This window comes from Pantherophis guttatus, chromosome 8 (genome assembly GCF_059756535.1).
Source record: "Pantherophis guttatus breed Tessera chromosome 8, ASM5975653v1, whole genome shotgun sequence".
Classification (NCBI taxonomy): Eukaryota; Metazoa; Chordata; class Lepidosauria; order Squamata; family Colubridae; genus Pantherophis; species Pantherophis guttatus.
Genome location: NC_142070.1, coordinates 15165180 through 15302500, shown reverse-complemented (window position 1 = coordinate 15302500; position 137321 = coordinate 15165180). Strand labels below are relative to the sequence as shown.

At 40.9% G+C, this 137321-nt stretch overlaps 1 protein-coding gene across 2 annotated transcripts; it reads right to left on the bottom strand.

Moving 5' to 3' along the window:
* Positions 1-25533: 25533 nt before the first annotated feature.
* On the bottom strand, positions 25534-108424 carry MMRN1 (multimerin 1). Of its 2 annotated transcripts, none has more exons than XM_034440482.3 (8): positions 107501-108424; positions 90154-90273; positions 81958-82064; positions 58996-59103; positions 55062-55226; positions 41529-43490; positions 30112-30258; positions 25534-26031 (listed from the first exon to the last, which is right to left on the bottom strand). In XM_034440482.3, exons 1-8 carry the CDS (start codon positions 108094-108096, stop codon positions 25610-25612), a joined length of 3627 nt encoding a protein of 1208 aa, XP_034296373.2. In that variant the 5' UTR covers positions 108097-108424; the 3' UTR covers positions 25534-25609. The 2 variants fall into 2 exon arrangements, with proteins under 2 accessions (XP_034296373.2, XP_034296374.2); XM_034440483.3 differs by having other exon boundaries at positions 55062-55223; positions 107501-108371.
* Between the last annotated feature and the right edge of the window lie 28897 nt (positions 108425-137321).

The window sequence follows — 137321 nt, the reverse complement described above, 5'->3', positions numbered from 1 at the left end:
ACTTGAAGCTACATTTAAAATTTCTTTAAATAGTAATTTCATTGGAAATCATAATTTAAAACAATAAAAATAAATGTGAACGAAAGAATCATATAAAGTGCAGTAAAAAGGGAAAAATAGATAGAAAATATTAAAAAAATAAAAATATAGTAAAGAAAAGAAATATATAAAAAGTGTCACAACAAATATAAACAATTTTAGTAATTCATCACCTTCTCTTAAAATGTAAGTGGTGTCTTCTTCCCATATTCCATCTCTTATCTATAAAAACACATAATATTTCCAGTAATCAAAAGTTCATTAAGCTTACCAGGGATAATAATTTGTCTATTTTAATCCTGATCAAATAAGCTATCTTTATATTCCTTCCTTTTACTTCTAACAATCTTAACCTTTAATCTCTTCAAATAATTTCTTAGAACTTGATTTCTTTTCATATTTAACAAGTTCTGGGTCCATTGTTCAAAAATATCCTTCCATATGTCCAATGTTAGTTTAATTTCATTCTGTATAGTAAGTTAAATTTAAGTGTTCTTCTCCTTTCATTGTAATCTTTACCATTCTAATGTTCCTTCTAATGTTCAACTTTCAAATTTTATGTATGTATATATGTTTGTTTGTTTGTATAAGAATAAAAAAGAAAAGCATTTTCCCATGGGAAGGATTCCTATAATTAATCCCAATTAATTAATTATCTATTTGTAACTTTCCTAAATCAATATTTTCATTTCCTTTTTTGCTGTTTATTCCAAAAGGAAGGAAAAAGTCCTTCAATTTTTTTACTCACAACTTCATCACTAAAGATTGAAGGGATCTTACCCAGTGCTCTAAAACCTGATAATCCAAAAGTTCCTAATATCTGAAAAACTATTAATAAGCCAAAATGATTAAAAAGGATGTATGCGAATTCAGTATCCATAAAGGCATCAAACATAGTTTCAGCAAGATTTTATGTTTATTCATCAAATTTAGACATCACCCATCTCACTCACAGAGTAATACTATGCAGTGTACAATTAAGACATAAAAACCATATAAAAAGATTTATATAGAAAGATTCCCTCATCTCCCAGAGCTCTAAACTGAGCAGAAACTGCTGTCTTGCGGTCTCCTCGCAAGGGGCAACTGTGTGGAGCACTTGTGGGTGATCTCATGTTTGGAGAATCAATCAATCAATCAATCAGAATAGAGCTGGAAGGGACCTTGGAGGTCTTCTAGTCCAGCCCCCTGCTCAAGCAAGAGACCCTATACCAATGATGGCTAACCTTTTTGCCATCATGTGCCAGGAGAGGGGGGGTGGGGGAGGTTCGTGCATGTGCATGCCCGCATCCATAATTCTATGCGCCCTGCCCTGCGCAAGCATGAGCAACCCCCCCTTGCTCCTGGCATGTGATGGCCCGGTAGGCCCGTTTTTCTATCTCACCTGGCTCCGGATCCTCTCTATGCATCTGGGAAGGGCGAAAACAGCCTTTCCCACTCCCTTGGAGGCCCTCCGAAGGCCTGAAACAACCCATTTCCCAACTCCCGGTGGGACAGGAAGTGACATTTTTTGCTGTCCCCAGCCTCCAGAACCTCTCTAGACAGCAAAAAGGTCACTTCCTGTCCCACCGGGACAGTATAGAACAGACAATGGAATGACGACAGTCTACCTTCCTTCCAAAAACTTGAAAAAGTTATTTTACCCAACAGGATTATAGAATAGAATAGAATAACAGAGTTGGAAGGGACCTTGGAGGTCTTCTAGTCCAACCCCCTGCTTTGTCAGGAAACCCTACACCACTTCAGACAAATGGTTATCCAACATCTTCTTAAAAACTTCCAGTGTTGGAGCATTCACAACTTTTGGAGGCAAATTGTTCCATGGATTAATTGTTCTGTCAGGAAATTTCTCCTTAGTTCTAGGTTGCTTCTCCCCTTGATTTGTTTCCAGCCATTGCTTCTTGTCCTGCCCTCAGGTGCTTTGGAGAATAGCTTGAGTCCCTCTTCTTTGTGGCAGCCCCTGAGATAGTGGAACACTGCTATCATGTCTCCCCTAGTCCTTCTCTTCATTAAACTAGACATACCCAGTTCCTGCTACTGTTCTTCATATGTTTTAGCCTCCAGTCCCCTAATCATCTTTGTTGCTCTTCTCTGCAGTCTTTCTAGAGTCTCAACATCTTTTTTACATCTACCATTTTCTTTATTCAATGTTTTTTATGCTCCTTAATCCATTCTTTTCTTTCTCTTAAAGTCCCTGTTGAATGCCATTCTATTATGGATTAGCAGTATTAAGTAGAGAATAAAATGGCTTTTAATCTTAAAAAGGTAATATGGTATTACAAAATATTTCTATAGGAGTAAACTTACTCCCCCAAAATATGGGATTTGTGCAATCCTAATTGAAATGAATAACATGAAGATGAATGTAATTGTTGACATTTGCTTATTTCATTACTGGTTGGATATGCCAGAATATGTAAGAATTTCATTGCAAATGGGCAATTTTAAACATCCATATTTGCAATTAAAAATTAATATTGAATACAGATGGAAAGGAAAACGTTTTCTTTTTTTCAAAAAAGGAAGCGAAGGCCACTCTAATAGCAATGATTGAACAATGCTCAAAAATTAGTGATGTTTTAAAGAAAGTTGCCACAATTTCAAACATTATGGCAATTCACCTGAAATGTCCAAGGCCCATATTCAGTGGTTATTTTATAAATAATCTTTAATTTCAGTTTTAGCAACTGAATGCACCAATTAGAGATAAAACATGAAGCAAGGTTCCTTTCATTTTCATTGAGATATCTACCCATAATTGCGTGCTGCATTAACATTTTTTCTGTGCCTTGATTAATTCCTGTTTATGCATGTGATGGAATAGAGTGCAGACAGCAGGCATGAAATGTTTTAAAGTGGTTTAACTCTACATTAAAAAAAAAAATCTACTGCCAGAAAATTAGAATAGAGTGTAAAAGGGATGTAGTAATTTTCTACTTTGATTTTTTTCTTTTAGCACAGGAAAAATTGTATACGTGGAATATTCCATTTACATGGGATATTACACTCTATTGTTTCATAATATACTGCAAATAAGACAAAACTGATGACAACAGGTAGAACAACCAGCCTTAATACTGACAATGAAGATATTGAAGATACATAGTTTCTGGCTTTTAGGCTCTATCATTGACAGTAAAGGAGCAAGCAGTCAAGAAATACTCCACAGACTAGCAGTCAGCCATGAAGACCTTTGAAACAGATATCCAAAGGCTATGATGTGTCTACTACACCAATGAAGATTTGCATTCTGCACGCCATGGTATTCCTTATGTTGGAATTCATTGTTGGAATGTATTTCTATGCAACAACCACAGTAGTATTCAGCCAGTAGATGGCAGTGTTTACAAGTTTGGATCTATGGTATATACTCTATGCTCTTTTGTTCTAAGTAGAGTTCCCTGTTTCCTGTTACAGTAAAACAGTTGAGCAGTAAATCACATGGTGATTGTACACTTTGTTTGCTCTGTGGTGCTCTGTGGTTTAGAAACAGAATTTCTAAAACCTTATGATATTAAATGGAAGTGAAAGATGGATTTTAAAGAAGGAGGAGAGTAAGAGTATTGATACCTTTAAACTTTGGTGTTGGAGAAGACTCCTGAGTGTATCATGGACAGCCAAGTAAAGAAACTAATGAATCATCAAACAAATCAACTTGGAGTTCTCATTCAAGGCACAAATGTCATCATCATCATCGGAAATCAGTGGTTGTACCAATAGTAATAGGAGCCCTTGGAGCAATACCCAAAGGGCTGCCTAGATACATGGAAATTTTGAACTTATTAGATCTGAATATCCTGATTTTGCAAAAAACCACTCTACTCGGAACTGCTTATATACTCAGATGCTACTTTAATAGGTCTTAGGTTCTTGGTTAGGACTTCAACTATTAAGTTTTTACCAGTCCCAGTCTACAAATAGAAGTGAAGAGTAAACTAATTGTTGTTGTTGTTGTTGTTATAAAAAATTATTAGAAAAAGAACTGGAAAAAATCATGAAATATCGCGACCTGGCCATCAAAACTACGTGATTATGGATGAAACATGTAACAGTGATACCCATTGTCATTGGGGCACTTGGTACCATGTCCAAGAATTTTACAAAATACATCAAGAAATTTCAGCTTCCTGCTATAACAGCAGCGGAACTGCAAAAGACTGCGCTACTCAGAACAACATACATTTTAAGAAGATATTTGGTTGATACCTAGGATGCTGGCAGCAACCCATATCAACCATCAGTGCCAGTCAGTGATATTTGTGACACATTTTAAATGTTCAGTTGACTTGAGTTTCATGTTTAATGAATAAAAGAGATAATAATAACAATGATGATGATGATGATGATGATGATGATGATGATAATAATAATAATAATAATAATAATAATAATAATAATAATAATTGTTGTTGTTGTTGTTTCACTGGAAATTATGTCAGAAGTTTGGATTTGAGTACAGCAAAAACCACTGGGAACATCAGGTTGAGAAAATTTTAGAGAATGAGAAACTCAAGATCTTGTGGGACTTCAGGATTCAGACTGACAGTGTCAGAGTGGCAATTAATCCCATTCTGCTTTTGGGTAATTGCACCTTGATTAGAGAATGGATTGTGACCTTTCCTTGAAGTATACTTTAAGAAAATAAAACCGAGATATATTCTAATAAACACATTTTATTATAAAGAAGTAAAAACATCTTACTAGCTAATTAATTACATCTTGACAGCGTTCCTGACGTACCTCTTGGCAGGCGAACAAAGAAAGAAAAAAGAAAGTGAAAGAATGTGGACATGCGCAGTTAGCTTACTGATAAGAACTTGGCAAGCTACGGTAAGTCTGAAAGTTCAAAAATAAGAGCTCATCTGGTAAATACAAAAACACAGTGACAGACAGGCACTTGGTCCACAACACACCTGACATAACAATAGTTGAAAAGAACAAAGTATGGTTCATTGACATTGCAATACCTGGTGATGCACGGATTGAAGATAAGCAGCAAGAAAAAATCACAAAGTACCGGGACTTGCAAATTGAAGTTGAGGAAAAAGAAATTGTGTGTTGTCCCAATTGTAATTGGAGCCCTTGGAGCAATACCCAAAGGGCTACCCCGCTATTTAGAAATTCTAAATTTACCGGACTTGAACATTTTGACTCTACAAAAAACCACCTTACTCGGAACAGCTTACATTCTCCGACGATACCCTAACAGTTCCTAGGTCCTTGGTTAGGACTCGAGCTGCTCAGCTATTAACCAGCCTCAAAGGCTGTGAATCTCACCAAAGATTAAATAATAATAATAATAATAATAATAATAATAATAATAATAATAATAATAATAATAATAATAATAATAATAATATACATCCTTGACGATATCTCTAACACTCAAACATCCACATCTGCCTATTCAATTCCTTAGAAAGGACTCAATACGTAGACAAAAATGCCAAATCCAGTCTCAATATCTGGCAGACAAACCATCATAACATAATTTATTGATATTTATTTTATTATTAATAATTCCTACTGTTTCAATCATAATAAACTCTCTCTCCACAATAAAAAAGAGACAGCTAAGAATCTGGGTAATGGCTCACAAAACTTCTCCCCCACCTGACCACCAACCTTTCCTTGAAGGCAATTTGCAGAGGTCAGATTGTTTAGCTAAAGCAGAAAGCGATTCTCTCGCCTCCTGTTTCTCTTGCCATCTGTCAATTTTGTCCTGGGAGGTTTTAATTGTTCTCTCTCCTGGCCTGGCCTCCAGATAAACAAGCTGGGAGGCAGCAAGGCTGGAGCCAAGGAAGATTTCTTTTGAGTTTTGGTTGAGATTTCTTCTAGGGACAAATTGAGCCTTTGTTGCCGCTAACCTTTTTGAAAGCAAATATCCTGGTGATGCCAAGGCTGCCCTTCTGCTTTCACATGTGAGAGGCCTCACATTCCTGCAGTTCTTTAATGTTTTAAGTTCTTTCTTAGGGAAGATGGATGTTCTGAACTGCACACAGCAACCATTTTATTTCGAAGGATTTAAAGGAGGAGGAGGAGGAGGAGGAGGAGGAGGAGGAGGAGGAGGAGAGGGAGAAAAAAACCAATGACATTGGAGCCCTCAATCTTTTGAAGATTAGGTTCTATTATTTTTTAAAATTTCATCTTCTACCCATGATGGCAAACCTATATCTGTGATGGCAAACGCATGCCACAGGTGGCACGCAGAGTCCTCTCTGTGGGCACATGAACCATCGCCGCAGCTCAGCTCCACCACGCATGCACACGCCTCCCATTGGCCAGCTGATTTTCAGATCTCTGCCGCGCATGCATGGAGAGCGGGGCGCATGCGGGAGACATGCATGCATGCGTACAGGGGGTTGGGGGTCGTGCACATGCACAGGGGACAGGGGAAGCGGGGGGGACGGTGGGGCCCCCGCAGCCCGTTTTTGGTCCCAGGAGGCTGCAGGGAGGCCTGCTAGGCCCAAAACGGGGCATGGGAGGGTCGTGGATGGGGGGGAGCACAGGGGGGGTCGCACATGCATTGCATTATGGGTGCTGGCATGCACACGCATGCTTTCAGCATGCAATGACAAAAAGGTTAACCATCACTGATCTATACAGTTTTTATCAGGTTGACTAGGGATAGACTGAAGGACAACTTAAAATCGCAGAACAAATGTGATTCTACAGCACCCCAACATTTTACAAATGAAAAATGGCTGAAATTTCAGGAAGCTTTCAATAGTATCGCATGAAATCTTTTTAGATTTTGAACAAACTTTCACAAGTTCTTTCTTGCCAAAACTGTTCAAAATCACGGTGTTAGGAGGGTCGAAATCAACCGAGATTGTCCAGTTTTAATATTGTTGAATGTTTTAACATTTAAGTCCCCAAAGCTATTACGTGTCTGAAAGAATTGCTGATCCTGAGGCACAGTACCTCATATTAATCACAACCCTGACCAATTTTGTCAGGAAAAATAAATCTCTGTTTCAGTTACCCAGCTGTAAAATTAGAAGAATGCTGATCAGTCATTGTCCTAAGCACAAACAAGATGCAGCCATCCATCTTACACCCTTTGCTATGGGCCACTATTGGCTCATAAGAGCCATGGTGGCACAGTGGTGAGAATGCAGTACTACAGGCTACTTCTGCTGACTGCCGGCTGCCTGCAATTTGGCAATTCGAATCTCACCAGGCTCAAGTTTGACTCAGCCTTCCATCCTTCGGAGGTGGGTAAAATGAGGACCCAGATTGTTGGGGACAATAGGCTGACTCTGTAAACCGCTTAGAGAGGGTTGTAAAGCACTGTGAAGTGGTATGTAAGTCTTAAGTGCTATTGCTATTGCTATTGGGCCCAAGTCAAAAACTTTCTGCTGTGCCTTCAACAATATTCCTGCGTATTGCTGGACTTCTTACTAGGGATGAATGAGTCTACTAAGTTTAGGGTTTTTTTTCCCCCAGTTTCTCATGTCTCCATTAGTAGATTCAGTTCACCCTTTTTCCATTACGGTTTGTTTGTAAAGCTTATATATTTGCGCATGCTTGTCTCAAAATAGGCATCATTTGGCCTAATGAAGCTAGCAGATTCGATTATGCACATCAGGTTTATGAATGCATGCATTTTCCAACAAACTTTTCTCTAATATGGTTTTAATTCATGAGCCACATCACAAAATTCAAAGAAAGCAACACTTGAATAGGAACAGTGTTTGATTTTCATATATGGTTATAGAAGCGAAAAATGATTAAGATTTGGAAATTCTGGGGGATGAGTGTGTGTTGACAATATTTCAACAATTTCTAACCTATTTGTGAGCAGAAAACTGGAGAGATATTTTCATCATATTTCTGGAAAAATATATATATAGGAAAAATTCTCCCAACAATTTCTCAAAGTCAAACCTACTATTAGCAATTACCATTTTTCTTTCTTTCAATTTTTCAATCTTTCTTTCTTTCCTTCTTTCTTTCTTTCTTCTTCTTTCTTCCTTCCTTCCTTCCCTCTTCCTTCCTTCCTTCCTTCGTCCCTCCATTCCTCCCTTTCTTTCTTTCTTTCTTTCTTTCACTCCCTCCCACCCTACTTCCCTTCCTTCCTTTTTCTTTCTTTCCCTCACTCCATCCTTTCTTTCTTTTTCCTTCCTTTCCCTCCCTCCTTCCCTCCCTCTCTCCCTCCCTTCCTTCCTTTCCCTCCCTCCCTCCCTTCTTTCTTCTTTCTTTCTTTCTCCCTCCCTCCCTTTCTTTCTTTCATTCTTGCCCTCCTTCCCTTCCCCCTCCCTTCTTTTTCCTTTCTTTCCCTCAGTTCTTTCTTTCTTTCTTTCTTTCTTTCTTTCTTTCTTTCTTTCTTTCTTTCTTTCTTCTTTCCCTCCCTCCCTTCTCCCCTTCCTTCTTTCCTTCCTTCCTTTTTTCTTTCTTTTTTCCCTCCCTCCCTCCTTCCTTTCTTCCTTTCTTCCTTTCTTTCCCTCCCTCCCTCCCTTTCTTCCCCTCCCTCCCTCCCTCCCCTCCTTCCTTTCTTTTCTTTCCTTTTTCTGAGATATTTTCCTTTTTCTGATTCTGCAAGTATGTGTAAGAGCAACCTTTTTAACAGCTCGGAGAGATCAAAATCGTTTTGTTTTGTTTTTAAGGAAAACTATTTTATCTGAAAAATATATCCTGGAAAGTTTAGCTAGTTCTTTTTACCTCAGGCAACACTGAAACCATATGTCCCAAGTTAACTTTCAACTCAGTTTTTATGCATTGTTTCTAAAGATTATAAGTCCAAAAGCAACTCCCTATCCATTAATAAAACCCACAAAAATTTGCAAAGGCTTTTTTATTAGTCCAGTTTTATCAATAGGAGAACAATTAATTTCATACATCCATTAACCATTAGGAATATTTTTGTTAACAGTTGGGCAACGATATGGAAAGCATGAAGCTGACATGTATAAAATTTATGGAAAATCATTTGGGAATTCAGCCTCCCAAGTGTTGTACACCCTTTTAAAAAGGGTTAATCAGATCTCAGAAGTTGCTAGGTAACTGGGTGATACATTCATAGTATGATCAGTCGATGGGAGTTTGATTTTTACATTACAAGCTCATCAGACTAGGAACTGCATTTTTATCTTTGTCTTGTAAAATGCAAAGCAACCTATCGCCACGTAATTATCAATGCTAATATAATAGTTGCCACTTATTATTTCCCTGTCGAAGCATGGTTTCTGAATAAAGAAATGCAAAGCATTAAAGAAATTGTAGTTTCCCAAGATTTAGCCTTCTAATTCAGATTGTATTTCCTTTTTGAACATTTTTAAAGTCAGGTGTCTAATAGGCATATAGATATCAAAGAAATATATGTACAGGGCACTCTTTCCTCTATACTGTCCTGGACATTATGTCGGTGAGCCGTACATATAAATTATGTATAAATTAAAAAGTGATCCTCAGTTGGAAATTGCTGGAATTTATATACAAGTTAAATTTATGGGTTATTAATTACAAGAAGTCCTTGACTTACAGGGATGCGGTGGCTCAGTGGCTAAGATGCTGAGCTTGTCGATCGAAAGGTCGGCATTTCAGTGGTTTGAATCCCTAGTGCCACATAACGGGGTGAGCTCCCGTTACTTATCCCAGCTTCTGCCAACCTAGCAGTTCGAAAGCACGTAAAAAATGCAAGTAGAAAAATAGCTACCACCTTTGGTGGGAAGGTAACAGCGTTCCGTGGGCCTTTGGCGTTTAGTCCTGCCGGCCACATGACCATGGAGAAATCTTCGGACAGCGCTGGCTCTTCGGCTTTGAAACGGAGATGAGCAGCACTCCCTAGAGTCAGGAACGACTAGCAAATATGTGCAAGGGGAACCTTTACCTTTCCCTTGACTTACAATGACACTTAAGCCCAAAATTTCTGTTGCTAAGCAAAACACTTGTTAAGTGAGTTTTGCCCCATTTTATGACTTTTGTTGCCACTTTCTTGTTAAGTGAATCACTGCAGTTGTTAAGTTAGTAACTCAGTTGTTAAGTGAATCTGACAGTTAGTAATTTCTTGCTGGAAACAACTTGTAATTATCATCAGAGCATTTTTGGAAAAGTCTTATCGTATCTTGTTTTCTGGGCTGGTTGCCAACCTTTGCCGGACTTTGATTTATTCTTGCTACTTAATAAATTTGATAGGGACCATTGGTGTGTGTCAATATCCTCGGGAATCCGGAGCTGGGGCAGAACATTGACTTTGCTTTTCAAAAGGTCGCAAAAGGGGAATGCATGACCCTGGGACACTGCAACCGTCATAAATATGAGTCACTTGCCAAGCATCCAAACTTTGATCACATGCCCATGGGGATGCTGCAATGGTCATAAGTGTGAAAAACGGTCATAACTCACTTTTTTCAAGGCCGTTATAACTTCAAACGGTCACTAAATGAAGTGTTGTAAGTTGAGGACTACCAGTATTGATTTTATTTTTGCACCTCGACATCATTGCACATCTGGCCAAATATAGGTGGAAATGGCTTACATAGATGGAAATGGTCCAAATATAGATGGAAATGGTCTGCGAGAGAAAAAGGCCCCCGAGCTCCGTTTTTGGCTGCAACGGCCTCCTGCAATCCTCTGCCAGCGAAAACCCAGGGCCTCCCTGAACTCCATTTTCACTGGCAGAGGCATCACGGGCAGGTACTTTGCTGTTTCCAGGGTGACCCCGTCAGTGGTGGGTTTCAAATTTTTTTACTACCGGTTCTGTGGATGTGGCTTGGTGGGTGTGGCATGGCTTGGTGGGCGTGGCTTGGTGGGCATGGCAGGGGAAGGATACTGTAAAATCTCCATTCCCTCCCCAATCCCGGGGAAGGTTATTGCAAAATCCCCATTTCCTCCTGATCAGCTGGGACTTGGGAGACAGAGAATAGATCGGGATGGGGCCAATCAGAATTTTTACTATCAGTTCTCCGAACTACTCAAAATGTCTGCTACTGGTTCTCCAGAACTGGTCAGAACCTGCTGAAACCCACCTCTGGGCCCCGTGGGCCATATCTAAGCACCCCGCGGGCCAAATCTGGCCCCTGGGCCTTGAGTTTGACACCCCTGGACTAGAAGATTTCCAAGGTCCCTTCTGACTCTGTTATTCTGAATTCTAGTCTGTGATTGTCCACTAATGAAAAGTTACTATTTGTACTTTTATATTGCAACTTGTCCCGAATTGTTTAAAATTAAAGAGCAATGTCAAAATTCGTTGGAAATAAATAAATTGTCCACCTGCTGTGAATCAATCACTTGCCTGGTGGCTCAGCAGACGGATAGCATTGTGATTAACACCAGCTGTCTGCAATTACTGTAAGTTCGAATCTTACCAGGCTCAAGGTTGACTCAGCCTTTCATCCTTTCTAAGGTAGGTGAAATGAGGACCCGGATTGTGGGGGCAATAAGCTGACTTTGTATAAAATATACAAAAGTATGAAGGCTATTGCTTAACGCATTGTAAGCCGCCCTGAGTCTCCTGGAGAAGGGCGGCATATAAATCAAATTTTAAAAAAAAACAAAAAACTTGGTGTTTTGGAATGTAAGCATTTGATAACTGTTCCTTATGGATAAACAAGTGAACTATTGACAATTTGCATATAGTGAGATGCTGAGAGATGGTGAAAACATCCAAGCAAGGACAAATCTCATTCAAATCAATAATGGAATTGACCGGTTGCTGCAACTCTGCTGCTGGAAGCTAGAAAAATCCACAGTTGCTTGCCAAAGTAAAGGTTGCCCTGAGCAGCATAAACATGTCTCACAAAATTTAGAAACATCCTGATATGACTCCCAAACACCTTACCTACAGTAGTGGCCAAAATTGTGGAAACCTTTTGGGGAAAGTATATTTTCTAAAACTAGCTAATAACACGACTTTTTTTTTTTTTTGGAGTGGTACCATAAAATTATATATCAATGGAAAGGTAATTTAATCATGCAATAACTTTTATGAAGGATTTGCTATTAGAATGGCAGTTAAAGTATAAAGAAGAGAAGTGAAACACCTAGAAAAAATGAGACATACAAAAATTATCACCATGTCAGTTAATACTTAGCATGGTAACCTTTAGCGTGAATTACAGCCTTACAACGTCTTCCCATGGAGTGAACCAAGTCTTTTAGTTCTGTAGCTGTTATAATGTGAAACCAAGGTGGAATGATTGCTTCTATTAACTGGGTTTTATTCCTGGGTCGCTTCTGACTAACAGGTTTCTTTAGTCGGCTCTATAGATTTTCAATTGGATTAAGGTCTGGGCTATTCCCAGGCCATTCCAGCAGTGGAATATGATTATCTTGAAACTCCCCCCCAAAAAAGTGGCGTTATTCGCCATCAAACCTCAAAAATACACTTTTCCCAAAAGATTTCCACAATTTTGGCCACTACTGCCCTAAAATGGCTGAGGTCAAGTTTTGCTCCTGCAAATTCTCACATCTTCCCCATTTCCTGCCTTATTTCATGACTGCATTTTTAGCTCTGCAGAGCAGCTTAAACATGCCAGTGAAATACCTTTTTTCTAAATATATAAGATTATCCCACGTAATGACAGAGGGTTGATCTGCATATAATCTCTGAACTCCAAACATTTCCAGTCCACGGTCTAGCCTGTTCACATTGCATGAATCTCAGTAATTGCCTTTTTCAGGGGGGGGGGGCAGAAACTGTCCATATTGCATTTAATAGACAGAAGAGGCACGAACAAAAAATGTGATTTGCTGAGCCAAGGAGTTCTAGCCATGTCACAATATCCGCTTTGTCGAATATATGATGAGCCAAATGATTTATTTTATGTACACTGAGAGCATATGCACCAAGACAAATTCCTTGTGTGTCCAATCACACTTGGCCAATAAAAATTCTATTCTATTCTATTCTATTCTATTCTATTCTATTCTATTCTATTCTATTCTATTCTATTTTTGGAGTCCTTACTGTGAGTGGAAAGAAGGTTTATCAAGCCACTGGTTATTATAATCAACAGAATTGAAAAGAAGTTCCCAAGTAATGTTGCTAATGTTAAGGGGGAAAAAATGAGATATTTAGTATTGACTCTTCAGGAATCTGCAGTGTGCTTTCTTTAAAACAAAAATCCTGTATAAATAAATAGGGCGTCTATAGAAATGCTTTTTCCCACAAGTTTCAGTACTGATTCCAGTCTTAAAAATGCAGCTTTCTGCTTCCCATAATCACAGTACAAAGTAACAGATGTCATGATTTGTACACAAATAAAAATGGCTCTTAGGCCAAATTTCAGTGGAAAGGTTAAAACAAAGAAATCAAGTACCTGATTTGCCAGGTGAGAAAGGGGGAAAAAAATGAGTGATTCTTGTGCTTGTAAATTGGTTTGATTCCTACCGTTCATTTTAGAAGGATAAATAATAGCACTGCTAAGCAAACAAGAACATATTAAAAAGCAGAGACATCACCCTGTCAACAAAAGTGCATATATTAAAGGTTTTCCCAGTTGCAATGTGCTATGAAAGTTGGACCATAAGAAAGGCTGAGCGCCAAAGAATTGAGACCTTTGAACTACGGTGCTGGAAAAGACTCCTGTGAGTCCCTTGGACTGCAAAGGCAATCAAACTGGTCAGTCCTAGAGGAGATCAACCCTGACTGCTCTTTAGAAGGCCAAATCCTGAAGATGAAACTAAAATACTTTGGCCACCTAATGAGAAGGAAGGAAGGACTCGCTGGAGAAGAGCCTAATGCTGGGAAAGATTGAGGGTAAAATAAGAAGGGGATGACAGAGAACGAGGTGGCTGAATGGAGTCACTGATGCAGTCGGCGTGACCTTAAATGGACTCCAGAGGATGGTAGAGGACAGGAAGGCCTGGGGGAACGTTGTCCATGGGGTCACAATGGGTTGGACACGACTTCACAACTAACAACAAGCAAACAATCAATATAATGTATCAGTAAAACATCAATAAAAGCCTAGAATTTTAGGAACAGAGCAAAAACCTCTTATTGCATGAACAGCAATAAGGTCTATTCATTTTTAAAGGCTCAGCAAAATAGCTCTAACTTGGACCAGGGCTAAAATGTCAGCAAGACTGACTGACATAAGGTGTATTCTTAAAAGGTGGCATTTCATATTTGGACATCTTTGAAGTACAAAGTCTTCCCTGGAGTCCTATTAACTTAATTGCAGTTGGCTAATTATGAATCCCTGGAGTTAATTATCTTTACTAACTTTCCACCTTAAACTGTACAACATACAGTTATACAATATACCTTCATGCAGCGGTAGGACAAAATGTTTAATTCAGTTTGATGAAGAAGAATTTGCTTTAGGAGTTTGCTTAAAGGGGAATAAAATTCTTATAAGTTGAAAACGGTGATCTTGAAGTTAGCTGCGAGGCCACAAAATATGTGAGTGTCTGCACACACACACACACACACACACACACACACAGATGTAAGCATAGTCTTTTATATCTCCTCTCCAATGGTCTTCAGCCTCTCTAGTTTTCGATGTTCCATTTATACAGAGATAACTTCTCCAAGCAGGCTTTTTCAATTGCACTGTAACTGTTATTGCTAAAGGAAAATCCTTCCCTTGAGAAATTCTTGACTGGATAGGATAGGATAGGATAGGATAGGATAGGATAGGATAGGATAGGATAGGATAGGATAGGATAGGATAGGATAGGATAGGATAGGATAGGATAGGAGTAGAGTAGAATAGAATAGAATAGAATAGAATAGAATAGAATAGAATAGAAGTAGAGTAGAGTAGAGTAGAGTAGAGTAGAGTAGAGTAGAGTAGAGTAGAATAGAAGTAGAATAGAATAGAATAGGAGTAGAGTAGAGTAGAGTAGAATAGAATAGAATAGAATAGAATAGAATAGAATAGAATAGAATAGAATAGAATAGAATAGAATAGAATAGAATAGAATACTTTATTGTCACTTTGAATGTACACTAATCGGCATACATTAAAATGAAATTTCGTTGCATACAACTCTCAAAGGGTCTCCACCTCTAATATACACTACATAAACATGACTAAATTATACATATACCCACATATATTATATGACATAGAGAAACAACACAGTCTAGTTCGGGGGTATACATGTACATGGCGAGAAAAACAGTGAGTTTGCCAGGCGGATGGCATTGGGAACAAAGCTGTTACAGAATCCAGCTAGAAATACTTTGTTGCTCCCAGAGGGGAGGAACAGAAACAGACCGTGAAGTAGGTATGCGGGGTCTCTAACAGAGACGTCATCTTAGAAGAAGTCATCTACTCAATTTGATGGGGAAATTTATGGCCAGCTCTTCATTTGCATACTTTCTGATCACAATTTCAAATCTGCATTTTAAAAAAACAAAAAAAAAAAAACGAAGGCATTTATAGAGAAACTATTCTGACCCAGCTTTAGCAGAACCAAGAAACAGAATCCTTGTTCCAAAAAAACCTCCTTCTTTATTTAGCTTCTGTGAATTACTGGCATTCACACACTGAAAAGTCCAGGCAATAATCCTTCAAAGCAGCGGTGAACTCCCACTGGTTCTATCCGGCTCACTGAACCGGTAGTGCTGGTGGTGGGAGGCTCCGCCTACCCGACGGATGTCATTACATCCCTTTTTTTACCATCTGCACATGCGCAGAAGGTTCTGCATGTGTGCAGAAGAGGCATGTTTGTGCTGCCGCACGCTCCCATTCCCGAACCAGTAGCGAAGGTAAGTGGATTTCACTATTGCTTCAAAGGGTTAATTACAGCAACAGCCCTTATCAGTTCCTTGGGATATTTGCCAGGCTGGGAGCTTCCAGTTGCAAAGTTGTAAATTAAGTTCTGGCAAGCCGTCTCTGAGGCACAAACCATGATAAGCAAATCTTCCAAAAGAAATCCAAACAGTTGTCTCCTACAGCCACCCCCCCCCTTTCCTCCTATTCCCCAGCCAGGGAGGGGCCATTCAGTGTCTACGTGTGCTGACTTTCTTTCCAAGTCAGCTCCTTGTCCTCAGTTGTTCTCCTTTCCTAACAGCTCTGCGCATGCGCGCATCTGGAAGACGCCCCAGCTGTTCATCCTTCACACTTATCTCCAACTCCAAAGGCAGCTACTTATTGTGTCTTTCTGTTACAGACGCCATCTCCATGGTAGAGGGGGGGCCGCATGTCAGCTCCAGCGTGACGGCCGGCTGGCCCAGAGCTGCAATTCAGAGGAGAGGCAATCCAATTTTTTTTTACTACCAGTTCTGTGGGCGTAGCTTGGTGGGCATGGCTTGGTGGGTGTGGCAGGGTAAGGATACTGCAAAATCTCCATTCCCTCCCCACTCCAGGGGAAAGATACTGCAAAATCCCCATTCCCTCCTCACTCCTGGGGGAAGGATACAGCAAAATCTCCATTCCCACCCCACTCCAGGGGAAGGATACTGCAAAATCTCCATTCCCACCCCACTCCAGGAGAAGGATACTGCAAAATCCCCATTCCCTCCCCACTCCTGGGGGAAGAATATTGCAGCCAGAGGTGGTATTTGCCAGTTCTCTGAACTACTCAAAATTTCTGCTACCAGTTCTCCAGAACCTGTCAGAACCTGCTGGATTTCACCCTTGCCTGGCTCTATCTCTGCTTCCGACGCAGAGCATCCATCAGAGCCTTCCCTAGACTCCAGGACTGCCCCAGGTTCCTACTCAACCTCCTCATCCTCTAAGTCTGCCACCAGCTCCATTGGCAGCTGGCAGGCCACAACAGAAACAATCTCTCAGTCTGCGATAATAAAGCCCTTGAAAAATTTGGGATGATGATGGTGAAGGATGGTGGTGACAACCGCCTCGGATATATAAATGTGTCCTGGAGTTCTTGCTGTTCAGCTAGCAAAAGAAGCTTGCTGTAAAAGGGACAGCTTGCAACATAGCATGCTAAAAGTTGAAGTGCTGGCAAATGCATTCAAGGATGGCTTGCTGGGCACAAGTGAGGAAATAATAGCTCCGAGTGCCACAATAAATTGGATGGGCTTGTCAAAACCAAAAGCAGATAAAAAGGTTGCCATGGTAATTGGACTATCCAAATATACCCAGGCAGTGGCTGCTTGCCTTGCCATATGCAAGGCACAGGGCTTGGATACTTTTGTGAGCTTGGCTTGAGATAAACGCTCATCCCTGGATTAGCAAGGAAAACATAACATGAAAGTGCAGCCAGAGATGCTCTTTGAACCTGTTCTTAAAGACAGTGGGAAGGGAGGAGACAGATCCAATGGAAGAGAGGATGATTGATTCCACTCTCTTCTGCATAATGGTCAGCCGTGCTGATGTGATCGATTTGCAGTTACATTCAAAGACAAATGCTTCCTTAGATTAAGGGGCCGATAGCCTACTTCCTCGACTGAGTGAAATTCAAATGAAGTGCCTCTGGGGAACGGAGTGGAGTGACACAACTTGTGACATTTAGAAGACAACCCTGGCTGGGGTAGCAAGCGTGGCAGTGGTGAAATCCAATTTTTTTACTAATGGTTCTGTGGGCGTGGCTTGGTGGGTGGGTGTGGCTTGGTGGGCATGGTTTGGTGGGCATGGCAGGGGGAGGATACTGCAAAATCAACATTCCCACCCTACTCTTGGGGGAAGGATATTGCAAAATCTCCATTCCCACCCCACTCTGGGGCCAGCCAGATACGGTATTTGCTGGTTCTTCGAACTACTCAAAATTTCTGCTACCGATTCTCCGAACTGCTCAAAATTTCCGCTACCGGTTCTCCAGAACCTGTCAGAACCTGTTGGATTTCACCCCTGAAACATGGTGATAAGAAGTTCAAAAATATTCAGAGGGTGCTCTTAACACAAACAGAATGAAGATTGTAGATAAACACACTATGAAGTATTGTTGGTGTGCTCACAATTGTCAGCCTCAAATATTTTGCTATTTGAAACAAAGAATCTTATTCAATAGCACTGGACCACAAAGATTTTGCTTCCTGAACTCTTTCTGGTGTATCTTATAGATTTTATATAGATTTTAGGCAATTTAAAATGCCTTGGTAAGGCCACACTTGGAATATTGCATCCAGTTTTGGTTGCCACAATATAAAAAATATGTCGAGACTCTAGAAAGAATGCAGAGAAGAGCAACAAAGATGATTAGTGGACTGAAGGTTAAAACATATGAAGAATGGTTGCAGGAACTGTGTATGTCTAGTTTAATGAAAAGGAGGACTGGGGAGATAAAATAGCAGTATTCTAATATCTAAGGGGGCTGCCACAAATAAGAGCAGGGTCATCCTATTCTCCAAAGCATCTGAAGACAGGAAAAGAAGCAATGGATGGAAACTAATTAAGCAGAGAATTGACCTAGAAATAAGGAGAAATGTCCTGACAGTGAGAACAATAAACCAGTGCAACAACTTGCTGCCAGAAGTTATAGGTGCTTCAACAGTGGAGGTTTTTAAAAAGAGATTGGAAGTCATTTGTCTGAAATGCTATAGGGTTTCTTGCTTGAGCAGGGGGTTAGACTAGAAGACCTTCCAACTCTGTTATTCCGTTATTCTGTTTTGGCTGCTAATGACAAAAATAACCTGTAATTTAACAAATAGAATAGAATAGAATAGAATAGAATAGAATAGAATAGAATAGAATAGAATAGAATAGAATAGAATAGAGTGGGGTGGGGTGGGGTGGGGTGGGGTGGGGTGGGGTGGGGTGGGGTGGGGTAGGGTAGGGTAGAGTAGAGTAGAGTAGAGTAGAGTAGAGTAGGATAGGATAGGGTAGGGTAGGGTAGGGTAGAATAGAATAGAATAGAGTAGGGTAGGGTAGGGTAGGGTAGGGTAGGGTAGGGTAGAGTAGAATAGAATAGAATAGAATAGAATAGAATAGAATAGAATAGAATAGAATAGAATAGAATAGAATAGAATAGAATAGAAAAGAATAGAATAGAATAGAATAGAATAGAATAGAATAGAATAGAATAGAATAGAATAGAATAGAATAGAATAGAATAGAATAGAATAGAATTTTTTATTGGCCAAGTGTGTGGACACACAAGGAATTTGTCTTGGTGCATACGCTCTCCGTGTACATAAAAGAAAAGATACATTTGTCAAGAATCATAAGGTACAACACTTAATGGTAGTCATGGGGTACAAATAAGCAATCAGGAAACAATATCAATATAAATCGTAAGGATAGAAGCAACAAAATCACATACTGTTTGGTATAATTATTATTATTTTTTTTGCACAATGCCAAAGTAAACCCTTCATTACCTGTTGGTTATGCTGCACACATATGAAAACATGGAACCGTTGCTGGAGCACATTCAGTACACTAAGTACATTTGGAACATCTGTGGAAATCTAAAAGTAATGGCTCTTATGCTTGGAGTTCATCTTGGGGATACCAAGCATTATTGTTACACTGCAGATAGGACAACTATGGAAGAGAATTGCACTACATTTTTTTTTTAAAAAGGGTCAGTCTGAACGTTGCACATCCATCACTTGTTGACCCAATTTTGCGTCCGCTTCACATAAAACCAGGACTGATGAAAAATGGTGTAAAAGTGATGAACAAGATAGCTGAAGGTTTTGTTATCTGAGACAGATGTTTCCAAGAATAACGGATGCCAAGATTAAAGAAGGCATTTTTGTTGGTCCACAGATCAAATATGTCATGAGTGACAAGCGGTTCGAAGTATCTGTTAATGGGGCCAGAGAAAATTGCCTGGAAAGCATTCAAGGATGACATTGAAAATTTTCTTGGCAACTACAGAGCACCAAACCACATTTAGTTGGTTGACAAACTTCTTACAACATACATGAAGTGCAACATGTCACTGAAGATTTATTTTCCGCAGTCACACTTGGACTTCTTTCTCAAAAATCTTGGTGCGATCAGTGACGGACATGGTGAAAGTTTTCACCAGGACATTACAACAATGGAAAAATGGTATAAGGGCAACTGAAATCCATCGATGCTGGCTGGCTATTGTTGGACATTGCAGCAAGACAATGAAAAGTACAAATGAAAATCAGCAGCCACTTTTGGCCGTCTTGAACTCATGCAGCTTGTTAGAAATATTATATGATTAAATACATTATAAGCATTAAAAGTTAATTTTATATTTATCAAGATTTCCTACATTCAAGATTCCTACATTCTGAAAGTATGTTTGTGTTCAGTTTGAAGGGCTCTTCCATACTTACCGAAAGGTTTTCAGGAAGCAAAACCTTTGACAAAAAATATTATCTAATGTAAGGAGTTGAATCTTTCTTCAATAGGGATAATGGAGTTGTATGTTCTATCATGAGAGAGCCAATTGGGTGCAGTGGGTAAGGCACCAGGCCAGAAACTGGGAGATCATGAGTTGGACCCAATGCCAGCTGGTTGACCTTGAGCCAGTCATTGTCTCTCAATCCTAGGAAGGAAATAATGGAAAACCAGTTCCAAAAATTTCACCAAGAAAACTTGCAGACTAGGACTATCATTTTGTACCCTTGCAGTATTAGTGAGTTGGCATAAGCCAGGGGTAGGCAACCTTAAATACTCACAGAGCCACAAAGGTCTTAACCGGAAGCCCCCTGTTCAATTCTGGAGCTGACTAGAAGTCTGGTTCCTCCACCATAGAATCTCCTCCTAGCGCTGCATCCTTTTTCCTCTGTGGACTGGAAGTCTGGTTCCCCCACCATAGAATCTCCTCCTAGCGCGGCATCCTTTTTCTTCTACCTGTCCTAACCGAAAGCCCTATCAATTGTGAAGCTGACCAGCGACAGGGAGCCACAGCAGAGGGATGAATGAGCCACATGCGGCTCCAGAGCCACGGGTTGCTGACTCCTGGCATAAGCCTATCCCAGAACATTCCAGTGGTCTCCTTCCACAATGCTCATGTCGTATTCATACGACATGAGCATACTCATGTATACTTTGCATACTCTTCTCCATTATTGCCCCCATCACTTTACAGTTGGGATCCTAAGTAATGGAAGGAGTTTGTCTTCAAGTAGAGTTTTGCCATTGACCTGGATGATGGAAGTACTTAGGCTAGTCTCTAAATACTTAGTCTTCTTTATATTGAGGTACAAACTGAATTGGGTAAGACAGTCATTCCATGTCTGGAAACAGCTCTACAGTTGTTCCATGATGGTAGCTGTGAGAAGGACCAGTAGATTCATGTGTCTACATCCTACTGGCTTTGTGTCTGAAATGGGGCTTTGTCTACTCCCCCTATCCTACCTCTCAAAGCACAAATATAGCAGCAGAGGTTTTCTTGGGCAGGAAACCAGATCAGTGGTTGATGCCATGATTAACAGTCAGAAGTCATCTCTTTGGTTCTGTCAACTCGCAAAGCATCCCTGGCCTGCTCTTGAGTTGCCATAGGCAAGGGGGATGGGAAACCAACGAAGCAACATGGCAGCCACAGACAGGAGCACATCCTAGACATATCTTTCTCAAGGCTGTCTCCCAGGGTTACCGACAGCGGCTGGAGGGGAGTAGTCTCTACAATCCATGAAATTGCTCCGTTGGCCAATGTGATTGATGACACATCCTGGGGAAAACAGGGTCATGATTAGGGCAGTAAGCGTGGGGTCAGAGTTGGCTTCATTTGGATACGTGCCAACATGGAGCTCCTAATAAACAACTCCGTTTCCTTTGAAGCTTGGCTCGAGGCTCATGATTTAATTAGAGCAACCTTCGGAATCCTGACAGGTTCAAACTAACCCTAACAATATATGGAAGTGAATGCATGAACCCATCACCAATTATCTCTTCAGTTGTCTATGGAGATTCTCAGTCAACCAGGTCATGGTTGTCCCAAAGGTGCTATTTTTCAAGAGGCCACTGGACTTTCTGGTTTTTCTTTGATTTCTCTGATTTCACTGAAGAAGCGTCTTGGATGAGAAGCGAAACGTCTTCAAAGAAAAACCAGAAAGTCCAGTTGCCTCTTGCAAAAAAGCACCTTTGGGATTATCTCTTCTTTATTGCTTCACTACCTTAACCCATGAGAATAACAGATCTATAAATATCCATTCATTTCACAATTAAAGTTATTCAATCAACCTTTAGGAGAGATGTCTGTAAAGATCCAAGATTGAATTGAACCTCAGGAGGTGAGGGTTCTGCCTTCCTGTGGCACCCATAAACTAGATTTCATCTCCATATATTCAACACCTAAAGGTCAGAGACAGGGATGGCCTTCAAAAATTTTAGCAAGGGGTTCTCTGCCCGGTTGCTGGGTGGGCGTGGCCATGGTAGGTGTGGCCTAGTCAGCCTCCTGCACCATGGCAGGGGGGCGTTTTTGCCCTCCAGAGGCTTTCCTCGAGCCTCTGGGAGGGCGAAAATAATAATCATAATCATAAGTTTATTTATCAAGCATATATAAGATAACAAGTAAAAGTATAAACATAATTTGAATACATGAAAAGAGTAAGTAAAAAGGAATATTAGGACAGGGACGGTAGGCATGCTGGTGCACTTATGCACGCCCCTTACAGACCTCTTAGGAATGGGGTGAGGTCAACAGTTTAAATGGCCTCCCCAGGCTCTGGAGGCCCTCTGGAGGCCAAAAATGGGCCCATTTCTGGCCTTCCCAAACTTCCGGTAGGCCCGTTTTTTGCCCTCCCTGAGTGTCTGCGCACGCCCTGCACTTACCTGCATCAAAACGGGCCATGTGAGGATTCCTAGGAAGGGCAGGGCGGGATGGGTGGGGTCAGCCAGTAGTGGGATTTGGGGATTCTCTGAACTGCACAGAATCTTAGCTAGAGGTTCTCCCAAACCCCTGCGAACCCCCAGCATCCCACCCCTGGCCACAGGGTGTGCTCTGAAGAAATGAGATTTGTTTACATCAGGGAGATAAGGATAACAAGAAAGCCTATCAGGAGTCTCAGTTTGAAAGAAAACCATTAATGTCTCCGTGGATAGAAACCTGGCTTGAAGGGTTTAGTGACCTTAGTGACAAGGGCAGCAAGGGCAAAGAAAGTCATATTTAAGAGTAAGATGCCGTCTCCAGTGGGTGGGTCATTTGAATTTCATCTGCAGGGTAATTTCCACGCCATTTAGCCTTATCCATAGCAGAAGTAAAGGGGACTAAATAGATTATTAAACTGACAAAGTCATACAAGGGGTAGGGAGGGATTCAGCCATGTGGGCAAGAGGCATGATAAGATTCAATGATACGCTAGGATAGTTTAGTGACAAATTAGGAATTTTAAGTATTTACAAAACGATATGGTATCGGTGGAGAAAAGGCCAGTAATATATACATCCAGGATTTATGGTGTGTTGAAGATTTATCTTATAAACAGAACACAGAATTAAAAACAAAACCACATGGAGTGGATTGAAACTGTTCTCAGTAATGGTTGACAGTACAACTCTGCTCCTACAGCTCATTTTGTTTGACATTTAAGGCATCAGAGATTCCTTAATGGTCAACAGTAGAGGCAGGAATGAGGAAAATCCCTTAATTGATGCGGTTAATTGACTAATTGAGTAAATACAGTTTAAATATATGGATTTTTAATTGGATTTTCAGCAAAGCACTGCTTTATGGATGGTGAGCCATGTTGGTGACAAGAAAACCATACACTTCTTTTGAAATAAGTGATGCATTGCAGCAGTGTTTCTCAACCTTAGCAATTGTAAGATGCATGGACTTCAACTCGCAGAATTCCCCAGCCAGCACAGCTGTGAGATGCATGGACTTCAACTCCCAGAATTCCCCAGCCAGCACAGTTGGCTGGGGAATTCTGGGAGTTGAAGTCCATGCATCTTACAATTGCTAAGGTTGAGAAATACTGCATTAGAGGTAATTTTTGCAGCAATTTATGTTCTTATTGTTTAAAGCAAGTGAAATTACCTTCATTCAAGTTCCTTAAAGTTCACCTATGCTTCAATTCTTTTATTAATCTCTTACATGCATGACACATAATTTATTAAAAACTCAAAAAACCATTACACATCTTGGAAATTCAGTATTTAAATTGATAGTTTTTATAGTACATTTATACTTTAATTTTGTATAATTACAAAATGTAGCATGGGTAAATAGAAACATTAAATTTTAATTTTGTTATAACATTTAAGATTCCGGATTATATATGCTGGAAGAATAAAGTAAAATTCTGCATATAAGTTTCAAACACATACTGAATTTGGCAGACGAAATAAACTGCATTTCCTCACTTTGAATCTTCCTCCTAATTCAAGAGTAGGCAAATGTCACTCCCATTCTACAGCTTCCAGAATTCCCCAAGATCATGCAGTTAAAATGTGGAAATAAATCTCTGATTTTTTTTCAGTAGCACGATGTTTCCCCATTTCAAAAATAAGGGTAAAAATCCATAAACCACAAAAATGCTCTCAAAAAAAAAAGGGCAAAAAGTAAAAGCAAAAGGAGGTACATTCATGTTTTATACGCTTAATGCCTATTTGGCCATTTTCACTCTCCTAGACCCCAAAATATAGAAAAGGCAAGTCACATTTCCTGCAACTACTTCTTTCAGTGATATGAATATATTACTACTGCTCTCTCTGAAGCAGGGGTGAGTTCCCACTTACCTTTACTACTGGTTCGCAATGGGAGCGCATGTGCGCGCGCTTCTGCACATGTGCAGATCACCCATGATGATGTCATGGCAGGTGGGCGGAGCCTCCTGACGGTTTTCTACCGGTTCTATAGAACCGGACCGAACCAGGAGCAAGCCATCACTGCTCTGAAGCCAAGTTAAATTAATTTAAAACAACCCCTCCATCCCCCAAAAAGGACCCCAAATTCTTGGCTGTAAAATATCTTTGCCACCCTGGTCCTAATATCTTGATGGTTTTTCATAGTACTACTTCAGAAGGCTACAGAGAGAATATATAAAAGGCCTAAATATAAAAAGAGCATGGGTCTTTTCACCCCAATGACATGGGAACAGAACCATTCAGATACAAGTTGTAGACGAGCAAAACAGTGGCTTCAGAAATGATCAGAAGGCAGACCAGAATCTCTTAGCATATTACTAGGACGGCAAGTCATTCCTCCAAAGCTTCAGGTACAACCTTCAGAGCTTTCCCCAAAATGCTACGATATTTAATTCAACAGAAGGCAGAACATGTTATAGCTGAATAACTGCAGTTTTCCTAATAAAAAGAAAGCAAAGTCAATAGGGCAAGCCTGACGTCAATTTGCCCTTAGCTGATATCATGTCACTATCAAGAGCTATCAAAATATAATTCACTTTACCAGTTCTCCAAAAATTCTTTTACACAATTAGAATGATCATAACATCGCGCACAACATTCTTTTCCCTAATCTTGCCATTTTTCATATTTGTGGACTTCAGAATTCCACAGCCAGCATTGGCCACAGATGAGAACTCAGTTGAGCTGATATCTACAAGTCTGAAAGTTGCCAAGATTGGGAAATACTGAGGGGCATCCTTCTGTCATTAGCCAAGATATCTGGGTTTTGTGTTTGGTTTTTTTTTTTTTTTTTGGCCAGCGCTGAAATCCAAGCATGGGAAAAGTATTCCCTATCTAATTTCTGTCTGTTGTGCAAAAATTAGAGGCACAGAACATCTACCAAAGAAGAGCTGGGAACTCTAAATGAGATTTCCTTTATTTGGGTAGCAAGAAGTAAGAAGTAACAGGGGAGACATATTGGATGGCAGCTTTTATGTACGGTACAATAAGTAGCCACTAAATGTAGTTACGGGTGGGTATTTTGCTGGGATGGAGCCCTTTGCCAGTCTGAGCCAGACTTCTTGTCCGTAGTTGAGTTCCAATATAGCATCTCCGGTCACTACTCTAGTCACGTATTTGTCTCCGCTTCCATTTTCAGATCGGAAAGTTAGCTTGTCTGTTCCGTCAACCACAAGGTAGCCTGAGATGGATGGGCTGCTGGACTCAATGTTATACTCAAAGACATATACTCCCAAATATGGTACGCGGAACCTTCCATTTGCAGGGACATATGAGGTCCCATAGTTGACATCCAGATTGTTAAATCGAATAGGACCAGGTGTGTTCATCCCATAGGTGTGCGAAGCAAAAAAGGCTACCATTGGTGCATATCTGTAAGACCCCTTTGAGAAATCTGCAAAACAAACAAGCAATAAAATAGTAGGATCAGAATGTGGGTCGGGGGAAGCTGGGTAGAGCTTTTGAACAGTAATAATAATGTAATATACTTTATTCTCATTGCACCTCGTACAATGAAATTAAACACCATCTTCAGTGTACATTATACATTTTTAAAAAAATTTCAAAAATAAATCAAAACCACACCTCCTTCACATCCTATACAATTGAACTGAAAACCTCTGATGCGGCATTAATATTGCACTATACAGTACAATTCAATATAATTACTGCTCTGGGATAGAAGTTGTTTTCCAGCCTGTTTGTCCTTGTTTTTATTGTCCTGTACCGTCTGTCAGATGGTAATAGTTCAAAAAAAAAAAAGGTGCCCAGGATGAGATGGATCATTAAGATTGTTTTGAAAATTCTTAAGGCAGCGGGAGCTATCAAGCTCTTCCAAGGAAGGGAGAGGGCAACCAATGATCCTCTGGGCAATGATGTTAATAGACAGGATGACACACTTGAACCCATAACCCAGAGCCGAGGTGGCGCAGTGGTTAGAGTGCAGTACTGCAGCTACTTCAGCTGACTGCTAGTTCAGCAGATCAGCAGATCAAAGTTGACCTTGATCAAAGCTCAAGGTTGACTCAGCCTTCCATCCTTCCGAGGTGGGAAAAATGAGGACCCAGATTGTTGGGGGCAATATGCTAATGCTAATGCGATATGCTAATATGCAATATGCTATATGCTAACTTTGTAAACCGCTCAGAGAGGGCTGTAAAGCACTATGAAGCGGTATAGAAGTCTAAATAAATAAATAAATAATGGCAAAGTCCAAAATCAGAGGAGAGCTCAAAGCTGCAATGAGGGTGCACCCAGAACATTTGTTAAAGTTTTAGAACTTCCGGAAGATCACTCTTAAATGGTATACCATTTTTACAATAATAGCAACAGCACTTACACTTATATACCGCCCCATAGTGAGATATATATATATATTCACCCCTTTTAGGGGGGAAAAAAGGTGCATCTCATACTCCGAAAAATATGGTATATTCCAAAATCCTTTACCAAATGTATGAAGAAGCACTGTATGGATAATTTTTCAATAGGGGAAGGAAAAGGGAAAGCACAAGAAATCAAGTTGTTTGAAGTACAGTAATAGGCAGGGTATTCGTGCACACACACACAAATCTTTTGCCCTATAATTAAATAAGGGCAAGAATACTACAGTCTTTTCATGACAACTTCTCTGAAATTGACAGCTTTTTTTTTTTTTTTGGAAGAGTTTCAAAAACATTTCCCCCCCTCAAATGAAACGAAGGCAATAAGAGGAAAATGCAGGAGAATATCTCTGCCCAGTAATATTCTCTACCACCCTTCCTTTCTTCCTCCATATTGTCATTTTGCTGCAATTTCCTACACCTCCCCAGGAAGTAGTAGCCAATGGAGAGAAACAAGGAGGAGGAGAAATCAGCATAATGCTGTCATGTCACAGAATAAGTTTAATGAGAGAGCAGTGCAAGGGAATCTGTGCTCCGAGATGCTATTTTCAGCATTCACCCTCTAAGCCTGCCATAACATCCCAGTCTGCCTTTTGTTATCTTCTCATGCGGAATTGCTGATTTAAGTGGGATCAGCTTCATATAGCAGACACAGGTAGACTTATAAACTTTCCCCCAGGCCTTCTGTCAAATTCCCGAGAAATAAAGAAGAAAAGAGGGTGGGGTGGGGGTGGAATGAATTTTTAAATTGTACAGAAAGCAATTCTCTTCACAATCACAATCACTGTCAAAATGCACCAGAAAAAGTGTGTGTGAGTCTGTTGTGTTTGCAGTCCTGTGCTACTTTATTAAGGGGGTGATTTTTTTTTTTAATCACAATTTCTTTTCCTCCGACGTTTAATTGCCCACTTTTCAAAAGTAACAAGTTTGCATTTGTTGTCCGGCCAAAAAAATTACTAGATATATTTAAGATAATGGAGGAGGAGGAAGAGAAGGAGGAGACTGTAGGCTAAATAACCGGACTTTCAAATCTTGGGAAGCCCAACTAAATGGGAAGTTAAATATTGAAGGCATCTATAATATTCATATAGTGTTTTTAATGAAATCTAAATGCAAACCACAAACCCAAAAGAGCCTATTGTTTTTCCATTATTAACCCCTCTTCACCCCAGCAAAGTCACCTAGTGAATTTTCATGGCTGAAGGTTGACTTCGTCTTCGGTCTCTTCAGTCCTAGTCTAGAAACTTAATCTGTGATTCATGCCCCACTCTTGGGGAGTTGTAAACATTTCTGACCACCAACTATGATGTTTGGGAGGTCAGGAAATGAAGGGCTTTGCAAGACTCTGACTCCCAGGTAAGCAAGGGCCTGAACTTCAGGTGACATATGGCCAATGGGAAGGAACGCAGGGGTGAAATCCAGCAGGTTCTGACAGGTTCTGGAGAACCGGTAGCAGAAATTTTGAGTAGTTCAGAGAACCGGCAAATGCCACCTCTGGCTGGCCCCAGAGTGGGGTGAGAATGGAGATTTTGCAATATCCTTTCCCTGGAGTGGGGAGGGAATGGGGATTTTGCAGTATCCTTCCCCTGGAGTGGGGTGGGAATGGGGATTTTGCAAAATCCTTCCCCTGGAGTGGGGAGGGAATGGGGATTTTGCAGTATCCTTCCCCTGCCACGCCCACCAAGCCACACCACGCCCACCAAGCCACACTCACAGAACCGGTAGGGAAAAAAATTGGATTTCACCACTGAAGGAAAGGTATAGCATAGCCCAGCCTGTTTCCCATTCACCCTGGAAATATTATTCTAGATGGGAAATGAATGGGTGGGGCGGGGGGCAATTCAAAGCAAATTACCAGCAGAAGGTCTTGGGATATTTTTGTGAATGCAAAATTAGTTTGTTTTGTTCTGGGTGGCTAGACTTTTTGCTGATGAAGGAAAGGAGGGAGGGAGGGATCCTCTGTCTGATAAAGATGAGAGGTCTAGGAACCAGCCATGGCAGAAGCACCTCCCAAGAGCCAGGAATAAAACACAGTGCCAAGCTTTGGAACTGGCCATCAGAAAACACAATTAGTTTAGAGGAAATCCTGAGAGTTTGGAAACCCTGCCTTAACTATTATCCCACATTGTCCCAATAGAGCCAGACCAATTTTCCTAAAGTAGAGGTTTGAAATACAACCCATGTGTGGGCAACCTGAGCTGTGCATCCAATGTCCTAATCGTGCAATTTCATAGCTTTAGAAAAGTGCTGTCCTCTTTCTCATTTACCTATTTATGACTCGACAACTTGGCTTAAATGCCATCTTGTTCAATCTATCGTAGACCTGTTAAGTTATGTATTAGATGTCATACGTTTGGATATGAGGTTGGTGCAAACAGAGGATTGTAGGCTCTCACGGAACAATCAATGTCTTCACCATTAAGTGGAGCTTCTTGTTCTCCTCTTTTCAATCTCTGGCCTACAGCTGAAGAAGCTGGGAAGATCACTGGAGGCTTTTAAAAAGAGACTGGACAGCCATTTGTCTGAAATGCTTTAGGGCAGTAATAGCGAACCTTTTCGGCACTGTGTGCTGAAAAGGTCGCACAGAAACGGTCGCACAGAAACATTGTACGTGCGCGCTCCTCGGGGCCACGCTCCGGAAAAGCTAACTTCCAGGTTCTAGTGCACATGCGCGTCCAACGATCAGCTGGCTGGCGCACGTGCTCTGGCCAGTTTTCAGCACTGCCGTGCATGTGAAGGGATCGCACTCCAGAAAAGCCGAACGTCCGGGTTTTGGCACGCATGCGCACCCAACAATCAGCTGGCTGGCATGCATGCGCACACCGGGTTTTGGCACTGCTGCGTGCACAAAGGGCAGCTGATCATCGTGCGTGCATACACACCAGAAACCCGGAAGACAAACAGGCAAGGCTACACATGCCGGGCGACATAGCTTTGCATGCCACTTTGGGCACGCGTGCCATAGGTTCACCATCATGGCTTTAGGGTCTTCTGCTTGAGCTGGGGGTTGGACTAGAAGACCTCCAAGGTCCCCTCCAACTCGGTCATCCTGTTCTTCTGAAACAGGTGTGGTGTATTTTGCATCTGCTCACCTATGGCTGCAGCATTTTCCTGCATCATCTTGGCGCTGCAGTTGGCTCCTCCGAAAGGATAGCGACAAGCACAGACAAAGCCCCTCTTTTCATTGATGCAGGTCCCTCCATTTTGACACGGGGAGCTACTACAGCTCAGATAATCCCCTGGATTGGAAATGAGAAAGCATGAATAGTCAGAGTTAGTCCCCGTAGCAGAAAGTAGCACCCAAAATTAAACGTTAATAAATCTGTAGTTCCTGGTTTCTGTCGTCTCTCCGCCAACTTGAGAGGGATGAATATGACTCCATTGTTTCATTTGCAATCTTCGTCAGTTATCTATACGTTGAGTCCAAAGTTTTGCAGAGTTTATGTCTTGTTTTGCCAGGATAAACCACTATCTGTAGTTTTACCCCACATACATACATGCATATATTTTTTTCGTTTTTATTTATTTATTAAACATGTGCCATTTTTCTTACCTAGAAATGGAAGTTTACAATCAACAAAAGCAACAAGATGAAATACTAAATTATTTAAAACTTTTAAAAAGAAGAGAAGCAGGTGGGGTTGTTCTGACCAAGGTTTCACAAAAGCACGAAGCAGACTCCTTGTCCAGACAAAACTCCTTTTTATTAAGCTAATGTGAATTCCTCTCATTCACATCCAGCAAAGTCCCGGCAAACAGTCTTTCAAGGGTGAATTTACAACCACAGAGCTTATCAGGCTTGGAATGCTGCCAGGCCAATATCTTCCAAATGCAATGCTGTACAAGAAAATACTTGGCAAGGAGTCTCTGAGAGTCACGAACAGATCTTCACACTAATGAAATGAACTAATTGTCTCCTGCAAACTCCCCTTCCCTTTCGGTCCTCTTTATTCCCTATGGGAGGGGCCATTCACCGTCCACCTGTGCCTTTACTCCTGAGTCGGCCCTTGTTCCTTAACTGTTCCCTTCTCCTGGCAGCTCTGTGCATCTGCATATCGGGAACATGCTCCAGCTGTTCTTCAGTCCTACTTATCTTTGACTCCGAAGGTAGCTGATAACTGTCGGACGGCCCTGGCCCCATCTCTGCCTCTGATGCAGAGCCCTCATCAGAGCCTTCCCCAGACTCCAGGACTGGCCCATGTTCCTCCCCAACCTCCTCACTATCAGAGTCTGCCGCCAGCTCCGCTGGCCACTGGTGGGTCACAACAGAGGCCTTGTCTTAGTCCAGGCGTGTCAAACTGGTGGCCCAAGGGGCGGATGTGTCATGCACAGGCCACACCCACCCCAGTTTTGCGAAGGGAAAAAACATCATGAAACGTGATGTGATGGCAACGTGATGCTATGAGTTTGACACTCATGTCTTAGTCTATTCATCCTTTTCCCTAGTACTTGAGGTTAGAGCATAGACATCCATTTCAAAATTTACAAAACCACTATAAAAGTTAACAATTCCCGGCCATATATCCATAGTCACTGGACAGGAAGAAAACTCTGGATTGAGACAAACCTCTTCACCCTCAAACACGATACAGGAAAAGAAAACAATCTTCCAACTGTCATATCCTTAGAAAAGCTAAAATGACCCTTACATTTTAAAGCTAAAATACTGGATTGTTAGGACTGATGGGGAAAAAAATCTAATCTATAAAATATTTGTCCGGTAAGTGCAAATTAGGCCAGTTCATTTAAACTAGAGAAATGAACAGAATTCTTCCTTACCATTCCTAGTTAAGAATGATAACAGAAGAAAGGCAGCCACCATTATTTATTTGCATATAAATTATGCTGTTTTCAGGAGCAGTGTATTTGTTCTCTCTAATGTTATTTGCCATCGGGGAATTTCATCAGACATTTTTACTGGCATAGATGACATTGGGATTCAACTGACTAATCAGTCATCATTTTTGCCAATCTAAAGTGAATGGGATGCACTCAACCCAACTCGGCACGCCTGGATATCCCGTCAAGTAACATTTCATTCATCAATACAAGACCTTTTAATGCTTTATCATCCAGGTCTCATATTTTATAGTTGAGAACCTGAGCTGTGATTTCCCGAGGATTTTGGACTGGAACCAAATTGGATCTTCTGAAGATTAACTGATAGCATTAGCATAATGGAAGCCTGTGCTTTTATCATCAAAATAGAAATTATTATTTTTTTATTTGATTTATATGCCGCCCTTCTCCGGAGACTCAGGGCGGCTTACAATGCGTTAAGCAATAGCCTTCATACTTTTGTATATTTTATACAAAGTCAGCTTATTGCCCCCACAAACTGGGTCCTCATTTCACCTACCTTAGAAAGGATGGAAGGCTGAGTCAACCTTGAGCCTTGGAGAGATTCGAACCAGCAGAAATTGCAGGCAGCTGTGTTAATAACAGGGTGCGTAGACCACTGTACTATCAAGGCTCTTAAATTTTTGGTGAACATTACAGTGTTTCTCAGCCTTGATCATTTGAAGATGTGTGGACTGGCTGAGGAATTCTGGGAGTAGAAGATCACATATCTTTAAGCAGCCAAGTTTGAGAAACGTTTGCTCTTGGCCAAGATTTTGTCTTATTGGGAATTAATTTCATATTTAAATCTTCTTCTTAAAATGTTAGTAGACCATCCTATAGCAGAAGGCATTCAATATATGAACATTGTCATATTGGGGAATATTAATCATTATATTTATGAACCATTGGACCAGAAAAAAGGCTGAGCACCAAAGAATTGAGGCCTTTAAACTCTGGTGCTGGAGAAGACTCACGTGAGTCCCTTGGACTGCAAGGCGAACAAACCCATCAGTCCTAGGGGAGATCAACCCTGACTGCTCTTTAGAAGGCCAGATCCTGAAGATGAAACTCAAATACTTTGGCCACCTAATGAGAAGGAAGGACTCACTGGAGAAGAGTCTAATGTTGGGAACGATTGAAGGCAAAAGAAGAAGGGGACAACAGAAGACAAGGTGGCTCAATGGAATCACTGAAGCAGTAGGCATGAGTTTAAATGGACTCCAGAGGATGGTAGAGGACAGGAAGGCCTGGAGGAACATTGTCCATGGGGTCACGATGGGTCAGACATGACTTCACAACTAACAACAACAAAATTTATGAACCATCTTCTTCCAAAAATATTCAGGGCAATAGCAATAGCACTTAGATTTATATACTGCTTCACAGTGCTTTAAAGCCCTCTCTAAGCGGTTTACAGAGTCAGCATATTGCCGTCAGCAATCTGGGTCCTCATTTTACTGATCTTGGAAGGATGGAAGGCTGACTCAACCTTGAACCGATCAGAATCAAACTCCTGGCAGTGAACAGTGAATTAGCCTGCAATACTGCATTCTAACCACTGTGCCACCACAGTATACAGTACATGGCTTCCCATCTCATCTCATTTCCCCACAACCTGCTGAGAAAGCAAGTAAATTAAGTTATTATTGAGCAGAAGATTTGATAATGGATTGGAATCCAGGCCTCTGTAACTCTAGCCTGACACTGTAATCCAATATCTCTCAATCTTGGCAAATTTCAAAATAGATGGATTTCAGTTCTCAGAATTCTGCCAGCATACTGGTTGGAGGATTCTGGGAGGTAGTCCCACACATTCAAAGCTGCCAAAGTTGAGAAACATTGCTGTAATAACTACCCCAGTACCTAATGCCTCCTTGGCTTTTAAAGCAGGACAAGTTATTGCAAAGACATTCAATACAATATAGCTATATTGGCAGACCAATATAGCCTTTAGCAATATAACAAGCAGTATCTGGTAAGAGGCTTACACAAGTTGATTACATAAACATGTCTCTCTTTTCATATTTGAAATACCAGGTAGGCAGGTATACATTAACAATGTTAATACCAGTGAAATAGAACAAGCACCTGAAGGCATTTTGAATATTCTACGAGATGCCACAAAGCTTTTCAGATATAGGAATATTCCAAAGAATAAATTCAGCCTGTAAGTACAACAAAATCAGGGGATGTAGCTGTTCTCAGACCCATTATAGATTGCAGGTAGAGGATGAAAGTGAAATTAAAATACCTTTCATACTGAAAGCTATCTCTAAAAAAAGAAGGGTTCACCCTGTTGTTTTACAACCTATAATATCTTGATGCTTTTCATTGAAAAGGTAACAGTAAAGGTTCCCCTTGCAAATATGTGCTAATCGTTCCTGACTCTAGGGGGTGGTGCTCATCTCCATTTCAAAGCCGAAGAGCCAGTGCTGTCCGAAGACATCTCTGTGGTCATGTGGCCAGCATGACTAAATGCCAAAGGCACATGGAACGCTGTTACCTTCCCACCAAAGGGGGTCCCTATTTTTCTACTTGCATTTTTTACGTGCTTTTGAACTGCTAGGTTGGCAGAAGCTGGGACAAGTAACGGGAACTCACCTCGTTATGCGGCACTAGAGATTCAAACTGCTGAACTGCTGACTTTTTGATCAACAAGCTCAGGGTCTTAGCCACTGAGCCACCGCATCCCTAATGTCTTTTCATTAGACAGCACTATAATATATTATCAGTAGTTAGTAGCCATTCCACCTGGTCAACACAATGAGAAAGATTTCTGGGCTTGGTCCAATCTCTCAGCTTGGCTGAGACCAACAACTGTTTGACTCTCCTTTTTAAGAACTGCCTTTTTTGCATCGATTTCCCATCTATATCACTAGGAATTTTGGCAATCTGAATTTATTTGTTTTCCTCTCTCTGCATTGTCTTTCTACTTTCTCCTCATAGGTTCATAACTTGGATCGTTTTTTAAACCTTCCTACAACTCCTAAAATGTAGGCATTTTATAAACAAATCTTAATTATTCTTCCATGCAGTTTGCATTGATACATCTGGGTGTAGGATACGTTCTTGATTCTATTACCTATACAGTATAAATTGAATACTCAAATACAACCAGATGCCTCTTGAACTAGACTCCAGAAATCATTGTTCTCTAGCACTGTGATACATAATTGAATTGAACTGAATTATGAGAGACTATACAACATATTTATCACTTAGGATTTTTAAATAGTAATAACATAGTATGCATGTTCTTCCATCAATATTTCCAGGCAGGTCAGACTCCAGGTATTGAATGAATAGTCCAGGTATGCTCAAGAGGTAGGTAGATGAGTTTAGGAGATGAAAAGGGTTTTCAGAATGAGTGCTGATTGCTGGCAGATGTATGAATTGCCTCTTTTCATGGGTACTTCATTGCTACGCTGAGCTATCTTTATTTGCAGTCCAATCATAACACTTCAACAGTGATGAATTTGAGCTTCCTAGGCTAATACAAAGCTTTGTGTGTGTCCACCTTCCCCTTCAGAAGTTAGACAGATGAGGTTTGCAGCCTGAAACACACTTGTGGGCCTTAACTAATCATTTACTCATTCTTTCTCTCCTGCTCCCACACACATTGCATTCCATGGATCATAGAAATAATGTCCGGGACAAAGCAATGTACAAGTAGAGTTCAAATTTCAGTTTCATATACATATACATATACATATACATATACATATACATATACATATACATATACATATACATATACATATACATATACATATACATTCTACTGAAGAGTAACTCTGGGAGGCTTATAATATTAAAAAGTAAAACTATATAAATAAAATACTACAAATCTATAAAAATACAAAATACAATAACTAAAGGATGGGGAGGGAGGGAGTAAGATAGGCCAGGGGAAGGTGGGACCTGATTTTTATTTTTCAGCCAAGTCCAACATGAACCCCTCCCTCTGTATCCTGCCTTTATCATTTTTATCAGTAACTCAGGGCAATGAACATTTCCAGCACACCTTCCTCCTCCTATTTTCCCCACACCAACAACCTTGAGAGGTCGATTGGGCTGAGAGTGACCAGCCCATATCACCCAGCTGGATTTCATGGCTAAGGAGAAACTTGAACTCGCTGTCTTTTGCTTTCTAGCCTAATTCCTTAATTATTAGATCAAACTGTCTGTTTATCTCTTTCCCACTCTCTCAATTGATGATAAATAGATGGTGGTGATAGATAGATAGATAGATAGATAGATAGATAGATAGATAGATAGATAGATACATACATACATACATACATACATACATACATACATACATACATACATACATACAGTAGAAGATAGATAGATAGATAAAGAAAGAAAGAAAGATAGATAGATAGGTAGATAGATAGATAGATAGATAGATAGATAGATAGATAGATAGATAACATTCTTTATCTTCAGTAATTAAAACTATTGTTCAGTGAATTCTATACACACTTTTAGCACATATGGCATATTTTTAAGCAAGAATAGAAAGCTAAGCCCTCCTCCGTGTGCAGAAGTTTGTAGTTTCAGAATAAAACATGCATAGGAAAATCAGCAAAGAAGTTTAGACGCAGGAAAATTTATTGTATGAGAACCTCATAGGATGGGACTGTTGCTAGGAAATTCAGCAGTAAGTTTGCTACTTTAGAGAAACAATGGCACTGCATTGACCTTCTCCATTTTAAGACCGCTGCTTCCCCCAAAAGCTCAGCTTTTGTAATCTTACAATAAGATAGTAATGCCTTCTGATCTGTTGTGATCATCGCTGGCCTGAGGAGGCAACAACCCAAATCAAATATGAGATAATCACGAAGACTGAGCAAGGACTGAACTTTGGAAGGGACCAAAAAGATGCTGTATCAATGCATCACTTTCAGCACCATGGCCAGCAGCCATGCAATGCTAGTTCAACATGCTGATTCTATGAATAGGGTTTTTTTTTTCCTTTAAAAAAATTCCCCAACTATCTTTCTTCCAAATTTCATCCTCAGCCTGTTTATAACAGTCAGAGCAGAACATGGTCTTGTTTATCATTATTTTTTTTTCTTCTTTTTTCTTCCCTGATAAGAAATGCTCATGGAGCTGCAAGATAGTTCTGTCCAAGGCACTGAATATGCATATGTTTCTTGGTACAATTGCTATGTCAGATACCCTGGCTTGTATTCTGATCTTTTCAGTTTTTTGGGGGTGGGGGTGGGGAGTGACAGGAAAATCTAAATCTCCGTTGAGAACTAATCTATAATAAGAATTGTCTTCCTTCCAACAGTATAACAGACATAATTTTGTGAGCCTTTCTATAAATCACTTGGTTGTGTCTTTCTATAAGTCATTTGGAGGCACCCTATAGAAAATAACTTCTTTGGCTTCTTGGCTTTCAGCTCCATATCTCGTGGATGAATGAAAAAAAAACCTCTAGAGTGACCTTCTCAATAAGCATAAACCATCAATGGGAGAAGGTCCAGACTCACCCATATAATGTAGAGCAAGGGCGTCAAACTCAATTTTATTGAGGGCCGCATCAGGGTTGTTTGACTTTGAGGGGGGCGGGGTATGTGTGGCTAGAATGGGCATGGTCAGATTGATGTCACTCATGTCAGGGGCACCTCTAGTAGCCCAAGTGCTCTGTCAGTGAAAACGGGCTCCCAATAATTATAAACATAAGCATAATTATAAATACATGAAAAGGATACGAATAAAAGAAAACATTAGGAAAGGGACGGTAGGCCCGCTGGTGCGCTTATGCATGCCCCTTACAGACCTCTTAGGAATGGGGTGAGGTCTACAGTAGACAGTCTAAGGTTAAAGTTTTGGGAGCTCAATTTTCGCTGGCAGAGGGTTGCAGGAAGCCGTCCCAGCCAAAAATGGAGATTGGGAGCCCGTTTTTCTCTGGCAGAGGCATCATGGGCCAATCCTTCACTCTTTCCAGGGCAGCACCGCAGGACAGATCTAAGCACCCCACAAGCCAGATCTGGCCCCCGGGGTCACCCCTGATGTAGAGTTTCATTATCCTAGATTGTGAGGCTTTTTTATCCCGCAACAAAAAGGACCACCAAGAGTTTGTTCACAGTGGAATTGGTGCACTAGGTAAAATCAAACTTAAGAGAGTATAAGTTTTCCATAATTACAGAAGTAATATTAGGGTAGCTAGATGAATGGTTTGATAGAACTTCGGGTGAATCCATCCACTTTTCCTTATCTCTTGGAAATCATCTTTGTCATCTACATGCTGTTTGTTCATGAACCGCCTTCATGGAAAGATGGGTTGAAGTAAAAATAAAAAGTAAAGTAAAGTAAGAAGTAAAGTAAAGTAAAATGAGCTGCTGTACTTCATTCATACAACTGCTGACTTCTACTGTTTTTACTGTGGCAGAAAAGATGCTCCCAGGGAATTAAGGTTTAGTAAGCAGCTAAGATATGAAACAGAGGGATGAATATTGTCGAAGCCCAAATCCGGTTTAAATTTTTTGTGTGCTGGATTGTCAGAGAAACTACAAGCATTTAGGTATTCTCTGAAAGGCGCTCTGAGATGAAAGGAATGGAAATGGATTGATTTATTTAATATGCCATACATTTATTAAAATTTAATATTTAAAATTTAAATTATTAAATGTAGACAACAAGGCACAAAAAAGAATGAAAGGGCCTTTGCTGTTCACCAATGCACCCTACTGTGCGTGCAAATAATTCTGTTTTTCAAATCCCTTTTTTAAAAAGATAATTTAAAATAATATGTGTCTTGTCTTTGAAGAAATCCTGTAGCCAGAGGACTTTATAAAGCATTTGCCACACCTGTGTGGAGTCTCCATTCTATAGTCATTATTTAGCTGACTCCTCAGGAACAATGCTGATTTCCTTGCAAAGAAAACTTGGGACATTATGTTATGTTTATAGTCTACTATATACTCTACTACTACTTGAAGAGCCGTAGTGGCACAGTGGTTAGAATGCAGTACTGCAGGCTAATTCTGCTGACTGCCAATTGCCAGCAGTTCAACAGTTCAATCCTGACTGGCTCAAGGTTGACTCAGCCTTCCATCCTTCCGAGGTCGGTAAAATGAGGACCCAGATTGTTGGGGGCAATAGGCTGACTCTGTAAACCACTTAGCAATAGCAATAGCACTTAGACTTACGACTTTACAGTGCTTTACAGCCCTCTATAAGCGGTTTACAGAGGTCCTCATTTTACCGGCCTCGGAAGGATGGAAGGCTGAGTCAACCTTGAGCTTGGTGAGATTTGAACTGCCAAATTGCAGGAGGCCGGCAGTTAGCAGAAATAGCCTGCAGTACTGCACTCTAACCACTGTGCCACTGTGCCTCACTTAGAGAGGGCTGTAAAGCAGTGTGAAGCGATATATATATGTCTAAGTGCTATTGCTACTGCTACTAACTCTAGTCTTATCTCTAGGAAGTTACTGCTTTTTTCTCTCATAAATTCTAAATTGACTTGTATTATGGTGGCCCATTGTTAGGATAGGATAGGATAGAATAATTTTATTTCTATACCATCCCTCTCCCGAAGGACTCGGGGCAGTGTACAGCCAGGTAAAAACACAATACAAATATCACAATTTAAATTTAAAAATTATTAAAAGTATTACATTCAAGGCCAATTAGCTAAAAAACCCAAAAATTTAAGAATTCCGAATTTAAAACTCAATTATGAAGCTAGCCCTGCCTGTCGGAAGAGCAGGGTCTTAAGAGCACAGCGGAAAACTGTTAGATTGATCGTTTCCATACAATTGCTAAGAAGACAACATATGGCCATCATTCTGATGGAAGTGTTTAGCTTCACCTTATAGTACAGTGATTCTATTCTCATCTCTTTTGTTTTGGTTGATTTTAGATTATTTTTTATCCACGTTGTCTTACACAAGTCATCCTCGACTTACAACAATTCATTTAGTGACCATCTGAAGTTAAAACAGCATTGAAAAAGTGACTTATGACTATTTTCCTCACTTACAACCATTGCAGCATCACCAAGGTCACATGATTAAAATTCAGGCACTTGTCCACTGACTCATATTTATGATGGTTGCAGTGTCCTGGGGTCATGTAATCCCTTTTTGCTACCTTCTGACAAACAAAATCAATGGGGAAGCCAGATTCATTTAACAACCATGTTACTTCCATAACATGATTCACTTAAAGACTGTGGTTAAAAAAAGGGTTGTTAAATGGGGCAAAATTCACTTAACAAATGTCTCACTTAGCAACATAAAGTTTGGGCTCAATTGTGGTCAGAAAGTGAGGACTACCTAATATAATTTTAGGTCAGTTTTAGACCTAAGCAAATATTCCTGAGAAGCTCAGGAAGGTCGCATGACTGTTGGACAAGCCCTTAGCCCAGACATGGGGAAACTCTGGCCTTTTTATGACTTGTGGACTTCAATTCCCAGAAGTCCTGAGCCAGCTGGCTCAGGAATTCTGGGAGTTGAAGTCCATAACTCATCAAAGGGCCAGAGGTCCCCATCCCTGCCTTGGGCCAACAATTCTCCTCAGATCAGGAAGATTAAAGTCTGCAGACACAGAACATGTTTAATAAGCCCTCAAAACCATGTTGTTCCGCCAGGCTGGGCTATCAATATAAAGATTTTAATTGGTTTTAAATTGGGTTTTTAAATTCGGGGTTTTATAAATTGGGCCTACTATTTAATAATTTTAATTATTTTTAAATATTGTCTGTCTTTGTGTTTTTAATTAGGCTATACACCGCCCTGAGTCCTTCGGGAGAAGGGCGGTATAGAAATAAAATAAAATAAAATAAAATAAAATAAAATAAAATAAAATAAAATAAAATAAATAAATAAATAAATAAATAAATAATAAGCATGTGGAAAACCTTCTAACACAAGAGGCTGAAAATAGCATACAATAAGCCTCCCTCAGAATCCCCAGTTAGTATAGCCATTTATCAAATTGGTCCAGAGATTTTGAGAGTTGCAGTCTGAACAAATCTGAAGAGGACCAGATTTGAGAAAGCTAGCCTATACAAACGTCCCCTGCTTGCTCCAGCCTCTAGTTTTTTATTTTATTTTTATGATTTCTGTATTTCTTTTTATTTCAAAACCTATCGTCCTATAGGTTTGGAGATAAAATTACCAGAATTCATAATCTCACAGCTTGGGAGTTCTAGAAAATGTAATTCCAACAGATTTGGTTGGAGAAAAATAATTCTACATAGTAGCTGAGTTCAGATATGTGAACCCACAAAGACTGTGATAACCATAAGGTGGTTTGTTTGAGTTTTGGCAAGCGATGTAATGTAAACCCAGCCAATTCAGTAAAACATATAGAAACAAATTATGACTTCCCCCAACATTTGAACCTAGTCAGTAAAGCAAAAGAGATCCCTGCTAAATATTTTGATGTTCAGTTGGAATTCATACTTGGTGCCATGGGCTTGTTATTGTTGTTTTTTTTTTTTAAGGACATAAATACACAATCTGCTCATGTACAGAATCTCATTTTCCCATAAAAATGACAGATTTTTTTTTACAAAAAACAAAAGAGCGCTTAAATCCTTTTGCATTTATGCATTGTGAATAAAGGAAACACATCTATCAAACAACATTTCAGGTGACACCAATAAGAGTGGTAATATTAAATGAAATATTAAATGAAATATTACCTGTTTCTAAAGCAGAATCAGTGTTTCTCTGACTTCTTCCAGCCTGATTTGTAACGCTGTTCATGGGTGTCTTTTTCCCAGGTAGTGGCTTCTTCGGAAGAGTAGCAGCTGCCTTTAACCGTTTGGTTATACTATCTATTGCCCCTTCTAGGGACTTGTCTACATACAAAGTTAGGTTGGCTAGAAGTGTTTCTGTTTTGGCCTCTATCATGGCGCCAGTGAGCTCTTGGAAGCCCTTCTGAAACAATATGCCATCTGAGTGAATGGTTGGCATCAGTTTGGGAAGGCTGGCATTCATTTCTCTAATGGTTCCAGAGACATCCTCACACAAGTTCCTTGCTTCGTTGGCTGTCTTGTTTAAGAGTGGGATACTCAGCGATAAGCGGATGCTTTTGGCTTCAAGAGCCCTGATTCTGGAATTGAAGGTCTGAAGCTGAACAGAGACGGTTTTCTCATTTTCTGTGGCAGCCGCTTTCACATTTCTCACTGAGACACAGTTGTTTGCCAAGAATTTGATGATTTTCCCCTCCACGGCCTGCAGACGCATTTCATGATCGTTGTATTCGTTGCTGGAGTGCAATATTTTGTCATCCGGGTGACCGGCGTCTCTCTTGTGCTCTTGAACATTTAATAAGGTGGTGTTTGGGTTAGGGTGACCTCTGCTGAGGTGATGGATGTCCCGTTCGCCAAAGGAAGATTCTACAAGGGGCCAAATTCTCTTTGGTTTCTCGTTTTGGCTGACTAGTATCTGAAGGGATTCGTTCATCTTTTGGAACTGCGGTATTAACGTCAACACATTTTCCATCTTCTCCCCACGATCACAGCAAGCTTCGGTCTCGTTTTTCCAAGCATTCAGGGCTTCTTTGAGGACGTAGTTATCTTGGATGGAATCAATAGCACTGTTGATAACAATCATGGTTTTGTTTAACCCCTCCTCTACCAAAACAAAGCATTCATCAATACGCGTCCTAGAAATTTCATCTTGAGTCTGAGCGTCAGTTTTAAGTTCCTTCTGATTTTTGTGGAGTTCCACAATGGTGAAGTTCAGCGTTGTCACAAGGTTGGTTAAATTCTCCAGTTTTCTGCTAATAGCATCTGTTTCGAGCCGTAACTCATCCTCGGATGAAAGGCTGAAAGGAACTCCTTGTTCAATTAAAGGCTGGAGAATCTCCATGTCATAGCAGAGGTCATTGATCTGCTCGTTCATTTTCTCCATCTTATCATCCAAGGGAAATACAAGACTCTCCACAGTTTTATTTAAGGAACGAATATCCCCTTCCACGCCCCTTATCTGCATTTGGATGTCACTTTTGCATTCGAACAATATGTTGTCACATCTACCTTGTAGGTCATGTCTCTGGATTTCTAATGAGATGGTAAGGTTATTGATCTTGTTGTCTTGGATCCTGAGATCATCGTACAGCTGCAAAACCATCAAGTTCTGCGTCTTCATTTTCTCCTGTAAATTTGTCACGAAATTTGTAAGATTATCATTCATTGATTCAGCAGCTATGGGTACATTCTGGACCGAGCTTCGTTCCACTGATAACAGTTGTTCATGTGCTTCTTTCATTTGTGTAAGAGTTTTGTTCAGAGACCCATAGTAAATATCACTCTTTGAGCTTTGGTGCTCTAAGTCAGCTTCCAAAGATCTCTGCTTTTCTTGCAGTTCTTTGATTGGCCTCTCACACGTAAAGCTGATATCGTCTTCAATATGCAAGATCTGGGTTCGAATGTCTAGTATTTCAACCCTTGTAGGTCTGTTTTCAATATCAAGGGCAAATCTCTGGCAGGATTTATTCAAACCTTTGACCAAGCCTTTGGTATTCTCAAGATCTTCGGAGAGATCAGATGTGATCTTGAAAATTTGAGCCACTGTCTCTTGCATGTCACTTTGGAAGGCTTTAAACTGCTCTTTTACGATTTCTCTGATCAGTTCAGTCACACCTTTGGATTTGAAACCTACAGGGGAGCAAAAGACACAAAAGCTTTCCTTAATATGATGGGGAAAGAAAAAACAAAAATCCAATATTTAAGCAAACCTCAGAGTCTCTTTTTCTTTCTCTCTCTTTCTCTCTCCCCCCCCCCACCTAAAACCCATTGTTTTTCCTCTGTGGGTGGCGGGAACGAAACAATGTTTTGTGCAATAACATTTGCACAACGTGTTCCTGGGTGGATTATTGTCTTCGCGGGAGTCTCAAAGGGGTTCTGTTTGAATAGCATTTTTGCTAGTCACTCTCATCCTTTTAATCAGTTTTGCTGTCCTGGGGGAGAAGACATAGTATATGCTCCCTCCAATTAGAAGCCATGGTGACAGGGTAAAATGTAACCACAGATTCCAGCAGAATAGTCTAAAGGTTTAAAGCAACTATCCAAATATTCCATCACCTACTTTGGGGGGTTGGGGTAGGAAGATCTTCCATCAATAGTACCGAAATGCTTTTAATTTATCATTCTCTAAACTGCAATGTTAAAACTGCAGACAGAAATTTTACAGGTGAAGATTCATTTATTTGGAATGAGTCTGCCGGGCTCCTTCAAAGTTAACGTAAAGGAGATTTTTAAATAAAAATGAGGAAGAGTGCATGGGAGGGCTAAAGTTGCCAAGGATGGAAACGAACAGTGAGAGACCTGACAGGACCGTTATCAAAATGAACTGGGCCTCCACTTTTAAGGCTGTCAAATAAGGAGCAAAAATCTGTTACCGCATTAGAGAGCAAGGGCAAGGGATGTGAAATTTAAATGCTGAGGCTGGATGACTGTACGGTGCAGTAATGGGTATTCTTTGTTATGACCGGCGTCTTGTAAGGGCAATAACAATAATTTATCCGGCTGAGCTTCATCCTTGACTCTTCCACTGCTGGCTCCAATGAGTGCCAGCTGAATTTATAGAGAGATTTACGGCTATGCAGCCGGCCGAAGCCTGGACACTGACCTTGAAATTCTTTCCTTAGGATTAGAACTGGGAAGCAGTGGTTTACACACACACACACACACACACACAGCCCCTTCATAATATAGCCTAGAATGAAGTTCTTTGTTGCACTTTGAAATGATAATCAGAAAAGAAAAAAAAACAACTGCCTAATCCTGAGAGCCTCTAGGAATCTATCTCTAGTTATTTTCACATCCAGGGGTTTCTCTGTTTGAACTGTCTTTATGATAATAGGATTTAGCTTTTGATTCTTCAGCCGTTCCTCTCTGTTCCATTAGAAGCAGTTGGGTGCTTACATTACTTATCTTTCTAACCTATAAGGCCACTGTCCTTAGTTTGGACAGTTCCCGTTGCTCTCTTAAAAGTAGTCGTTCCTCAATCTTGCACTCTCCTGAACTATTGCACTCCAAGACCCATAATTCTCAGCCAGTACAACAACAGCATTCGCAGGTTTCAATCAGTTCATTAGCAAAACACCTGAAAAGGGCTGTGGCAATGTCCGGTAAAAACCTTCTCATGCATCTCTTTGTTTATTATCTCTTTGTTTCTTAGATGTTTATCCCAACATAATCGTATGACTCTCTGTAGTGTACATGACTCTAGAACAGGGGTGAAATCCAGCAGGTTCTGACAGGTTCTGGAGAACTGGTAGCGGAAATTTTGAACAGTTTGGAGAACCAGTAGCAGAAATTTTGAGTAGTTTGGAAAACCGGAAAATGCCACCTCTGGCTGGCCCCAGAGTGGGGTGGGAATGGAGATTTTGCAATATCCTTCTCTCTGGCGTGGGGAGGGAATGGGGATTTTGCAGTGTCCTTCCCCTGCCACGCCCACCAAGCCACACCACGCCCACCAAGCCACGCCCACAGAACTGATAGGGAAAAAAATTGGATTTTACCACTGCTCTAGAATGTCTATATTAAATGTCATAAAATTCTAAAAGGCCCAAAGGAGTGGAGGATGCCAAAGTTCCTCTGATGTTATCCAATTAATTTAAAAAGTTCACCAAAATCCCAACTCTGTTCTAATTTGGGGCAAGTTTAACTTCTAGGAGAAAGACTGGAAAAGTATCAGAGGGCAGGACAAGGAACAATGGATGGAAACTAATCAAAGAGAGAAGCAACCTCGAATTAAGGAGAAACTTCCTAACTGTAAGGACAATTAACCAGTGGAACAGCTTGCCTCCAGAAATCATGGGTGCTCCATCACTGGAGGTTTTTAAGAAGAGACTGGACAGTCACTTGTCTGAATTAGTATAGTTTCTCCTGCTTGATCAGGGGGATGGATTAGAAGACCTCCAAGGTCCCTTTCTCTTCTCTTCTCTTCTCTTCTGATTCTGATTCTTCCACAACATGGGAACCAGGGTTTCAGCTCACATGATTACCTTTGTGGAATAATTTAGAACTTGAGGGTCATCTTAAAGATGATATTGTCAGGTGCAAAGAATCAGGACCATCTTAGATTGCATCATAAAAAATGTTTTTAAGCCTATACAGAAGAATCTGGTCAACTCAACACTAAATTGGCACCAGAGAAGAGTCAAGGGAATTCAGGAGGGATTGGACTTGGTCGCTTGTGAGAACATAATGATTCTAAGCTGATGACACACTTAATTCTGCCCTCCAGTTCTGCTTGTTCTTGTCTTAGTGATATAGGATTAATGGAATGGAAGTGAATGAGGTGGTGGCCAGTTTCATGGGCAATGCCCATGCCTTGTGAGAAGGGAAATATATCCTGCAGTTTGCCCATTTGTTTTTTATACCCTGTACACCACAATACTATATGCCATCCCTGCCTCAACTGACAAAATTCATTGAATGCAAAGAAAAGTTGTGGGTGTCAGACCTGGAAGCCATCTTTCTACTTTTGTGCCTTCAGGCTTCAGGCCTGCCACAAATTCTACTGTGGAAAATGGGAGGGGGGATTGTATGGAGTGAAGAAGATATGTAGTCAAAATAGAATTCTTTTAGAAAGTCAAGGCCAATGTGCCCTGCAGCTGTGCTGAGAAGAATGAGGACGTATCTTCTGTTCCGGAGGGCACCTGATTTGTTCGTGTGATGGACGTGTGGGTGAGGACTTGAACTTTCTCTTGGGTGAGGAAAACCCAGAAGCTCTCAGATTCGGGTTTTCACAGATGTGCCAATATGACATCTCTAATAAAAATTAGCTTTGAGGAAACTCAAGCCTCGGAGTTTGATTTCGTTGGGGGTGTTACTTGGAACCCTGACAGTGGGCTTACAGATAAGACAGAGGCTGCTGTAATTGCCTTAAATGTCCTAAGTAAAAATCCCTCTTGGCTGAAAGAGAAATACATACCCAGAGAAACCTCTAATATGTGTGACAACTGCCTTGCTTGTAGGCAAGTAAACACAAAATAGTGATATGTTTATTTACTTGTTTGCACTTTTACCCAGCCTGTATGAGAAATCTTCTTTGTCAGTCCAGCATTATAAGGAATTAAGATATACTCTGAAGAGGTGTAATTTAGATGAATTAGATCTAATTAAAGAAGGCACCCGACTTTGATCGATTCAGCATATTTAATATTGATGAATATCTTTTGAGAAGGGAATACGCAGAAATAGGTTTAATGATGTTCTACCAGGTGGAAAAGACAAATATGGCAATGTATATATTAATCTACATACATGCCAGGGGCAGGTTTCAAAACCGATCGCTCGTGAGCACACGCGTGAGCGCACGCACATGCAACACTTTTGCGCATGCGCAGAAGCTTCTGCACATGCGCAGAAATGTCTGGGCGGGCGGGTGGGTGGGCAGAGCCTCCCGCCACCACCGCTACCGATTCGCCCGATCTGGGGTGAACCGATAGCAACCCATCACTGATACATGTGCACCTAAAATGGATGAGTTTGACTAAAGTTGAAAAGCTATTCTCAATAAGCAGAAGAAATGGTTAATTATGTGTCAAGAACATAATTTTAATCTAACGGAGCAAGAAAAACGAAGAATGAAAGATTTAACTAACTGGAATATAAGGAAGAACTTGCGACCATGTGATATCAAAACCGAGGCAAGTCCTATGGGGATCAATCTCAAACCCTTAATAAGTGCTAATTAGCTCAAGAAACTACACAAGCACTAATTGCTTCGCGAAGGCCACTTTCAACTAAAAAGAAAGAATAATCTCACAGGTGTTGATGTCCGAAGGGCTCAATCTACTACAAGATTTCAAAATAAGTGGAATAAGTAGCCTCTAACCTGAGGCTTCCTTATCTGGGTAGCTTCTAAAAAAGCCTGTAGCATTGAGATTTCATTGATATTATAAAGCACAGCCTAATTTTTCTTATTTCAGCACACTAATCTAAGGGCAAGGACAAAAACATTTTAATGGGCAATGTTCTTGGAATGTTGTACAAACACCATAAAAGCAGGACAATTACAGAGTCTGAAGCATTTCATGGACATTATCTTGATCATTCTTACAGCAGCTTGTTAGGTCATGACTACTAAGAAATCCAGGTGTCAACCCTGAAGTTGGTCAAACTGGGGCCATTTTCCTTTTGTAATTCCCTAGGGAGGTTTCTTTTCTCATTGCTTCAGGGCTGACGCAGCCTGGAGCAAAGGAGCCAGGAAAGTGGGTGTAGAGATAGCTGGGGTATTGTAGCCTAAATAAAATTCTTTCCCCTGGGAAGCAAGGATGTTGGTGCAGGTGCCTGGATTGTATGCTGATTGGACCATGTGACTGGAGACTCGGGGAGGGGAAGTGACAAAGTTTTACTTTTAATTGGGTGAAAAACCAGGGAGCACTTAGAGCTGGTTTTTCACCAGGATCATGCCAATTTGATAAAAAGGTAAAGGTTCCCCTCGCACATATGTGCTAGTCATTCCCAACTCTAGGGTGCAGTGTTCATCTCCGTTTCAAAGCCGAAAAGCCAGCGCTGTCCAAAGATGTCTCCATGGTCATGTGGCCGGCATGACTAAACACTGAAGGAGCACGGAATGCTGTTACCTTCCCACCAAAGGTGGTCCCTATTTTTCTACTTGCATTTTTTATGTGTTTCCGAACTGCTAGGTTGGCAAAAGCTGGGACAAGTAATGGGGTGAGCTCCCATTATACGGCACTAGGGATTCGAACTGCTGAACTGCAACCTTTCGATCGACAAGCTCAGTGTCTTAGCCACCGAGCCACTGCATCCCTATCAGTGGTGGGTTTCAAAAAAATTTACTACCGGTTCTGTGGATGTGGCCTGATGGGCATGGCATGGCTTGGTGGGCATGGCAGGGGAAGGATACTGTAAAATCTCCAATCCCACCCCAATCCAGGGGAAAGTTACTGCAAAATCCCCATTTCCTCCCGATCAGCTGGGACTTGGGAGGCAGAGAATAGATGGGGGCGGGGTCAGTCAGAATGTTTACTACCGGTTCTCCAAACTACTCAAAATTTCCACTACCGGTTCTTCAGAACTGGTCAGAACCTGCTGAAACCCACCTCTGGTCCCTATCTATTGGGACAATTTGATATGTCCCAATAAAATGTTCTTTAAGGAATTGCCTGCCTCGGAGTTCTTATTAAATGTTATGTGTTACTTGGAACCCTGACACCCTTGTGAAGTTCTGTCACAATTGACTTGGGAACAACTTCCCAATGGGAAGAAATAGATAACTTTTGAGCCTATATGAATTTGAGTTAAACCTTCTTTTACAGACATCAGTGTTTTAAAGAGATGAGAATTGAACGGGACAGACCCAGCTTGAAGTCTCCATCTCACAGTTTCTGGATAACTTTATGCCAAACGCTCCATCAGCCCCACCTGCCTGATTGTCAGGGTGCAATGACCCACCATGAAGTCTTGGGGGTGAGGGAGTGTAATAAAAATACAATAATAAAATATTTCCCATGTTCCACTTGCTTAAAGGAGTTCCAAAAGGGGAGAAAACTATGGCAGGAAAAAAAAAATAATCCCCAGACCTGGAATGACAAATAAATAGCTTGGCAAAAGCACCATTTTCCCAAGAACCATTAACCTTTATCCATCCTCTGGATACAGGATGCTCAGATTGAACATGGAGAATAATGCTCATTGTCCTTTCTTCCCAGCTAGGTCTCTTCATTGAGTTTGTAGCTAAATCTCAACCCTCTGCCCCATACCAGGGTTTGTTGAAGCTATTTCTCCTTCTCTCCCAGTTAATTCTCTAGTTGACTTTTGATAAAGAGCAGGGAGGGAAGAGGGATGAGGACAATTCCGAGGTTGTGTTAAGCTATGCAAAGGTCAGCTTTGAAAATAGGGTGGAAGGTTGCACAAAACAAATGGAGAAGGCATGACAGATCCACTGGGAGCCTGGAAGACATAAATCTAATATGGTCAGAAAACAGAAAGGCAAAAAAAAAAAAAAAGCACAAAGGCAGAATCTGCCATCACAAGCGAAGTAAGACATCAGAATTTGTGAAGCCACGGGAATTGACAAATTAGTGGACTCCAAAGGTTGTATGATTTTGATGCCTCTGTGTGTGTGTGTGTGTTTGTGCACACGCACACGTACCTTAGAATGAAGATGTGAATAGGAATTTTTTTTTTTAAGAGCAAGGCCTTAACAAAACTGAAAAGATTCCATCGAAACTCTCAGGCCAACCATAAGGTCTCACCGGTTTTGATGGGAAAGATTGACAATGTATTTAAGTCTTTCCTTGTTGAAACCAGTGACATTGAAAAGGGACAACTCACTCTGATTTTATACTTCAATACATTGGAAGGTTGGCAACTAACCCGTGAACTCAGGTGTAGCATAGTTTTATGGTCATCGTTCCATTCAAATTCTTGGCATCCAGGTAATCAATAATGGTAATGAAAACTTTCTCACCTATTGATTTGCATTTCCTGGGTCTCTTTCTCTTGATTGTTCCCAAGATTGATTATGCCACAACCCCAGAGTAACAGACTAAGACCTTATTTGAAAACTACAAAAGCGTCACCGAGTCACAGGAAGAAGATGGAGAGAGAAGGACCCTAAAAATAGCTTTACATTAGGGCAGTGTTTCTCAACCTTGGTAGCTTGAAGATGGGTGGAGCGCTGGCTGGGGGATTCTGGGAGTTGAAGTCCACCCATCTTCAAGCTTCCAAGGTTGAGAAACACTGCATTAGGGGATAGGAGAGTTCAGTAGAAAGAGGTGGTCAGGTTGGGAAATAAGACTTTTTTTGATGGACAAAGATGCTGCTACATTGTAGAGCAATTTTGAAGAAATATTAACTGTTTATTCTGAAGAACAACTACTCTCGGAATCCATATAGGAAGCAGTTCAAAGGCAAGGGGAATGGATCATGGAAAGATTGCAACACTTTCATATAGGAACACTGGTGGTAGGGGCAATGCAATTCATAAATAACTAATATAAATCAAAGACATATACTAGACAGCTTACTAAAAAAGCAGAGACATCACCCTGCCAACAAAAGTGTGTATAGTCAAGGATATGGTTTTCCCAGTTGCAATGTATGGCTGTGAAAGTTGGACCATAAGAAAAGCTGAGCGCCAAAGAATGGAGGCCTTTGAACTCTGGTGCTGGAGAAGGCTCCTGTGAGTCCCTTGGACTGCAAGGCGATCAAACCCGTCAGTCCTAGAGGAGATCAACCCTGACCGCTCTTTAGAAGGCCAGATCCTGAAGATGAAACTCAAATATTTTGGCCACCTAATGAGAAGGAAGGACTCACTGGAGAAGAGCCTAATGCTGGGAAAGATTGAGGGCAAAAGAAGAAGGGGACGGCAGAGAATGAAGTGGCTGGATGGAGTCACTGAAGCAGTCAGTGTGAGCTTAAATGGTCTCTGGGGGATAGTAGAAGACAGGAAGGCCTGGAGGAACATAGTCAATGGAGTTGCGATGGGTCGGACATGACTGCACAACTAACAACAACAACAAAATAAAAGAGAAACTTTGGCAGATTAAGAGTGCATTGAAGCTTTGCCTCCTGGACAAAGCTGACATAACCTGGTAAGAAAATTCAGTTTTGAAAAGCAGCTCTTCCCTTCTAATGGCCCAATTTTGTAAATACAGCTCATATACTGTATACGGATAGAAGGGTCCTTTAAACAGGGAAGAGTTACAGACATCCTTGGACTTAAAAAGAAAAATGTAGGAATCCTGCAGAATAGATTGTCCCTGGAGCAAAGGGAACAAGAAACTCTTCAGAACGTTTCAGCCACTGATAAACCTCACCGAACCTTCATAAATTCTCTCTGGGTGGACTCACATGATTTCTAATCCTTTTATTAAGTAGTGGACCGACATTCAAAATAAATATAAGTCTTAGAAGACAGGAGACAAGCATTGTTACATTGTAATGGCAATGTCTGAGATAGTATGATATGTGGTAAGTTGTTAGGATATATCCTTGTAAGACTGGTGCCATTGGGCATTTACTTATAAGGGCAGTATTGTTAGGAGTTTTTATGTAAGTAATGTTTCCACGGGACATGGTAGCTCAGTGGCTAAGACACAGAGCTTGTCAATCAAAAGGTCAACAGTTCAGCGGTTCGAATCCCTAGTGCTGCGTAACGGGGTGAGCTCCTGTTACTTGTCCCAGCTTCTGCCAACTTAGCAGTTCGAAAGCAAGTAAAAAATGCAAGTATAAAAATAGGGACCACCTTTGGTGGGAAGGTAACAGCGTTCCATGCACCTTTGGCATTTAGTCATGCTGGCCACATGACCATGGAGACGTCTTCGGACAGCGCTGGCTCTTCGACTTTGAAACAGAGATGAGCACCACTCTCTAGAGTCGGGTATAACTAGCACATATGTGTGAGGGGAACCTTTACCTTTACTAAAGAATGAGTATTATGGGGACGATTAACAGTATCTCTGTCACAATATCCTCCACATTTAGAGGTTAACAATTTATAGCAAAGTTCTTCCTGTAACAGTTGTCATAATTCTGACAATTCAGAGATAATGACTCTTGTTTTTGTTTGCAACAACAATGTACTATGCAGTGACCTTTGATCAGAATCTGCAGATTTGAACTTTGTTTAAGTGGATTGCAATAAAAAGGGGAAAACATGGATAAATGAAAGCAGCGTCTTTCTGTGCTAAATGTAGCACTAATATATTTCAGTAATTATGTTGGAATGCTGAATATTCTGTTTCACTGTTTCTGGACATCTCCAATAGAAAGGACAACATCAGGAGAATAAAATAAATTTCATAGGGAGTGTATGCTATGTGTAATTGTATATTAGAGTGCAGTCTGACATGCTATACATTCTAGATATACCGGTAACACTAGGAAGAAAAAGAAAAATAAGCTTGGTCATAATAAGGATTTCACTGGGAAACAAAGAACACAGAAAAGGAGTTCTTTATTGAATAGAATCCTAGATTGTGAAATTTAGGCATTAATTTCAATGCCTAGGTATCAATGTGATACACAATGCATTGTGTATCTAAGTCTCTACTTAGGACCTAACATACTGAATTTTGCATGATCCTTGTGATGATTGCAACTTTATTATGGGTTAATGTGCACGAAAAAAATGTGGAAAGGATGTGGAGAAATACTGCACATGACTTCTCTAATGGCACATTATAACCAAACATGTACATATTAACCCGAAGGGATTAGAGAAATGGATGAAAAGGAAGCAAAAAGGAAATGGGAAATATTCAACGAGATATGGAACCTATACCTAAATGTCAAGAGTGCCATGTAACAATAAAATACACCGAGGGTAGAGAGAGGACGGGATGAATAAGAGAGAAGGTGTAAATATCAGTACGGCTAAAGCAACATTGTTTAAGTGCAACATTCAGAGTTTAACAATCCTAGAGGCAAGCCAGAAATGGACTATAATTTATCATGATGTCTTCTAATAGCTGTTGTGAGCTCAAAGGCATGTCATTTATTCAAACTCTGCTGCTAGTGAAATGGCAATAATTTCAGGCAAAAATGGAAATTTAGCAGCAAATTTTGCAAATGATGAACAATAAAAATAAAGGATACTAGTCACGTTCTGGATTGGATAGGCCTCGTACTTTTTTTCCTGGCCAAATCTCTTTCTGGCACTTATATTAACTTTTGAAGATCCCTGCTTGGATCCCTGCCTTCTCAAGTTATATTTTCAAGACTTTAAAAGTACAATTTCAAGATGTCCCAAATGCAAATGAAGGGCATTAAGTGGCTACCAGAAGGAGGTTCTTCTCCGTGATGGCATCCTCAAAATGGAATGTTCTCCTTGACAATGTTTATCTAGCATCAGTGTTGTTATATTTATAGCCATTTTTTTTAAAAAAAAATCCCAGATGATTACATTGAAAAATGATTTAATGCATTTAGGTTGTGATTCTATGACCTTATGATCCTAAAGCAACCTAGAGCTTTAGCTCTCAATCATGAAGAAGACAATCCAGCATTGATTCCTTCATTATACCATTATGTAGGCAATCTCTGCTTTGCCAATGCTTTCTAAGCTGGCACATTTCAGTCTTCGAAGACCGTAAAGGAGGCATGTGGAAGAGCCGAGTAACCAAACAATCCAAAGCTCTTCCAGTTCGTATCACAATATCAACCATAACAGAAATTTTAAATTTAAATTCTATGTTTGCATTATCTTATGCATTTTAATTGGTTCATGTCAATGACTCCAGAAATTTCATTTACGGGTTATCACTGATAGCGATAACACTGCGACCAGCAAGAACCATACTATTGAATGAGTAGAATAAGCATCCATTATCTAACATGCATCACATGAAGCCAGCTTGCAATAGGATCCTTCCTTATTCTTCCATTCATACAATGCACTGACTCATCAGCTGGATTGTTCATATTGTAAGAAGAGCTTTTCAAAGCAGCCCAGCAGGAAAATGAGCTGCTGGCTTGAAAAATATGCAAGTAATACTGAAAATCAGGAGAAGACAGTATCTTCATTGTGTATCCTGTCCACACTAATTTCTTTTGCGCCAGTATAACCTCTGGTCATATCAGTATTTCATGCATTTTAAAACACAATAAAAACCTGCATATAGTTAGCAGGGGTAGAATGCGGTTGCAAACTATGAGCGTTGTTGGCTGAATCGTATCCCTACTGGTGGTTGGGAGCATATCCTGTGATGAAAGAAAGGAAGGAAGGAAGGAAGGAAGGAAGGAAGGAAGGAAGGAAGGAGGGAGGGAGGGAGGGAGGGAGGGAGGGAGAGGGAGGGAGGAAGAGCAGGGGTGGGAGGGAAGGAGGAAGGAAGGAAAGAAAGAAGGAAGGAAGGAAAGAAAGAAAGGAAGGAGGGAGGGAGAGGGAGGAGGAGCAGGGGTGGGAGGGAAGGAGGAAGGAAGGAAGGAAAGAAAGAAAGAAAGAGGGAGGGAGGAGGAGGAGGAGGAGGAGGGAGGAGGAGAGAGGAGGAGGGAAGAGGAGAGAGGAGGAGGAGTAGGGGAGGGAAGGAGGGAAGGAGGAAGGAAGGAAGGAAAGAAGGAAGGAAGGAAGGAAGGAAGGAAGGAAGGAAGGAAGGAAGGACTAAATAATATAGACTTCTTTGCAGAATATGGAATATTGCAACAGCAAGAGCTGGTTATTTCTTCCTCCCCTCTGACCCCCCCTTTCTTGCTCTTTTCTTGGCACTTTTAAATAGGTGAGTGATTGCATTAATTTCTTTCTTTTACCTTTTAGAAAATCTTGGCTCTTATCTTCATTGATTTTGCCTTCCAGAGAGGAAAGCTTCTGGCTCACGTCTCTCATGATGACTGAAATGTTGTCAACCTTCTTCTGTAGCAAAGTCAGTTTCATCTCCTGGCTGCTAATCTGTTCATTCACTTTTTGTGCAACTGCTGAATGGGGGGGTGGGGAAGGGGAGAGAAATAGAAAAAAAATTGCAATAAAAACAGAAGATATTGACTGCAAGGGAAAAAAAATGGATTCACCCAAATAGAACCCACAGCCTATTGTCAGAAAAGAGGGTGAAAAGTTTCTTTGGTCATTCAAGTGAGTTTTCCATTTTTATTTTTATTTTTTTGTCATGCACCTTGAGTTTCTACAAGCAACAGTCACCAATAATGGCTGAATGAGCCATATTCATTATAGGGTAGTTATAATTCCAGGAGAGTCTATTGAACAGTTAACAGAAATTTAATGAGCGTAAGTGGAGTCTTTGTCCACCTAGTCAATTTCTGGTTTTACTGTTTCAATAAATGCATTATACTCTAGGCGACTGGTCCTATGAAGGAATTGAACTGTCATTGTGTTAAGAGGAATTTGCAGTGCAAAAATTAAATCACACTTCAGCAATCTATTGCTCCTTTAGCAATGGCCGCTACAGTTCATTTTCCCTGAGAACGAATTTATTTATTTATTTTAATTGCTTATGAAACTTGTATTCCTCCCATCTCATTCAAGGCAACTCTAAGTGGCTTACAGACATTAAATAAAATATAGTGTAAAACATTAAAACAATAAACATTTCCTGTCCAAAATATCTAAAGTAGAGTAGTGGCCAAAATTGTGGAAACCTTTTGGGAAAAGTGTATTTTTGAGGTTTGATGGCTAATAACACCACTTTTTTTTTTTTTTTTTTTTTTTGAGATTCAAGATAATCATATTCTACTGCTGGAATGGCCTGAGAATAGCCCAGACCTTAACCCAATTGAAAATTGATGGAGCCGACTAAAGAAACTTGTTAGTCAGAAGCGACCCAGCAATAAAACCCAGTTAATAGAAGCAATCGTTCCATCTTGGTTTCACATTATAACAGCTGCAAAACTAAAAGACTTGGTTCACTCCATGGGAAGACACTGTAAGGACATAATTCATGCTAAAGGTTACCCAATTAAGTAATAACTGACATTTATTTTGAGACGACTTCGAACCTTGACAGTATATCTCATTTTTTCTATGGTGATAATTTTTGTATATCTCAGTTTTCTATGTGTTTCACTTTTCTTCTTTATACTGTAACTGCTATTCTAATAGCAAACCCTTCATAAAAGTTATTGCATTACATTCTTGATTAAATTATCTTTCCATTGATATATAATTTTATGGTACTACTCCAGAAAAAAAAAAGTTGTGTTATTAGCTAGTTTTAGAAAATACACTTTTCCCAAAAGGTTTCCACAATTTTGGCCACTACTGTATACAATCTTGGATGAAGCCTCATCCAGCCTCTTTCTTAAAATATCCACCCAAATGCAAATAGATAGAACAGCCTGAAATTAACTCCCCTAATGCCATTTTCTGTCCTTTTCCAAAGATTTTAGTATGGAAATGGGAGCAGTTTGCCTCCCAGAGGCTCCTGTTCCATTCTCAGCATTTTATTTATATGTTTATTTATTTACTAGCTTACTTATTTGCATCCTGCCTTTATTATTTTTACAAATAACTCAAGGCAATGAATATACCGGCCAAATAGATTTTAGCACCCATCTGAAAGAAGCGGGGAGAAGATCAGCAGCAGAGGTGAGTTCTACTTACTTTTAGTACCAGTTCGCAATGGGATTGCACGTGCGCGATCCCTTTGCTCGGGCACGCGCCTTCCTTCTGCGCATGCACAGATCGCAGCAGATGACAACATCCGGGGTGGTGGGTGGAACCTCCCACCAGTTTTACTACCAGTCCAAACCGGGGGCAATCCACCACTGATCAGCAGGTCCCTCCACAATACCAGAAATGTGGGGAGAGGACTCCCCCCCCCCAAGTGGTAAGGGCCTGATGGTCGTGGGGAGCTGGATGGTCTTTTGTAACTAACCAAGTTGGGATGGCTAACATTACACAACACACCCTTCCATCCTCCTCCTATTTTCCTTGTAACAGAAACCCCATCAGGTGGGTTGGGCTGAGAGAGGGACTGGCCCAAAGTCACCCAGCTGCTCCTTCCCTCCCCATCCTGTTTAATTCTATTTTGATTGAATTTATGATCTCTATTTATTGTCTTAATATTTAATATTATGCTTTATTTAATGTCTGTAAGCCACTTAGATAAATACCTAAATGGCTAAGGTGCAGTGGTGGTATTCAGTTGGTTCTATCATGTCCCATTTTTGACACTCTGCGCATGTGCGGGAGGCTCTGTGCATGCGTGGAGATGGCACATGCAAGTGAAGCGATTGCGTGCACGCGCTCACATTTGCCAACTGGTAGCAAAGGTAAGTGAATACCACCCCTACTAAGGTGGGATTAGAACTCACAGTCTTCCACTTTCTAGCCTGGTGACTAGAAACTGAACTCTCACAAAATCACACAAAAATTCCAGTAATCTCACCCCAAAAAACAACCAAGAACAAACCTCTCCTTTCCCTCCCCAAAAATTGATCTCCACCCCTTTTGTTGACATCAATCATTACTTGTTGGCCTCCTAACACCATTGGGAATCTTCTTCTTCCTAGCGTATTCCCGCAGGTGCAGGGTCCGCTTTTTGGATCATTGAGCGCCACTTTGCACGGTCAGCTGTGTCTCCAGGGCACAGGCCCGCGGCTTGCATATCTTTGTTGATGTTGTCTTGCCATCTCTGCTTTGGAAGCCCGTGAGGTCGCCGGCCATTGACTTCTAGTTGGTAGGCAGTCTTGGCAACGGTGGAAGGTGCTGCTCTCAGGACATGTCCATACCAATGGAGCTGGTCTTCTCTCATCTTCTCTATAATTGCTGCCACACCAAAATGCTGTTGAATGGTGTCATTTGTGATGTGGTCAAGAAGGGAGATGCCCGATATCCAAGGGAGCATTCGCATTTCCATGGCATGGAAGTAGCTTTCAGTCCCTGTTGTTGCTAACGCCATTCAGAATACGGATCCTGAAATGCATCCTTTTACCTTGAAACTTCCCCTAATTCAACCTACAGAGCTCATTTCCTTCCTTTATATTGCATTTGCTCTCAAGGAAACAATGATGGCACCCAACTACTACCCTTATTGCATAATAACACCTTCTATAGGGGAGCTGAAAAATTAAGGAAGATGCCAGAGGTGGGTGACTTGCTTTGCAGCATGCCAGCTAACCTATTTGGTTTTTAAAAAATTGAAACAATTTTTGGGGGAAAAAAAGAATCAGGTATAAGGAAGATGTCTGCAGATACGTGTCAATCCAAAGGCATCAAGGTGGCACACCTTGAAATAAAGTATTTCCAGAACAAAAGGCGTAGCGGTAGGCAGAAAATATTTCCCATTCATCTGTTTTTGCAAGAAGAATCCAAAGGGGTCGCAGCTGGTGTCTTGGCTTATAAAATAGCAAAAGTCTGATGGTCTATCTATAGTTTTCTCTGGATCACAGAATATAGCAGCAGCTAACAATATCCGACTTCTATAACCGTTGAATTCATGCCGTTGGAGCCCTTGACTCAGCATTGCTTTAGTTGTTCCTTATGAGGTCATTGTCAGATTATGCCTGAAAATGATTTTTTTGCTCATTTCGGTTCAGTAGCTCTCCTATAAGCCTATTCTCTATAAATATTCTCTTCTGCCCCCTCACCTTTCTGAATACAAGAAAAAAAACGCTCTGATGATTCAACCACACTCCGTGGTGTGAGGGAATCTCCTTTAGTTCTGGGTTTTAATAAACGGGATTGGCAGTGATAGTGCAGGGAACTATAATAATTACAATTACTACTGACCTTGGTCATTGGGCTCTTGCTGCTGCTGTTGGTTTCCCAGGGTTTGCCCAGTAGTAGCTGTGTTGCTCTCTGCCTGGTTGCTGTGGATGAGCGTTTGATCCTGTTGGGCTGAAAGAAGAACAAGCAGAAGGAGAAGGTTGGGTAAACTGTTCCAATGTGACTAATTCATTCAATAATCAACAATATTATGACCTGTTGGAGTCTTAGTGGACAATCAGTTAAATGTGAGCCAGGAGTGTGCAGCAGCAGCCAAAAAAGCCAATGCAATCCTAAGTAGCATTAACAGAGGGATACAATCAAGATCAAGTGAGGTACTAATCGGGGTGGGTTCTAAATGTTTTTACTACCGGTTCTGTGGGCGTGGCTTATTTTGTGGGTGTGGCTTGGAGGTCATGTGACTAGGTGGGCGTGGCTAGCTGGTCAGAGTCATTTCTGGAAGGGCCTTGCACTTACGACCAGTCCTCCCACTTACGACTCGACTCATTTGTTTGCTTTTAACACTGATCAGCTGTAGGACGGCCCTTTGAAGCCCCGCGGCAAGAGTTTAAACAGTTTTTTTCCTTCTAGTCATCAGCTGGGACTCAGGAGGCAGCAATAGATTGGGGATGGGACCAAATAAAAGGTAAGAATAACGTGGGTGGGGGTGGAGGGCGGGGGGGAGAACCGGTTTGGTGACGTCATATCGTCACCGCTACCGGCTCGGCCGAACCGGACCGAACCAGGAGGAACCCACCACTGGTACTAATACCACTCTATAAAGCCTTAGTAAGACCACACCTAGAATACTGCATCCAGTTTTGGTCACCATATTATAAAAAAACATGTTGAGACTCTAGAAAGAGTGCAGAGAAGAGCAACCAAGATGGATTAGGGGACTGGAGACTAAAACATAGGAAGAACGGTTACAGGAACTGGGCATGGCTAGTCTAGTGAAGAGAAGAGAAGGACCAGGGGAGAGATACTAGCATTCTTCCAATATTTGAGGGGCTGCCACAGAGAGGAGGAGGGTCAAGCTATTTTCCAAAGCACCTGAAGGCTAGACAAGGAATGATGGATGGAAACTGATCAAGGAGAGATTCAACCTGGAAATAAGGAGATTTTTTTCTGACAGTGAGAACAATCAACTAATGGAAGAGTTTGCCTTCAGAAATTGTGGAAGCTTCAACACTGGAGGCTTTCAATAAGAGATTGGACTGCCATTTGTCAGAAATGGTGTAGGGTCTTTGGGCAGGGGGTTGGACTAGATGGCCTACAAGTTCCCTTCCAAATCTGTTGATCTGTTAGTCTGTGCTCTTTGGTGCCCCTCCCCTTCTCAGACTTAAATATCTGTGCTAATTCTTCAGGCAGCTGTTCTGTCCATCTAGGCCACATGCTATGCTACCAGATTGTTAGAGGATGTGAAATGGTTAGAGTTCTTACCAAAGAAGATTAAAACTACCTCCTCCAGCTTTCAATTGATTGCAATTTGCAGAAGTTGCAAGATTTTCTCTACTTTATCATTAAAATCACTGGGAGATTGGCAAGCTTAACACCGCAGAGTTAGAAAAGAGCATTGAACAAGTCCGGTATAATAATTACATCACATCTTTTGCAGAGCTCCTATGATCCTGAGAAAGAGTAATCCAGATAATTGGTTTCTGTTAAATTGAGTAACTTCTGATAGGTATCAATCTGGATCTCGGTGTTGCCTTTCAGCTAAAACTCTAGTAATTTTTGTACTGCTGGTTGAAAAATGGGCAGCAGGCTTGGGAAAGTGTTGAAATTTCACTAGGGAAAGGATCTTAGTGTTCCCTAATTTGACATAACTGCAAATTAAGGTTTTGTGTTCAACTACTGCTATTTGATTTTCTTTGGCCGATTGCTAAAGTGTGTTTGTGTATGCATAGCCATGTTGGGTAGAGAAGTTGCAACTTCTTAGTTAGGGCATAAACACAGGACAGCAGGAGGGATTGCGTAGGGAGAGAAAGGGGAAAAATAACTCTAGAAGTCAGGGGATAATTAATTCAATGTTCCTAAATACGAGACATCCAAAAACATTCTTGTCATTCAGGAAACTTGATATTGATTTGAAATCCTAAAGGACATCATTACTGTACAAAACTCAGTAAGCTTTATGGTAGAGTGGATAACTTTTTGGCTGTGCTACCAATTTTTGTAGGATATTCATTGTTGCATCTAGGAAATGACATTGTTATGAAGAGCTGGGTGTTATTTGATTTTGTTTTCTTTTCTTTTTGTCCACAAACATTTATCTGAAATAAATCATTTCTGTCTGTCCTGGATACACCTGAGATCAGCTTTTACATAGATAGATGATAGATAGATAGATAGATAGATAGATAGATAGATAGATAGATAGATAGATAGATAGATAGATAGATATAGATATATAGATATATAGATATATACCTAGACCTAGACCTAGACCTAGACCTATATCTATATCTATATCTATATCTATATCTATATCTATATCTATATCTATATCTATATCTATATCTATATCTATATCTATATCTATATCTAGCTAGCTAGCTAGCTTTGCTGGTTGTTGAATTCTGGTTGTTGAATTCTGGGAGTTGAAGTCCACAAGTCTTAAAGTTGCCAAGGGTGGTGACCCCTGAACTAGAGCTTTTCTGGAAAGATTCTGAGGCCCTTTGAGGTAAAACAATATTCCCTTCAAAGTAATCAGACAGATTCACTTCAGATGTCTGCATGACCTTATGGACTTTAAGTTGCTCTGAGAGAAGTATCTCAAAATTTGGAACATTTCTGTTGATGGATGCCCTAACAGAAAACAGATTTCTGTGCCAACACAACATAGATACTGTGTCTGCATCATTAATCTGTTTCTTGTTCAATTAGCCATTTATGCATCATTGCCCTGCATTTTTAGCAGCCTACCAGATTATAGGATGACAAATCAAAATTGTGCCATTTGGGAGTCTCACACTGCCTTCTCTCTGCCCTCTTTCCATGGGTGGCTTCTGCCCACTGACTTTGGTGTAGTAATTTGAACTTTAGTCTACAAACACATTTTTATGTCTTTTGCATGTTCCTCCTGCTCCTAGCAAATGTTAAGTCTTTGTCTGCTTATCCAATTCCAGGCCCAGTTGGGTGTCATTTTTGTGCAGACCAATTCATGAGCATATGACATACTTGAATTAAACATGTTATTTATTTTATAAATAAAGCGGACCCTGACCAGGAGGAGGAGGAGGAGGAGGAGGAGGAGGAGGAGGAGGAGGAGGAGGAGGAGGAGGAGGAGGAGGAGAAGGAGAAGAAGAAGAAGAAGAAGAAGAAGAAGAAGGAGAAGGAGAAGGAGAAGGAGAAGGAGAAGGAGAAGAAGAAGAAGAAGAAGAAGAAGAAGAAGAAGAAGAAGAAGAAGAAGAAGAAGAAGAAGAAGAAGAAGAAGAAGAAGAAGAAGAAGAAGAAGAAGAAGAAGAAGAAGAAGAAGAATTTTATAAACAGGGTCATTTTCTTCTTTTTCTGATTTTTTTTATGAGAATAGAATAGAATTCTTTATTGGCCAAGTGAGATTGGACACACAAGGAATTTGTCTTTGGTGTATATGCTCTCGGTGTACATAAAAGAAAAGATACATTCGTCAAGACACATAAGATACAACACTTAGTGATAATCATTTGAATCCATTCCTATAGGCTACAACAAATATGTAGATTCCAAAACCTGCGATGTGCACAGAAGCAGTTGAAAATGCCTCTGTAATGCAAAATCATTCTTTGCTATTTAGATAACTCTAAATTACCAGACAATTATTGTACTACCAAGGAGCCTTGGTAATACAGTGGTTTAAAGCACCCTGTTATTAACACAGCTGCCTGCAATTACTGCAGGTTCGAATCTTACCAGGCTCAAGGTTGACTCAGCCTTCCATCCTTTCTAAGGTAGGTTAAATGAGGACCCAGTTTGTGTGGGCAATAAGCTGACTTTGTATAAATATACAAAAGTATGAAGGCTATTGCTTAACGCATTGTAAGCCTCCCTGAGTCTCCGGAGAAGGGCGGCATATAAATCAAATTTTTTTAAAAAAATTGGTATGCTGGGACTATTGCCATCCTGAAGAGTTTCCAGACTGGTTTCCATTGCAGTTATAAAAAGCGAACAGGCAACTGTCTTCTGAAGAGCCTACCATTTCCATCCTTCCTAGCTACCAGATTCGGTATTTCCTCTGAAATACCGAGTTTGAAAACTGAAAGAAACTTGAAATGGTTTAAAAGAGACTTTTGTGGACAAGTAGCATTGATAACTGGGAGAATTTTATATATGCGTGTGTATGTGTGTGTTTAAGGTGAGCATACCATGCAATTGAGGAACCCCTATTATGATGCTGTTCCTTGGAATTTAATTAAAGGCAAGAAATCAAGCAGACTGTGCAAATTTGGAGGAAAATAGCTATACAGTGAGAGACAGAACATTCTCACATGTTCCCCTTATGGCCACTTTATGACTAAGCAAGTTGAAACATCACACACTCTATCATCCTTTGAAAGAATTTCTAGAGCCAATTTTGTTTCATCAGATTGAATGAGAAATGGGTCAATAAATGCATTTGATTTTCCCTGTCTGGCACTCTTTAAATTGTCTTAGTGCTCATCCCAGGAAATGTTTGTTTGTTTGTGTGTATGTGCATCCTGCCATTGTATGCTGCCTATTGTCATCACTTTAGGCAGCTTACAGTATGTTTGTGTGTGTGTGTGTACGCATACACAAACCCTGCTTTCTGCTACCAACAATCCTCATGTGAGTGAGGCTGACAAAAAGTGTATTGTAGTAGTAGCCAAGAAATATCCTGTGGATGATTAATGAACGTTAGCCACTTTCCAGTTGTTGGATCAAATCTGGAATAAAATCAAGTGAAAGGATTTTATTTTCTACAATTTTATCCAGCAATTTTGGAAATGCATCATTTTACTTCGTTGAGTCTATTCTGAATCAGGCCAGGGGGGAGTTTGCCTATTGCTATTAATATCACACTGTAGTCTTGATAAGAATGAGGAATAATTAAATCTATATTGAGACGTTACCCAAGGGACCCACAAGAGAACCGTATCATTTTTAATAAAGAAGGAACAAAATTGCACTCTAGGTACTTGAGAATACTCTGAACTGATCTCTTAAGAGAGTCACTTCCCAGTAAGTGTGAGCAGCAGTAATTCTATAGAAAATTACCTCCGCTAATGCAGGAGAGAACATCACATTACAAAGGGTTGCAATACTCAGTGTTTGTACATTACTAGTTGAGTATTCAAAGGGCTTCCTTTTTAGTATCATAAAGGTAAAGGTAAAAGTTCCCCTCACACATATGTGCTAGCCATTCCCGACTCTAGGGGGCGGTGCTCATCTCCGTTTCAAAGCCGAAGAGCCAGCGCTGTCCAAAGACGTCTCCGAGGTCATGTGGCCAGCATGACTAAACACCAAAGATGCACAGAAGGCTTTTACCTTCCAACCAAAGATGGTCTCTATTTTTCTACTTGCATTTTTTACATGCTTTCAAACTGCTAGGTTGGCAGAAGCTGGGACAAGTAACGGGAGCTCACCCCGTTACGCGGCACTAGGGATTCGAACCGCTGTACTGCCAACCTTTCGATCGACAAGCTCAGCGTCTCAGCCACTGAGCCACCGCATCCCTGTGTTTGCACATTACTCGTTGAGTATTCAAAGGGCTTCCTTTTTAGTATCATAGGAATGCTTAGGATGATTTCATGGGAGAGATCTGTACTCATCTCTATTTTTTTTTTAATAAAGGAATGCAATTTTAATTCTAAAAGGATGTCTTTTGTGGTGCTTTCTTCTGTATAAGGGAAAGTCAAACTAACTCTGACAAACACATCATGTGATGGACAGCAATAATATTCCAATGAGAGTCAGACAGACAGCTTAGAGTTGTTCACAGTCTCAGAAGACCCAGGTGTCAAACAATAAAGAAACCTCACCTTCCTTGGAGTATTAGAGAACAAAAACTAAGGGCACGGATGAGCAGTGGGTCCAGCTGTGATTTTGGGTTACTAAAGATCCATCTAGCTCAGGAATATATCTACAACAACTGGTAAAAATGCTCTCCAAGTTTTACGACAGAGATTCTTCTTATTAATATCTGGAGAAACTAAAGACTCAATGCTGATCGTATTTCTGAACAGATTAATTGTTCAAGGATAATGCTAAATTGTTACTCTCTCAATTAAAGCACATTTGATTCAATGGAATGGAAGAATCCACTCCGAGCACATTCAGATAGGGTTACTGGATTGAAGAACATATCACAATGAAGAACACGCTGCACTGTTTGCTCATACGTTTGTATTTAACTAGATGCAGAGTTGAATGTTTTAAGGCAAGGGGACTCCATTCAACAATAACAACAACAAAAGGCATTATGTGAAAAATTGGCATTGTGGACCAAGGTTCCAAACCATTTGCAGCAGTAACTTGACATGGGATGCAGTGCCTCTTATTAGCGTCATCAATAAAGGAGAATATGAGTGTCATACTTGATGCTCTCTGAGCTTGGTTGTTTGCTTCCAGACATTTCATCACCTGACTAAGTAACATTGTCAGTGCTAGTGAGTGTGGAGTTTCCTCCCTGTATACTGTATATACCAGTGAGGGCTAATCTTTTTGCTGTTGTGTGCCAAAAGAGGGGGGAGCGCAGGGGGTTTGCACGTGTGCATGCCCACACCCATAATTCAATGCACCCTGCCCCCCACCCCCATTGTTGTGGCCCATATGCGGCCTGTGCAGCTAGTAGCTGATTCAGAATGTGTGCTGCATTCTTTGGGGTTCATAGCTGGGGCAGAACATTCATATGCATGCATGACCTCCCCCCCCCCGAGCTCCCCCGCTTTTGGCACGCAATGGCCCAGTGGGCCCGTTTTTCACCCTTGCCAGGCTCCAGAGGCTTTCTAGGAGCCTGGGGAGGGCAAAAACTGCCTTTCCCACTACCACCCTAGAGGCCCTCCGGAGGCTGGAAATAGCCCATTTCCTCACATTCGGTGGACCCTGAAGGGCCGAAAATCAGGTGGCTGGCGTGTGCATGCATGCTGGAGCTGAGCTAGGGCAACGCTCATGTGCCCATAGATATGGCTCCGTGTGCCACCTGTGGCACACATGCCATAGGTTCACCATCACGGATATATACAGTAGCTTGCCTTGCCAGTGTTGGTGGGGACATGGTTTTCTTTCTGGTAGATCTTGATTAGGGTATTTTTAAAATTAGTTCCTTGCTCAAGTAGAAAACAATTCCCTAATCAAGGCATTACCAAAGAAGGAAAACAATCAAGCAGAAAATAATATCCTAATCAAGGAACCACCAAGGAGAAACACCACACCCCTACCAACTCTAAAAGAGCCTTGGTGGCGCAGCAGACTAAAGTGCTGTTAAGTAGCACCAGCTGCCTGCAATTACTGCAAGTTCAAATCTCACCAGGCTCAAGGTTGACTCAGCCTTCCATCCTGTCGAGGTAGGTAAAATGAGGACCCGGATTGTGGGGGCAATAAGCTGACTTTGTATTTAAAAAAAAGAACACCGCTTAGGGGGGTCCGAAAGCCCTACTAAGCAGGTATATACAAAAGTATGAAGGCTATTGCTTAACGCATTGTAAGCCGCTCTGAGTCTCCGGAGAAGGGCAGCATATAAATTGAACCAATAAATAAATAAATAAATAAATAAACAAACAAACAAACTCTGGCAGCTAACATTTATAAACAGAGAACAAACTTCACCGTCATTAGAACTTGGTGATGTTACCAAGTTGGGAAATAAAACATCCACGAGCCAACAACCAAACTCAGAGAGCACCAAGGACTCCACAGTTCAACCCCGAGTCACCATATATTATCTTCTATTGACATGTCAATATTCTTCTCTGAAGAAAAGAATCTCATCAGTCACGCGTCACAGGTGGAAAACAGCCCCATGAATGGGGAGGGGAGGGAAAAGGTCATCCATCTTGAGAAGAAGAAGTCTACTATTGTGACCTGGAATTCCACCCCTGGAAACATTTTAGGATTTCTATTTACTGTGCCTCTTTTTCTCTCTTTCTCTTAAAGGTTACCGTTTGACATAGCACCCCTGCTAGGGTAAACACAGCCCAACCAACATGTCTTGCGGTTCCCTAAATACCCCATGACCTTTCTCTCTTTTCTTTTATGCTTTTATTTCCCTTTCCCTTTTCTCAGAAGCAGTAGCAAAGCCAGAACTGTTCTGAATCTTTGGGGAGTCTTCGTGGTTGATGGTGGGTCCCAAGAGACAGTCCTAGTTATGGAAGCCTGGAGTGTCTGCCTTAATATATGACTTAATGTAGAATTAAGAGTCTAGCGGACCCATCCTGGAGATTCGGAAGGCGCTCAAAGCACAATAAGAAAATGAGCGCAGGAAGGAAAGGGGCGGGGGAAAAAATCATCCTGAACCTCAGCTGCGGCCTTCAACTGAATTTGAGTCTAAAAGGTTTCTTGAAGTACAAAAGGATTAAGGGAAAGAGTGGGACTCGGTATTTCCCGCTCTCTCTTATCTTGGCTTCAGCAGATCCAGTGGGCTTGCTGTTCTTTGCAGATAAATGCCTGCGGGGTCACCAGGTCGCCAAGAAGAAGAAAAAGGAGGGAGCAGAGGATTGTCACTTGCTTGACATGGTTTCTGACTCCTAATGCTATTTTGTGCAGAAAAGCCTGCTTAATATCAGGATCTGGTTCTAAAAACTAGTTTGTCTTATAACCTGCCAGATCAAAGAGTCTTGAAAAGGATATCGGCACTTTGGGTTCAATCAATATTTCTGCTTTTCCACATTCAAAGGTGAATGTAACTTTAGCATGATTGGAATGTAAGCCTTAGAATTGCCCTCTCTCTCTCTCTCTCTCTCTCTGTCCCTCCCTCCCTCTCTCTGTCCCTCTCTCTCTCTCTCTCTCTCTCTCCCTCCCTCCCTCCTCTCTCTCTCCATCCCTCCTTCCCTCTCTCTCAGTCCGTCAGTCCCTCTCTCTCTCTCCATTCCTCCCTCCCTCCCTCTTTTTCTCCATCCCTCTCTCCCTCCCTCCGCTCTCTCTCTCTCTGTCCCTCTGTCCCTCCATCCCTCCCTCTCTCTCTCTCCTTTCCTCTCTCCCTCCCTCCTCTCTCTCTCTCCGTCCCTCTGTCCCTCCTTTCATCTCTCTCTCAGTCCATCCCTCCCTCTCTCTCTCTCCATTCCTCCCTCCCTCCCTCCCTCTCTCCATCCCTCTCTCTTTCTCTCTCTCTCTCCATCCCTCCTTCCGTCTCTCTTTCTCAGTCCATTCCTCCCTCTCTTTGTCTCTCTCTCTCATTCCCTCCCTCTCTCTTCCTCCCAGGGAAGGATGAGGGGAAGGAAAAGGAAGGATGAAGGGACCAAAATTCAACTCCCAATCATAAGAAAGTTAACCTAGAAAATGTGTTCCTTTTATTTAAGAATGGGCAGACTGGTCAAGGAACATCAGAGGCTGTGATTTTTAAAAATACTCCACGTGAATTATAGAAACAATAATGAAGTACTCCATAAATGTACATGTAATCTAGCCACCCTTAAAGCATTATTGTAGCAATACTTACAAGTATAATATAAACTGAAAACTACACGTTCAGCAGCTATGTTATCTTCAGATGGCCATAGCTGTCAACAGGACTTAAGCATTCATCCCAGTTAATTATGTAGGATTTATCAGGTGGCAGCAAGCAGATATAATCTATGATTGGAGGAATCGGTTACTTTCTGCTGATAAAGGACACCTGATGGAGATCCTTTATTCCTTCGTTTACCATTCTTTTGTTCCCAAATATATTCACTGGCATGGCAATGACATTCCTTTGCCCCCCAGTCAGTCAATCACATGCAGCCTCTTCCGCATTAAATTAGTGAACTGGCTTGCTTTGAAAAACACAACGGTTTCCATAACCCCTAACATTTATTAACACTTCTTGATATTTTCATTTATGATCATCTTTTAAATGTAAGCTATAACACACAATATCCCAACAAATATAAGGCTAGCATTGAAAGTACAATCGGCAAAGAAGTCAGTCCAAAACTCCATGTTTCTCTTTCTAAGTTCCTCTTTGTTGCTTTTGTGCTACGTCATTCAATGGTAGACCTCAAAGGTGTTCTCTAGAGCAGGGGTCTCAACCTTGGCAACTTTAAGACTTGTGGACTCCCAACTTGTGGTTCCTGCAACCGCTCTTCATATGTTTTAGCCTCCAGTCCCCTAATCATCTTTGTTGCCCTTCTCTGTACTCTTTCTAGAGTCTCCACATCTTTTTTACATTGTGGCAATCAAAACTGGATTCAGTATTCCAAGTGTGGCCTTACTAAGGCATTATAAAGTGGTATTAAGATTCTATTTGAATGTGTTGCTTCTACTGTTTAGCTTGACCTGCCTTTACCTGCTCAGTAAGCTGTCTTTACCTAATTTAGATAATACTCCATCAGTTTTCAGGATCTCCAAGTTACAAGGACAAATATAAAGAGGTAGAAAAGCTTCCTGCCTAGGAGCCATGCTTCCCAAAATAATCAGGAGGACTTGAGCCCTATTTTAATGGCATTTCTAGGTTGCACCAACAAAATTCAGTAGCCAAACTTTGGATTTGTTGTTGTTATTGTTATTGTTATTGTTGTTGTTGTTGTTGTTGCTATTATTATTATTATTATTATTATTATTATTATTATTATTATTCAAAATTTGGGGTTAAAACCAAGGGTGAAATGGTGGTACAGAGTCTCCATAATGACACCAACTCTTAAACCTAGTCAACTCTCCCCAGATCAGGTCATCTGATATTGATAGTACCTCTCACTCGTAGTAATATCACTGCAATGTATATCCTATGAGCCTCAGAAAACCCCCAAAATTTCCCCAACCAAAAAATCCCAAACCACAACCACAAATTGCCCATCATCTGGCTTGATACTATACAGCTTCTTCTTTTTTCCCCACTCAAATGTCTTATTTGCATATCTTAACAAAAACGTGTGAAATTGATCCATTTTCTTGTTAACTTGAAGGATAAAAATAGAAAAAACAGCTTGAGGTCAGCATCATGCTCTCCCCGTTATTTCGTAGTCAGCATCAGATAGTCTCTTCAATGATAAAAACCATGGAGAGAAAAAAAATATACTATATAATAACTTGCCAGCAGAAGACTGCAATGCCAGATTGGGTGCATCCCAGGAAGCAGGATTTATGAGCCAGGAGGCGCTGCTGAAACAACTTTATTCCTGCCTCAAAGGCCTCCCAGGAGAAATAGTGTGATGGAACTCTGGAGTCCGGAGGAATGTCGGAGGGGGACAAAATTGCTCGTTTCATATTTTAATGTATGCATTTGCATTTTCTTACTTCTGAACAAATATGCATGCTGCAGCACAGATGGCCTTCAAAGCCTCCTCCAATTTATAAAATGCACACAAAAATGCATCGTTTTAAAAGAAAGCATGCATATTTGTGAAAATAACATAGAAATGTGCTGGTTAGAAATTGTGCTTGCAAAAACGTATTTAATTATTGGAAAAACGGGTCAAATGGTATCATTTTAAATTCAGTAAATTTAAATTCAGTAAGGGGCTGCCACAAAGAAGGGGGGGAGGTATCAGCCTATTCTCCAAAGCACCTGAAGGCAGGATAAGAAGCAACGGAAGGAAACTAATCAAGGAGAGAAGCAACCTGGAATTAAGGAGAAACTTCCTAACAGTGAGAACAATTAACCAGTGGAATAGCTTGCCTCCAGAAGTTGTAGGTGCTTCATCACTGGAAGTTTTTAAGAAAAGACTGGACCCATCTGAAATGGTATAGGGTCTCTTGCTTGAGCTGGACTAGAAGACCTCCAAGATTGGACTAGAAGACCTCCAAGGTTGGACTAGAAGACCTCCAAGGTTAGACTAGAAGACCTCCAAGGTCCCTTCCAGCTCTATTCTGATTGATTGATTGATTGATTGATTAATTGATTGATTGATTGATTGAACAATTAATCAGTGGAATTACTTGCCTCCAGAAGTTATGGGTGCTCCAACACTGGAGATTTTTAAGAAGAGATTGGACAACCATTTGTGTGAAATAGTATAGGGCTTCCTGCCTGTGTAGGGGGTTGGACTAGAAGACCTCCATAGTCCCTTCCAAGCCTGTTATTCTGTTAAATGTAAACTTTTTAAAAAAAAAGTCTTGAGACTATACAAAAACAAGATGTGTCATCTTGGAAAGGTGAAAATAGAGGGAAATTGAAAGCGATTTCATCCAACTTTATTCCCAGAAAAAGGTGAAAAACAAAACAAAACTGTGGTTTGCCAACTTCCTCTTTTAAAGAAACTTGCATATCTCACTTTCCATTCAGCTGGATGTTGGACATTGTCAGAGAGTTCCCATAGATTGTGGGAGATTTTGGAATATCAAAGGGTTCTAGGAAGCACATTGCACTGATGAGTTTCCTAGAAGAATCTGGCATTCCTCCTGTGGCTGCACAGTGCACAGCAAGATCAGCAGTTAGTTATGCTAAATAGTTGTGACACGTTACTTAAGGAATTTAACATGCCCTTCAGTACAAATATTTCAAGATATCTCATAGTAGGAAACAAAACCAGAGGAGGAGGAGGAGGAGGAGGAGGAGGAGGAGGAGGAGGAGGAGGAGGAGGAGGAGGAGGAGGAGGAGGAGGAAGAAAAAGAAGGAGGAGGAGAAGGAGAAGAAGGAGAAGAAGAGGAAGAGGAAGAGGAAGAGGAGGAGGAGGAGGAGGAGAAGGAGAAGAAGAGGAGGAGGAGGAGGAGGAGGAGGAAGAGGAAGAGGAAGAGGAGGAGGAGGAGGAAGAAGAAGAAGAAGAAGAAGAAGAAGAAGAAGAAGAAGAAGAAGAAGAAGAAGAAGGAGAAGGAGAAGGAGAAGGAGAAGGAGAAGGAGAAGGAGAAGGAGAAGGAGAAGGAGAAGGAGAAGGAGAAGGAGAAGGAGAAGGAGAAGGAGAAGGAGAAGGAGAAGGAGAAGGAGAAGTCCTCATTTCATGCATGCATGTGTGTCAGGCATATAAATCCATGTAGTCCATTAAAATGCCAGAAGAAGAAAGTTGGAGGAACATTTTGAGAAGAAAGGATGAACAATCACAATAGGAATTGTCTCCTTTTTGCCTCCCTAAGAAAGTAACCTTGGAAACCACTTGTCTTCTTTATGTGGATTTTTTTTTTTCAAATTGTACATCTCAAAATATTTGTATACAGTAGGGAATAGTAAAGGTCACCCCCTGTTTGTTCTTCCTTTGCCCCTTAATTTAGTTTGTTTAGTTTAGTTTTATTATATTTGTATACCGCTCTTCTCCCAAAGGACTCAGGACGGTGAACAGCCATGATAAAACAACATACAAGACAAAATTTAAAAAACATATTAAAACAATTCAATCTTTAGCCAAAAATTTGCCAGGTCTGAGCTGGCTTTGGGGTTTGAAGTGGTGATTAATGTCTCCTTGAATGATGGGTGTGTTTCCATTTGCTTAAAGTCCTTTTTCAACCTTTATTGAAAAAAAGGCCTCTCTGAAGATCTTTATAAAAGTAACTGGATGAAACCTATTATCTGGACCGATGGTGAAATCCAAATTTTCTTACTACCAGTTCTATGGGTGTGGCTTGGTGGGCGTGGCTTGGTGGGCATGGCAGGGGAAGGATACTACAAAATCTCCATTCCCACCCCACTCCAGGGGAAAAATACTGCAAAATCCCCATTCTCTCCCCACTCCAGGGGGAAGGATATTGCAAAATCTCCATTCCCATCCCACTCTGGGGCCAGCCAGAGGTGGTATGTGCCAGTTCTATGAACTGCTCAGAATTTCCACTACCAGTTCTCCAGAACCTGTCAGAACCTGCTGAATTTCACCTCTGATCTGGGCCCATTGCAATTGAGGCTTGACCTGGAATTTAGTACTGAGATTCAGAGGTGGGTTTCACATAATTTTACCACTGGTTCGCTGCGCACGGAAAATGTGAGCATGGCTTGCACGCATGCGCATGGCTTAGGAAACGTGGCTACATAGGATGGCATAGCACCAGGGCAGAGGGGCAGGTGGACCGACGCACAGGTCGCTACTACCGATTTGCCCGAACCGGTCCAAACCAGCTGAATACCACCATTGCTGAGATTCCTTTGAACACATTCCACGTCTGGAAATAAATAAGGGAAATTGACCTACTACAGTCTTCTCTCAGCAGCTTTCATTATCATTGGCCATGTTTGTGCAAACACCTCTCATTATCTACCCGACCAACTAGAGCAGGGAGTTGACGAATGTTATGGGTCCTGTCCCACCTCTGGCTGGCCCTAGAGTGGGAATGGAGATTTTGCAGTATCCTTCCCCTGCCACGCCCACCAAGCCATGCCTACCAAGCCACACCACGGCCACCAAGCCACGCCCACAGAACCAGTAGTAAAAAAATTTGGATTTCACCACTGCCCCACTCTAACACTCTTTCAAAAGGTCCTAAACTGTTTTAATGGGGCCGCGCGCATGCACAGAAGCTTCTGCACATGCGCAGAAGTGTTCTGATGATGTCAGGGTTGGTGGGCGGAGCCTCCCTTCGGTTTTATTACCGGTTCTATAGAATCGGTCCGAACCAGAGGCAACCCACCACTGGCCTCCACATGGTCTGTTTTTTGCTAGCAGAATGCTGCAGGAGGCCATGGAGGCCAAAAATGGGTGGGGGGAGGGCGCATTTGGCCCCTCACCACCTGTTTTGGCCGGTAGAGGCACCACGGGTGGGTCCTTTGATATTCCCACGGGCCAGATTTAAGCACCCCATCGGCTGCAGGCCTTGAGTTTGACACCCCTGTTGTAGCGGAACCAGAAAGCCATATGACCACTTGGTGCCATTTATCAATAGAGACTTTTTTCACATGGTTAATGCATAAAGGGAAAATCTTTTAAAGTCTTTAGATTCCAGCAGAGTTTCAAACATGATGTTCCATTAAGATATCTAACAATTCTTATCACTTGCTCCATTGTTATTATCCATACTAAAACATCTTTGAAGGCGTTGGTGAGTTTAAAGGAGGCAAACTGTGTGCATTCATGAGTGATGGAGGAATAGAATCAATGAAATCCTGGTTTTGCTTAACAAGTAAAATAAAATATTCTGTTTCTGGCAATTGAAAAGCTTTGGCTTTTAATACATGTCCTTTAGGTCTGGATTTGAGAATGTCCAAAGAAGATTTTCATGATCAGTGGCGCAGCAGACTAAAGCACTGTTATTAACATCAGCTGCCTGCAATTACTGCAAGTTCAAATCTCACCAGGCTCAAGGTTGACTCAGCCTTCCATCCTTTCTAAGGTAGGTAAAATGAGGACCTGGATTGTGGGGGCAATAAGCTGACTTTGTATAAAATATACAAAAGTATGAAGGCTGTTGCTTAACACATTGTAAGCCGCCCTGAGTCTCCGGAGAAGGGCGGCATATAAATCAAATTTTTTTAAAAAATGATCAGAAAGGTTTTTAGGTCCCAATGATATGTGGTTAAATCTCCCTTCTGAGATGAATGGGGTTTTTTTTAAAAAAAAAAAAAAAGTTGCTCAGTTTTGTCTGCAATCTGGATTCAAATAATGTTTGAGGAAACGAGCTGTTCCATTCTATCGCTGCATCCTTTGTCTTTGTGTGATGGCAACTCCGGTGCTAAAAACAACAGCAGCAACAACAACGCTAAGTTTCTTCTTGGGAATCGGTTTAGTGGCTATTTATAGTGGTGCGATCAAACTCTTCAGATATTTGTATACATGTGTAAGTATTGATCTTTCTCTTTTGTCTGATGCTCTGTACTCTAGATGGCTTTCTTTATTGTAAACATTATACAGCCATCTACTGGGAAAATTCTACAATTGTACTGTCCCTTTTTCTTTCTTAGAATTCGTCTAAATAAAGTTGAGAATATCTTCTATGAAACCTAGATCCCTTCTCTGAAAAAAAAAATGAAAAAAAAATACCGTGTTTCCCTGAAAGTAAGACTCTGTCTTATATTTATTTTTTTGCCACCAAAAAAGGCACCAGGTCTTATTTTCGGGTGGGGATGTCCACTGACTCACCTCACTTGCACACATTGCCCCCAGCCTCTTTTTCACTATCAGAGGCCTTCAGGAACTTCTTCATCTGGCAAGGCCAGCAAAGCTTTCCTGAAGGCCTCTGCAGCCATTAACCGAGCTCCAGATTGATCCAGAGCTCTGTTATTAGCTATAGAAGCCTTCAGGAAAGCCTTGCCAGCTGCAGCAAAAAAAATGGGCTGAGGTATGAGAGGCCTGGCTGCAACTGTCGGAAGATAAGTAATGGAGCAGCTCCATCCCCACCCTACCTTAATTTTTACCTGTGCATCCTGGAGTGGCGGGGACTTAATTAGGGCTTATTTTGGGGGTAGGGCTTCTATTGGGCGCATGTGTAAAGATCAAGCTAGGACTTACTTTATGAGTAGGTCGTATTTTCGAGGAAATACGGTATTAAGCACCATAACATAAGTAAATATTTGGAAGATCAACATTATATATAAACCCACATTCCCTAACCTGGTACCTCTCAGATGTATGACACTAACTCTTATCAGACACAGTCAGCATTATCTATTAGGGAAGATGTAGACCAAGGGTGTCAAACTTGATTTCATTGAGGGCTGCATCAGGGTTGTGTTTGATCTCGGGGGGGGGACATGGCTGGGGGGGCATGGCCAGCTTGATGTCACTCTGTGATGCCCTCCTGCAACCCTCTGCCAGCAAAAATGGAGGTTGGGGAGTCTGCGTGGCTCACACGGGCTCCATTTTCAGCCACGACAGAGCCTGGGAGGACTGTGCCCCCCCCCCCCCCGAGATCCGTTTTCACTGGCAGAGGCACCGCGGGCCAGTCCTTCATTGTTTCCAGGGTGGGCCCGTGGGCCAGATCTAAGCACCCCATGAGCTGGATCCGGCCCGCATGCCTTGAGTTTGACACCCCTGATGTAGACCATCTTATTTGAAAGGCATGTGATGGGGTATGGTTTTTGATATAAACTAAACAAAATCAGTAACATGTCCATAATTTCCAATATTTTTTCTTGTACGTTGGGGAAATTATCGCAGAAGAAGATGACATTTATACCTCTTTTAGATCAGATTTGGCCTGGTTCTACTCACATTTTTGGCCATTAGTTTGCAAAAGTTCTATTACTGAAATTATAAGAGAACTATAAAGGTTTTTCTCAACCTGTGTAGCTTTGCTTGCTTTGTATAATTCTGGAAACAGATTTTAAGAAGTTGTACTTGTTAGCTTTGTCCAACTTCTCCAAAGAGAAAAGGACAAATGTATTTTCCCTTTCCACCCAAGTTTTTGAACGATAGTCAAACTGATGCATTTCTAATGCAAAATTCTAGGTCTAGATTTTATCAACTTCTCCAGCTATACTTTTAGAGTGCTTACCTTCAGCACCCTGAAAGACATCAACATGATTGTCGTTTACTCTACTCATTGAGATAATCTGAGAAGGCTCAGCTCCAGATGCTTTAGTTATGGCAGCTAATGGTTGTGCTTCCTTTATAACTACTCCAATTCTACAAAATGCACACACTCTTCCTGATTTGTGTGTGATCTCAGCATCCTGAAATTAAAAGTAGTAATCTAGACCAATAAATTGTATTGAACTGACAAATGAGTTATGTCCATCTTTGGTGGCTTCGACTATACATAATCGCTTCCATCTTTGTAAGGGTGGAAGTAATAAATGTAATGAAATCAGGGGTGGGCTACAAAAATTTTAGAAAGGGGTTCTCTGCCCAGTTGCTGGGTAGGCGTGGTCATGGTGGGCGTGGCCTAGTCAGCCTCCTGCACCATCGCCCTCCCCGGGCTCCAGAGGCTTTCCTCAAGCCTCTGGGAGGTTGAAAATGGCCTCCCCAGGCTCTGGAGGCTGGAAACGGGCCCGTTTCCAGCCTTTCCGATCTCCCGGTAGGCCCATTTTTCACCCTTCCTGAGCCCTGCACTTACCTGCATCCAAAACGGGCCACGTGGGAGGGGAGGGCTGAGTGGGGCGGGGCCAGCCAGGACTGGGATTTGGGGGTTCTCCAAATTGTACAGAATCTTAGCTAGAGGTTCTGCCAAACCCCTGCGAACCCTTGAAGCCCACCCCTGAATGAAACTGTAATAAACAATCAACCATAATTGTTTCCAAAATTCTGTTAGACAAAATCCCAACTAAATGATTTTCGGAACTGTCGCTTTTATTATTTTTAGGAGATGTTGATTGAGTGTGGCCTTAGATAACCTGGATTGGCTTTATCCAGTCCTTTAGATTAGACTGCTATGGACTGCAGACACTCTTATGGATGGAAAATGTTGTTCATTCATGGAATGAGCAACAACCAAGTTTCCACAAATGAAGCGAAACATTTCCCTCCATAGAGTCTCCATACCACCCTTCAGGCTGCTTACCTAACACTTCAAAGGAGATGGAATATGGGCAATAAAGGAAAAAAGAAGAAGAGACCCCTCAAGGTATCCAGTTTTGGACTGAAAACACAGAATTCTAGGGTGTTTTTTCCCCCCTGTTCTATAAATCAAGATCAAATAAACCTTTGGAGCTTAAGGGCATATTTAAAATGTATGTTGAGAGCATAGGTGACTCCACTCACAAAATGGCTGTCATGAGAGACACAAATAATCCACTTTACCAGAAGGGATAGCAGCTCTTTTCCCTGGATACTTTCTACTATCCTGGTGAGGGTTTTTTTTGTTTTGTTTTGTTTTTACGAGGCCTAAAGGCAGTACTGCAAATAGATAGGCTGCTAGAGGCTAATGCTTTCGAACATGACAGCTCCCTATTTATTTTTTCATTTAAAAGAATCATTAAAAAATAATCAGATGGGATAGGGTGCCTAATGGGTACCCAGGGAGGAGTCTGGGGGCTTTGCTGGTGCCTGTAAGCACTGTAACGCAGTTTCATTTTCACTGGCTTGTTTAATCTTTTATATTTATTATAACGGAATAGAGTAAGAGTAATAATAAGAGTAACCCGTTGCAAGCATTTTAGATTTGTGTGGGTTTAACCACCTCCATTGTGGCATGCGAGACCGTCTTGCTTTCAGGGAGGTTAACGTTTGTAAGTATTAAGGTTTCTCCCTCACGGATGGAAACAGCAGTGGGGTCTCTCTATTTCTGCCCATAAATTTTTAATCATAGCCTCCTCCTTTCCACCACTGATTGAGTTCCCTACCGCAGCTAATGGCATGTCTTGTAATATTCATCCATGTAAAATATGTATATGGATGCCATTTCTTATTTTTTTCAAAGGCAGCTCTCGCATAAGGCGAGCTGAATGCTTTTCAAACTAGGGCAAATTTGTTCCATGTTTGATCACCGGGCTAATCAGAACATACAGGGGAAAGAGACAAGGTGGGTATAATCATCTGGATGGCATTGTGCCACCTGCCTCAAACGGAAAGCCAAAGGAGAAACCCAGGATGTAAATTTCCTTTGACTTCAATGGGAATGGGGTTGAGTATCTAAATGCATGCCCTCCGGCTGGAATACGTTCAAAAGCTGAGATGCCTTAAAAAGTCAACAGGTCAAACTACGAGAGGTGAATGAATTTTTAAACAAGAGGCATTTTGACGGCCGTGATTTAATATCTCCAAGTAATTACTTTATCAAATGATTCCATGAAATGATTCCAGCTTTTGTTGCCAGGAGTTAAACAGATAGTAATATATTGTTAACTATGGTGGAGATGGAGACGCGGCCAATCTTTTTTTCTTTCTTTCTTTCTTTCTTCCTTCCTTTCTTTCTTTCCTTCTTTCTTTCTTTCTTTCTCTTTGTTTCTTTCTTTCTTTTCTTTCTTTCTTTCTCTTTCTTTCTTTCTTCTTTCTTTCTGTCTTTCCTTCCTTCCTCCCTGCCTGCCTCCCTTCCTTCTATTATCCTCTACTACCTTCCCTTATTGATATCATTGTTATGATTATATTATTTTGTTATTTGTATTTACATCAAGAGCTTCTGCATCACATAAATTCCTTATGTGTCCAATCACTCTTTACCAACTAAACTGTTCTGTTCTGTCCTATTCTATTCTAGATTTCATTCTTTCTTTCTTTCCTTTTTCCTCTCTCCCTCCCTCCTACCCTCCCTTTCTCCCTTTCTCTCTTTCTCCATTCCTTCTTTCCTTCCTTCCTTCCTTCCTTCCCTCCTTCCTTCCAAATGAAATTCCTTCAGAAAAAAAATTAATAGACCGAATTCAACCCAGAAGTCTCCTGCTTTACATTCCAGCATTTTTACAGGGATAGTCTCAAAGTATAATATGTATAACAAATAAGAAAGTAGTTCAAATCAAATTTTCTCTTTTCTCTTCTGCTTTTCAGCAACCGATGATGTATCATTAAAATCAAAAGGCATCTGATGTATGGATCAACTTCCAGAATTAATTAATTAATATTAGTTTGTCTGCTTGCCTGCTTGCTTGCTTGCTTATATTTATTATTTATACATTTTTAGCCACCCATCTTATCATAGGGTAATTCCTCACCAGCCTTCTATTGCTGACATTTTCAAGAACTGTTATATCATTTTCCTTTTAATTCCAATAAAAGAAAGCCAAACAATCACATGCTAGCTATACAAATCTCTCTAAAAGGTACTAAGCTGGCCAAAATCTCACAGTGCAATCCTTTTTAATAATAATGATTACTAGATTTTATCAAAAAATTCAGTGAATAAATCAAAACAGGAGGCAGAGATATTTGAGGGGCTGCCACAAGGAAGAGGGGGTCAATTTATTCTCCAAAGCAGCCAAAGGCAGGACAAGAAGCAATGCATGGAAACTAAACAAGGAGAGAGAACTAACCTAGAACTAAGGAGAAATTTCCTGACAGTGAGAATAATTAACCAGGGAACAGCTTGCTTTTAGAAGTTGTGGGTACTCCATCATTGAAGGCTTTTAAGAAGAGATTGGACAGCCACTTGTCTGGAATGGCATAGGATCTCCTGCTTGAGCAGGGAGTTGGACTAAAAGACTTCCAAGGTCCATTCCGACCAAGGTTATTCTAATATTTCTTTTGACCTTAGTTGATCTAGTTTCTTGAATTGTTGCAATTCACAAAAGGAAGAATTTCTAGAGAAATGCTAGAGTGATATTTGTCAGTTTCCAATGTTATCTCAAATAAATTTCATTCTCAAACACAAAGTCTTTGATGAAATCTCTTATTTATTGAAGAATAATGATCTAGTCCTGAACTCATTTGCAGCCGAAACTGATCCTCTGATCCCAAACCCCTCCCTTTCCGTTCCTCAAATCTCAGTGTCTCATTGGCCATCTTCCAAGTCCATCTTTCATCTCAACTACTTCAAGTCACAGGAATTCCCCCCTCCCCCCATCACCTAGGTGACGTTATCTGCCGGGGAAAAGAACTGGGTGAAAAGCCAAGCTCCTACTTGTAACAGGTTCTTTCTCTTTCATTTTTTTTTTTCACTCATTCATGTCAGCACTGGGGAAATCATAGTTTGGAGCACTGACAATATTATAGAATTACAGTTATTGTCTACAACAGTCATTTTAGTCTAGTGGCTTCAGAAATCAGAATTTGGCTCTTCACATGAGGATCTTCATCCAAGGCAAGTATCAGGGTAAGACAAAGAGCTTTGCCCTAATTGTTTAATTTGTTCTGTGGTGTACTGCCAGTTCTCTCCATCCTTCAGCTCTTTTCACTCTCTTGGTATCAGCTCTATTGCTGTAATACATTGGTTCTATTCTTGACCTCTGACTAACGCAGTAATTCTATAGCAATCACCTTTCTTTATTATATGTATATTCATCATCAACTGCTATGCACACCACAACAGTTGTGTGCATAGCAGTTATAGTGAGACCCACATGAGCTGTTTCTGAGCATCTTGGAGGGATGATGAATATACATATAATAAAGAAAGGTGATTGCTATAGAAGTGTGTGTGTGTGTGTGTGTGTGTGTGTATGTATGTATGTATGTATGTATGTATGTATGTATGTATGTGCCTCAAACCACTCCTACCTTCTGCCTAGACAAGCCTCTGTAGTTTTCTTGGCAATATTTCAAAAGCCATTTGCCACTTTTCTTTCTAGAAAGAAAGAAAGAAAGATATACCGTACCTGACTCAAGGATTTTGTACTTAAGGCAGTACTAGGTTTAATACCAATAGTAAAAAAATAATTCCTTTTTCCTCTTGCTAATTAACAGAAACAGCTTTTCTCAACATTAAGAAAACTGAGATCATGGCACCCGGCCCTCTCAATTCATGGCAAATAGATGGGGAAGAAATGGAGGTAATGACAGATTTTATTTTCCTGTCCTCCAAGATCACCGCACATGGGAACTACAGCCAAGAAATTAAAAGACACTTGCTCCTGGGGAGGAAAGCTATGGCAAATCTAGACAGCATACTAAAAACACCGAGACATCACCCTGCCAACGAAAGTGCGCATAGTCAAGGCTATGATTTTCCCAGTTGCAATGTATGGCTGTGAAAGTTGGACCATAAGGAAGGCTGACTGCCAAAGAATTGAGGCCTTTGAACTATGGTGCTGGAGAAGACTCCTGTGAGTCCCTTGGACTGCAAGGCGATCAAACCAGTCAGTCCTAGAGGAGATAAAACCCTGACTGTTCTTTAGAAGGCCAGATCCTGAAGATGAAACTCAAATACTTTGGCCACCTAATGAGAAGGAAGGACTCACTGGAGAAGAGCCTAATGCTGGGGACAATTGAGGGCAAAAGAAGAAGGGGATGGCAGAGAACGAGGTGACTGGATGGAGTCACTGAAGAGTAGGCGTGAGCTTAAATGGACTCCAGAAGATGATAGAGGACAGGAAGGCCTGGAGGAACATTTTCCATGGGGTCGCGATGGTCGGACACGACTTTGCAACTAACAACAACGAAGCTTTTCTATTCTGCACCAGTTTGATAGCCAGTTGACTTTAATTATCAGAAAAGGTTTTTGTCGTTATTATTATTTAAATATTTTCCATACCTGTTGGCTGGCATGTTCCTCCACTGTATCCTGGACAGCATTTCCACTCCAGTGAAGTAACTATCATATGTTTGATCCTGTAAACTTGGTGGGTCCTTGACTGGGAACTGCAAGGTGATTTGAAAAGCAGATATTAGTGGGAGGTCAGGGTGAAGCGACATGATATAGGATGATAGATCAGTAATAGGCCACAGGGGGATTAGTTTTGAAGTGTATTGATTGCATCTTGTGGAAGACTACAAGCAAATGCTTTTTGACAGAATCAAGGCATGTCAAAGCTAATAATAATAAACATTTCAGGAGCACAAATGAATGAGAGGAGGCATTTATTTAAGTATATATGATCATCGGCTCTGTGAGGAAAATTTTCAGCGATGTCTGAGAAGCAGAAATAATTCCCAAGAAAAAGTAAGAAATTGTAGAGCAATAAAATGACATGTTTATGAACCGTGGAATTGGTATCACACTGAAAAAAAACTAATGCATTTCCTCTCAATGCTGAGAAGTAAACAAAATAACATCTGAAAGAAGAATCCTAGGGACGGAGGGCCAAATCAAAAAGGCCCTGTTTCTGATCACTTTCTGATCAAAAAGGCTCTGTTTCTTAAAGCACAGAGATCTAGTCATCACAAGAATCACAGTAAAAAAATCACTGTTTTGCATTATCGATAAAGGAGAATATTTGTCATTCAGGGTTGAAATGAAGGGTCCTTGGTGCTTTCTGAGCTTGGTTGTTTTTTTAGCACTGATGATGTTGCCTAACTGGGTAATGAAACATCTGCAAGACAATAGCCAAGCTCAGAGAGCACCAAGGACCCTGACTTTTTTGTATTGTGTGAACCCACCTCTGTCATTATTTTATGACACCCTCAAAATGAGCTTCACTGAATATAGTTACTACAGTTAATATAATCATGGTGTTGCTTTTCCTTAAATTGAGATGAAGCCCTGAGCACAAAATATACCCCACCTTACAGATGTTGGTAAGAACAAGTAAAATATTTTGACTTGGAATACTGCATCCACTTTTGGCCACCACAATGTAAAAAAGGTGCTGAGACCTAGAAAGAGTGCAGAGAAGAGCAGCATAGATGATTAGGGGACTGGAGACTAAAATAAACATATAAAGAATGATTGCAGGGACTGGGTATGTCTAGTTGGATGAAAAGAAGGATTAGGGGTGACATGATAGCAGTGTTCCAATATCTCAGGGGCTGCCACAAAGAAGAGGGAGTCTCAAGCCATTCTCCAAAGCCCCTGAAGGAAAGGCAAGAAGCAATGGATGGAAACTAATCAAGGAGAGATCCAGCCTAGAACTAAGGAGAAGTTTCCTGACAGCGAGAACAATTAATCAGTGGAACAACTTGCCTCCAGAAGTTGTGGGTACTCCAACACTGGAAGTTTTTAAGAAGAAATTGGATAACCATTTGTCTGAAATGGTATAGGATTTCCTGCCTGTGTAGGGGGTTGGACTAGAAGACCTCCAAGGTCCCTTCCAACTCTGTAATTCTATTCTATTCTATTCTAGTCTAGTCTAGTCTAGTCTAGTCTAGTCTAGTCTAGTCTAGTCTAGTCCAGTCCAGTCCAGTCCAGTCCAGTCTAGATTCCCCACCGAGTACCTATTGGCAGACTGCTGAAGCTCCAGAACTTCAGAAACCTTTAACATACTCCTATTTCATTTAGAAGTTGAAAGTAACATTCAGCAGTCGAAATTTGCCATTTTAATTTCCCATCATGTTCCATCATCAGTCTTGGTACCTCCAGATATATGGGCAACTTTGAGATCAGGGATTTTTTTTTTTCTGGAAGCCACAATCAGTGGGTAGAACTGGTACCTGTGTTACCTTTTATGAAATATACAAGATCAAAATAGTCACTCCCAGAAGAAAGGAATCAATTTTATAGGAAAGGGTAATAATTATAGCATATTACAAAAATAGCTTGCCATAAGGAGAGGATGATACATTAAAAAGCAAATTATATCAAATGTAATCTTATTTATAGCCCTTACACTTGAGATTCCTATTTGAATTTTCATCACTTACACTGAAGGCAAGGAGTGCAGTAGGCTAAGAGCAAAACTGAATAAATATCCATTTTTTCCAGAAGTTAAAATTATGCCTTTGGTTTCAGCATGACTATGAATAAGATGCAATGCAAATGTGTGTAATTAAGAGCATGAAATCTGGTTCCGAAATACTCATGTCCACTCAAAGTTTCTGCTCAAGTGAATCCCTAGAAACCTTTTCGGGTTGCTAGAGTAACATCTAATTAGTGGGGAGATTTTCGCAACCAAATTGCCTTCTGGGATTTGCTCACATTTACATCTTCTTTCTTATCATTGCGATCTACTCAGGATGACTTTGGATTTTGCAGTCAAGCAACAACCTACGCATAGTTGGCCATGCATTTGGGATCTACTCTGAAAATAAAGATTCCATCATCACAAGGTTCTAGATAGTATGGATGATTCTAAGTATACTCTGTGCAATGAACAAAGTACTCAGTTTAAATTAATAGCAATAGCACTTAGATTCAGATACCGCTTCACACAGTGCTTTACAGCCCTCTCTAAGCGGTTTACAGAGTCAGCATATTTCCCCCAACAATCTGGGTCCACATTTTACCAACCTCGAAAGGATGGAAAGCCGAGTCAACCTTGAGTCTGGTGACATTTGAACTGCCAAATTGCAGGCAGCCGGCAGTCGGCAGAAGTAGCCTGCAGTACTGCACTCTAACCACTGCACCACCGTGGCTCATAATACTTCATACAGAAAAAAATCAAGGAGTTTTTATGATCAGGGATGTATGACCCTCCCTTTTTTCTCCACATTGTCTGGCTATGTGTGGAAGAGCCATGCACAAAGATGGCAGACTTCTATTTCCCCAACTAAAGAACAGATTATTGCAGTAAGAAGCGAAGGATGTCTTGGAAAGTAAAGTGCTGGAAAAGGAATAGCCAGGATTTTATCTGTTAACAAACAGTGAGTGGACCTTCTGCTAGTATGGAGGAAAGAGTTTCAGGAATAGAGATGCCATCTTCTGTTTTTAAGGCCTTTTGTGTAGGACAAGGCTGAACATGAGTTGCAAACCTTGCTCCCTCCCTTAAGGGTTTTTTAAAGATTTTTTATTCCACTTATCCATTTATTTTTAAGAATTGAAGCTGTAGGACAGGGGTGTCAAACTTGATTTCATTGAGGGCCACATCAATGTTGTGTTTGACCTCGGAGGTGAGAGGGAGCATGGCCAGGGTGGGCATGGCCAGCTTGATGTCACTCATTGAGGCTCCGTTTTCGGCCGTGATGGCCTCCTGCAGCTCTCTGCCAGCAAAAATGGAGCTTGGGGTGGCCACATGCGGCCCACCCAGGCTCCTTTTTGCTGGCAGAGGCACCACGGGCTGGTCCTTCACTGTTTCCAGGGTGGGCCCATGGGCCAGATCTAAGCACCCCGAGGGCCCGATCCAGCCCGCAGGCTTTGAGTTTGACACCCCTGCTGTAGGAGAATGACAGGCAGAGCCTGGGGGCAGAGTCAAGAGAGGAATTAGCCTGGAATCAATAGGTTCCCACAAGCAGCCTTACTTCTCAAATTCCATTAACTCCTATCTAGCGCCAATTTAGCACTGACTATTAGTTGACTAGATTCTTGTGCCTAGCCATGAGCAATAACTCAGCTTAAATGGAACTTAATGTGTGGTCGTGATTCTTCGCTCCTCACGAAAGCTTTTATTGCAGGCAGTAAAGCCTTGCTACATAGCAAAGAAACACTCTCAGTATCATATTTCTTTATAGGAAGGCATCATAGCCATTCCTGGGATAGATGTCTACTTCTACTCTCCCAACAAAATACCAAGGAAGAAAATGTGATTGAGTGGTAGAGAGAGCAAAACTCACCATTTGCCTTCTGGTCATGGATAAATGCTTTTGTGCACAAAGTAAATTGTGAAAATACCCATGAAATATTCTCAAAATTCTTAAACTGCTTATTGTACTCCGCCCTGCCTAGACCTTTGGTGGAGAGAAAGGTGAGTTCTATAAGTCACCGTGTTCATGATTTTTTTTTTAATTTCCTATCATTTCTTGAAGTTATAGAATCTTGTCTATTTAATAGGTTGTTTTTCTTTGTCTCCCATCAAATTTGTATCTTGTAAGAATATAAGCAACCATTGTGAAACAAATTACTGCGTGGTGAGTGGAGAAAATGCTAATATTGGCTAAAGGAAGAATGTTATGAATTCCAGGCACATTTTGACGCTAATACTCATGTCCTCAATACACTTCAGAATTTCAGAAGGTTTTTCCCTGATCATCATTTAAATCCCTTTCACATATATTCAGTTATTTAAGAATAAGAAATGTGTTTGGATTGCCATGGATTGTTAATCAATTGTCTTCAGCGCCTTACATGAATATCCGAGCTAAAACTAAGACTGCAGCCTGATCTGATTCAAAACAGAAACGGTTTGAGGAAAACAAGTCCATGCATATTTCAAATGCTGAATGACTATGTAATTAAATTTGCTGTTGATCTTAGATGAAGGGTATTTCAGGCACAGCAACAAAGATACGGACACTGAAATGGTTTTGAGTTTTATAAAAGGAGATGGATTACATTTTTTTTTTTTAAAAAATTGCTTCTGGAATTTAATCGTATGTTATAGATATGCCAGCCTGCCACCTAGTGGAAAATGGAACAAATAGGTTTGAAGGTCCTGGAAAATACACATTTGGAGAATTAAAACAAATCTTTCCCAAACTAGTATTAGATTTAGGAAAACTGAATGAAAACATTGTTCTTTTTAAGAGGTTTGAGAATTACCAAATGCTTGGGTAAGGAAGGCAAATGACCATCCATTTCAACTTCAGGAAATTCTCCAAGCAGAAAATTTTTATTTTTAAGATGTTGAAATCTTAAAAATAGAGCATCCAACACATAGGTAGAGATAGGCAAATCAGTTTTGTTTCTAGACTTCAATTTTTTCTTAAGTCTCTTCTAACTCATTTATGCTTTAGATTTATCTTTTAATGTGTGAGAATTGTTACTTAGCTATATATCTATATGCTATAGAGCACTGCACACCAGAACAACTAGACACAATAACAGTTTTTTTCCCGAACGCCACCACTCTGCTAAACAAATAATTCCCTCAATACTGTCAAACTATTTACTAAGTCTGCGCTGCTATTAATCTTCTCATCGTTCCCACCACCCATCTCCTTTCACTTATGACTGTATGACTGTAACTTTGTTGCTTGTATCCTTACGATTTATATTGATATTGTTTCCTGATTGCTTATTTGTACCCTATGACTATCATTAAGTGTTGTACCTTATGATTCTTGATGAACATATCTTGTCTTTTATGTACACTGAGAGCATATGCACCAAGACAAATTCCTTGTGTGTCCAATCACACTTGGCCAATAAAAATATATATTCTATTCTATTCTATTCTATTCTATTCTATTCTATTCTATTCTATTCTATTCTATTCTATTCTATTATCTACTTCCAAAATACCCTTTTTTTCAAAATAGACTTTTTTTTTAAAAAAAAAACTTGGTTTGAGGGTGGTTGGAGAAAATTTAGGAAGTGCAAATGCTCCTAAATAAGCTTTCTTGATGAATAATGATAGTTTATGAATAACAAAGTTAAGAATTCATATCTGTATTCAAGATCAGCTACAAAGCATCCTTAATCATGAGTTGCCAATATGCAGCTTGGGTACCAGAAATAACCTAGACAGCAAAAATTATATCACTTCTGAACACAGAGGAGGTGAATGCCCCTCTGTTCTGTTTAGATCTGATGATATTTACAAGCTTTCTTAGCCCAGAAAACCTTGTCAGTTTAGATTACTGTACAAGAGCTGGATGAAAAATAGATGAAATTCTGAGGAGCTACAAACTCATTGACTATGGATGCCTGCAAAATCTCATTGTATTTGTCAACCAGCCATTCCAATACCAAGGCATAAATGATCTTGCCTTAGTCCAATCGCTGAATCAGAAGAGAATTCAGTCTTGTCTGAAAACAGACTTCACCTATACATGTTACATAATGTAATAGTGTTACACAACTTCGTGTTTGAATTGTCTTTTCTAACACACACTTTTTCACAGACATTCTGGTTTTGGCACACTGAAAAAGGGGCAGCAGTTTGCGGAGTCAAAAGCAATAAACACATACAATAAAAGCTGAAAGGGTTTATTACGCAAAGCATAGCGAAAGAATTACTTCAGCTGCAAAGCACAGTTTAAATAGGAAATATCCATTGGCAAGGCAGGAAAACAGCACATATAATATTCAGTAGAAAATGGTGAATATGGGTCAAAAATCTAAACCCTTTAATAATTCGTTTAGTTTAGTTCATTCTCTTTTCTTTAAAGGCAGCCGTAGATATCCCTCATATTATTCTGGCTAGTGTTTGCCACCTTTCATAGGTAAACTGAGGTTTGTTTCTTGGAGTGACTGATAGAATGTATACCGGTATCTTTCTTAATTCATTCTTAATTAATCAGATATCTGATTCTTCTTAATTAATCAGATATCTTCCCAGACAATGGTCACAGACATTCTACAAATAAAGGGTACACGTGGATAAGGAAAATCTGCCTGACCATGACAGTCTAACTTCTTGTAGTTGGCTAACTTTATGATTAAAGATTTAAGATCGTGCTATATTGACACAATTAATTATAATCCAGAAATGCCAGAACAACTAGATACAGAGGTAGGTTTTTCACCTCGTGCCATCACTCTACTGAATACCTAATTCCTACAGTACTGTCTCATGTCTATGGATATTTACCCATCTAGTAGGGATGTGTTACTATTATCCTTCTCATCTTTTCTACTACCTTCTCCTATTGGTATCTTATGATTATATTTAGTTTGTTGTTTGTATGTATATTGAGAGTTTATGCACCAGAGACAAATGCCTTGGTTTTCCAATCTCACTTGGCCAATAAAGAATACTCTACTCTACTCTACTCTACTCTACTCTACTCTACTCTACTCTACTCTACTCTACTCTACTCTATCAATGGAACAACTTGCCTCCAGAAGTTGTGGATGCTCCAACACTGGAAGTTTTAAAGAAGAGATTGGATAACCATTTGTCTGAAATGGTATAGGATTTCCTACTTGAGCAGGGGGTTGGACTACAAGACCTCCAAGGTCCCTTCCAACTATTCTATTCTATTCTATTCTATTCTATTCTATTCTATTCTATTCTATTCTATTCTATTCTATTCTATTCTATTCTATTCTATTCTATTCTTAGAAGCACTTATATCAAGCTGTGCAGGTATCATATTCCAAAAACTAAAAGCAAAAGACGTAAGAGTAATCCATCAACTACTGGTTTGTAGTCCTTAACATATAAAATGAAAAAGCATCCCTATAGGAGAAAGGTCCTTGCTTTTCTTCTACGATTCCAACACACAAACACCACACAAATCCATACAAAAACACAGGAAATTAAAAGAAATTAATTATATTATCCAGCCAGAACATTTAAAGAGAGTAATGAACTTTTTACTTTGTTCTGTAATTATTTTAAGGGAGATATGTATGATTTGAACAAATAATCCATTATTTAACCGAGCAAATGTTTATGAAAATGAATGTAGCATAACTATTACATTTTGGGGGGATATATTCTTCTTCTGAAATTAAATTAATTATTAGAATCCTGTGGCACATATCTTGGAAAAATAAAACTTGGCTTATAAGTAGTTAGTCAAAACAAGTTATAAACTAATAATTTAAAGATATTGTACTCGGTTGTTATTGTTTTGTATAAGAACAGGAAGAATCATGTACCTTCCATGCAGACAGTCCAAAGTTCAAACCTCAACATCTCCAGTTAGCATTAAAAAATACCTTCTTATCTGGAATTTTGGATAGTTTTTCCCAATTACTAGATTGAAATAGGTGGAAGGTTGATATGTAACTGTATTCTGTGTTCCACCATTAAGAAAACTTTAATTTTTCCAGAATCTTTAGCAGAAACATCATTTAATATTAGTTTCCTTTATCCCATCCTTGGATGGAATATTTTGTGTATTTCAGGTTCTCTCTTCCTACAGATTGGCCTAAGAGGATTGAATATTTCTAAGCAGTTTTCACACTCTTCATTAATGTAGCTAATCAACATTTAAAAAGCACCTCAGTGATATAAATCCTATTACACACCTTGTTCCACAGGATCCTGTAATCCAAGTGCATGGCTTGGCTCTCCCAGAGCTGTAGCTTTGTACATTGTCAACCACAATTGTGGGCTGAAGCCTTGTGTGAACGTAGGCACACCAGTTCCTAAGCAAATAGAAGGAGAAACAAGATTTATTATACAACTGATAACATAAGTGAAAATTCTGATGGGTATCTGGGAAAAAAAATCACTGCAACTAGCTCTGACTTTACTCTGCAACTGTGCACTTTATCCCCTCTAAAACATGGACATTGAGCCAGCTGAGTTTAGGAATACATCCTAAGAATTATTGGCGTCTCCAAGAAAGTAAACTACCATTTAAAATACAAGCACTCCGTTTTGTCTGGATTAATCTTAAATCGTTCCTTTCCTTCAGCCCATGAGTGACATCAAAATCCTGTTTAGAACTTCAGCAGCTTTCTTGAATGAAGTGGACCAGGTATGTGATAAGTAAAAGTTAGACAGCTTAATCCCTCTACTGAAATTAATGTCTAAGGCTGCAAATATGATTCAGTTTATGTTTCATAAATTCTCAATATCGATCAGCAGATGGCAACCTTTCCCAAGGCACATTTCCAAGACTTTTTCATAGGCTGGCAAAGAGATAGACTAAGATAATGTACAGTCTTTCTGTAAAGTTTTTCTTGAGTTGCCCAGTTTCTAAGTCCTAGTATTTGAGAATGTAACCTGTTCTTCTTAATTTATACATCTTATCTTATACAAAGAGCCTTAATAAAAAATATTCAAATCAATGATTCAAATTAGTTTGACTAATTTCAAACTAATATTCAAATTAATTTGACCCTTAATGACTCCATGAAGATAGCCATTTATGTTTCCTGGCAACAAAGCAAACATTTGTTGGGATTTGTTCAATATTCTAGTCTAGCCTAGGCTATGCCAGGACCTTAGCCTAGTTTAGGGTCCTGGCATAGCTTAGCAGTCAGTTTGGTAGCTACTTATCTGCCATGACCTTGCTTATCTTGGAAGACCATGTGAGTTTAGCCATGTGTTGATACGCGATACTCCATGGGTTCATGGAGAAGAATAAGGAAGCATGCATGATGATGTCAAGATAGAAATCCTGTAAAATCGGGATGCAAATACATAAGGATCAGCGGTGGGTTTCACATTTTGTTACCACTGGTTCATCCCGCCCGCTCCCGCTCACTTCATGCACACGTTCGTCTTCTGCATATGCGACCGGTCTTCCACGCATGTGCTTTGCTCACTCGCGCGCCTTCCGTGCATGAGCCCGGCCTCAAAAAAGTTCCTAAATAGGATGGCATAGAGCCAGGGGGGCGGGGGGGAGCACCCATGATTTCCGCTACCAGTTCAGCTGAACTGGTCTGAACCGGCTGAATACTACCTCTCATAAGGATGATATTTGTGTCATGGTGTCACTGCACAAACAGCATCTTTTTTTATATATAATCTTGATTTGCTGGGGGTGTCCATACATTAAGCATAGTGATAGACCAAACTTTTTTTTTTTTTAAAGGGCAAAAGTAATGAGCAATCAAGCAGGAAAAAATGCAAGGATTAAAAAAAATACTTAGAAAGTATTCATATACATACATACATGTTTCTATGTATGTAGCTGGCATCATGTACCGGAATATCTGCACAGTGTATGGGCCAGATCATGGGTTCCCAATCCCCGGTCCATGGACCAGCATTGGGCAGTGGCATACCAGAAACCAGGCCACACAAACAAGTGGATCAGGGGTGGGTTCTACTTATCTTTACTACCGGTTTGTAGCGGGGCCACACATGCTCTCTCTCTCTTCTGCGCGTGCGCAGAAGCGTTTAGATGACGTTGGGGTCAGTGGGCGGAGCCTCCCACCAGTTTTACTACTGGTTCTATAGAACCGGTGCAAACCGGGGGCAACCCACCACTGAAGCGGAGTCCCATCCATGGGATGCAGGCAGCATGCGAAACCGTACCACCACCCCCTGGTCCACGTAAAAACCTCTCTCCACGGTCCCTGGTGCCCAAAAGGTTGAGGATCTCTGGACTAAATCCTCCCAAGTCCAGACAGGAGACTCCACAAACAGTCAGAGAGAATCAGAAGGCTAAGATCTTGTGGGACTTCTAGATCCAGATAGATAGGAAGGTAGTAGCCTATAATCCAGGCATTGTGATAATAAGCGAGAAGTCAGTGGTGATGATAGATGCCCCTTAGAGACACTCTGAGAGATTCTTGGGTTCTATGACTCATAAACTGAAACAATGGCTCCAACAATCCCAAGAACAATGTCAGAGCTCTCTATTCAGAAGAATGCAGTGCTAAGAACAATTAAAAGAAATGTGTTTAAATATTAGTAGCTCGGGTTGGTAGTTATGTTATTGGTTTGAGCTCTGAGCTTGGCAATTTGGTTGCAGATGTATCGTCCCCATTCAAGGAGACATCCAAAGCGCACTGAACAGTAGTGGGATTCAAATCCCAGTGCTACCGGTTCTCTATTGGGAGCGTGCACAGATTCTGCGCATGCGCAGAGTGTTTTTGATAATGTCTGGGCAGGTGGGCGGAGCCTCCTGCCACCGCCGCTATCAGTTCATCTGAACCGGGGAGAACTGGTAGCAACCCACCCCTGGCACTGAAGATATCTCCTCGAAGGGGGACGAAATGTTTGGCAGCCAAATTGCCAAGCTCAAAGCTCAAACCAACAACGTAACAGCTAAAGAGCCAGTTTAGTGGTTAAGGCACTAGGCCAGAAAGCAGGAGACCATGTATTCAAGTCCCACCTTAGTCATGAGAGCCAACTTTGGGCCAGTCTGTCAGCCCAATCCACCTTGGGTTGTTATTCTGGGGGAAAATAGGAGGAGGAAGAAATATTGTGTGTTCCACTGCTTTGAGTTATTTGTAAAAATAATAAAGGCAGGATATAGGCAAGCAAGAAAGCAAAGCAAGCAAGAAAAAAAGAAGAAGATATTGTGCAGAATCCTCAAACTTCCAGGCCTCTGGCAGAGGATCTTAGATTGAAAAAGACCTTTTCACAGGTCTACCAAGTCTATACAAATTTCTTAATTTTTAATACCGGTAGTCCTCAACTTATGTCCATACTTGAGCCCAAGATTTATGTTGCTAAACAAGACATTTTGTTAAGTGAGGTTTGCCCCATTTTACGACCTTTCTTGGCCCCGATTGTTAAGTGATTCCCGGCAGTTATTAAATTAGGAACACGATTGTTAAGTAAATCTTGTTTCCCCATTGATTTTGCTTTCCAGGAGATCGCAATAGGGGATCACATGATCCTGGGAGCCCGCAACCGTCATACGTGTGGATTGGTGGCCAACTATCTGAAATGTTGATCACGTGACCCTGAGGTCCTCAGTTTGAGAAATGATCATAAGTCACCTTTTTCAATGATGTTATAACTTTGAACAGTTACTAAATGAACTGTTGTAAGTCGAGGACTACCTGTACATAATTCTACTGATACATAGAAATCACCTATACTCTTTTTGGGGTCCTCAGTCATTTTTAACAATGTAAAGGGGTCCTGAGGCTGACACCAATATGTTTGAGAAATGCTGATCTAGAAAGTTCTAGGGAATATTGACTTCTAATCTAGTCAGAAGGCCAAATGCGAATAAAATGTGAATAAAAAGATAAATGAAAGCTTCTTCATGACTTTTTGCCCAATGTTAACACTCTTTCGGTCAGTGTTATTTCCCACAGCCCTTAGTATAATTGATTCATAAATCAATTGTTTTCCACTGCGCAGCAAATAACAAAAAGAAAATTAAATTCCAATGTCTGCAACCTCTTATGTATCCTGGGGGGCAATGGACAATAATACCACACTGCAATTAATAATTTAAAGAGCGTTACGTAAGGTTCAAATTTTCCTTTTAAAAATGTTCGGCCACCATGAATTATTAATTGGGCCCTGCCACCGGAAATGATACCGCGTGCCACTTTGATCACAACCCTTTGATTAACGTCATGCCGTTTTAGGAGTGTATCGTATCATCCACGCATTGCTTTTACAGTCGGTTGTGGAAGACTTGGGGAAGCAGATTTAAAATGGAACTTTTGTTGAAATCTAATTCATTCCACGCATACTGGAACTCTAAAACATTGCCTCAGCGGTATGATAAAGATCATTAAGCAGAGCCGAAAAATTAAAAGACCGTTTAAATGAGTGAAAATGTATGAGCCTCTAGGATGTAACTGTTGTGCTGTATGTACAGTACGTATATATACAGAACAGGCCCCAAAGCTAATATAGGAACACCAGGATATACATTCTTCTAGTCCCTAAGGCCACATGTCCAAATGATGCATGTGCTTAGCATAATGGTTGCCTGGTTACCAAGGTACCAGGGAGAATGATTCCGTTCCTTTCCATCAGGCCCATTTCTGACCTCATTACTGAAAATTTAGAGGTCATAGTTGAAGTTCCATTACCCAAGTTCCTGCCTACACTCTTTGGGCAATGACCAGATTCCTCACTATGCTTCTTTTTCTTTGTTTGTTCATTTCTAAATACCCTGAAGGTTGGCATGTAGTAAAGTTAGCCTGTTCCTCCAGTTTCATTGTGAAACAAAATACAGTCACTAAGAGCTTGGAGACATTTTTTTAAAAATTTAATGCCAGAGGCCCATTTGGTTTTGAAGAGAAGGAAGGAGGGAAGGGAAGGAGGGAAGGAAGGAAGGAAGGAAGGAAGGAAGGAAGGAAGGAAGGAAGGAAGGAGCAAGGGAGAGAGGGAAGGAGAGAAGGAAGGAAGGGGAGAGGGAAGGAGGGAGAGAAGGAGGGAGGGAAGGAAGAAAGGAGGGAAGGAAGGAAGGAGCAAGGGAGAGAGGGAAGGAAGGAGGGAGGGAGGAAGGAAGGAAGGAAGGAAGGAAGGAAGGAAGGAAGGAAGGAAGGAAGGAAGGAAGGAAGGAAGGAAGGAAGGAAGTCCCCAAAGTAGGCACCTTCCAAATATGTGAATTTTACACCCAGTATCTCCCAAACAGTTTCTGAGGTATAAATGTAGTATATAGTATGTTGTATTTCTGTTCTTCTTTCCTGAGCTACAAAGTCCTATTCAGTCCGAAAATTTCACTTAAGTATTGCTTTATGTCACATTGATTCTCCAGAGCCTGTTCTCACTTCTAAATCAAGTTAAGATTCTCAGATTCTTTATTCATCAGATTCTTTCTGTTCATCCAGAGGCTCTCTGCTTGTAGTGTTCTTGCGAATAACGTATTACTGTATAAAAGATAAGTTTATTTCAGCTCTGAAATATCATACATTCGGTTGAGCTTCGTGCGCATAAAAGCACGACTTATGGTCTCAAGATCAATTCTAAATTAAAAGGATGTTGTTTGACAACATAAGGAGATTTATCAAACACAGGGCCTTTCCAAAGCAAAATTAACAAGAGTCTTAGCTACATAGTACAGGAAGTTCTTAACTTACAACTACAATTGAGCCCAACATTTCTGTTTTTAAGTGACACATTTGTTAAGTGAGGTTTGCCCCATTTTATGACCTTTCTCACCACAGTTGTTAAGTGAATCACCACAGTTGATAAGTTAGTAACATGGTTATTAAGTGAATCTGGCTTTCTCGTTGATTTTGATTTTCGAATGGTTGTAAATGTGTGACCTTGGGACACAGCAACGGTCATAAGTGTGAGTCAGTTGCCAAGCTGACTGAATTTTGATCACACACTTTTTTCAGGGCTGTTCTAACTTTGAATGGTCACTAAATAGATTTTATCTAGAGATAACTAATGCCTCCTATGGATGAATGAGAGGGACGTGGTGGCTCAGTGGTTAAGATGCTGAGCTTGTCGATCGAAAGGTCGGCAGTTCAGCGGTTCAAATCTCTAGTGCCACGTAATGGAGTGAGCTCTCGTTACTTGTCCCATCTTCTGCCAACCTAGCAGTTCGAAAGCATGTAAAAAATGCAAGTAGAAAAATAGGGACCACCTTTGGTGGGAAGATAAGAGCATTCTGTGCACCTTTGGCATTTAGTCATGCTGGCCACATGACCACGGAGACGTCTTTGGACAGCACTAGCTCTTCGGCTTTGAAACGGAGATGAGCACCACCCCCTAGAGTCGGGAATGACTAGCACATATGTGTGAGGGAAATCTTTACCTTATGGATGAATAATCATGTATAAAGCATAATTAGAGGCTTAAAAATATGGATTTTCATGATTGGCCTGTTTCGCACAATCCAAAGCCATGCTTTTCTTCTCAAAAATAGTCCTACAGTGCCGTGTGGCATGACTAATCAGGGAAAATAATATCTGTTTTCTTCCGGAATGGAGGCCCTGACATTATGTACTACTCATTTCAGGCAGGTACTTGTCTATCATCACTGGTTTCCTTTGTCACATGGAGCTTCTGTAATCTTTGGATAGGGAATGATCTGACGCTTCTGTCCAGCCTGTACTTTTCCTCCTGCTTGCTTGTTTGACCTTAGGAAATATGTATTTATTATTTCATTTACGAGGCTTATATTGCTGCTCCAACTGTAACTAACTCTGAGTAGTCTGCATGTTCTATTCTATAAAATACGATTTCAAAGGGTCCCAAAATTCAAAGAAGTTACATGCAACACACAGTCCTATGCCAAGGACAATCAACAAATTTCAGTACGAACAGACAGACTACCTCTGTTCCTAAGGCCTGCAGGGAAAAAAAAAATAGCAATAGCACTTAGACTTATATACTGCTTCACAATGCTTTACAGCCCTCTCTAAGCGGTTTACGGAGTCAGCATATTGCCCCCAACAATCTGGATCCTCATTTTATGACCTCGGAAGGATGGAAGGCTGAGTCAACCTAGAGCCAGTAAGAATCGAACTGCCGAACTGCTGACAGCTGGCAGTCAGCAGAAGTAGCCTGCAATATTGCATTCTAACCACTGCGCCGCCATGGCTCAAACAAAGTTTAATAATCTTTCTAAAAGCCAGTAAATTTGCCTTCAAAAAAAGCCTCTGGAGCCTGGAGAGGGGAAACAAACAAACACACACACACACACACACACACACCCCGCCGTGGTGCAGGTGACCGACTAGGCCACGCCCACCATGCCCACCCAGCAACGGGGCAGTGAACCCGTTGCTAAAGGATCTGAAGCCCACCCCTGCATTTAACTAGAGGAGCCCCTTTTAAGAATGTGCATCAAGCAGTGGCAGAAAAGAGGGGTAAGAATGAAGGTGATGGCTGAAGATACATGAACGTCCCCTCTCCCAATCTCCACAGAGGTTGATAGCAATCTAAGAAGCTCCTTTTACGCCTTCAGGTCTGTAACATTCAATTCATCGTGAAACAAGTTAGTAGAACTTCAAATCCTTGATCTGAAAATTGCTATTTATAAAGCTTTCATTGTTCAAAGGCTGCTTTACAGGAAATACAGAAAGTGGTTTTTAAAATGTCTTCCTTGGCTATCTGCTTTGGTTTTGTTTTTTTAAATGTCCTTCTGTGCATTCATTGTCTACCTCCGAGGTATTATTTAAGCAAATCAGTTAGATATGGTGTATTTTATGTGGCGCATAGACAAGTGGATTCAAGCATACCCTGAAAATCATCTGTCTTGCCTTACAACTAACTTGTGTATAGAAAAAAATATATACTTCACACAGGAGTGTTTCTCAAGACTCGCGGCTTATACAATAATTAAAAAATTGTAAGAATTCAGGAAGCTTTGCTAACAGAATAGAATAGCAGAGTTAGAAGGAACCTTGGAGGTCTTCTAGTCCAACCCCCTGCTTAGGCAGGAAACTACACCACTTCAGACAATGGTTATCCAACATCTTCTTAAAAACTTCCAGTGTTAGAACATTCACAACTTCTGGAGGCAAGTTGTTCCATTGATTATTTATTTATTTATTGGTTCGATTTATATGCCGCCCTTCTCCGGAGACTCAGGGTGGCTTACAATGCGTTAAGCAATAGCCTTCATACTTTTGTATATACCTGCTTAGTAGGGCTTTCGGCCCTCCCTAAGTGGTGTTCTTTTTTATACAAAGTCAGCTTATTGCCCCCACAATCCGGGTCCTCATTTTACCTACCTCGGAAGGATGGAAGGCTGAGTCAACCTTGAGCCTCATGAGATTTGAACTTGCAGTAATTGCAGGCAGTTGGTGCTATTTAACAGCACTTTAGTCTGCTGCGCCACCAAGGCTCTTAATTGTTCTAACTGCCTGGAAATTTCTCCTTAGTTCTCAGTTGCTTCTCTCCTTGATTAGTTTCCACCCATTACTTCTTGTCCTGCCCTCAGGTGCTTTGGAGAATAGCTTGACCCTCTTCTTTGTGGCAATCCCTGAGATATTGGAAGACTGGTATCATGTCTCCCCTAGTCCTTCTTTTCATTAAAATAGACATACCCAATTCCAGCAACCGTTCTTTATGTGTTTTAGCCTCCCGTCCCCTAATCATCTTTGTTGCTCTTCTCTGCACTCTTTCTAAAGTCTCCACATCTTTTTTACATCATGTCGACCAAAACTGAATGCAGGAATAAGGAAGCAGAAGAGAAAGGAAAAATTAAGGCCACATTTCTAGATAGAAGAGCAGTTTTTTCAGAACAGAGAAATTTTTGGTCAGAGCTGCCAACGGGGAGGACAAATATTTGTATATCACAGTGGGAAGAATCTTATAATAAATTCATTTCAACAGGAAAAGAAATTCTGTGTGAGAGGAAAGCATTACATTCTTTGATGCTGTTTCCCACTCTCTTCCAACAATCCCCACTATATTGCTGTACAGTGATACCCCGTAATCTTCACAGCATGAAGGAGGTTGGGAAAACCTGTAGTGAAATTTAGTTCTTTGGATTTTTTAATAAACTCCTGTGTATGTTGTCAGCAATTAACATGTTTATTTATAGCTGACGAATAACAGTTGCAGGTTATATAACTGCCTCCTTTCTAAGGTGGTAGATGCAAAAAAGAATATTCCTTTAAGAAGGAAGGAAGGAAGGAAGGAAGGAAGGAAGGAAGGAAGGAAGGAAGGAAGGAAGGAAGGAAGGAAGGAAGGAAGGAAGGAAGGAAACAGGAGGAAGGGAGGGAGGGAGGAAGGAAGGGGGAGAGAGGGAGGAAGAAAGGAAGGAAGCAAGAGGAAGGGAGGGAGGGAGGGAGGAAAGGAGGAAGGAAGGAAGGAAGGAAGGAAGGAAGCAGGAGGAAGGGAGGAAGGAAAGAAGGGAGGGGGAGGGAGGGAGGGAGGGAGGAAAAAAGGAGGGAGGGAGGGAGGGAGGGAAGGAAGGGAGGAGGAAGGGAGGGAGGGAGGGAGGAAGGAAGGAAGCAGGAGGAAGGGAGGAAGGAAAGAAGGGAGGGGGAGGGAGGGAGGAGGGAGGAGGGAGGGAGGGAAGGAAGGAAGGAAGCAGGAGGGAGGGAGGGAGGAAGGGGGAGGAAGGAATGAAGGGGGAGGGAGGGAGGAAGGAGGGAGGGAGGGAGGGAAGGAAGGGAGGGAGGGAGGAGGGAGGGAAGGAAGAAGGAAGCAGGAGGGAGGGAGGGAGGGAGGGAGGAAGGGGGAGGAAGGAAGGAATGGGGAGGGAGAAGGGAGGGAGGGAGGGAGGGAGGGAGGGAGGGAGGGAAGGAAGGAAGGAAGGAAGGAAGGAAGGAAGGAAGGAAGGAAGGAAGGAAGGAAGGAAGGAAGGAAGGAAGGAAACCCTGAACCAATGGCACAGTATAGTTCTGAGGTTTCCAAACTCCAGTATTATATTTTTTGGTCCCTAGCTCATAACCATTTTTAAGACCATGTTGTAAACTAAAGTCAAGTGTTTTCTGGTTCCTCTTATTCAATTTATGGCTCTAATATAAAGTTAGCCGGCAGCCAATTGCTATTATTTCAGTCTGAATGGGAATGATAAAGCAAGGGGGAAGGGGGATGAGACAACTAAGAGTTTTAGCGCTCTTACAATTGGTACAGATTGTCTCTGTGAATACCATCTGAACAAACAGCTTAATTCTGCCCAGAGTCGTTATCTGTACTATTCAACCAATTGCATTCCAAAAATTAAAAATCCAGAAGGTTAAAGGAGAATTATTTATATCTTTTACAAACAGCAAGTAGCAGCATACTATACCTTAAACTCCCCAAACCTATGAATATTCATCATGAAAATTACTTTGTGTTTAGTATTACTTATTCAATGGTTTGTTTGCTTGTTTTGGCTTCCATGCTTAGTATGCTGTCTCTTGACAGTTATAATAATAAAAATAAATGTAAAATAAAGACATTAAAAAACAAAATAGCAATTAATATCAATGAAAACAAGTACCGCACGTAAAGTTATATAAAAATTAACAATTCAAAAAAAAATGTGCAAACGTGGTGGAATTTGGCACTGAGTTAAAGGGAGGAGTGAAACAACTGAGTAGCCTTGAGTCTACTGTTGTGGAGGAAGAGGCTGAAATATTTACCTTGTAGTCATGCAATGTGTATTTTAGCCTGGCAAGATTCCTGTCTATAGGTAAGGAAGAGGAAACATATCACTCAGATCAGCTGCTCATTGTGTTGTTTCTGATTCCTTGCACCTGACATCAAAAGTGTTTCGAGGGCTTTTCTACAATACAAGAAGATATTCCAACCAGTTGGGACAGCAACAGAGAAGGTCCCATCTCCAAGTCCTTGGTAGATAAGCTGTAGCAGCTAAGGATGAACCTCCTCAGAAGTCCTGAGGCAAGAGGGAGGGTCTTGTCTCTTTTGTATGAGAGTTCATGACTAGGAAGACATGGTAGCAAGGTCAGCCAATGAATAGGCACAGCAACTAAATCAGCCAATGGGGACTGTTTGGATAGACATGGTAACAGGTCAGCCAATGGGGACTGTTTGGAAACTGAAACAGTTTTGGAGGCTGGGCGTGGCTCAGCTCTGAGCGTGTAAAAAAATTCCAAACTAGTCTGCTGAATAAAAACTGAAATTTTTATTCAAATATTTTTATTTTATTGAAATAAAAACTGAAATGCTCCTGGAACAAAAAATTCTTCTCTCCTCTGCTTATGTTTTGCTTGTAACTACTACCACGTTGGAGAATCTGCCATTGGTATTGTACATTTATTTCATGTGTTATTATGTATATAAAGAGAAGTTAATGAATCCTGCTGAATCAGTTACCTGTGTGTGCTTTCTGGATTTGATTTCTGCAACAAACAGTTTGTTGCAGAAATCAACAGTATAGAAAAAGGCATACTCTTGTGAAGTTTGGAAGTAGGCCATTGATGTTATGGTCTCACCTTGGGCATGAAAGCCAGCTGGGTTACTTCGGGTCAGTCACTCTTTCTTAGCCAAACCGACCCTCCAGGGTTGTTGTTTTGGACAAAATAGGAAGAGGAAGGAGTGTTGGGTATGTTCGTCACCTTGAATTACTCATAAAGTTATAAAGGTGGGACAAAAATCGAATACGTCGGATTATATATGGCAGTGAAATGAATCAGCAGCCAGTGCAGTACTTTAGTGTAACATTTTTATTGAGCTATAAGATAAAATAAGATACAAAATGCAAAAGTAAAAGGCGAAAGATTTATACGATCTGAAGAGAAACCAGTGGAAAGATTAGGAAAAAGAAAAGGAAGCATTGACTTCTGACACTCTCCGTTGCAGTAAAATAAGGCATTAACACCGAATCACAACTTTTTGTTTTTTCATAATAATATAAACTAGCCATTTCTATAAGTATCTATCAGTGTAATCGGTGAAACCAGGGGTGGGATTGAAAAATTTTAGCAACTGGTTCTCTGCCTGGTTGCTGGGTGGGCATGGCCATGAGGGTGTGGCCTACTCGGCCTCCTGCACCATGGCAGGGGGGGAATTTTCACCCTCCCCAGGCTCCCGAGGCTTTCCTCAAGCCTCCCCTGGGCTCCCGAGGCCCTCCGGAGGCCGGAAATGGGCCTGTTTCCAGATTTCTGGTACTTCTGGAAGGTCCATTTTTTGCCCTCCCTAGGCTCCGCATGGGCCCTGCACTTACCTCGCATCCAAAACGGGCCACTTGGAGACTCCTGGAAGGGGTGGGGTGGGGTGGGAGGGGCCAGCAATTACCGATTCGACAAACCAGATGTAAAATTAGCATCTGGTTCACCTGAACCTGGTCCGAACCAGCTGAATCCCACCCCTGGGTAAAACCCAAAATCAACGTTTCATTCTTTTCCACTTCAAGCATGAAGTTCAGAAGCGGTTTCCATGTGGAAACAAAAGTACTTATATTCTTTTCTTTAATCAAAATGGTCAATGTTGCCATTTCAGCCAACTCCATCAGCTTCTGCAGCCATTCGTCCATGGTAGGAATCCAAGTGTCCTTCCATTTTTGAGTGTACAATGGTCTTCCTGCGGTCAACATATATAGTGACAAAGCTCCAAAGTTTTTTCTCCAAGGGCAGTACTTGAAGCAAAGTGTAACAATTTATTCCAAGAGATTTTTTGCAGTCTTCTTGAGATCTGCAAAGTTTTGTTTGTGTGTGTGTGTGTGTGTAAAATTTATATTATTTTGATTTTGTTCCATAGGCAGATATATAAATTTATTATAATTAATAAGCTCAAGTTTCCATCTGTAGCGTGGCTCCATTCAAATACACTGTTCTACAGTCTTATCATCTCTAGCTTCTATCCCAATATTGAGTGAGAATAATGGGAAGTACCAGACGGGGGCGTCACATACTGTAACAACTGGTTCACCCAGCAACCGGAAATGTGAGAGAGTGAGCGCGCACAGTTGCTTTTCTCGCGCGTATGCCATCCACACATGTGTGCGGCATCACAAAACATTGCAATTAGCTCACATGCGCCTTCCTCGTATGCGTGCGGTGTCAAAAACACAGTGATATGGGATGGGATTGCACCTGGGCGGGGGGGCAGAGGCGGGCCCACCTTCAGTTTGCAACTACCGGTTCGTCCGAACCGGTCTGAACCGGTAGCAGCCCACTACTGGGAAGTACACATAGTCCTGAACTTACAACAGTTCGTTTAGTGTCCATTCAAAGTTATAATGGCACTGAAAAATGTGACTTATGACCATTTTTCAGTTACGACCCTTGCACAGTGTTAGGGCATGTCAAATTTTTCAACTTTCAATTTCCAAACATTAGGGGTGCTGAAAAGTTGTGACATGCCTTGAGGATTGTAAAGATAGCTTGGTTACTTTAATATAATTTAGGTGTGCTTGGTAAGCAACGACAAAAATATCATAATTTTTTAACTTTTTGTTTGTTTCATCAGGATCATGTGATCAAAATTCAGATGACTGATATTTAGGACCATTGCTGTGTCTCAAGGTCATGTGATTCCCTTTGGTGACCTTCTGACAAGCAAAATCCATGGGGAAGCCAGATTCACTTAACAACCGGGTTACTAACTTATGAACTGCAGTGATTCACTTAACACCTGCGGTGAGAAAGGTCATAAAATGGGGCAAAACCAGGGGTGAAATCCAGCAGATTCTGACAGGTTCTGAAGAACCAGTAGCGGAAATTTTGAGCAGTTCGGAGAACTGGCAAATACCACCTCTGGCTGGTCCCAGAGTGGGGTGGGAATGGAGATTTTGCAATATCCTTCCCCCAGGAGTGGGGTGGGAATGGAAATTTTGCAGTATCCTTCCCCTGCCATGCCCACCAAGCCACGCCCATCCAGCCACACCATGCCCATCAAGCTACGTCCACAGAACTGGTAGTAAAAAAAATTGGATTTCACCACTGGGCAAAACTCACTTAAGAAATGCCTCATTTTACAACAGAAATTTCAAACTCAATTGTGGTCATAAGTCGAGGAGTACCTGTATCAGACAAGCCATCTGGTGGCTGCTAAATTAAGAAGGCTGGGTAGAAAGATATTAGCAGCTTCTGTTTTTATCTGTCTTATACCAGTCTTTCTAAAAAAAACATATAGCTGTGAGGGAGAACCTATGGCATATGTGCCAGAGGTGGCATGCAGTGCCCTCTCTGATGGCACATGAGCCAACATCCCAGTTCAGCCCCGCTGTGCATGCACCTCCCTCCAGCCAGCTGGTCTTCGGAACTCTGCCGCACATGGCAGGGTGTAGGGTGTGTGTGTGGGAATGTGTGCATGCAGAGGGGGCGGGATACATGCAGGGGGCCATGCACGCATGCACGGGGCGCATGTGCAGGGGGCACGCGCATTGCATTTTGAGGGTTTGGGCACTTGGTCCGGAAAAGGTTAACCATCACTGACCTATAGCATCACAGCCTCTGAGTTTTATTTTAGTCAAAGGAAACAATGCCAGGACTGACTCTATGCAATCTACTCCCTGCAATGCATCTGAAGAAAAGTTTCCAATTATCTGGGATGTCAAACAGGCTTGTTAACCTTATGAAACTGTGAGCGATGTCATCATCAATTCCTCTTTTCTGTTCCCTCCATAGATTTTTGATCTCTCTTTTCTGATGAGACACTTCTGAAAAGCCGGTCGCCAAAGGAAGCAAGATGCACCAAAGGAGAAGGGACCGGACTGAGGGAATAAGCCATCTTTCTCTCCGTGGCATTAGGACATATTAAAGTTTGCCTAGTTTAAATAAGTCAAGGACATTTTGGAGGGTAGCCTTTCCCCATCTGGATCCATCCATCAAGAACTGGACCAATACACTGGAAAGAAAGTTGGTAACAGTTGATGGACATTTATGGAGTCAATTCAGCCTGTTCTTATATTCTTCAGGTAAATGCAGGTTTTCCAAAGGGAATATGTAGAAATTATCAGTTTACTCCTGCAGAGGTGGGTTCTAAAAATTTTTACTACCGGTTCTGTGGGCATGGCTTATTTTGTGGGCGTGGCTTGATGGTCATGTGACAATTCTTTAGGATTTAGCAGAGGTACTGTTCTACCAGGCTTTTAACTGCTTGCAGAGCTGTACCGATCTACCCATTTATTTTTTGCAGGCACTGATCTACTCATGTATTTTTGCAGGCACTGGGCTACTCATTTGTTTTCTTTTAACACTGATCAGCTGTAGGGCGGCCCTTTGAAGCCCCGCGGCAAGAGTTTAAACAGTTTTTTCCCCTCTAGCCATCAGCTGGGACTCAGGAGGCAGCAATAGATTGGGGGTGGAGCCAAATAAAAGGTAAGAATAACGCGGAGGTGGAGCGGGCATGGGGGGTGGGGGGTGGGGGGGCGGGGGGGCGGGGGGGCAGAACTGGTTCAGTGACGTCATATCGTCACCGCTACCGGCTTGGGAGAACCGGACCGAACCGGGAAGAACCCACCACTGTACTCCTGACAACAACTGGTACAGTGGTGGGTTTCAAAAATTTTTACTACTGGTTCTGTGGGAGTGGCTTAGTGGGTGTGGCATTGCTTGGTAGGCGTGGCAGGGGAAGGATACTGTAAAATCTCCATTCCCACCCCACTCCAGGGGAAGGTTACTGCAAAATCCCCATTTCCTCCCAATCAGCTGGGACTTGGGAGGCAGAGAATAGATGGGGGCGGGGCCAGTCAGAATTTTTACTACCGGTTCTCTGAACTACTCAAAATTTCCGCTACTGGTTCTCCAGAACTGGTTAGAACCTGCTGAAACCCACCTCTGAACTGGTTGCGTAGCTGTTATACTGGAATTTAATTGCAGCATTTTAAATGATGGCTTGCCCCAAACAATGGATTGATTTTCTCTCTCTCTTTCTCTCTCCCTCCCTCCCTTTCCCTCTCTCCCTCTCTGTCTCTCTCTCTCTCTTTGCCAATGTCAATGTCAATGCTGTATGGATCTTCAAAAGAGCATTTTGCTTTCTTGATGTAGCCCATTAAAATGAAGCAAAATACAGCCATAATGATGCTTTGCCTGGTTTATTTTTAGTAATTTACTTTTTTTTTTTTTTTGCATTTCTTGACTCTGGGTGGCTCAAAGCAATATTGCGTCAATCAAATTTTCTTGCAATAAAATCAATATAAAAACTACAGTGTGGGACCACGTAGTCATTTGACAGCAAAAAGACAAACTGATAACCTCCAGAGCCAAAATAGCAGCCAGCATTCCTTCGATTTATCCTCCAAAGACTTGGCCAAAAGAGCCATGAGCCACTTTTTCCCAGCAATAGCTTCACGGACATGCCTTACTGAAGTTGCTCACCTTTAGTTACAAAGCAATAATATGCTATCTGCAGCCATGGTTTCCTAAACGGCTATTAAAACTGTTTAAAATAAATATTTTATGTTTATTATTTTTTTACTTTAATAAAAGACCAGGACGTTTCGCATTGCAGACAACCTAGAAATCCTACATGCAGTTTGCTGTACTTTTTGCAAGATCAGTGCAATTTAAATAACCGAAACCGTCTGACATGATAGCAGTGTTCCAGTATTTGAGGGGCTGCCACAAAGAAGGGGAGGGGTCAAATCATTCTGCTAAACAAATAACTCCCTCAAACTATTCACATTAGGCTGCATTACTATTACTATTAGTCTTCTCATCGTTCCCATCACCCATCTCCTCCCATTTATGACTGCATGACTGTAACTTTGTTACTTGTATCCTTACGATTTATATTGATATTGTTTCCTAGTATGATTTGATTGCTTATTGTACCCTATGACTATCATTAAGTGTTGTACCTTATGATTCTTGACGAATGTATCTTGTCTTTTATGTACACTGAGAGCATATGCACCGAAGACAAATTCCTTGTGTGTCCAATCACACTTGGCCAATAAAGAATTCTATTCCATTCGATTCGATTCTATTCGATTTGATTCGAGTCGAGTCGAGTCGAGTCGAGTCTAGTCTACTCTAGTCTACTCTAGTCTAGTCTAGTTCAGTCCATTCCATTCCATTCCATTCCATTCCATTCCATTCCATTCCATTCCATTCCATTCTATTCTATTCTATTCTATTCTATTCTATTCTATTCTATTCTATTCTATTCTATTCTATTCTATTCTTCTCCAAAGCACCAGAAGGCAGGACAAGAAATAATGATTGGAAACTAATCAAAGAGAAAAGCAACCTGGAATTAAGGAGAAACTTCCTGACAATGAGGACAATTAACCAGTGGAATAGCTTGCCTTCAGAAATGGCGGGTTCTCCATCACTGGAGGTTTTTAAGAAGAGACTGAACAGTCACTTGTCTCGAGATGGTATTGGGTGTCCTACTTAAACAGGGGGCTGGACTAGAAGACCTCCAAGGTCCCTTCCAGCTCTATTCTAATTCTATCTGTGACCAACTTATCCAAAATTGCTTTCCCCATCCTCACTGCAGTGCCTAGTTCAACACAGTTATACCTTTCTACCTGTGACTCAGTTGGGTGGCTTCAGTCTATCAGCCATCTTTCTCATGACTTCTGCTCTTATTGAAGAACAGAAGGAAATTTGACCTGGGATTCTATAAAGAATGTGCCAGTCTTCCTAAGGAAAGAAAGAAAGAAAAAAATGCAGGTAATATGTTTCTGCTTACTTTCCCCTGGTAGTATCAAAGCTGGGGCTTCTGTTATCTTTAGCCTGCTGGCCGCTGTTGCTGCCGTAGCCTGATTGTCTGGAAGTTCTGCTCACAACTGGTTTTTTCGGTGTTTCCTTTTCAAGAGGACCCTTTCGGGGTTGGATCTGTGCTGAATGTCCTCCATCCTTAGGTAGGATCGATGTCTTGGCATTTGTAACACTACCATCACTGTCCTTTTCTCTGCTAGGAGTTTTAAGGCTGATGTTTTCTCCTTGCTGGGTTGTAACTGGGGTTGGTGAGCTTTGAATTTCCTCCTGGGTTGTAAAAGTGCTATGTTTTATGTCTCGTCCATCCTGTTTTATAGCCAGCACAGAAGTGGGATTCGCAGAAGAATTTGGTATCGATGATATTGCCTCCACACCTCCAAGGCTCTGAACTTCAGGAACAGCTGAGCCAGGATGACTTACTTCCACTTTGCTGGAATCCAAAGTCGTGACCAAGATCGGGTCTGTTGAATTGGCTTCTGCTCTGCTTCGTCCCAAGGTTAAGAAAAGCAATACTGAAAATATCTCCCACATTCTCTTGGCTTGCAAGAACCTCGGTATGTCTTTCATATCGTCCTCAGCAGAGGCCGTCTAAACTCTTTTGCTTTCTGCTGTTGCTTTCACTATGGATCTGAACCAAACGCCGGATTGCGAGGTTGTGTTTGCGGGAGAGAAAGGAAACAGGTTTTTGAGTATTTGAAAGTAGACTGAGGAAGCTCCGTTTCCTGTTTCTATGGGTTCCTCTGTGACCTGTGACCTCTTGGAGCGGTGGAAGCAAAATTCCTTAGAGGAAGATTATACCGATTGTCTTTGTTGAAGCTGGAGGAGAGGGAATGGCATAATGCGAACATGGAAATATGCTGTCAGTGAAATCAGTTCAAGGCAGATGGGTGTGGATGTTGAGTAACTTCCCTTTCACATTGAGTAGCTGCAGAGAACACGAGAGACCTGTCCAATGTCTCACTTGCATAACCATTCCATGATGTAAGTAAATCTCAAGTTACTTCTTCGTTACAGTTAGTCCTTGACTTATGACCATAAGCGAGTCCAACATTTCTGTTGCTAAGCAAGACAGTTGTTACGCGTCCTGTTTTACATTCTTCCTTGTGCCACAATTGTTAAGTGAATCCCTGCAGTTGTTAAGTTAGTAACATGGTTACTAGATTACTAGGTTACCCAATTCCCAAAGTTAAGTGAATCTGGCTTGTCCATTGATTTTGCATGTCAGAAGTTTGCAAAAGGTGATCACATGACCCTACGATAGCATGATCACATGACCCTATGACAGCAACTATCATAAATATAAGTTAGTTGCCAAGTTTCGTGGCATGAGGATGCTGCAACGATCATAAATACGAATAGCTGTCATAAGTCACTTTTTTCGATGTCATCGTAACTTTCAACAATCACTAAATGAACTGCTGTAAGTCAAAGACTACATGTAATCATTATCTGTGTTTGCTCTCAACACCATCATGGTCTATCTGTATCTATTCGTGTTTATATGTATATCTCAAAGCTCAATATGACTTTTAATATATTCCTCATATTCCTCTACATAATATTCCTACCACTACATAATATTCAATTCAATTTATTATTACAGAGACCAGAACAAAGAAAAGCACTCAGTATATATACACTTAAAAATTCTAGTATAAAATAATAAATAACATCTAAAATCTATAATAAAATCCAGTGTCAATTATACATGGTCTGACTCAGAGGTGGGTTTCAGCAGGTTCTGACCAGTTCTGGAGAACCAGTAGCGGAAATTTTGAGTAGTTCAGAGAACCGATAGCGGTTGGCGGTTGTGACGCATATTGTGATGCATATTTTGAGTGACTGGGAGCCGGAGCAGAGGGATGAAGAGCCACATGCGGCTCCAGAGCTGCGGGTTGCTGACCCCTGCTTTAGGATAAGGAACCATCCTAAAAATGTCTCACTGCTTTCATCTGCTCAAGTAAGATGATCCAAAAGACGCAAGTTGCTATACATCAAACACCTGCTTAGAATACCCATTGCGGCCACTGATCGTTCCCTATCCCCAATTTTTCCCTTAACTTACTTTCTCCACGAGACAGCAGAGGGAGCTTCCATTCCCTAGACAAAGTGTCACATTAACTTGAAGGAAGACCCAGAGAATGCATGTTCTCAGCATGCCTGATAGACCTGCAGCTTTAATTGCTACATCAATTTTTTTTTCTAAGGGAAGTTTCTGTTTCATGAAAATAGATGTGAGTCAAGCACATATTGTTTCAAGGGCAATTTACGTACCGCTGCAAAATACCTTCAGAATCATTTAGTAGTATTAAACTCAACAGTTCTGGGAAACTCCTCCATTTTGGGAAGACCAGATATATCTATCGTTGCTGTGCGCCAGGAAATGCTACCAGTTCAGACTGGTTCGCCAGAACTGATAGTAAAAAATGCTACCAATTTGGGCAAACTGGTATTTCCTTTTTGGGGGGGGGATTTATTTTTATTTTTAAACAAACAATTCATCATTAATCAATCAGTGTAGCATCTGGGTACAACAAATTTTGTGTCATCATATTCAACATTTATCATCATTTTCTTAGTACATATTTATCTTTCCGACAATAAGCTGTGCCACGTGAAATCCTACTTTCTAGAGAATCTAAATCGCGCAGCACAGCTGTTTTCTCCCCCCTCGCTGTTCTACTTACCTTTGCAGACTCAGAAAAGGCTTCTTAATCCTCCTTTTTCAGCACTGCACAACAGCGCCTCTAGTGTGCACGCAGGCACAGCACGTGTTTGGTGTGCACTGCACATGTGCACGCAAAGTGAACCGGTAGCAAAGCGAACCGGTAGCAGACTTCAGATCATTTCACCCCTGCTGTGCACACCATTTTTTATCTTGGATGCCCATCCCAAGGTAACAAGCATCTTCTGGTCACCACAAAGTGATGGGAGTGGCTGTATGCCTCTAGTTTAGCTTGTAGCACATCAACTAATTGTGACTGAAAGGTGGACATCTCTGAGTGGATGTGGGCAGCTGCTGAAACAAAATCCCATTTTCTCTGCTGTTAGTGCAAAGGTTCTTCACATTTCCGCAGCTGCCAGCATCTCATTAACAGCTCTTCTTGTGAAATGGGCAAGTCATAAACAACTAAGATTAGTCGGACGGGAGCTGCTGTGCTAACATGCGACTGTAACACTTAATCATACACCAAGCAGGACTGGTGACGATTGAACCAGATATTCTGAATCGCTTGTGTTTACATTGCTATGCTTTCTCTGTGTTTTGTAGCCTGTAATAGGCCTTCGCAGAAGGTAATTGCTACGGAGGTGATCAGAGCAGGGTGTTCCAGAAAGGGAAAAGGAGGGACTCATGAAACAGCAAAGTCAAAGCTGAGACCCATAGCTAATTCAGGGCAGCAGATCAACCTTTCTGGTCAAAATCAATTAGACATTGTTTCAAGAACATTTTACATGAGACCTGATAGCAGTCGTAGGCCTAGATTTAATTATAGAAAACAGGTGGAACGTATTCACCCAAGAGAAGGAAGGAGATACCACTGGCTTAATCATCTTCCATTGGAGGAAAGCCAATAATTTAACTTGAAATTCAGAAAAAAGTCAAAGGCATGGAATATATGGAGCATTTGTTAGGCATAGACAACAATCTGAGAGGCAGGACTGTGACACATGATTAGCGGCATAAAACTTTGTGAGCAGAAGCGATGCTGGTTTTTCGAAGTCTTGTTAGTGTTGGAAGAAATATCCATCTGGTTCAGTTCCAAGTGGGGAGAAAGACACTGGAAACATGGAGGCTGATTGGAAAGATAGTTTATTGATAAACAGGACCACATGGGTTTGAGATCATGGGTAGCTGACCATATGGAGTGGAGAGGATTATTTATACCCTCTCCTGGGCCTTGCCCTTGAGCTTCCTGTTCCTGTGCAAGAAATGTATTCTATTGATTGCTGTAGGGGTCACTGCTATCTTTGTAGGCTGTCTGAGTCCCAGGCTTGGTTGAAAGTTGCTTGGTTAAGCAATGAAGGGGCTTGTTGTGCCATGTGGTGAGCTCTGCTGTGGGATGGTAGTGGGCTAATCCTTTTATGTCCAGTGGTGTCATGTTTTAATCCATCCCCCTGGAGCTGAAGGTCTTTTGTCTTGTAGATAGGCTGGCCTAGTCCTGCTGGGTCTATCAAGAAAGGTGGGGGCTGCTTTCCAAGAGCATGTTTCTCCTTTAGGGAAATATAATATTCTGCCTTTTTAAAAATATTTTCCAAAATATTTCCTTCTTCTAGGAGAGGGGTAGGTGCTAATTTTCTACATTAGAAAACAATAAGGTCTTTCTATTAATGTCAACTGATGGGAAGTGACCAAAGGAAAAAAATCTAAGGGGATTAGCTTCCTCGTTCTAAGAAGGACTTTGTTATTATAGTAACAGGAGTAATAAGAAAACACACAACAAGTTTCTTTCTGAGGTCTATCAATCTAGAATTTCACAAATACAAGTAGCCTTGACTTACGACTGGAATTTAGCCTGGCAATTAGGCTCAATAAGTCATGGTCATCAAGCAGAACATCACATGATCAACCTGATTTTACCAACTTTTTTGTGGCATTTAAGCAAATGTGGTAATCATTAAGTGAACCCATTGTTTGCTAGGGATGCTTTTTTTTTTTGCTGGAAACCCAGAAGAACACACTGGTTTTCCACAAAAATGGAAGCCACAGTCATGTGACCATGAGAGGCTTCAAATGGCTGTAAAATCAACATGTCTGCTGAGCGCCCAAAAATCTGGGCATGTGCCCACGATGGGTGTGCGGCCATCGGAACTTCAGAACCAGGTTGTAAGTACCTTTTGGGGGAAATTGTTGTAACTTTGAGCAGTCACTAAGTGACTAGTCATAACTGAGATTACCTGTACCAAATTGAAAGTGACCATGGAGGTCATCTAAATGCAATTACCAGTCATAGCAATCCTGACACATAATTTCGAGTGAGGAGAACCTTTAGTAAAGTAGAACCAGGGGTGGGCTGCTGGGGGTTCGCAGGGTTTCTGGAGAACCTCTAGCTAAGATTCTGTGCAGTTCAGAGAACCCCCAAATCCCACTCCTGGCTGGCCCTGCCCACCCCACCCCACCCCTCCCAGGAGTCCTCACGTGGCCCATTTTGGATGCAGGTAAGTATAGAGCATGCGCGGAGGCTAGGGGAAGGTGAAAAATGGGCCTACTAGAAGATCAGGAAGGCCGGAAGATTGGGAAGCCTGGAAAAGGGCCTTTGGAGCCTGGGGAGGCAGTTTTTGCCCTCCCGGAGGCTCAAAGAAAGTCTCCAGAGCCCAGGGAGGGCAAAAATGCCTCCCCCTGCCATGGTGCAGGAGGCCGACTAGGCCATGCCCACCCAGAAACTGGGCAGAGAATCCCTTACTAAAATTTTTGAAGCCCACCCCTGAGTAGAATCCAAGTAAGTTGATGAACAATTCCATGGTTAATGAATTCTTATTGCCAGCAAACTTTGATTTTACTGAAATCTGCTTTCCTAAAATTTTCACTTGTTTCTGGTTGTGTTATCCTTATTGCAAGCATCAGTCCCACACATCATTTCCAGGGAATCATGTAATAATTAGAAAGTGCTATTTAGGCTATTGTCCAGCTTTCAGCTCAGTGAAGGAGTAGAAATTAAAATATCACTGACAAATATTTACCCAGCCTTATCTTGAATACCTGCCCCCCAACAGGAAGAGTTTATCACCTTCCTATATAATTGGTTCCACTATCAAACTATTCTTACCATAACAAATTACTTTGCTGGATTCAGAAAAGGGTAGTTTTATTTTCTACAAATGCTCCTAATATATTTGGGACTTGCAGAACTGATGTATTGATATAAAAATTCAGATAAATTCTAATCTATTCTAGTGAGGAAATGACAGTGTTTACATCAGAATAGAATAGAGTAGAGTAGAGTAGAGTAGAGTAGAGTAGAGTAGAATAGAATAGAATAGAATAGAATAGAATAGAATAGAATAGAATAGAATAGAATAGAATAGAATAGAATAGAATAGAATAGAATTCTTTATTGGCCAAGTGTGATTGGACACACAAGGAATTTGTCTTGGTGCATATGCTCTCAGTGTACATAAAAGAAAAGATACATTCATCAAGAATCATAAGGTACAACACTTAATGATAGTCATAGGGTACAAATAAGCAATCAAATCATTTTAGGAAGCAGTCAATATAAATCGTAAGGATACAAGCAACAAAGTTACAGTCATAAGTGGAAGGAGATGGGTGATGGGAACGATGAGAAGATTAATAGTAGTGTAGACTTAATAAATAGTTTAACAGTGTTGACGGAATGATTTGTTTAGCAGAGTGATGGCCTTCAGGGAAAAAACTATCCTTGTGTCTAGTTGTTCTGGTGTGCAGTGCTCTATAGCGTCGTTTTGAGGGTAGGAGTTGAAATAATTTATGTCCAGGATGTGAGGGGTTTGTAAATATTTTCACAGCCCTCTTTTTGACTCATGCAGTATACAGGTCCTCAACGGAAGGCAGGTTGGTAGCAATTGTTTTTTCAGGGAGAAGATATGACATTGTGTATAATACTAGGATATAATTCTGGTGTTTTCTGGTAGAGAGAGAACCTTACACACTTAATAGTATAGAAAAGAATAGAAATACACAGATAGTATATTTTAGTACAATCTCAAACACCAGGGAATCATTAGATGGATAAAATGCCTGATGCATATATTTACATAATTTTAGAGTATCAATCTTCACAAGGGCTTCTTGGCAATTGACAATTAAATAAAAGATTTAGAACTATATAAGGCATTAAAAAATAAAATAGAACCATGAGCAGCCACCATTACAAATACTTTTTGAGAAGAGTTAAAGAACTGAACACTTGAAGAAAGGAAAGAGGAGGAGAGGGAGAGAGAGGAATGGAAGAAAGGGGAAGGAGAGGAAGAAAGGATAGGGGACAAGAGCAGGAGAGAAGGTGAGAAAGGGGGAAAAGAGGGGAGGAGTGGGGGAGAGGAAGGGGAAGTAGGGGAGGAGAGGAGAGGAGGAAGAAGAAAGTAGAAGAGGAGAGGAGGGAGGGGAAAGAAAGAAGGAGAAGAAGTTTTGTTGTGAAAAGAGGGAAAAGAGAGAGTAGAAGAGCAAGCCCAAATGTAATTAAAATGTCTTATTTTTATGCTTTCATTAGAAAAAAAATATGTATATATATGATCAATTATGGATAAGAGAATGCACATTTACAATATGTGTATAAGAAATAAAAATAAAAAACTTTTTTTCAAAAAAAAAGAACTGAACACTTGGAGGAAGGAGCAAAAGGATATTCACTGCGCAAGGTCTCACAAAATCACAAAATGTGTCTTACTGATATCCGGTCTTTCCCACTATGACATCTGTTGAATATTTATTCAAAATAAGTCGGTGCATCTATAAATTAGGCCAAGGAAATCTTATGCAATTATGTCCTCTGTTTTGTCCTCTCTTTTTTGGTATTTTTCCCCTTTCTGGCGTACATTTAGAGAAATACACAACTCTGACAAAGCACTAAGGATAATATGAATTTATTGTTAGAGATTAAGCCATGATTCAGCATATTCCTACAGTGTAACTCTCCCCACCCCAATTCTTTATGAAAAAAGGAAGTGAAAATGGTGAATTTGTGAAATTCATTAACTAGATGGTACATGGCTGAAAGCGTTGCAACACCCTAATCAAAAAATTTTAAAAATCCAAAATGTCAAAACAGGATTGTTTCAGAAAGAGGACTTGTGATGTAATTTGTGGGAAGAAAGAATGTAAGTTTTTATTTATTTATTTTTATGAAAGGCCTTGAGTTTTCCATCCTGCTGTTCTCCATTTCAATGAGGAAATAGAATTGCCTACTGTTTTATAATTGCAACAAAGCAATCCTTAATTCTGACAATTTGGGAAGAGAGTAGCCTGCCTTTTGGAGGTTCCCTTTCAGGGAAGTCACAGGGGCAGCACACTCATCATGAAAACTCAGACAAAAACAGAATTATATTTATATCTTCTTGTAAATCATGTGAACTCCTTTCACTGTGGATCATTTTAGAAACCAGATGAAAGTGCATAAAAATGTTCCTTTCACTTGCTTCCACTTTTCCGTGCTTAGAATAGAATAGAATAGAATAGAATAGAATAGAATAGAATAGAATAGAATAGAATAGAATAGAATTTTTTATTGGCCAAGTGTGATTGGACACACAAGGAATTTGTCTTTGGTGCATATGCTCTCAGTGTACATAAAAAGACAAGATACATTTGTCAAGAATCATAAGGTACAACACTTAATGATAGTCATAGGGAATAAATAAGCAATCAAATCATATTAGGAAACAATCAATATAAATCGTAAGGATACCAGCAACAAGGTTACAGTCATACAATCATCAGTGGAAGGAGATGGGTGATGGGAACGATGAGAAGATTAATAGTAATGCAGCCTTAGTGAATAGTTTGACAGTGTTGAGGGAATTATTTGTTTAGCAGAGTGATGGCGTTTAGGAAAAAACTGTTCTTGTGTCTAGTTGTTCTGGTGTGCAGTGGCCTATAGTGTCGTTTGAGGGTAGGAGTTGAAACAATTTATGTCCAGGATGCGAGGGGTCTGTAAATATTTTCACAGCCCTTTTTTTGACTCATGCAGTATACAGGTCCTTAATGGAAGGCAGGTTGGTAGCAATTGTTTTTTCTGCAGTTTAAAAAGCATCAGGATGCAGAGATCAATAGAGCAAGGAATTGACAGGGAAGAATATTTGCAGCTCCGGGCTGAAATGAAGAATCCTTTGCTGCTTTCTGAGCTTGATTGTTTTCTTGCCGATGTTTCATTACCCAAACTGAGCTGACTAAGTTATCTAGTTTGGGTAGTGAAATGCCAGCAAGAAAACAACCCAGCTCAGAGGGACAACCAAGGACCTGTCAGAGTATAAGAAATTAAAATCTTATCTATTCTACCTGTCGGCCCAAGCATGAGAATGACACCTTGACTGTATCTTGAGGAACATTCCCCACAACCTCCATCTTTTTGCTTCCCATCAAAGATAGGGCGTTCTGACTTCTACCAACACAACACACAACGGTTCCTTCCTCCTTTTCTCAGGTGAAATTGAGATCCTGGGGGTTACTTTTTCTAGATCAAATGCAAAGGAAGAATGATTCACTGGTAACTCACACTGATGGCAAGGTGTCAAGTAGATAGAACAAGACTCTCATTAAAAAAAAAATACCAGTGGAAACCACCTGTCCTCAAGAGACTTGCTTCATAGAAAGGAAACTGACACTTGACTTATTGGCACAGAATGGAGGGGTCAGGGCCATGATAACTGTTGTAGGAGGAAGCATTCCTGAAAGCAAGTCTCTGACCTAAGTAATGATTAATAAATCAGGTTGTATAAACATAAGAGAAAAAAAGATATATTTAAGGAAATCAGTGGTTCTCATCCCTTTCCTCACCACAAACCCCATTTAAATACCTTGTGGTCATGGACCATGGTCACAGACTTAAGATTTAAATCATCATTTCTTCAAGTCTTTGTAGGGGCCCTATGACATCATGGCCTCCTACAGGTCCATAGACCACAGATTGGGAAGCACCGAATTATAGAACTAGGCAAAGTTTATTATCTAGCTAACTACATCCTATCAGGAGGAGAATCAAATAAGAACTACTCCATAGTGTGTGCATCCAGAAGCAAAGGAAGACCTGAGATTAGCAATCCCTTACACCAGGGGTCCCCAAACTTGGCAGCTTTAAGACTTGTGGACTTCAACTCCCAGAATTCTGGGAGTTGAAGTCCACAAGTCTTAAAGCTGCCAAGTTTGAAGACCTCTGCCTTACACAAAGAACAGCAGACAGAAGGACAAACAAAGAGTATATAAATATATCCTTAAATCTCTGCCTAGAATTCAGGGTTCTCTTATGGAGGTAGATCATGGAAGTAGATCAGGGTCCCCTTATGGAAATAGATCATGGAAGTAGATCAGGGTCCTCTTATGGAAGTAGATTATGACATGCTGAAAAATCTCTACCACTGAATTCACACCTCCATGTTGTGGCCCCGCCCTCTGAGCCTATCCCATCGGAGGAAGAAAGCTCCGAGCATGAGGAAGAGGAGTCAGCCAGGCCTCCCTCTCCAGGCCCCTCCCCTCTGGCACTGTCTCAGGAGCCGGCCAAGGGAGAGGAGATTAGCCGGGAAACAGGTGTCTCGGATGAGAGTGAAGGAGAGACGTCATTCCTGGACACACGCCACCGAAGGCGTGATAAACTATTGCAGCAGCTCAGGAGGCATGCTAGGGATTAGAACTGAGTCACTGGACCACACCCCAGAGACTATATAATAGAGGGTGGTGGCCAGTGATCCCTGTGACGAACAAAAATAAACCTTGGATAGTCACTAGAGCATGGTCCGAAACTGCTGAGAGGAATATTATTTCAGTCGGACTCTTGTACGCTGAGTATATTATCTTTCTGTTTCTGTGGAAATAAAAGCACTTGGCAGACGGTGTGTATATCGCTGCCAAGTTGGAGATAAAGACCTGGGTGTGTGCCAAGTGCTTCCTTAACCCTCGGCTGGCTGTGTTTGTGTGTGTGTGTGGACGGGGACAGATCACTCCAATAGCCACCCAAAGAGAATACCTGCCCAGATGTTGCCGAAGCTGAAGAACAAATCAAAATCCAGTCAAGAGTTGCTTAAGACAGCTTCATTTCCAACCTGTTTAAGCACCACAGACAAGATGTTTAAAGCTGACATGCAAAAGTGATGAACAGGACTATCTTCTAGTCATAAAAAAGAGTCGCAGAACTTTTTCCCATCACAGATCTTTTGGGGAAGGATGTTGAATCAGATTTTAATTTGCTCAATTCTAATTCAGTGTTCCTTGCTTTGTTTACTAGCAGGAACATTTGACCAATGTTCGTGAGAAAACAAGAGAACTGCTTGTAATCTTTATATTTCTGCACTCAGCTCTTACTTTTCCTTCCCTACAACATCCCAGTCCCTGTGTTACAGCACCATTTTTCTGAGCAACATTATACAGATAATATGACTCATAAGCACCATTGTGTAACATCATTTTTGCTGGTTTCTTTGTAAGCTCCATTCTCTTTACAGAGCACCATTCTCGGTGCTGACAGAACAAAGCCCAATTCTCTGTAAGTTCCATTGTGTAATATCATCGACTTCTTGCTAGTTTCTCTATAAACGTCTGCTAAAAGATTTGAAGCAGCTAGTTTGAATTGGCCCTGTGAATGTCTGTAAGCCCTGTAAGTCCCCACTATTGTTGTTTTGAAACTAACAATGGTTAGAAAACCAGCAGAAGTAGCCAACTTTCTTAAAAAGAGAATCTACTTGTTCTTCTTTCAAGAAAATTTACTTTTTCAAGAGAAAACGGTTGGTATGCCCACAAAGACAGGAAACCTATATTCCATCTCAAAGTTGCTGAACTGTCATTTTAAAAGTGACAAAAGCAGAAGATCATTGTATGCAAAGGAAGCCGACGTCATATTTTTATTTATTTATTTATTTATTTTATTATATTTCTATACCGCCCTTCTCCTGCGGGACTCAGGGCGGTGTACAGCCAGGATAAAACATAACATATAAAATTTAAAAACATTTTTAAAAAACTATTAAATAATTTTGGCCCGAATTTAAAACAACCCAATTAAAACCGGAATTCGATTAAAAAACTGAGAGGATGGGATCAAGCCAGCCCAGCTAGATGGAACAAGTGTGTCTTCAGGGCCCGACGAAAAGTCCGGAGGTCTGATATCGTGCATATCTCAGGGGGCAGGTCATTCCAGAAGGCAGGAGCTGCCACAGAGAAGGCTCTCCCCCTGGGGGTCGCCAGCCGGCACTGCCTGGCCGACGGCACCCTGAGGAGGCCCTCTCTGTGAGAGCGAACCGGTCGGTGGGAGGCTATCGGCGGCAGAAGGCAGTCTCGCAAATACCCCGGCCCTAAGCCATGGAGCGCTTTAAAGGTGGTCACCAACACCTTGAAGCGCACCCGGAAGACCACAGGAAGCCAGTGCAGTTCGCGCAGGAGAGGTGTTATATGTGAGCGCCCCGTCGCTCCCATAATCCCCCGCGTGACCGCGTTCTGGACCAACTGCAGCCTCCGGGTGCACCCCAAGGGGAGCCCCATGTAGAGAGCATTGCAGTAGTCCAGGCGGGAAGTGACGAGTGCTTGAGTGACCGAGGAGGGAGTCCCGATCCAGAAAGGGATGCAACAAATATGCCACAAGGCATGTTTTTCATTTTGTTGTCATCGTGATTCCTCTTAGATATGATGTTATGAGCACCACAAGAGAAAAGTAGAATGTAAATATATAACCCTCGGAAATTTCTGACAGTCTGAACATTGTTTGGTCCTTGGTGTTCTCTGAGCTTGGTTGTTCCCATTAGCAAATTAGATAACATCAACAGTGCTTCTACTCTTGGGGTTTTGCTCTCATTGTATATATTAGTAGCTTGCCCTGTCAGTATTGGCAGGAGTGGTCTTGATGGTTCCTTAATTGAGCTGTTGCTTACTGTTAGCTTGTTTGTCTGAGTTGACAACTCAGAGTTCAACTCAGCCTAACTGAGTCCATTGGCTTCATTTGATAATGAAAAGTCTGCAACAAAACAACCAAGTTCAGAGAGTATCAAGGACCCCACATTTCAACCATGTGCTCAACTATTCTCTGCAGTCCAATAATTATTCAACCTAAAGCCTAAAAACAGAGGTTTCTGAAGGCAGGACAAGAAGCAATGGATGGAAATTAATCAAGGAGAGAAGCAATCTAGAGCTAAGAAGACATTTCCTGACAGTTAGAATAATTAATCAGTGGAATAACTTGCCTCCAGAAGTTGTGAATGTTCCAACACTGGAAGATTTAAAGAAGAGATTGGACAACCATTTGTCTGACATAGTATAGGGCCGTGATTGGGAACCTACGGCATGTGTGCCAGAGGTGACCCACAGAGCCCTCTCTGTGGGCACGCATGCCATCACCCAAGCTCAGCCAGCTGGTCGTCATGTTTCCGAGGCGCGTATGTGCACCGGCCAGCTGGTAGTCATGTTTTCGGTGTACTGGCACAAATGTGGACATGCACTCCAGTTTGGGCACTCTGTGCCTAAAAGGTTCACCATCACTGGTATAGGGTTTCCTCCCTAAGAAGGGGGTTGGACTAGAAGACCTTCAAGATCTCTTCCAACTCTGATTCTATTCTATTCTATTCTATTCTATTCTATTCTATTCTATTCTATTCTATTCTACCCTACCCTACCCTACCCTACCCTACCCTACCCTACCCTACCCTACTCTACTCTAATTTCTTTCAGCACTTTTCTACACTTCATCCATTCAAGTTTTCAGGAAAAAAAGCAGTAAATTTGCTTTAAGCATTCATCATAGATGAAGATGTAAACTTTAGAAAAGAGGTGCTCTTGACTCTTTTCTCTTGATAGAATTACTTGAAATATTCTCCTGGGTACATTATATTTAACTCAGTATTAAATAAAGCATTAAAAAGTTTCACACTAGACTAAAAGTATTGATTTTATGATTTGATTGCTCAGTTGAGAATGCTATCAAAAAGTTCTAGGAAGTAATATATCATAACATTGAAGGTTAAATATGTTCTGAAGTAGCTTCTGGCTATAATTCATGTGTTTGTTTAACACCATAACTAAGTCATACAACTTTTTCACAAATTAATGTGCTTCTTGTCATAAACACATTAGTTTGTAGCACATGTTTTGCTTTATCTCTACACAGCAAGAAGCTAGACAGTTGTTGGGCATGGCTAAATTTGGCATAAGTTTAATTGTGTCTGAAAATTACAGAAATATTTGCTTACTCTGATTATTAGAAGAATGACCTGTTAATAGATATTTTTATCAGTCTTCCCCAACCTGATAGTGAACCTCCTTTTACTAAGACTAGTGTTGGTGTGGATGATGCGGTATTGTTCCCCAACACATTTGAAAAAAGCAGAAAATTATGCCTAAATGAGAGAAACTGTCACTCATATTTCCTATTTAAAAATATCTTCTAAAAGAAGAAAACTAGAATATTAGTCACATCTTTTTAAAAAGTCAGCCTACATACCAAAACCAAAGAAAGGAGACTTAACCAGAAACCAAATGTACAAACTACTGTATGATTTCCTTAATTTCGGATGCTAGCAAAATAATACTTAAGATCCGCCAATACAGATGAGAGCCAAAAGTGGAAAAGGAAATGCCAGATGTTGTAGTTGGGTTTAGAAAAGACCTTGAGGCACATATGACAGGCCTCAAATCTTCATATTTTAGGCACATTATAATGCTGGGAAAGAGGGAAGGAAACATAAAACCAGTAACCAGAAAAGGGTAACCACTAGCGAAGATCGTAGATGATTCTATTATAGTATTAATGGGTGCACCATTGGAAGATATGAGGAAACAAGTTGGGAACAGATTATCTTGGAAGAATTGATCTGTGTGATCACTAAAAGTTGACAGCAGTTTGATGGCACATAATTAGTTAACAAAATTTCATATAAGCAGGTCAGAGGTGGGTTTCAGCAGGTTCTGACCAGTTCTGGAGAACCAGTAGCAGAAATTTTGAGTAGTTCAGAGAACTGGTAGTAAAAATTCTGACTGGCCCTGCCCTCATCTATTCTCTGCCTCCCAAGTCCCAGCTGATTGGGAGGAAATGGGGATTTTGCAGTAACCTTCCTCTGGAGCGGGGTGGGAATGGAGATTTTACAGTATCCTTCCCCTGGAGTGTGGTGGGAATGGAGATTTTACAGTATCCTTCCCCTGTCACGCCCACCAAGCCATGCTCACCAAGCCATGCCACGCCCACCAAGCAACACCCACAGAACCTGTAGTAAAAAATTTTGAAACCCACCACTGATGCAGGTATTATTATTACACTTGATCTCACAGTCAGCCAAATGTTTAGTGTGCAATTCAAACTTTGTTCTTTGCTACAGCTGTTAGTTGCTGCTTTAATAATTCCAGTACTTTCTTAATCTTCCTCGTTTCTCAGTGATATTCCTTGAGCAGGTATTTTTCGGTCTTCTTTTTCTTCAGTCTCTTTTCTTTCATCTGTTCTAGCTTGCTTGGATCTGATCTTAGTATGCTGATTTTATTTTCCAGCCTGATCTTCCATGTTGGTGGTGCATTGTTGGCCTTTTTTTCTTGCTTGTTTATTTTATATCCAAGGTGTTCAGTTATAACTGCTGTACATTAGTTGGTTTGTTTCTTGCAGTGAGCTGTTGCTTATATTTGATATTACAGCATTGGCATATTTTAATACCTGTGCTAGCTGTTTGTTTGTAATAAGCTTCAGTGCTGGCAACCTTATTCTGTTGTTTTTTTGTGCTGTTCTAGATGTTCAGCTATTCTTTGTTTCCAATGCTTCATTTTTAGCTAGAGGGCTTTGTTCTTTCTGAGGAAAAGGCAGACGAAAGGGTATTATTTCTCATAGATTGAAGAAATGGAATCCACCCAGTCTGATACTTCAAAACTTATTTTTGTATAGTGCACTTCTGATCAAGTGTTGAATACTGCATAATGCAGGTAGAAATTACAGTTCTTGCCTGACTGAGGAACATAATTCAAATAAATTAAATCCATAATTTTGGATACATATATTTTTTTATACTATAGAATTGCTGGCCATATGGGCTCATTATCTCTAACCAGATTGTCATTACGATGCTGCCAGAGAAATAGTTGGCATAGTGACAGAAATATTCCATTTGGGAATGGAGATGATCTATTCTTTACAATAGTGACTTTATAAGTGACACGATGTAAGAAGAAAAGGTTTCAGAGGGTTTCTCCATGGCAGCTGCTTCATAGTTATATTTTGATGGGAACTTAATTTAAGAGCCTTGATAGTACAGTGGTCTACGCACCCTGTTATTAACACAGCTGCCTGTAATTTACTGCTGGTTCGAATCTCTCCAAGGCTCAAGGTTGACTCAGCCTTCCATCCTTTCTAAGGTAGGTGAAATGAGGACCCAGTTTCTGGGGGCAATAAGCTGACTTTGTATAAATATACAAAAGTATGAAGGCTATTGCTTAACGCATTGTAAGCCGCCCTGAGTCTCCGGAGAAGGGCGGCATATAAATCAAATTAAAAAAAAATTTTAGAAAAATAATAAGCAGGACATGAAACCCTTTGGAGTAACTGAAGTCCATTAATTGCTGTCTGTAGCCTCATCCAACAACCCAACTACATAACCCTTTTACAATAAGACGATTTAGCAATGAAATCCCCCCATACCAGATAGAAACAAATTCACCTCCTACCCAATAAATTATTCTTTCTCTCCAGCAAAGTGCCATATACACCATCTACTGAGATTCCAAAGCAAATGTGGGCTTGGTTAGCTTCAGAGCTGTGATTAAATAGTGACACAGCGTCTTATTAAATGATCTACATGCTGGGTATTTTTAAACCTTTTGCAGTTTTCCTGGAGACAAAGGCACAACACAGGATTTGTTTGCTGCCTGAAAGAGCTTCCACTCCCAAGGCAAATAATCCAGTCGTTTTGTTTTGTTACTGTTTGAGAGGGCAGATAAACAAAAGAGTGTCAGTCACCCTAAGCCTTTACATGTTGGGACCCTCATGGATTTAGGAAAGTCCCTAAAAATCCTGTCACTTCCTAAATCTATCTCAGCCAAGCAATGTTCCTGTCTGGTGTTATTGTTTGGTGACCATTTTTATTCTTTATTTATTTTAGTTTGTATGCACTGTGTTTCCCCGAAAATAAGACCCTGTCTTATATTTTTTTTAAACCCTGAAATAAACTTGGCCATATTTTCAGGGAGATCTTATTATTTTGGGGTGCATGCATTTAAATATTCTACAGGGAACAGCCTTTGAAGTGATTATCTGCATTAGCAGGCACTCCCCTGACAACTTGCCCTCTTTGCTTGAGGGCAAGGGGGTTGTTTGTTTGTTTGTTTGTTTGTTTGTTTGTTTGTTTGTTTGTTTAAGAACCAATCCCTCTTACCAGAGGGAGCCCCCTTCTGGAGTACTGTGAAGCCGTTACCATGGCAACTCCATTGTGATGTACATTAGAAGCCATTTTAAGGCACAACAGGCTGTATCTTAACAGAACTTGAATACAAAATGCACACTACCACTGTCAAAAGTATTGGGTTTTGACACTATAGATATAATTCATTCATTTTCATTTCAGCCGTCCAGGCATTCCAGAGTTATGCTGGAACACACACACACAGACAGACACACACATACCCCGAGGGGTGTTAGGAGTGTGTTACCCCCCCCCACAGTATTTTTTTTCCCAAGAGTAAGTCAACTGTGTACCAAGTTTGGTTGAAATTGCTTGAGCTGTTCCAGAGTTATGCTGGAACACACACACACACACACACACACACACACACACACACACACACACCCCGAGGGGTGTCAGGGGTGTCTTACCCCCACAGTATTTGTTTCCATATATATTTAAAAACCTGTATATTATTTTGCTAATAGACCGGTTATCTGGACATCTCCTTTGTGAAGTTTAAACCAATGGTGAAATTCAAGAAGAATCACTTCCGTAGGGACCAGTGTAAGAATCTGCCTCCTATGGATTCGGGAAATGGAAATGTTGCAGAAAATTGTATAGGAGGAGGTAGAATTTTACTGTACCAGTTTAGTCATTTAATTAATATATCAAAAGGATAGGGATCCCGAATTCAGTGGTCAATAGACAGTGTGGTTTATGTGGCTCTTTTTATTATTCAAATCATCTGCAACCTAATTCATGCTCTTAACAGCAAATATACCCACATATCAATCTGGAAATTCCATTTGAATTCGTTCCTTGGAGGTTCACCTTCAATTTAATTAAGGGAACATGAAAAGCCTTCCTTCTCATCAAACGGAATAACACTGAAGACATAAAAGCAGCCAGCAGCTGGCATCTAGAAGTTTATTAGTTAAACCTGGTAATCATATTTGAAAAGACACTAATAGTGAGATCAAACAGTGGAAATATGTTGCTTCAGGTTGTTATAGTAACAGGCAGGGCAGCTCGTGGAACACTTTCATAAGAGTTTGAAACGCGGAGTCCTGACTTCTAAGGAGAGATTCAACTGGAAAATGTGTATCGCTGAATCATGAGAACAAGCGGGTGATGTTGTGAATTCTGTATTGTCCCATTGGGGAACACAGTGGGTCTTCTTAGCAATTAACAATTACATAATCTCTCTCTCTCTCTCTCTCTCTCTTTCTCTCTCTCTCTCCCTCCCTCCCTCCCTCCCTCCCTCCCTCCCTCCCCTCTTCCATTGGCTTGTCTCCCTCCTTAAGAAAAGAAAAAGTGAGAGAGATTCACAAAATGAGTTTGCATGAGAGAGAAACAACAGAAAACTAAGAAAAAGAGTTGGAAAATATGCTAGGGATGCAAACAACAAAAAAGGTCAAATACCTAGGAGTATGGCTTACCAACAAAATATCGACGCTGAAGGAAGATAATTATACTAAACTGGCTAAACAAGTAGAAAAAGACTTGGAAAAGTGGACAAAACTCCAGTTATCTTTTTTAGGTAAAATTGCCACTATCAAAATGAATATTCTACCAAGAGTGCTGTACCCATTCAGGGTGATTCCAGTAAACCCGGGCAGAACATACTTTAAAGATTTGGACAGGATGATACTAAAATACATATGGCAGAAAGAAAAGGCAAGAATCAAATTAAAGCATTTACAGGATAAACGAGATAGAGGAGGAATGGGACTTCCCGATTGGCAGATTTATTACAAAGCGTCAGTATTAACATGGATAAAGGATTGGATTGAATTGAAAAATAGACGAACATTAACATTGGAAGGTTTCGACTTTACAAAGGGATGGCATGCATACTTATGGGAAGACAAATCCACAAAACAAGAACAATTCCGTAGACATGAATGCTTGAGACGTCTTCAGTTTGCTTTCTCCATCAACCCAATTACATTTATTTACTGTATTTAATTTATTTATGTAGAAAATTTATTTAGGGAATTTATATAGCCGTTTACTCTCTCACAGCCACTCTAGGTGGTGTCAGCTTTGGAAGCCATATTAGGCCAGAAGCTTCCATTGTGCCACCTTCTCATGTGTGGGAAAGTAGGGGGGGGCGTTATTTGAGGGTTTCTATTTAGACAAAATAGTATTCTTCCTGTCGGTCAAGGTCAGGACGGGCCTGCATCCGGAGAAGGAGTGGTTAGAGTCAGTGCTGGGTTTCAAAAAATTTTACTACCAGTTCTGTGGGCGTGGCTTGGTGGGCGTGGCTTGGTGGGCATGGCATGGCTTGGTGGGTGTGGCTTGGGCATGGCAGGATACTGTAAAATCTCCATTCCCACCCCACTCCAGAGGAAGGTTACTGCAAAATCCCCATTTCCTCTCAATCAGCTGGGACTTGGGAGGCAGAGAATAGATGGGGGTGGAGCCAAAATTTACTACCAGTTCTCCGAACTACTCAAAATTTCCGCTACCAGTTCTCCAGAACTGGTCAGAACCTGCTGAAACCCACCTATGGTTGGCGTGCTGTCTCGAGATGGAACGGATGGTGATTGGAGCATGTGATTGACTGATGAGTGAGGGGATGGTTTTGGGGGTTTTGATTTACTGAGGGAAAACCTGGAACTCTCGGATGCGGGTTTTCCCAAGATGTGCCAGTATACCTACTCTAATAAATGGAACTTTGAGACAATGCTTGCCTCAGAGTTTTTAATTGGAGCAGAGGTTTTTCTGGAACACTGACAGGTGGCTTATAAGCAATAAAAACATGGCACAGGAAGTCCTCGACTTACGATCCCAATTGAGCCCAAAATTTATGTTGCTAAATGAGACATTTGTTAAGTGAGTTTTTTTCTTTCTTGCCACAGCTGTTGTTGAATCAGTGCACTTGTTAAGTTACTAAGACAGCGTCTTCACCATTTACTTTGCTTGTCCAAAGGTCACAAAAGGAGATCGCATGGCCCCAGGACACTGTAATTGTCGTAAATATGAGTCAGTTGCCAAGCCTCTGAATTTTGATCCCGGTGGGGATGCTGCAATGGTCGTAAGTGTGAAAAATTGTCATAAGTCGCTTTTTCAGTGCCATTGTAACTTTGAATAGGCAGTACGTAAACTATTGCAAGTCAAGACTACCTATAAAGAAAAAATAAAATAATAATAATAATAATTCTGACCCCCACCCACTTCCAGCAACAACATAAAGTCAAATGAGCCATTTGATGGGTTCCAACCCACTTTGGGCTTCCCAGGATTGCTGGCAAAACCATGTCTTCAGGTCCTTACAAAAGAGTGTCAAAGTATTCATCATAGTCATCATATGTATTCCTCATCAGCCAAAGATGGGTTGAAGATAGGCTGAAGATGGGCTCCAGCATGAGTCTGAAAGCTCAGAAGACAAAACCCAGATTGGATCCTGCAGCATTATCCTGGCACACGTATATTCGCCTTCATTTGTGTGTTCCTTATAGACACTATTTATTATTGCCTAGGATTAACATTTCTGTCTCTCCTAATTTTACTCCATATGAATCACCTTGGACATGTAAAAACACACACAAAAAATAAGATTAACCATTTCAAATTACCAAAAAAAGAAAAGAAAATCTATCAGCAAACATCATAACACTGGAGTGACAACCTGTTGTGGCCCGCCAGCAGCCAGCAAAGCTGGCAGCAGAGTCAGACAGTAAAAGAGGTTGTGGAGGGACATGGGCCAGTCCTGGGGGCTGGGGAAAGCTCGGACGAGGGCTCTGCATCAGAGGCAGAGAGGGAGATAGACAGCAACAAGGCAGAGGAACAGCTGGAGCCTGTTCACAGTGTGCGCATGCGCAGAGCTGCCAGAAGACAAGAACAATTAAGAAAGCAGGGTCAATTTAGGAGTAAGGCCACACCTTGGAGATAATTGGCTCCTCCCATAGAACCAGGGGTGAAATCCAGCAGGTTCTGACAGGTTCTGGAGAACCGGTAGCGGAAATTTTGAGCAGTTTGGAGAACCAGTAGCAGAAATTTTGAGTAGTTCAGAGAACCGGCAAATACCACCTCTGGCTGGCCCCAAAGTGGGGTGGGAATGGAGATTTTTGCAATATCCTTCCCCTGGAGTGGGGTGGGAATGGAGATTTTGCAGTATCCTTCCCCTGCCATGCCACCAAGCCACGCCCACCAAGTCACGCCCACAGAACCGGTAGTAAAAAAAATTGGATTTCACCACTGCATAGGACATAAAAGAGGAGCGAACGGGATGTGGGCTTTTTCAGGAAACAATTAGTCCGTTTGGTCATTTCAAAATTGGAAAGTTCTGTTCGTGACTCTAATAGAATCTGTGCCTTGGCCTTGCCCTGCATTTTGAAATTGGTTCTCTGGCAGCGTTCCAAGTGTGATACGGTGGGTGTTGATAAACATTCCTCTGAAAGACTGTTTGCCAAAGCCTTGTTGACTGTGAATGTCAGTAATTCAGTCGTGTAAATAAAAGAGACTCGACTGGAATTAAGACTTTGCTTCATGCTTTCTAAGGAAGTCTAGGTCAGAACACAACCTTCCTAAACAGAAAGTCTTTAATCAATCAGGAAAAGATCACCATCTGCAAATACATTTGTACTGCTATGGCAAAAGTCTCCATAATTAGGACCAGCCAATGAAAGGCCCTTTTTTGAGGCTCCCACTAATTATGCCTATATATGGGGAAAAAATTTAAAAATCCCTTTTCATCAGATCTTAAGAAACGGGAGCAGGTAACTCAAGATACCTTGTATCTCAGGCCTTTAAGGTAGGGTTACCATATTTAAGTTCCCAAAATCCAGTTGACTACACTTTGGCGGAAAATTTTATACTTTTATGTATTTGTGCTTCCATTTATTAGTCAATCGCATTTTTGCCGCAGAGATATGGCAATTCTACTTTTAAAACTTTAAACATTTTGTGGGACATTTATGGGACGAGCAATCAAAAATGTCAAACTAGTGACCACAACGGAGCAATCAAAGTCCTGCTGAATTTTTTTTCAATGCATCATATTTTAAAATATTATCCATTTTCTTGAGTGCTTGCCAAAGCAGACAATTCAGGGCCAATTAACCAATCAACCAAGCCAAATACTGCAAATCAGTGGTGAAATCCAAATTTTTTTACTACCTGTTCTGTGGGCGTTGCTTGGTGGGCGTGGTGTTGCTTGGTGGGCGTTGCTTGGTGGGCGTGGCAGGAGAAGGATATTGCAAAATCCCCATTCCATCCCCACTCCAGGGGAAGGATACTGCAAAATCTCCATTCCCTCCACACTCCAGAGGAAGGATGCTGCAAAATCTCCATAACCTCCCCAGTTCAGGGGAAGGATACTGCAAAATCTCCATTCCCTCCCCACTCCAGGGGAAGGATATTGCAAAATCTCCATTCCCACCCCACTCCAGAGGAAAGATACTGCAAAAATATCCATTCCCACCCCACTCCAGGGGAAGGATACTGCAAAATCTCCATTCCCTCCCCACTCCAGAGGAAGGATACTGCAAAATCCCCATTCCCTCCCCACTCCAGGGGAAGGATACTGCAAAATCCCCATTCCCTCCGCACTCCAGAGGAATGATATTGCAAAATTCCCTGCAAAATCTCCATTCCCACCCCACTCTGGGGCCAGCCAGAGGTAGTATTTGCCGGTTCTCCAAACTACTCAGAATTTCCGCTACCGGTTCTCCAGAGTTTGTCAGAACCTACTGGATTTCACCCCTGCTGCAAATACATTTGAAAAAAATCAATTAATCAATCAAGTCAGTAAATCCATCCCGGAATGTAGGGGAACGGCTTTGTTGTTGCCAACGTTTCAAAAAGAGAAGAGATCTGATTCAACACGATGGGGGTAGCTGACTCTCTTCAGTGTCATTCTTGGAAATAATTGCATGTTGAAATCTACAAAAATAAAAATAAAAATAAGCAAACTGAGATTTCAGCCCAGATTGCTTATTTACAAAGACAATTGTATGAATTGCTTCTTTTTTAAAAAAATGACATTTCCAAGAAGCTCGATTTTTAATTTTTCTGTACAGTACTCTGAAAGAATGATTACATCAACACTGCCTGTGCCAAACATTTGATTCATCTTGCATTGTGCTGAGGCTTGTACTGAACTCCAGAAAGTGCACAGAGATGATTCAAAGCAAAAGAAACCATCACTAAAGAGATCAGTGGTGGGATTCAAAAAATTTTACTACTGGTTTTGTGGGCGTGGCTTGGTGGGCTTGGCATGGCTTGGTGATCATGGCAGGGGAAGGATACTGCAAAATCCCTATTTCCTCCCGATCAGCTGGGATGCGGGAAGCAGAGAATAGATGGGGGCAGGGCCAGTCAGAGGTGGTATTTACCGGTTCTCCGAACTATTCAAAATTTCCGCTATCGGTTCTCCAGAACTGGTCAGAACCTGCTGAAACCCACCTCTGAAAGAGATATAAGACATTTGGAAGGAAGGGGGAAAGAATATGTTTGCGCTGATCCAGGAAAAAAACTTCCTTCTGAGAATGAAATGATGAAGGAAAGGTTTGCTAAGCATCTAAAATAAATTACAATGTTGTGCACAATAAATGGAAAAGAAAACAAACACACAAACAAATGAACAAATTACAGTCTGGATTACAGCCTTGGAAGTTTCAGGTGCTCCTCATCCAAATATTGATTTGGTCTGCCACAAAACAGGACATCCATCTATATCTACTGCATATAGAATGTGTTCTTCTTGGGTATAAAATACAGAAATGCCAGATTGAAGTTTGGAAAAGTCACAAACAGAGTTCAGGAAGGCGAGGAATATGCCTACCCCATTTGCTGTTGTGATTTGCAACAAATATAGTGCTTCGTGTCCAGCTGTTTGGCCAGTTAAAAGATCTCTTTTTGTTCTTGCTCCTTTCTAAAATATATCAGAACCTCGAGAGGAAATGCTAAAGCAGGTCTAATATGGTTGGCAAATCTAATAGTGCCACAGCTGTCACACAGAGCCCTCTCTGCAGACACATGAGCCGTTGCCCAGCTCAGCTCCACCCCACATGTGCATGTGCCTCCCACCGGCCAGCTGATTTTCAGGTCTCTGCCACGCAGGGCGTATATGGGAGAAGCACGTGCATGCACGGGAGGTTGCGCACACATATATGGGGCCAGGGGGGTCTCACACACACATGTGCGGGGGTGGGGAAGCGTGTGGGGTGCGTTGCAACCCCCCATGGCCTGTTTTTGGTCCCAGGAGGCTGCAGAGAGGCCTACTAGGCCCAAAATGGGGCACGGGGGAGCAGTGCGCCCCCCATGGCCCGTTTTTGGTCCCAGGAGGCTGCAGGGAGGCCTACTGGGCCCAAAATGGGGCATGGGGGAACGGTGCGCCCCCCATGGCCCATGTTTGGTCCCAGGAGGCTGCAGAGAGGCCTACTAGGCCCAAAACAGGGCACTGGGGGTCACATGCACATGCGCAGGGGGGCAGGGCATACACAGGGGCTGTCATGGTGCATTGCATTATGGGTGCTAGAATGCATGTGCACTGTCACACACACGCACGCACTTTTGGCACACAATGACAAAAAGGTTAGCCATCACTGTAATAGTACAAAACTACTCCTTCACAACAAAGAAAGTAAAGAACAAAGAAAAATCTGGGATTAATTTGTATTCTTTCTGAGGTACAAGAGCTGACTAATTAAGACTCGTGCATTATAATGCTACAGCCATACTGAACCAAAACAAAAAACCCACCAACAACCACAAAACAGCAAGAAGTGAGAAACTATGGATTGTATTTGCAAAAGTATTTTGATCTTGAAGGCAGACACTGCCATGGAATGTAGTGCCAGACTGAATGCCAAATTCTTATCAGAATAAAAGCATTACCCTTTTTTAAAAAAAAAAATTCTTTCTTTGGTTCCCATGATGTAGTTGTAAAATACTAAAAGCCGTAATCATGTGAGATATATTTAATTTATAAAACCTCACAAACAAGGCATGTTGGCAGGCGCCAACAGCGATGTCTTTTTTGTGCCAGATTAAGATTAAGACTATGGATGCAGGCCAGTTGGCTATTCATTTTTGTAAATAGGTCTTGTTATTCTTATTCTACTCTATTCTTGACTCCAAACTATGTGCACTCGGAAAAATAATGTGTTGGCGCTATTTTTATATTACCTAGCAATTTCTAGGGGGAAATTGATAATTTAGGACAGGAACAAAGTCTGTAGTACGATGTTTCTCAATCTTGGCAGCTTGGACTTCAATTCCCAGAATTCCCCAGTCGGCAAGCCGGTTGAGGAATTCTGGGAGTTGAAGTGCACACATCTTCATGTTGCTAAGGTTGAGAAGCTGTTGTTTGCTTCCATTTTTTGGCCTGTTCTACTGCAGTGAGGAAGGAGCTGGCCAAGGTGCTGAACATTGATAATCAAAAATTCCTATTTAGAATAGAATAGAATAGAATAGAATAGAATAGAATAGAATAGAATAGAATAGAATAGAATAGAATAGAATAGAATAGAATAGAATAGAATTCTTTATTGGCCAAGTGTGATTGGACACACAAGGAATTTATCTTTGGTGCATATGCTCTGAGTGTACATAAAAAGAAAAGATACATTCGTCAAGAATCATAAGGTACAACACTTAATGATAGTCATAGGGAACAAATAAGTAATCAAATCATATTAGGAAACAGTCAATATAAATCTTAAGGATACCAGCAACAAGGTTACTATTTGGGAAGAGGAACACTGTTCTTCCTTCCTTCCTTTACTTTAGTAGAATAAACCAACAGAATAAAAGCTAAATTACCAGCTTTGCTTTCAACTTTCAAACCTAAGAGAGAGAAAATAAAGTAGAATAGAAATAATGCAGAGAAAATAAAGTAGAGTAGCAATTATGCATTATCCTAAAATCAACCCTGGAAGCATATAATCCTTCTAAATTGAACTCTGGGTAACATTTAAAAAAACAGAATGGAGATAAAGCAAGTCATTTGCACAAACCTTAGACAGTCTGAATCTCTTATTTTAATCAGGGACTGCTGCAGCAGCCAGGTCTAGACCATAAACCAATCAGAAGACCATTAATAGCACTAATAGCAATAACAGCATCCGATCTTAATGTTAATCTTATTGATTACATTGCACGCTACCCCTGGCTCCCCTCCAAAAGGAATGGAGGGTTAAGAAATATGAAATATGGATAAATAAAAATAAGTGATTTCAAGTTTTCTGCCTTTCTTTGCTGTTATTTGGCATCATCTGGAATTTTGCAGCCTAGATATAGGGAGATCTAGGGATCGCAGATCAGGATGAAGTTTGAAAATATTGTATGTTCAGTTGCATCAGAGGTGGGTTTCAGCAGGTTCTGACCAGTACTGGAGAACCGGTAGTGGAAATTTTGAGTAGTTCGGAGAACCGGTAAATACCACCTCTGGCTGGTCCCACCCCCATCTATTCTGTGTCTCCCGAGGACCAGCTGATTGGGAAGAAATGGGGATTTTGCAGTATCCTTCCCCTCGAGTGGGAAGGGAATGGAGATTTTACAGTATCCTTCCTCTGCCACGCCCAGCAAGCCACCCCCACCAAGCTAGCTATGACACATCCACCAAGCCACACCCACAGAACCGGTACTAAAATAATTTGAATCCCACCACTGAGTGGCATGTGTTTGCAAATGACCTGAAGATCATGTTTGACATACCAATATCTACAAATGCACCAGCTGAAAAGGAAGATTAGAGACAACTTTGATTTATGTGCCCTCACTTCCAGTTTTGCTGTAGAGACTCTCTTTCTGTCTTTTTTCTATTTTATTTCTTTTAATCCTTTCCCTTAAATCTTTTCATTTTTTTTAAAAAAAAAAACTTGGGCCTTGTTCTTCTTTATTTGTTCTTTAGCCAAGCTTTTAACCTTACAGTTGGATTCTTAACAGTCTTTTGTTTTTTTGTTTTAACTTGGAATATCCTTTTATTTCTTCTAAGGAATCAAGCTCTGGACAAGCGACTCCACGAAAAGCACTGAAACAAGTCAGAATTGATGACTTGCTTACAGAATTAGATTGCATGCCGGTATAAGCACAGAATATTCATTTGGTTTAAAATAATCACCCTGAACTTCTGACTGATTTGCAAATGGGGGTCAGCTCAGTAGGTAGATGCAGAAAACAAGAGCAATCAGGATGAACCTCTTTCCCTTTCTTGACAGATCAATTTATCAGTGAATCAACAGACAAACAGCTCAAATAATAACAATATATGTAATACTTTATAACAGACGCTTCTCAGGCTGACTGCATGGCAAACCAGGGCCTCCTGGCTGACACAGTTTCTTTAGTTTATTGAAGAAATACCATCAATGCACAAATTAGATTCTCCCTTAAAAGGTAAAGGTTCCACTCGCACATATGTGCTAGTCGTTCCTGACTCTAGGGAGCGGTATTCATCTCCATTTCAAAGCCAAAGAGCCAGCGCTGTCTGAAGACGTCTCCATGGTCATGTGGCCAGCAGGACTAAATGTCAAAGGCACACGGAACACTGTTACCTTCCCACCAAAGGTGGTCCCTATTTTTTTACTTGCATTTTTTACGTGCTTTCAAACTGCTAGGTTGGCAGAAGTTGAGACAAGTAACGGGAGCTCACCCCGTTACGGCACTAGGGATTCGAACTGCTGAACTGCCGACTTTTCAATTGACAAGCTCAGCGTTTTAGCCACTGAGCCACCGCATCCCCTAGATTCTCCCTTACATCTTTTAAAATATTGTCAGATGGGTCTCTGGTAGATGGGAAGATCAGCTCAACTTACTCAATATAGTTTACAACCAGTTCATAGCATGCTCCCTATCCAAAAACAAGACATTGGATATTTACAAATGGGAATCATTTAAAAAAGCAGTGTTTTCTTTTTTCTTCTGCTGAGTATCTCAATCTCTCAAATAGGTCTAGCAATTGTGGAATGGTTTCCAATCTCCAAAGATGTCTGACTAGTACTGATGATGTTACCTAGTTTGGGGAATGAAATGTCTGCAAGAAAACAACCAAACTCAGAGAGCATCAAAAGGACTCCTTGAGAAAAAAGGAGGATACAAATATTCTCTTTTGGTAAAGATGTTTGTATATTCTTGTTTTACATTTTAACAAACTTTTAATTCCCACGTGTATTGGCACCTCATAATAAATTCATTTCTTTGCAGCCAGAAGCCAAAACTCAGTTATACCAGGAAATCTGAACTATCGGTATCTCTGAATTTTTCAGTTTCTTTATTTGAGTTATCAATTTTGCTCTTAATCCCAAAGCAAGCTATTCTAGTTCTTTACATCGATTTATACACATTTTGCATGGACTTACATTTTCCTTCTCACTTCCTTTTAGAAGAGGAAAATATATTGGTTTTTCTCTCTCTCTAACAATTGCATTTTTTGCAGGCACAAGTTACTTTGCCTCTGCATCAGCCAGAGAATATAGGTTTTTAAAATTTGAAACAGTTTCAATATGTTTAAATGTTTAAACATAAAATATGCATTCCTCCATTGTGCGTTATTATATGCATCAAGAATGTATGCTTTTCATATAACATTTACTTGAAAAGTATACATTGTTAAAGTAATGATTCCTCGTGTATTCATTGATATTCCTTATTTTCTCTAGAGTGTGATTTTCATAAACGAGCCCATTTTCTATTGGACAATGTATCACCGTGTTTGGAATGGTGTGGAAACTGAATGATACTTATTTAGTTCAGGAATATTATTAGCAGAAAAAACCCGTAACATTATTTTTCTACCCATTCTCATTCATAGGAACAGAATTTAGAATGGAATGGAATGGAATGGAATGGAATGGAATGGAATGGAATGGAATGGAATGGAATAGAATAGAATAGAATAGAATAGAATAGAATAGAATAGAATAGAATAGAATAGAATAGAATAGAATAACAGAGTTGGAAGAGATCTTGGAGGTCTTCTAGTCCAACCCACTTCTTTGGCAGGAAAGCCTACACCACTTTAGACAAACGATTATCCAACATCTTCTTAGAAACTTCCAGTGTTGGAACATTCACAACTTCTGGAGGCAAGTTGTTCCACTGATTAATTGTTCTAACTGTCAGGAAATTTCTCCTTAGTTCTAGGTTGTTTCTCTCCTTGATTAGTTTCCACCCATTGCTTCTTGTCCTGCCCTCAGGTGCTTTGGAGAATAGCTTGACTCCCTCTTCTTTGTGGCAGCCCCTGAGATATTGGAAGACTGCTATCATGTCACCCCTAGTCCTTCTTTTCATTAAACTAGACATTCCCAGTTCCTGCAACCGTTCTTCATATGTTTTAGCCTCCAGTCCCCTAATCATCTTTGTTGCTCTTTTCTGCACTCTTTCTGGAGTCTCAACATCTTTTTTACATCGTGGCAACCAAAACTGAATGCAGTATTCCAAGTGTGGCCTTACCAAGGCATTATAAAGTGGTATTAACACTTTACTTTAAAAAAATTTTTTCTTCCGCAGGAGAAAACAAATAAGTGAAATCCTCATTGGTTGAATGTAGTATTTTTGGAATCACATGCTGTGTATGAACGTTCTGTCTTTCATAGAGTTATCTTTCATCTAAAAGCTAGCAGACTGCCTGGCGTCTCATCGTTCTATGAAATACCAGAGGAAACGATCTTGAGAGAACTTAAGTTTTCATTAAATTTAATTTTAATATCCCTTGCTAATGGAAATTAATACAAGTGCAATGAGCGTTAAGTGTTCGTTAATACAAAAATTTAACTAGTATGATGACTGCAGTAAGGCAGATATATATTTATCTGTTTGTT

Bases quoted from the DNA above. Each gene is read 5' to 3' on its own strand.
- MMRN1 (XM_034440482.3), bottom strand. From the start codon at position 108,096: ATGAAAGACATACCGAGGTTCTTGCAAGCCAAGAGAATGTGGGAGATA. The intron at 82,065-90,153 runs GTGTGTAATAGG...ATCACCTTGCAG, and splicing joins ACAGGATCCTGTGGAACAAG to TTCCCAGTCAAGGACCCACC. The intron at 30,259-41,528 runs GTAATATTTCAT...TTTCCAATCCAG, and splicing joins TGATTCTGCTTTAGAAACAG to GGGATTATCTGAGCTGTAGT.